This window comes from Mesoplodon bidens (assembly GCF_964165515.1).
Source record: "Mesoplodon bidens genome assembly, chromosome: 15".
Taxonomy (NCBI): Eukaryota; Metazoa; Chordata; class Mammalia; order Artiodactyla; family Ziphiidae; genus Mesoplodon; species Mesoplodon bidens.
Window position 1 is genome coordinate 32,640,084 of NC_138171.1, and position 144,179 is coordinate 32,784,262.

Sequence of the window (144,179 nt, forward strand, 5' to 3'; positions counted from 1 at the left end):
GGAAAGGGCTGAGGGTAATTTTTCTTTTTTTTTTTTTTTTCCGGCTGCACTGCGTGGCTTGTGGAATCTTAGTTCCCCAACCAGGGATTGAACCTGGGCCCTCAGGGGTGAAAGAACTGAGTCCTAATCACTGGACTGCCAGGGAATTCCCTGAGGGTAATTATTTTTATGCATAATTTTTTAATGTTGCATTATTCTTCAATAACAATTTAAAAGCAAAAGGGAAAAAGAAGAAAGAAAATTAAACATTGAAATTTTAAAATCTGGCTCACCGAAGCAGGAGCAGTGACCTGCCTTAATGCTGCCTCTTATGTGTCTCAAGACCCAGGATTCACTAAGTTTGGCCTCTAAGTTCACTGGAGCAACTTTAGCATGGTGATGGGCAGACTCTGGCCACATGGAGGTTTTCTGAGTCCTTCTGTAGGAAACCATGCCAAAAAGTAAACACAAGAAAGCTTTGACTCATTCATGCTCTTGTTCCCCCATTTTAGGGGGTTTGACAGGCCTACATTTGGGCTGCACAAAGCCAGCAGACTTTGGCCTTCTGTGGTCTGTGTTGGGACCATCTATATGCCCAGAATAGCCCTTGGACCACCCATCCTTGTGGACCTTTGTGATACTGTCAAGGGCAGCTTAACCTCTCCCAAGGTCCAGGAATCAGGGTCAGGGATGTCAATAATAGGGATGCCCACAGAGACAGAGCTGTGAATGGAGCTGAGGCTAAGAAACAGTGGGAGAAACAGTACCAAGACGTGCCGAACTGCAGACCTGGGGTCACCTTAATTCCAGAAGATAGAAGCTTATCGTCTGAGGACATTCTTAAGGGGCTGTGGCTCTACCCGCTGAACTGCACTGCCCTGTCTTCAAAGTCCCTCCTAACCTGCCAAATCTGCTAGAGGGTACAAAGAAACATTTGGGCCTGGTACCATGTGAACTTGGTTGGCTACAAAAGTGACTTTCATTTACTTTGTACATCCTCTTCCCATCTCCAGTTTGTCACACGTACTACCATGAAATAATCTTGCTAAAATACAAATATACTTATACCACTTCCCTGATCAAAAACCTTCAAGGTCTCCTCAGTGCCTGCTGGATAGTCAAATTATTTTCCTAGTCTGTCATCATCTGACACTAACCAACTCTGCATGTACTTGATTTCAGTTAAATCAATCTAGTCAGCACCCCATTGAGGTAGATGCTCTTTCCTCCCTACCTTTGGGACTGTGTGCACAGGTCTCTCTACCTCTCCAAAGCTGACCCAGTTTGGGGCCTACGCAAAAGTTTTAGTAGAAACAAACTGAAAAATGACCATACGTATAGTAGTTATCTTTGTTAATGTAGGAGTTACAATGGAAAAATGCCAATTAGAGAGCTGGAGAAAAAGATAAGCTTTTTTGAAGATAATATTTTCCAACTGGTTTCCTGAAAACACTCCTCCTGGAGATGTCAGTAAGTGTGAATGCAATCTGTGTCATCTCGGGTGTGTCATAGTGTCCATGAGGGCATAACAGAAGTCATGTGATTAAAACAAGAACACCTACAACAACAAAAACCCCTAGCATTTAGCCCAGCATTTCCCAAATGAATTTGATCATGGAACTCTGATTCCCTGTCACACCTATTAGCATGCCTTAGAAGAAGCATTTTGTAAGATGTGACTGAGAAATATTACTTCAAGTTGGTCCTTTTTCACTGTGGCCTGTCAACCAATTTTTTTGAATCCCAGTAGTCTTCTTCCTAAATGCCCATAAACATAATATTTAGAAAGAGTCTTGGAGATGAGTTGTCTCCCAATATTTCTTCCCTCTTTCTTCCAGAATAACAATTTTTAGTTGGGCACATGGCTGCCAAGAATAAAGTCAGCTCTGCCCAGCTTCCTTTGCAGCTAGATGTGGCCATGGGATTCAGTGCTGGATTGTGCTCATAAAGAGAAGGAGTATACTCTCCCCCTCTTCTTTCCCCCTTCCTCCACTACAGTGATGGAATGCAGAGGGCTGGGGAGCCATATTGAATCATGTGGTCAAAAGCAACACAGAGCAGGAAGGGCAGAGCAAGAAGTGAGAAGGAGCCAGAGCTTCTGGCAACATGATAGAGCTGAGATGTTATAGCATCTTGGAACTTTTTATGAGAGAAAAAAACTATTTCTATCTGTTTAAGGTGGTATTATTTTTGGTCTCTGTCACTTGCAGCCAAGCCTATATTCTCACAAGCGCAGTTACCATTTATTGTTTTGTCTGGCCAGAACAGCGCCACTATCATTTAGGAAATGTTTCCCTACTTTCTAACCATGTAGTTCTTGGGGAGTTTGCAAAACCCCATTTTCCTGTCCACCTGGTGATGGTTGCAGGGATGGAGACATAATCCACACTGGCCAAGCAGAACACTCTCTGGGATTTTTCTACCTGAAGCTGGCAGGGAAGAGCCTTTTCCTTTGCTGGTCATGAGGCTGTAAGAGCATGAGCTGGAGCTTCCTAAAGATCTAGTTCTGAAACAGGAGCAAAGAGGGCAGGGCACAACCTTTAAAAGAATGACATAGCCTTGGGACATGACATAAATGGTTAGAACCAACTAGGTCCAAGATAGTGGATGAGGCTTCCACTAGAACTTAAGCCTCAGTAAACACTCCTTGTAACACATCAGCATGCTAAATGACACACCCACAGGTGCCATGACTGTTCCAAGGCCGACCATAAAATGTCAACAAATGCATGGTGGCCCAATTTCTGGAAATCCCCATCCCTTCCCCAAAATAGCTGGAATACTCCTCCCACTCATTAGCCTATGAAATTACCCACCCCTATAAAAACTGACAACCCCATACCCTAGTGCCTCTCTTGCTTTCTGAGATGGCCCACACTCTATGGAGTGTGTTTCTCTCTAAATAAATCCACTTCTTAACTATCATTTTGTCTCTCACTGAATTCTTTCTGCAACGAGACATCAAGAACATGAGCTTCATTAAGTCTGAGACCAGGTGTGTGATCTCAATCAAAAGACCATGGGTTCAAGCCCCAATCTGAGTTGCATGGTTCCAGCCTCCTTGTGGGGTTGATGCGTCAAGGTGAGGGAAACTGGAAAAGGGCTCCCTCGACCCCCTTACTCTTGACTGTCCCTCTCAACACCACATTTAGCTCTTCTCCATTCCACAACTACATTCTTTTTTTTTAATTTATTTATTTATTTTTGGCTGAGTTGGGTCTTCCTTGCTGCGCGGGCTTTCTCTAGTTGCGGTGAGCAGGGGCTGCTCTTCGTTGCAGTGCGTGGGCTTCTCATTGCAGTGACTTCTCTTGTTGCAGAGCATGGGCTCTAGGCACACGGGCTTCAGTAGTTGTGGCACGTGGGCTCAGTAGTTGTGGCTCACGGGCTCTAGAGCACAGGCTCAGTAGTTGTGGTGCACAGGCTTAGTTGCTCCACAGCATGTGGGATCTTCCCGGACCAGGGATCAAACACGTGTCCCCTGCATTGGCAGGCGGATTCTTAACCATTGTGTCACCAAGGAAGTCCCCAAGTCCTTGGAATTTTTAATTTCAAATGTCTACCAGATTTAGAAAAGCATATGTGGAGGTGACCAAGCCTTTGTATCAAGTTTCTCAATGTGGCCTCTGGACCATGGCTGGTCCATGAGTTGTTTGTCACTGGCCCATGATGAGTTATGTACAGATATCGAGAGCAAGCATTTATAACCCTTTACAGCAATTTGTTGTTGCCACAACATCCAAATGCATGATTGGCAGACTCATCTCATTGAACAATGGTATAAACCAAAATTATTAACTCATGACAATTGGAAGTTAAACTAAAGGTTATTCACTACAAATTATTTGATGTTTAGATTAATGTGCTTTAGTTTAATGTTTCTTTAGATTAAATAAAAGGCTCTGGATTCAGAGAAAAGAGAAGAGTTAGAGGGAAGCAACTGGGTTCAAAACTTCAATGTGTCCCTGCATCCATCCTGTCCCCCTCCCCCAGAAGCCCAAGCACTGACATAAATGGAGGGTGGGGGGGGTGGAAGGGGAGAGCTGCCAGGAGGAGAACAAGAGGTATCCTTGATAGACTGGGAAATTGGAATCAGAAGGATCCATGCCCTTTCTCTAAGTAGAGCCTGGGAAGCAGCATATCTGTATCATTTCTTTGACAAATGAAAAGGCTATGGGCAGAGCTGGACAGCTAGACTGGAGAAAGCCCACACAATTCCCATGCACCCCAGCATGGGGGTAGGAGCAGCAGAATAATTTGACGTGTGTCCAGAAGGATCCCAAAGGCAGTGACGAACCTGGGACACTCCCACTATGTAGGTATAAGGGTCACCTAACGTTCTCAGGCACCCAAATGGGGTGCAGAAGGATCTGAGAGACAGAACTTAAGAAACTGTGCAGCTGAGAACAAGCAACAACACCACAGCTACGTGTATGGACCAACATCTGAGGTTTAGACAAGACAAAGTACATCACATCACAGCAAATGCCACTGTGGATACACATGGGCCAGATGCTTCCCTTCCCCGGTATTGGGTACCTCCCCACTCCAGCTGAGATGGCAAATCTGGCAGGAAGGGGAACGCTCATAATGACCAAGAGTAAATCTCGATCATCTGGTATATATAACAGTGACTCATGATTGAAACTCAATGAAATTACTTAAAAAGCAGAAAAAAAAAAACTGGAACACCTAACTTCTTGCAAACTTGAGTCTATGAGCTGAGATTCATGCCTCCTTTGGCTTTAACCAGAATAACAGGTGTCAGTGAGCACCTTGACTTTATTTCTGATTTTAATTAGAATGCATCTGGTATTTTACTCTATAGCATTTGCTGTTGATTCTTCATATTCTTTATGATGCTAAGGTCTATCTATTTGAAGCTGACCAGAGAGTTTTAGTTTCTTTTGTTATTAAATCAGGAAAACATGTGGAATTTTATCTAATGCCGTTTTGGCATCTATCAACAGGGTCATATGATTTTTCTCCTTTAACGTAATGAAGTACATCATAGATTTTCTTTTTTTTTAACATCTTTATTAGAGTATAATTGCTTGACAATGGTGTGTTAGTTTCTGCTTTATAACAAAGTGAATCAGTTATACATATACATATATTCCCATATCTCTTCCCTCTTGGGTCTCCCTCCTCCCCACCCTCCCTATCCCAACCCTCTAGGTGGTCACAAAGCACAGAGCAGATCACCCTGTGCTATGCAGCTGCTTCCCACTAGCTATCTATTTTACATTTGGTAGTGTACATATGTCCATGCCACTCTCTCACTTTGTCACAGCTTACCCTTCCCCCTACCCATATCAAGTCCATTCCCTAGTCTGTGTCTTTATTCCTGGCTTGCCCCTAGTTTCTTCATGACCTTTTTTTTTTTCTTAGATTCCATATATATGTGTTAGCATATGGTATTTGTTTTTCTCTTTCTGACTTACTTCACTCTGTATGACAGACTCTAGGTCCATCCACCTCACTACAAAAAACTCAATTTTGTTTCTTTTTACGGCTGAGTAATATTCCATTGTATATATGTGCCACATCTTCTTTATCCATTCATCTGTCGATGGACACTTAGGTGGCTTCCATGTACTGGCTATTGTAAATAGAGCTGCAATGAACATTTTGGAACATGACTCTTTTTGAATTAGGGTTTTCTCAGGGTATATGCCCAGTAGTGGGATTGCTGGGTCATATGGTAGTTCTATTTGTAGTTTTTAAGGAACCTCCATACTGTTCTCCATAGTGGCTGTATCAATTTACATTCCCACCAACAGTGCAAGAGTGTTCCCTTTTCTCCACAACCTCTCCAGCATTTATTGTTTCTAGATTTTTTGATGATGGCCATTCTGACCAGTGTGAGATGATATCTCATTGTAGTTCTGATTTACATTTCTCTAATGATTAATGATGTTGAGCATTCTTTCATGTGTTTGTTGGCAATCTGTATATCTTCTTTGGAGAAATGTCTACTTAGGTCTTCTGCCCATGTTTGGATTGAGTTGTTTGTTTTTTTGATATTGAGCTGCATGAGCTGCTTGTACATTTTGGAGATTAATCTTTGTCAGTTGTTTCATTAGCAAATATTTTCTCCCATTCTGAGGGTTGTCTTTCGGTCTTGCTTATGGTTTCCTTTGCTGTGCAAAAGCTTTTAAGTTTCATTAAGTCCCATTTGTTTATTTTTGTTTTTATTTCCATTTCTCTAGGAGGTGGGTCAAAAAGGATCTTGCGGGCCTCCCTGGTGGCACAGTGGTTGAGAGTCCGCCTGCCGATGCAGGGGATACGGGTTCGTGCCCCGGTTCGGGAGGATCCCATATGCCGCGGAGCGGCTGGGTCCGTGAGCCATGGCCGCTGAGCCTGCGCATCCGGAGCCTGTGCTCCGCAACGGGAGAGGCCACAACAGTGAGAGGCCCGCATACCGCAAAAAAAAAAAAAAAAAAAAAAAAGGATCTTGCTGTGATTTATGTCATAGAGTGTTCTCCCTATGTTTTCCTCTAAGAGTTTGATAGTGTCTGGCCTTATATTTAGGCCTTTAATCCATTTTGAGTTTATTTTTGTGTATGGTGTTAGGGAGTGTTCTAATTTCATACTTTTACATGTACCTGTCCAGTTTTCCCAGCACCACTTATTAAAGAGGCTGTCTTTTCTCCACTGTATATTCTTGCCTCCTTTATCAAAGATAAGGTGACCATATGTGTGTGGGTTTATCTCTGGGATTTCTATCCTGTTCCATTGATCTATCTTTCTGTTTTTGTGCCAGTACCATACTGTCTTCATTACTGTAGCTTTGTAGTATAGTCTGAAGTCAGGGAGCCTGATTCTTCCAGCTCCATTTTTCTTTCTCAAGATTGCTTTGGCTATTCGGGGTCTTTTGTGTTTCCATACAAATTGTGAATTTTTTTGTTCTAGTTCTGTGAAAAATGCCAGTGGTATTTTGATGGGGTTTGCATTATATCTGTAGATTGCTTTGGGTAGTAGAGTCATTTTCACAATATTGATTCTTCCAATCCAGGAGCATGGTATATCTCTCCATCTGTTTGTATCATCTTTAATTTCTTTCATCAGTGTCTTATAATCTTCTGCATACAGGTCTTTTGTCTCCTTAGGTAGGTTTATTCCTAGATATTTTATTCTTCTTGTTGCAGTGATAAATGGGAGTGTTTTCTTAATTTCACTTTCAGATTTTTCATCATTAGTGTATAAGAATGCAAGAGATTTCTGTGCATTAATTTTGTATCCTGCTACTTTACCAAATTCCTTGATTAGCTCTAGTAGTTTTCTAGTAGCATCTTTAGGATTCTCTATGTATAGTATCATGTCATCTGCAAACAGTGACAGCTTTATTTCTTCTTTCCCAATTTGGATTCCTTTTATTTCTTTTTCTTCTCTGATTGCTGTGGCTAAAACTTCCAAAACTATGTTGAATAATAGCGGTGAGAGTGGGCAACCTTGTCTTGTTCCTGATCTTAGTGGAAATGGTTTTTTTTCACCATTGAGGATGATGTGGGCTGTGGGTTTGTCATATATGGCCTTTATTATGTTGAGGAAAGTTCCCTCTATGCCTACTTTCTGGAGGGTTTTTTTCATAAATGGGTGTTGAATTTTGTTGAAAGCTTTCTCTGCATCGATTGAGATGATCATATGGTTTTTTTCTTTCAATTTGTTTATATGGTGTATCACATTGATTTGCATATATTGAAGAATCCTTTCATTTCTGGAATAAACCCCACTTGATCATGGTCTATGATCCTTTTAATGTGCTGTTGGATTCTGTTTGCTAGTATTTTGTTGAGGATTTTTGCATCTATGTTCATCAGTGATATAGGCCTCTAGTTTTCTTTCTTTGTGACATCTTTGTCTGGTTTGGGTATCTATGGTGGCCTCATAGAATGAGTTTGGGAGTGTTCCTCCCTCTGCTATATTTTGGAAGAGTTTGAGAAGGATAGGTGTTAGCTCTTCTCTAAATGTTTGATAGAATTCGCCTGTGAAGCCATCTGGTCCTGGGCTTTTGTGTGTTGGAAGATTTTAAATCATAGTTTCAATTTCAGTGCTTGTCATCAGTCTGTTCATATTTTCTATTTCTTCATGGTTCAGTCTTGGCAAGTTATGCATTTCTAAGAATTTGTCCATTTCTTCCAGGTTGTCCATTTTATTGGCATAGAGTTGCTTGTAGTAATCTCTCATGGTCTTTTGTATTTCTGCAGTGTCAGTTGTTACTTCTCCATTTTCATTTCTAACTCTATTGATTTGAGTCTTCTCCCTTTTTTCCTGATGAGTCTGGCTAATGGTTTATCAATTTTGTTTATCTTCTCAAAGAATGAGCTTTTAGTTTTTTTGGTCTTTGCTATCGTTTCCTTCATTTCTTTTTCATTTATTTCTCATCTGATTTTTATGATTTCTTTCCTTCTGCTAAGCTTGTGGGTTTTTTGTTCTTCTTTCTCTAATTGCTTTAGGTGCAAGGTTAGGTTGTTTATTTGAGATGTTTCCTGTTTCTTAAGGTAGGATTTATTGCTATAAACTTCCCTCTTACAACTGCTTTTGCTGCATCCCATAGGTTTTGGGTCGTCGTGTCTCCATTGTCATTTGTTTCTAGGTATCTTTTGATTTCCTCTTTGATTTCTTCAGTGATCGCTTGGTTATTAAGTAGTGTATTGTTTAGCCTCCATGTGTTTGTGTTTTTTACAGATCTTTTCCTGTAATTGATATCTAGTCTCATAGCATTGTGGCCAGAAAAGATACTTGATACAATTTCAATTTTCTTAAATTTACCAAGGCTTGATTTGTGACCCAAGATATGATTTATCCTGGAGAATGTTGCATGAGTACTTGAGAAGAATGTGTATTCTGTTGTTTTTGGATGGAATGTCCTATAAATATCAATTAAGCCCATCTTGTTGAATGTATCATTTAAAGCATATGTTTCCTTATTTATTTTCATTGTGGATGATCTGTCCATTGGTGAAAGTGGGGTGTTAAAGTCCCCTATACTATAATTGTGTTACTGTCGATTTCCCCTTTTATGGCTGTTAGTATTTGCCTTATGTATTGAGGTGCTCCTATGTTGGGTGCATAAATATTTACAATTGTTATATCTTCTTCTTGGATCGATCCCTTGATCATTATGTAGTGTCCTTCTTTGTCTTTTGTAATAGTCTTTATTCTAAAGTCTATTTTTGTCTGATATGAGAATTGCTACTCCAGCTTTCTTTTGATTTCCATTTGCATGGAATACCTATTTCCATCCCTTCACTTTCAGTTTGTACGTGTCCCTAGGTCTGAAGTGGGTCTCTTGTAGACTGCATATATACAGGTCTTGTTTTTGTATCCATTCAGTGAGTCTGTGTCCTTTGGTGGGAGCATTTAATCAATTTATATTAAAGGTAATTATCGATATGTATGTTCCTATTACCATTTTCTTAATTGTTTTGGGTTGTAGGTCTTTTCCTTCTCGCGTTTCCTGCCTAGAGAAGTTCCTTTAGCATTTGTTGTAAAGCTGGTTTGGTGGTGCTGAACTCTCTCAGCTTTTGCTTGTCTGTAAAGGCTTTAATTTCTCCATCAAATCTGAATGAGATCCTTGCTGGGTAGAGTAAACTTGGTTGTAGGTTCTTCTCCTTCATCACTTTAAATATGTCCTGACACTCCCTTCTGGCTTGCAGAGTTTCTGCTGAAAGATCAGCTGTTAACCTTATGGGGATTCCCTTGTGTGTTATTTGTTGTTTTTCCCTTGCTGCTTTTAATATGTTTTCTTTGCATTTAATTTTTGATAGTTTGATTAATATGTGTCTTGGCGTGTTTCTCCTTGGATTTATCCTGTATGGGACTGTCTGTGCTTCCTGGACTTGATTAACTACTTCCTTTCCCATATTAGGGAAGTTTTCAACTATAATCTCTTTAAATATTTTCTCTATCCCTTTCTTTTTCTCTTCTTCTTCTGGAACCCCTATAATTCGAATGTTGGTGCATTTAATGTTGTCCCAGAGTTCTCTGAGACTGTCCTCAGTTCTTTTCATTCTTTTTTCTTTATTCATCTCTGCAGCAGTTATTTCCACTATTTTATCTTCCAGGTCACTTATCCATTCTTCTGTCTCAGTTATTCGGATATTGATCCCTTCTAGAGAATTTTTCATTTCATTTATTGTGTTGTTCATCATTGTTTGTTTGCTCTTTAGTTCTTCTAGGTCCTTGTTAAACATTTCCTGTATTTTCTCTATTCTATTTCCAAGATTTTGGATCATCTTTACTATCATTATTCTGAATTCTTTTTCAGGCAGACTGACTATTTACTCTTCATTTATTAGGTCTGGTGGGTTTTTACCTTGCTCCTTCATCTGCTGTGTTTTTTTCTGTCTTCTCATTTTGCTTAACTCACTGTGTTTGGGGTTTCCTTTTCACAAGCTGCAGGTTCGCAGTTCCCGTTGTTTTTGGTGTCTGTCACCAGTGGCTAAGGTTGGTTCTGTGTGTTGTGTAGGCTTCCTTGTGGAAGGGACTAATGTCTGTGTTCTGGTGGATGACTCTGGATCTTGTCCTTCTGGTGGGCAGGTCCATGCCTGGTGGTGTGTTTTGCGGTGTCTGTGGCCTTATTATTATTTTAGACAGCCTCTGTGCTAATGGATGTGGTTATGTTCCTGTCTTGCTAGTTGTTTGGCATAGGGTGTCCTGCACTGTCGCTCGCTGGTCGTTGAGTGGAGCTGGGTCTGGGCATTGATATGGAGATCTCTGGGCGATTTTTGCCATTTGATATTACGTGGAGTTGGGAGGTCTCTTGTGGACCAATGTCTTGAACTTGGCTCTCCCACCTCAGTGGCACAGCCCTGATGCCTGGCTGGAGCACCAAGAGCCTGTCCTCCACACGGCTCAGAATAAAAGGGAGAAAAGAAAGAAAGAAAGAAAGAAGAAGATAAAATAAAATAATATAAAGTAAAATAAAATAAAATAAAGTTATTAAAATAAAATTTAAAAATAATTATTAAGAAAAAAATTTTTTAAGTAAAAAAAAAAAAAAACCAACGAACAGATAGAACCCTAGGACAAATGGTAAAAGCAAAGTTATACAGACAAAATCACACACAGAAGCATACACATACACACTCACAAAAAGAGAAAAAGGGAAAAAAATATATATCGTTGCTCCCAAAGTCCACCTCCTCAATTTGGGATGACTCGTTGTCTATTCAGGTATTCCAGAGATGCAGGGTACATCAAGTTGATTGTGGAGATTTAATCCGCTGCTCCTGAGGCTGCTGGGAGAAATGAAATGTCCCTTTCTCTTCTTTATTCTCACAGCTTCCGGGGTTCAGCTTTGGATTTGGACCCGCCTCTGCATGTAGGTCGCCTGAGGGCGTCTGTTCTTCACTCAGACAGGACGGGGTTAAAGGAGCAGCTGATTGGGGGGCTCTGGCTCACTCAGGCAGAGGGGAGGGAGGGGTACGAATGCAGGGCGACCCTGCGGCGGCAGAAGCCGGCATGACGTTGCACCAGCGTGAGGCGCGCCATGCGTTCTCCTGGGAAACTTGTCCCTGGATCACGGGACCCTGGCAGTGGTGAGCTGCACAGGCTCCCGGGAGAGGAGATGTCGATAGTGACCTGTGCTTGCACACAGGCTTCTTGGTGGCTGCAGCAGCAGCCTTAGCGTCTCATGCCTTTCTCTGGGGTCCGGGCTGATAGCCGCGGCCCGCGCCCGTCTCTGGAGCTCCTTTAAGCAGCGCTCTTAATCCCCTCTCCTCGGGCACCAGGAAACAAAGAGGCAAGAAAAAGTCCCTTGCCTCTTCGGCAGCGCCAGACCTTTTCCCGGACTCCCTCCCGGCTAGCTCTGGCACACTAGCCCCCTTCAGGCTGTGTTCACACTGCCAACCCCAGTCCTCTGCCTGGGATCCGACCTCCGAAGCCCGAGCCTCAGCTGCCAGCCCCCGCCCGCTCCGGCGGGTGAGCAGACAAGCCTCCTGGGCTGGTGAGTGCTGGTCGGCACCGGTCCTCTGTGCGGGAATCTCTCTGCTTTTCCCTCCGCAGCCCTGTTGCTGCGCTCTCCTCCCCGGCTCTGCAGCTCCCCCCCCGCCCCCCGCTACCCGCAGTCTCTGCCCGTGAAGGGGCTTCCTAGTGTGTGGAAACCTTTCTTTCTTCACAGCTCCCTCCCACTGGTGCAGGTCCCGTCCCTATTCTTTCTCTCTTTTTTCTTTTTCCTTTTGCCCTACCCAGGTACGTGGGGAGTTTCTTGCCTTTCGGGAGGTCTGAGGTCTTCTGCCAGCGTTCAGTGGGTGTTCTATAGGAGCAGTTCCACATGTAGATGTATTTCTGATGTATCTGTGGGGAGGAAGGTGATCTCCGCGTCTTACTCTTCCGCCATCTTGAAGCTGCCCCTCAGATTTTCTTAATATAAATTTGACTTTGCTTATTTGTTAATCCACCCCTGGATTTGATCTTATAATTTATTTACAATTTAAAAATCAATATTCATAAGTGAGATTGATGTGTACTTTTAAAAAATATTCATTTGGACAAGCTTTGATATTGGGGTTATACTAGGCTTATAAAATGAATAGTGATGCTTCTAAATTTTTCTCATGCTGTAGATTCTAGGACGTAAAATTTATCTTTCTTGAGTGGATAGAGAAGATGCAGTACATATATACAATGGAATACTACTCAGCCATAAAAAAGAATGAAATAACGCCATTTGTAGCAACGTGGGTGGACATAGAGATTATCATATTAAGTGAAGTAAGTCAGAAAGAGAGACAAATACCATATGATATCACTTATATGTGGAATTTAAAATATGACACAAGTGAACCTATCCATGAAACAGAAACAGACTCATAGACATAGAGAACAGACTTGTGGTTGCCAAGGAGGAGTGGGGTGGGGGAAGGGATGGAGTGGGAGTTTGGGGTTTGCCGATGCAAACTAGTATATATAGAATGAATAAACAATAAGGTCCTACTGATTAGCACAGGGAACTATATTCAGTATCCTGTGATAAACCATAATGAAAAAGAATATGAAAGAATGTATATATGTATATAACTGAATCACTTTGCTGTACAGCAGAAATTAACACAACATTGTAAATCAACTATATTTCAATAAAATAAATTTTAAAAAAAGAATGAGGGGGACTTCCCTGGTGGTCCAGTGATTAGGACTCTGCACTTCCACTGCAGGGGCCATGTGTTCAATCCCTGGTTGGGAAACTAAGATCCCTCATGCCACATGGGGTGCCCAAAAGAAAAAGAATGAACAAGAAATCACTTTCATGACAAAATTGTAACTAAAAGGGAAAAAATAATAAAATAAGGAAAAAAATTTTTAATTACCTTTCTTGAAGATTTTGCCCAAAATTTTCCACACTACTGTCCAACCTGAAAATTTGGGCAACTAAAACCTTTGAGGACCCTTTTCCTATCCTCTAGAGTTAGTGGGTCTATTCGGATTTTCTATTTCTTCCTGAGTCAATTTTAGTAATTTATATTTTTAATAATACATTTCATTTCCATTTATAAACTCTCACATAAAATCGTACCTAATATTCTCTTCTCTGAGTGTCTACCTCTGAATCCTGAGTTTCACCTGAAAGTACAATTATGAATCTTCCTTTTGTACAAGTTTCCCGTTACTAGAAACCTTTCTCCCCCACTTCTGATCCATTTTCTTTTGTGTTCCTGAATCTTTTCATGAGCCAAGTACCTCTTCTCATCTTTTGCCCAAAGGAGTCTGTTTTTGTCCAGTGTCAGAGGAGTTTGATGAGCTTGATCAAAAATGAGGTTTCCGGGCTTCCCTGGTGGCGCAGTGGTTGAGAGTCCGCCTGCCGATGCAGGGGACGTGGGTTCGTGCCCTGGTCCGGGAAGATCCCACATGCCGCGGAGCGTTTAGGCCCGTGAGCCATGGCTGCTGAGCCTGCGCGTCCGGAGCCTGTGCTCTGCAACGGGAGAGGCCACAACAGTGAGAGGCCCGCATACCGCAAAAAAAAAAAAAAAAAAAAGAGGTTTTCTGTTCTAATCTTCTAGTCTCAGACACAGAAGAAAAGTCATACTTTCTCTAGGTTTATTTACCAGATTTAGAGGATGACCTGAGAGTGAAGAGAGGGGCTGGACCCCCAGCTGGGATAGGGGAGAGTAGGCTAGACTCTCTCCCATGGCACAGAGAGCTCTCCAAGATCTCACCTGCCTGCATCCTCTCCCAAGGCCTCTCCTATTACAACCTACCAGCCATAAAGGAGCCTGGCAGTTCTCAGGCCACGACTGCTTTGTTGCTTCTTACCATGCTGCCTGTGCTGCTCCATCTGTCTGGGATGCCCATGTTGTGCTTCATGACCTGGGAGGTACTTCCTCGAGTTTTCACTTTTATTATAAAAATTTAAGCCATACATTTATGTTTTGTGCACTTTTCTTTTTTTAAATTAAATTAAATTATTATTATTTTTTAACATCTTTATTGGAGTATAATTGCTTTACAACAGTGTGTTAAGTTTCTGCTGTATAACAAAGTTTATCAGCTATACATATACATATATCTCCATATGGCCTCCCTCTTGCATCTCCCTCCCACCCCACTTTTCTGTATATGTATTATATTTCACAATGAAAAGAGTTTAAAAAGTATCTGTATATATTTTTATATTTGAATTTTTTTTGGAAGAATACAAGGGCATACTGTTTATAAAGGAGGTCTTTACTCTTTTATTTAATATAATTCCACATTTAAATAAATTAAATTATTAACTTTCAAAGCCTGAAAATTGGCCAAGTAGTAGGAAAACCCTGGGCTGAACCCTGGTGACCAGAGATACTACCACAGTCCTGGCTGTGTCCAGAGAGATTTTAACATGGAGCTGGTTCCTTCAAGATTTTGCTCAAATTGCATATTCTCAGTAAGACCTTCCCTGGCCTCTCTGTTTAATAGTGCAGCCTACTCACATTTCCATCACATCCATCCCTAGCATCAGCTTTCTTCATCTCCTTTCTGCTCAACCCTTCTTCCATAGCAATTGTCACTTTCTAACTCACTGTTACTTTTTTCTGCATTCTAGGCAGAAGGAACAGCTAAAGTCAAGGCTCTAAGTTGGGAGCAGGCTCAGAGAAGTCAAGGAGCACTGAGAAGGCTGGTGTGGCTGAAGCAGAGTGAACAAGAGGTAGAGCAGCCGATGACAGGGAGGTGAGGGGGAGACCGTGTGGGGCCCCATCGCATTGCAGGGATGCAGGCTTTTCCTGTGAGTCAGATGTGGAGCTGCTGTGGGATTTTAAGAGAAATGACATGATGTGACATATTTTAAAAGGGTCACTCTGACTACTGTGCTGATAAGTGAAGATTTTATGTTGATAGGAGAACATATTGAGATAAGAAAAGATGTTACCGCCACAAAATAAAAATTGCTTGCTACAAAAATAACACCCAGAATGTAAAACAGAGTCCTTAGACCTCAAAACCATGATAGCAAAAAAAAAACAAAAAGTATAGCAGAAGAGCTGGAACACAAAGCTGAGGACATCTTCCATAAAGGAGATCAAAAAGATAAAATATGGAGAAAAGACAAAAATATGGAAAATAGGAGAGAAAAAATAAAGACTAACATTTAAGGAAACAATTCCAGAAATAGGAAACAGAGACATATGAGTGAATGAAATTATAGGATGAATTGATTTCAGAAAATTCCTTTACACTGAAAGACAGGAGTTCCTAGACTGAAAGGATCTGGAACACCTGGTGTAATGGATAATGGGTGCTGGATAAAAATGGACCAACAATAAGACACATCATCGTGAGATTTCAGTACAGTGAAAACAATCCTACAAGCATCTAGAAAGAAAAATAATAGCAAAATAAAGAACCTAGAATCAAAGTGGCACCAGACATCTCCACATATGTCACACAGGACGCCCAAAGGAACTGCAGTCACATCGTCACCTGTGAAGTAGCATGAGCAGGTGGAGAACAGGGCAGCAGGCTCTGGACAGAGCTCTTCAAGACAAAATGGATGAAATACTAGGAGATACATACAAATGGCAACAATTTGAATTAGTGATAGATACACAGAAAATTATGCAAACAAACAAACAGAGCAAGATTGTTAATTCCAGGAAAAACTAAAGTTGTGTCAGAAAGGAGAAGTAAGTCATAAGTATCTGTCCTGGCTTAGCTGCAAATAAGGTCTATATACTCTTGGTAATGTCAACATTTAATATTGATCCAACCAAAATGACACAGTTATATGGAGAAAATGGAGGGCCTGGAAGTATGTGAGTATCATGGGAGATGATGAGGGAACAGAGCAAAATCTCCACCTCCCACTGGATAAAATCAATTGATTAGGCCTAATACTGAAATATTGTTAAGTGGTAATATATTTCATGTGGAGATAGTGAAGTCAATACAAAAAGTTTCAGCTGGAAGAATTGAAGGTGATTGTTTCTTGGGGAGCAAGGGAAGAGGGGTTGCAGAGGACTACTGATTTTCATAACAAGCTTGGTGGAACCATTTGACTTTTTAAGGTATGTGCATTGATAATTTTGAGAAAAATAAAACGAAATTTAAAAAGAAAACTATCAAAGTTCCTCATTCCTTAGCTGGTCACAACCTAGTTCTGTGTCACTCTGGCAACCTTAATCCCCAGCTCTCTCAATGCCCAGCCTGGGCACCCAGACCACAGTACCCATTACCAGTTTGGGACCAGCCCAAGTTTCCCTCCCACCTGCCTGTGGTCTAGCTTGAGTCTTGTCTCAGCCAGAAGCTTTTCAGAGCCTGCTACGCCTCCTTTCCTCTCCAATCCACTTAGCAGAGCAAAAACTTTCTAAATTACTCATTTATTAATATTACTTATTGCATTTGTTTAGCTAGTTCAGGTATGGATCTCTTTCTCTCTAAGTATGTTGCAAACTTCTGGAGGAAGTGGACATTCCCTTTTGAGGCCTAGCAAATGTTCATAGTGGGTGCCCCCAAATATTTCATGGATAAACTTAAAAGTAGAATTCAAGGTGAATTAATAGGCAAATTTAAATCAAAGCCTGGAGATAAAACAAAGGTTAAAGCTGCGACCAATAAGACACATGGAAGATCTAACTATATCAAGATAGACTTGGGAATACCCTGGCGGTCCAGTGGTTAGGACTCAGTACTTTCACTGCTGTGGCCCAGGTGCAATCCCTGGTTGGGGAACTAAGATCCTACAAGCCGCATGGTACAGCCAAAACAAACAAACAAACAAAAAGATAGACTTGTTTTCAAAGTTTGTGGTCTTACTTTTTTGGTTAATGTTTGAGATGTTTTAATAAAGAGATATTTTGCCCCCGAAGTCCTCTCAAGTTTCAAGTTTTGGTGACTTGAGGCTTGGTAAGTAAATGTGGATCCACTCCGCCAACACTGCATGCGACTTCATAGACTTTGTGCCTACCTTGCTTTTCTAGACTGCAAAATCTGAATCTCTGCAACTTGAGAAGTTAACTTCTTTTACTGCCATTAATATGAGATGAGACTGGAGGAGAGAGAAGATTCCCTGGCTCCTTGCTGGAGGCAGGATGCAAACACATGAGAGAGCAACACAATGGAATACCACCTTGAGTCAATGCTCAGAATGAGCAGGAGTCCTTGATCTGGGGCCAGCATCATTCCATGGCTCCTTTGGTCTCACTGTGGTTTCAGACTCCATTAAATGGGGAAAATACTTGGCAATTTCTGACATCCCCAAGATGCAGAAACTTAGAGCTCTCAGCAAGTCTCCTGTCAGTAACCTCTTAAGTTAAAATGTTCAGATCACAGTCCAGGGCCAGGAGCTGGGAGCTATGTCCACAGAGATCTGACTTGCCCCAGCTCCGCAAGGTCATTCCTCCCACCTGCGACGAGTCACCTTCTCAACTCTGCCAGGCCACAATCCCTCCGAGGCTGTGTTGGTGATTCTGCTGCTGCCATCTTTTCAGTTGTAGGGGGATAGTGGTCCTGTGGGTGGTGATCTCAGAGCAAACTCGGCGGCCATCAATCCGAGAGAAAACCCTTTCAAAGGATTAGCACCTTGGCCAAGAACCTTTATCTCCCAGACTGGAGCATTTTCTAGTTGGCTCTTCCCAAGTTAGTGAGAGGAATGAAATACTGGAGGCATTAGAGACCCATGGAGACAGGGAGGAAAGCCAGCACCTCAGTGTTCAGGGTAAATTCCTGAGCCACCAGGTCTGCCTCCCTCAGAAACCGAGACAAAACATCCTGTCTCTCATTGGGTCATGAAGTACACTTTGTCCCTTCCCCTGGCCTTCAGAGCACCAAAGCGTGCTTCCACTCCTGCCACAGACCTTCCCCATCTGTGGGACTTCTCTTTTGATTCCTCACTGCTCACAAAAATGGATCTTCACAAAACTTTCCTGCATTGTTTCTGTGCCATGTCTATGAAGCTTCCCCAAGACACTGGGGGTTACTGTTTTAGCTGGAGAATAATGGTGGATGGAGGAGGAGGGCCTAACTTTCTGGGTGCCCCTACTCCTAGCCATTGGTGCTACCAGAGGAGGTCCAGTCCTAAAGGGAGGGAATGGACTGAGGCACGGGATACCCCAGATCAGTGCTTCTCAGACACTGACAGGCAATGGTCCCCCAGTGGTCTTCTTGGAATGCAGGTTCTGGTTTAGCGGTCTGGGGCAGGCCCAAGATTCTGCCTACCCAACGAGCTGCAGGATGCTGTTGATGCTGCTGGTCCGCAGACCACACTTTGAATAGCAAGGGGCAAGACTGAGAAGGGGAAGTGCAGGAAGAGAAGAGGTGCAAACAGGGTCCGTGGGAGAAAGGGGAGGGAAGAACAAGCTCCAGGGAGAGGTGGTCTGACCATACTCCAGCTACGTCGTCTCATCTGCACAGCCTTCCCTGCAGGGCCTCCGGTGGCCCACGTGTTGGCTACAGTGGGATGCTTTGGTCCTCCCCTTCCTCTCTTGTTCAACCAGAGAACGACTGGAGCAGCTGCATGCTGGAGAAGGGCAGGGTCTGGAGACCTCCTCTCCCCCTCCCACAGGCAGCTGTCGGGGAAGGGAGCCCTGCCTTGGCGGGGCTGACTGCTGTGCTGGCTCTGGCCCCTGGCTCCGGGGTCACTCGGCCATGGAACAGCAGGTTCTTCAGGTTGGCATCAGGGATAACAGATGGGCTCCCTCCTCTCCTCCTCAGCTTCACCCCAGGCACTACTCCCTGAAGCCAAAGGAGTGAACTTCTTCACTCTCAAACAGCAGCTTCCACTTACTGAGTGCTAGGCTCTGTGCGAAGCACCTTCCCACGTTGTGGTTGTTGTTTTTTTTTTTTTTTTTTTTTGCGGTACACGGGCCTCTTACTGTTGTGGCCTCTCCCCTTGTGGGAGCACAGCCTCCGGACGCGCAGGCTCAGCGGCCATGGCTCACGGGCCCAGCCGCTCCACGGCATGTGGGATCTTCCTGGTCCGGGGCACGAACCCACATCCCCTGCATCTGCAGGCGGACTCCCAACCACTGCGCCACCAGGGAAGCCCCCCACGTTGTTTTATTTACTCCTCACAATTACCTTACGGGGTAGGAACTGGTTTATCCCATTATAAGGTAACTGAGGCTCCAGAAGTAATTTGTGCAATACCTTGTGGCAAATAAGACTCAGCCTATGCCCTTCCCACCCTGGCACTAAGCCATAACTGACCACACATGTGAGGCCAGGAGCCTCGGGATGGGAAATTAGATGACAGAGCAAGGCAAATAAGGTTTGTTGATTTGGCTTATGGCCCTTTGAAGCTCGGCAGAAAATCAAGGCTGTTCTTGTCCCTTTACCAGCTTCCCTCATTGCACCAGTAACGGACGCTCCTCTGTGCCAGCCAGCAGGGACACTGCATGACCCTGGAGGAGGGGACTTGCAGGTGGTTGTGAACTGGGCTCAATGGCCTGAGCAGAGGGTGCCACGAAGAGAGTTGTTTCACCAGGCAGCACCAAATCTGTCTACAGAGTAGCTGCCCTCCCAGGCAGCTGACAGAGGGTCATTTAGGAAAGTCTGAATCAAATGGCACCAGCCCGTCTGTCTGTACCTCAAAGGAACACTGTGTCCTGGGACAGAAACACACTCTTGACTTTGATTCTTCATTCAATAAACCTAAATCCCCACAAGCACTGTGCTAGACTTTGTGGGACTGTAAGACACATTCTTTGCCCTTAATGAAGAAAACTAGGTTTGGTACAAAAGTAACCAACAGTGGTGGGGCCTGCAGTGAACTAGAGAACTCTGCTCAAAGCTGCTTCACTACTTCTTTGCTCCAGTTGGTTGCCTCTCAGCAAGAAAAATCATTGATTTTCCAGGAAAAGCCCCAAATCAAGATCAGGTGAACTTTACCATTTTAAAAACAATTCTGGTCAACATCTGTGGCCACTAGTTTGCAACCTCTTCTCCTCACCGACCAAGTCTTATCCTTTCCTATTGTACCCTCAGCACCTAAAATTCTGGGCAGAAAGGAAGAAATCAATATGCTTCTGGCACACTGACCGGGTGAAGCTTATCCAGAAGAAATGGGTTTGAAACTGCCATCATATGTAGAATACCTGATGCAACTGGGGAGGATTTAGCTTTGGAGATGACTAATGAGAGACATAATTATTGTTGCAAATAAGAAAATCCTTATATTGGACTTCCCTGGTGGCGCAGTGGTTAAGAATCAATGCAGGGGACACGGGTTTGAGCCTTGGTCCAGGAAGATCCCACATGCTACAGAGCAACTGAATCCGTACGCCACAACTACTGAGTCTGTGCTCTAGAGCCCCTGTGCCACAACTACTGAAGCCCCTGTGCCTAGAGCCCGTGCTCTGCAATGAAGAGAGGCCGCCGCAATGAGAAGCCCATGCACTGCAACGAAGAGTAGCCCCTGCTCGACATAACTAAAGAAAGCCCGCACACAGCAACGAAGACCCAGTGCAGCCAATAAATAAATAAATAAATAGAAAATCTTTATAAAGCTGGGGCACATGGTTTGGCCAACGCTTTAGAAGGAGCAGGGAGGCTGCTTTTGGATAAAATATACATTTGACAATTGACCTTGGTTCCAGTTAATCCTACCCATCCCTCTGCCCTCCATTCCTTTACTTGTCCAGCCCCTAAAGGCATTTGGCTTTCATACTTGGTAAGGGAAAGTCAGGCTTTGCTTAAATGTGAGTCCCAAATATCAACTTATTACCTAAGAATCTTACCCAACTCAGGGTTTTTCCAAGTATTAAAATGAAATAGAGGGACATCCGTGGTGGTCCAGTGGGTAAGACTCTGCATTCCCAAGGCAGGGGGCCCGGGTTCAATCCCTGGTCGGGGAACTAAGATCCCACAAGCCACATGATGCAGCCACACACACACACAAAAAAAGGATGTGGCTCATCTCTGTGGATATGGCAAGATACACAAAATAGAGTAAGTGGGAAACAATTATGGAGCTATACAATGGGAGTCCGAGTTTTCATTTTTATGAAAAAAGGATAGATATGTGCTTAGAACATTTCTAGAAGGGTATACAAGAAACTTAATTAGACACCTTGGGAATGGACTGTTTACTCCCCCCACCGTTCCATTTTGATTTTTTTTCCCCCTTACTAGCAGCATCATTACCCTTATAAAGGACCAAATAGGGGCTTCCCTGGTGGCGCAGTGGTTGAGAGTCCGCCTGTCGATGCAGGGGACACGAGTTCGTGCCCCGGTCCGGGAAGATCCCACATGACGCGGAGCGGCTGGGCCCGTGAGCCATGGCTGCTGAGCCTGCGCATCCGGAGCCTGTGCTCCACAACAGTGAGAGGCCCGCGTACCACAATTAAAAAAAAAAAGGACCAAATAATTTAGTTTGGCCAAAACCTTCTGGTCTTAGCTTTGCTTTGCAAACACTGCCCAGGATAAAGCTTTATATATTTCCTCACATCTTCACTGTCAAGGCCCAAGAACTTTAATTAGACTACCGGACTCCCCAGCCAACCCTCCCATTACCAAATGCACCTATCCTTGAAGGCTGCTTCCGATCACCCTCTTTGTCTCTCACTTCCTGAGTCCTAGCCTTTTTTTCCCATTTGTACTCACTCCATGGGTAATCTCATCCAGTCCCATGGCCCTTAGATATTGCCCCAACACGGACTCCCAAATTTCTAACTGTAGCATAGACTCCCTTCCTGAACTCCAAACTGCACATTGCAATTGCCTACTCAACATCTCCACTTGGATGTCAAGTAGACATCTAAATTTAATACATCCAAAGTTGAAGTCATCTTCCCCAATAACCTTGCTCTACCCACGGCCCTCCAAATCTCAGCTAATGGCACTTGCAGGCTTCTAATCATCCAAGTTCATAACTTCAGAGTAAAAGAATGACTGGAAAACAGTCTAATGCACAATGCCAGTTATCTAAAAATGAAGGTAGACCTAGGTATTGGGATCAAAGATATCATATAATCACTAAAATGTTTTCTAAAATAGGTTTAAAGTTATCTTTTAAGTCTAGGATTTAGATTTTGACATTTTAATTTCTTTTGAATACAAGCCACTTTTTGCAAGCTAGGAAACAGAATCAAACTAAGGCAGTCTTGTCCTCTAGAGATCCAGGCCAGTTCTTACAGTCTTCAGCAGAATGATATCATAATACGAGGTGCTAACAACAGGATTAAAAACTATAAATAATAACCACTTATCTACATTTTTTCCTTAGGAAACAGCCAAAAGTCTCGTCCTTAAAGGTATGATATACAGAACATCTAGATTTACAAAGGACAGAATGATCCAAATTATATGCTGGCCAACCTGTCAGTGAACCAGATCAGAGCTGGCCAAGGACTGGTGAACAGAAAATGTGTTTACAGTTTGAATATTTGCTCTGAGGTTTAAAAAATTCCTAGTTGCTGTTAATAAGAAAGCAAGTAAAAAATATTATAGATGCACCACACTGATATTTGATTTTGCCACGGTTTTCCACTAGAACACAAAGTTAGAGTATGGGGATAAGACACTTACATATTTTCAAAATAAATTACTTAGTAATAAGAAATCTGACATACTGCGTTCTTCCATTTGCCACAAGAACATATTGACAATGAGGACTATTTTAAAAAATGCTCAACTCTAAAAAGGGTGGTGGCAGCAACACATTCCACTACAGAATAACCTCCCACTTTCCCATACAATTAACACTGCTACTTTTTATGATACATATTCGTGTGGAAAAACTTGTCAGGAGCTTTTGCCAGGGCCAGGAGATGAAAAATAGAGACTGTCCTGATGACATGGATAGTTGTAAGCTCAGGTAACATCTTTAGGATGGATCCATAAAATCTGGCCACTGTTTTGTTAAACATCTGCAAATTGCAGAACTCCTTAGCCCTTAGCCATAGTATCTGCTCAATGTCTTAAAGCTGGGCTCAGTCCCATCTGTGACTCTTTTCTTCAGGGCTGAGGTGTGCTAGTCATCAAAGTCTGGAATGTCATCGTAGGAGTATCCCCGGTAGCCTTTGGATGCATAGTAGGCGATGCGCAGGTGGTAAAATCCTGGCAGGAACACCAGGATGCCAATGATCAGGACGGGAACGGCCCGGTCTGCCCCCTGGTGGCAGAAGGATGCAAACACATCAGTACCATGCAAGTTATAAATTTTAAAATAAAATAAAGCCATGGGTCCAATCCATGGATCAGTTATCATATACTTTTCATAGCACTTTCTTTTGGTAATACACTACCAAGGCAAAAGATTTACATCTCTTTGCCTCCTTATCAATTTCATAAAAACTACAAAGTACTAAAAATTATAAAGAAATTATCCATGTTCAACCATAGATATCTACTTCCCATAAAGAAACCAGAGCTCCTTAGAGAAATGGCTGTTGAGGGGGCAGGGAATGTACAGATGGGCCTGGGATAACTTGCTGAGCCAGAAAACAAGAAAGCTATCAAAGGCTAACCTGGGTCAGCTTTAAAAGACAGGAGTAGGGGACTTCCCTGGTGGCAGAGTGGTTAACACTCCACGCTCCCAATGCAGGGGGCCTGGGTTTGATCCCTGGTCAGGGAACTAGATCCCACATGCATGATGCAACGAACTGCCACAACTAAGGAGCCCACCTGCCACAACTAAGACCCAGCACAACCAAATAAAGAAAGAAATATTAAAAAAAAAAAAAAAAGAAAAAGAGACAGAGGAGTAACCTGAAGAGGCTCCTACTGACCAAATATGGGACAATTTATATGTTAAAAAGAATATAGACTACAGTTGACTGAAGCACAAATATGTAAAAAGATGATGACCTTACAGTGATACTAACAATTCTTTGGTTACCTTTTGAGGTTGCTAGGTGTATTTTTATAAAAATTTGATAAAGAGAAATAATCAAACATTTTGCCTACCTTCACTATACACATTGTATTTCAGGGTAACCAAATAATGGTTTTGAGAAAGTTCCAGAAGAATTTTTCACTGATAAACATGGAAAATGATAGAACTGGATTCATTAGTGAAAAGGGTAATTCATTTTATAATAAATGAATTAGGCTGAAGAAACTTGAACCCAGTAATCAATCTTAATATCAACTAAAAATTAGGACAACCATTTTGTGCCTCCTAATGTAATGCTATAGCAATGGTTCTCAAAATGTGGTCCATGGAACACCAGCATCCCTTGTTAGAAATGCAAATTCTCACGCCTCACCCTAGACCTACAAAACTGGAATCTCGGGCTTCCCTGGTGGCGCAGTGGTTGAGAGTCCACCTGCCGATGCAGGGGACACGGGTTCATGCCCCGGTCTAGGAAGATCCCACATGCCGCGAAGTGGCTGGGCCCGTGAGCCATGGCCGCTGAGCCTGCGTGTCCGGAGCCTGTGCTCCGCAACGGGAGAGGCCACAACAGTGAGAGGCCCGCGTACCGCAAAAAAAAAAAAAAAAGGAATCTCTGGGAGCAGGGTCAAGGAACCTGTGTGTTAACAAGACTGCCAAGTGATTCTGACAGATGCTGAAGTTTGAGAACCCATGTGCAATAGCAAATACACAGCACCCCTATGAAATATTCTTTCTAAAGCTAGGCTAAAGTAGAACTAAATCTAAGCAAGTCCCTAAATCTAACAGTATGCAAGAAATATGAGGAATAGAAAAACAAGTAAACGGTATCAAGACAACACCCCTAGATTAATGTAAAAACTGTTAGAGATGCACACTTACAGATTTACCAGCAAATGTAAATCTGGTATTTGCTTTAGTATACAGGAAAAAAACTTGGGGATAGATGAAACAAAACATTCGTAATTGTTGATGCCTAGTTGTGGATACACGGTGGGGGTTCATATTATTCCATCTACTTCTGTTTTGTTTGAAATGTCTGCAATAATAGTGAAAAAACAAACAAACTAGAAACCAAAACAATCTATTAGGTGATTTTCTTAACACCTTTATCCTTATTTATAAAGTAGTCTTTTATAAACCACACAAGGTGAAGTGATATTTGTTGCATGTGGATCTCACCTCCACTCTCAATTTTCACATCATTAATAGAATTTTGACTATACCCCTGGGATTAACAATGCATGCTGCAATGAAAGTTAACTGAAGGCACAGTCCTGAAGTTAGATGTTCAAATTTAGATGGCACCAAGTATGCCTCTGGTGGCCACATAATAGTTTAGGACCTGAGGCAAATTGGATACAGGTCTCAAAAGGCAAACGTAGCCATTTTATTGTGACAGTGTTTAATATTCCCAGTTCCAAGGATAATGCCCACAGTTTTAGCTCTTGGCTTTATTCCTTCTGCAGACCAATGTGACCATCATCCCCTGGCCTGGTGTGTGTTGAAGAACAGATGTGAACTATGGTCAGTATTACTTTAGAACAATTTAGACACTGTGTATAAGCATCTGTATACAATCCAAAAGAAAGAACCACCAAAAACTACTTTAGCAAAAACTACTTTAGGTTACTAAGGTATCATACTGAAGCTCAATAGGAACTCCAACCAAATCCAATTTAAGAAAGATCTGATCCATGAGCCAAAAGTCCTGGCTTGGTCAGTGGCCCCAGAAGCCTCACTGCTTCTCCCCAAACACTAAGTACAGCAGTATAACTGCAAAGTTATAATAACAGCATTCTACTCCAGTTATAGCCTTTATCAGTCAGAAATCCTCAACGCTAGGCTCAGTTTTGCTGTTCCAAACTAAGATGGTGGGAAAACTGTCCAACATCTCAGAGGGAAAATTTGCCTACCTGCCACACCCACCTCATAGGAACTGTGGGAGAAGTTTCCTGAAGCTCAAAGGAAGAAATATGTCTTGTTATCTGAGAACAAAATCTAAAAAAAGAAACCCTTTTCTCCTTTCTGCTGGAATATACTGAATATAAAAATGTGAGTCCTGGCTCACATTTTAAACATCCCATGGCAATCCCACAAGCCCCTCAGCTTACCCCTTTGCTGATATAGCCTGCCAGCAGGAGGGAGCCTATGATAATGAGGAAGGCGCCAATCAAAAACAGCACCGTAGCAAGCGCAATGGCCTTATATGGAATCTTAGGAGGGCTTTTCTTAAACTGAAAGAGAAACAAAAAAAGACAAGGAAGAGCATTATGAATACACCAGGGCTCAGACACTTTAAAGCAGAGAGGATAAGAGGAACCAATCTTGGTGTGTCTTGAAGTCCTACTACCCAATGCAGCTCTGGGAGAGAAAGGAAAAGGACTGGCAGGAGATGAAGCTCTAGTTATTGCTCTAACAATAACTTGAGGGAGGGAGTCCCAGAATGTTATTCTTTCTCGTTTTAGTCTCATTCCACAGACCATTCACTGTACCGTAAAAAAATCATTTTCTTACAAAAACAAAAGATACTTCATGGTCATTCATTGATTAGACATGTTTTTAATAAACATGTCTTGGCACATGGAAGGCTGTACTAATCTACAGGGATTAAGAGTGTACATCATGCTCTGGAAAATAAGAAAGAAAGTAAGTGATTTCTGGCATTCAAAGTTAAGCTGGCATATAGTCAAAGGTTTTAAAAAAAAACTTTTTCTAAAGCATTAGTTGCCTGTCCCACAAGGCAAATAACCTGCCTTATTAACAAGTTCAATTCAAGGTTAAGATTCAGAGACAAATTCCTAAGGTTTGGCTCATGGTTGTGTCTGACCTAACTGACTGGAAGCTTTCCAGACGCACTTAAAAAACAAAACAAAACAAAACAAAACAAAAAACCCCCCAAGGGCTTCCCTGGTGGTGCAGTGGTTGAGAGTCCGTCTGCCGATGCAGGGACACGGGTTCGTGCCCCCGTCCGGGAAGATCCCACATGCTGTGGAGCGGCTGGGCCTGTGAGCCATGGCCGCTGAGCCTGCGTCCGGAGCCTGTGCTCCGCAACAGGAGAGGCTACAACAGTGAGAGGCCCACGTACTGAAAAAAAAAAAAAAAAAAAAAAACCCCAAACTCTCTTCTTCAAGTGTGGGTCCAAAAAGTACAAAGAATAATTGATTTGTTTATATTTAAAAGGATGGGTTCCTGCCACTTCCTCTTCAGTCCTGGTTCCACCTAAAATATTCTATTCTAAAGGGAAGTGGGCAAAAGGAGATGCTACACCATTAACTATTTTATAAACAATGATCAGGGTAGGACACAAACTTAATAAACATTCTGTTTTACTTATTGTTTGCCACAAAGAATACCTTTAATAAATTGGATCTCATGACATCAGGAAAGAAGGAAGATTCCCACAACCTGCTGGCTTTAGCAGTTAGTTTCTCCTTTAAAGGAGATGAACTGGGTTTGACTGAAGTGTAAACAAACTGATGACACAGTCTTTTAAAAATTCTACTTAACAAAAGACAATCTGATTATTTCCAGATAAACTAAATAGAATTTGCAACTACTGAACCCTGGCATTACAACTAAAATTTCTTAGACAATATTTATATTGGTTCGAAACTGCTCTGCCAAGGTCCTTCCTTCTGCAGGCTATGGCTGAAAATCTCAGAGCAGAGTTTCTTTCCTGCTGCTCCCTCTAATATCTAGGGACAGTGAGCAAAACCTCTACCTGGAAGGTTTCCCTGCTAACTCAGCAGAAACAGAGCCAGCCAATCTCATCAGGTCCCTTCTGCATTTACCTGAAGGTCAATGTAGCCATCGTCTGTACTGGAGAGCCTTGAGTATTTCACTTTACTACTGGGGATTCCAGTAGCCAGGTTGGTACGAGACGGCATCATAACACGCTGACACAGCTACAGTCTGAAAACAAAGAAAAGTATTACTGTCTGCAGGCTACAACAATGTGTTTGTTATACGTATTGGAGTTCTGGGCTGCAATGTCATACTAGCAACTGGCAATTTAGGCTCCATTGCTCTTAGAACCTGATATTCCTTTGACAAGTGAAAGCATTCTCATTATGCATCTACTCTGGTTTGTCCTGGTAGAATAAGAATCAAGACATTTGCCAAGAACCAGACCTCATGTTTATGTTGCCACCAATGTTTCTCTGCCTCCTAATTTTTCCAAAGTCACAGGGTGAGTAGGTGAAAGGGTGGTGACTTAAATCCAAGTCCATCTGACATTTCAACCACTCTGCTATAGTATAGTATTGCCTGTCCCCCGTCCCTGCTTCCAGAAAAAGCAAGAGGAGCATATACTCAAGTGATTCTCTTATTTGTCAGGGAGAGAGGAAAAAGGGTGGGAAATGGAATACATTCACATCAGCATTTTGCCTATTTCCCTCTGATAGATATCATCCTTTTAACACAAAGGATCTGTAAAACTTCTTGTTGTAAATTTGGATAAGCTACTGGCTACTAGTGTTGTACCAGTGTCCTCTGATTTGCCTGCCTCTCTGCTCCACCCCAAGCACTGAAAGCAGCGATTGCACTTTCCAGGTTACTCCTACAGCTACATTAAAAACAAACAAATAAACAAAAAACCCCGAATAAATACCTGGTTTTTGCTCAAAATAGTCAAAGCGACTACAGTAATGAAATCACGATTATTATGTCACTAGTTTAAACACAGTAGATAAGATTAAAAAACAATGACATTTAAATTGAAAAACATTTGTAATTTGTGTACTTTTTCTCCATAAAATCACAAAGTTATGTGAATGAAACAAGTAAATCTATTTTGATCATGAAGCTATTTGATTTCTAAAAGTGAAACATATCTTTAAAAAAAGAAGATTAAGTATTTCAATAAGGGCAACATAAAAAAAAAAAAACATAAAACATAAAGACCAGACTTCCTCTGGTACGACATTTGCAAATAATCATCATCATTATAATGGCAGTTAACAATTACCTAGTATTAAGTGACGGGTACTGTTTTAAGTGCTTTATATATACTTAATACTGAATATTAATGCACTGTTTTAAGTGGCCCGCAGTCAACCTAAACTAACTAGCATTATAAAGGAATTGGTGCTAAATGCTCATGCCCCTTTTTAGTAATTATACACTGGAGCAGAAATCAAGTATTGAAAAAATAAGAGTATGCTTACTTACATGCTTTTCTAAAAGGGTTAGATCAAATTCCGTCAAATACTATGTTTTTAGGTGTTGCGATCCCGACTACACGATAATCTAAATTTAATTCTATAAAACTTTAAGTCCAAACTACCAATAAGTGGGGGGTTTGAGAGCATTTAATCACCTCTGATTTGTACTAGTCTTAAAAAAATAGTTTAGGGCTTCCCTGGTGGCGCAGTGGTTGAGAGTCCGCCTGCCCACGCAGGGGACACGGGTTCGTGCCCCGGTCCGGGAAGATCCCACATGCCGCGGAGCGGCTGGGCCCGTGAGCCATGGCCGCTGAGCTTGCGCGTCCGGAGCCTGTGCTCCGCAACGGGAGAGGCCACAACAGTGAGAGGCCCGCGTACCGCCAAAAAAAGAAAAAAATAGTTTACATACTCTGACATTAATGTCACACACCGCATCAAAACATAAAAAAGCGCAGGGCGTGAAGGAGAGGGGAGACGAATGCTTACTGGTAGCAAAGGGTAATAATTCTAAAAGAGGGGAAAGGAAAAACGTAAATCAATGTTTTCCAGGTACCAGCCCAAGTTCCCAACAGGCTTTTTTACCAGCCTCACCGCAACCCCAAAATTTCCTCAGCACTTGAATGTTGCAAGAATTTTGAAAGCATCAGTAAAGCACTTAGCACAGTGCCTTGCACTAAGCGCCTCTACACACTATTTCCCTGCCCGCCTCCAGACCGAGCCAACAAGAGAAATAAGGACCAACATGATTTTAGAAGGAAAATAAAATCCAGTTTCTGGAAAAAGGCCAGCCGTGCCCCGGGAGGGTGAACGCTCCACACCGAGGACTCGGGGATTGATTTCGGCAGGGAGCGCAGTCTGGGCCGCGCCGCGAACCTGAGTCGAGCTCTTCCGCTCCCGCCCCGCCGTACACACGCCTTACCGGAGCCCGGGCCAGGCAGCCCGCGCGCAGACAGCTAGCTCACGGTTCGCAGCAGGAAAGCCGGAGACCTCACGGTACGCCCCCCCCGCCCAACTGCCTACCCGCCCCAGACCAGCTGGGAGCCGGAAATGGCGTGTCGGAAGGCATCGCGCCGGACGTGGCGTCACCGGGAGCGACACTTCCTCCTTCCACTCTCCGTCCGGTTTCGGGCGTGTGCCCGGGATGCTAGGGCTACGCAGAGGGAGCACGCCCCGTGGGGTTTCGGGAGGCGCCGTGGGTTGGGCTGGCTGCCGACCACCTCGCGGCGGGCGAGTGCCTAGGTAACCGGGCCGCCTGGGTCACAGGTCCAGGGCTAGCCGGCTACGTGTTTCTTTCCGGCCCCTAGGGTAGTGTAGGGAGCTCAGTGGCGCCTCGAGAGGCGGAAGCCGAGCCGGCGAAGCTTCCTGAAGGCCGGGGCTGGCAGGTCTCCCTATGCCCAGGGCCGCGCCGCAGTCTCTGCGGCCCTATACCCTCACCCGCTGCTCTCGAGTAGCCCCACATTCTTGCGCTTCAGTTTCCCCGCTCCTCGTCTTCAGGCCTTACCCCGGTAAGAAGTCTGGCCACAAGGGACATTTTGCAACACGTGAAACTTTTTAAAATGTCGAGCTTTATTAAAGTATAATTTACATATGATAAAGTACAATTGGATTGGTTTTGACAGATGCATATAGTCTTGTAGCCATCATCACAACGTAGATAAAATATTTTCATCACTCCAAAAATTTCCATCAGGCTCCTTTGCAGCCAATATCCTTCCCCAACCCCCGGAACACAGAAAGGTAATGAATAGTTACCTACTGGATACAGTGAGTTCTACCGTCACTCCAAGTACGATAGAAATCTGTCATTTAATCCACCAAACACAAAATACACCGGAAAAAAGGACTACAATAAAGGAATTCTCAATATGCAGCATGTCAACTTGTGACCTTGTAGCACAATTACTGCTGGGCCTTTTTCACTTTCTTGGTTGAATCCAACATCCATGGAATTAAGCCACCTTCATCCTTTAAGGGAATAAGTCCCCACAAAAGGCTACTCATGCTAGAGAAATTATTTTTGCACAAACATACTCCTTGGGACCTATCAGATCTACTAAAACTTCCAAGAAACTTCCTGTACAAGGCTCCCTGGGCTAATGAAACACTGCCCTGTAACAATGCTAGTCTTATAAAGCTGACAGAACTTTGGGTACATTAAGCTTCTGTAAAGTGTTAGTTTCTGCTAGCAAAAAAGACAAAATATTATGTATTTGTTCTACTCTCCCCTTTTCATTTCTTGAGCTCAAGTCAGAATACCAAAATAAGTTTGGCAAATGAATCCCCCAAAATACTTTGTCACCTGCTGTATCTGGAATACTTTTTATCACTGTATCTAATGTTATATCAACCTGCTCTAGACTGAAAAAATAAGCTCATTTACATGAGCTGCTTGAATTGTGAATTCGTTAGGATACTTGCAACCACCGTGGTCCAAATGAAGGCACTGTCCTGTGATGCTTGAAATTCAAATGACTTTTATTTAAATTGAAAACAATACTTAAAACTGCATTTAGAGTCAAAACCCTTGTTTATAAAAATTATAAGGAGTATTCCTAGGTAAGGCAAAGTTATTACTAGGTTAACAAGACCAGATTTGACTTTGGACTTTACTCTTTGAACAAACTGTAGAGAATGGAGAAAAAAAAAGTTATTTACAGAAAACAGTATCTACATATGTACTCAGAGGTACAAAGACAAAAGAGACTTAAGTATGTGCTAGCATCTCAGAAGCAGTTCTCAAAGAGCTTGGTTTTATTTCCTTGAATTTTAAGAATGTCTAAGATCCTTCTTCATCCTCGATCTTGGGAGCCAAATAGTACTTTAAATGTCCCATATCAGCAATTTTATACTCTACGACTGAAAGAAAACAGGAATATAATTAATTACTGAGAAGTACCACATACACTACCTACAAAACAAGATTCAACAAGTTTATTATCTTACCAAGGGGTACATCTGCAGACATACTGAGTGTTACTGTAGGAGAGAGTGGAGTGGCTTTTGTAAAGAAGTTCAGGTACCTCAGTGCAAAAGTTAGCTGAACTGGTTCATTCATCTCTATGGTAACCTTAGGGAGAAAACAAAAGATTCATCATACTGAAAAACATCAAGAAAGCTGCAACCCATTCATTTCTAATATACATTGACAAATGACTTAGTTTCTTCAACAAATAAAATTGTAATAGAGGGAAAATGAAATTGAAGAGAAAACCAATGGACTAAATAAAAGAAATTTAAGGAGTGTATCTCAATGAACTGTAATGTATGGACCTTATTAAAATCTTGATTCAAACAAACTGAAATAACCAAGGAAGTAGCAACACTGAAAAATTCCTTAATACAATTTTCTTAGATGTCATAAAATGTTTACACTACGAATAAATTAAAACATTGATGAGTGAATTTTTTCTTTTTTAAAAAATTTCTAGCTGCGCGGCTTTAAGGATGTTAGTTCCCTGACGAGGGATAGAACCCACGCCCTCGTCAGTGAAAGTGCGGAGTCCTAAGCACTGGACCGCCAGAGAATTCCCTATGGGTTAAGTAACATTTGAGAGAAGAACAAAAATCAAGATTGGCAGGGGAGTGAAATGTAATTTAGGAGAAAAGAATCAGCCCCTGGAGTTTTGTTACTAATATATATTTGTTACTAATATATGTATTTTCAAACTCTTTATTTAAAAGTTAATATAAGGATTACATAAGAGCTCACAACAGCTAGATTTTTCCCCCAACTAGATCCTACTGGGTTGCTCAATTATTTGGTAAAAACACAGTAAGTACCTACAGAAAGCTAAAGCTAGCCTCCCAAGCCTATCCTTAAGAGTATGTGTGGGTTTGATACACAAACCCATTGTTCTACAGTTTATAAAGGTTGCACTAAATTTGCATTCCCTTCTCACAAATTTAAGTTAGATGGCATCTATAAGATCACTTGCAGGTTTCAAGTTTCAATTCTCACATTCTCACATATTAGTTACTTGGAAATGCAAATTCTGTCTGTTTTTCTTTAGAGCTTTCTTTAATTTTAGCAATTACCTTGCTAAAGACTGAATGTTTGGGCTTCCCTGGTGGCGCAGTGGTTCAGAGTCTGCCTGCCGATGCAGGGGACACGGGATCGTGCCCCGGTCCGGGAAGATCCCACATGCCGCGGAGCGGCTGGGCCCGTGAGCCATGGCCGCTGAGCCTGCACGTCTGGAGCCTGTGCTCCGCAACGGGAGAGGCCACAACAGTGAGAGGCCCGCGTACCACCAAAAAAAAAAAAAAAAGACTGAATGTTTGTGCCCCTCCCCCCAATTCACGTTAAAACCAAATTCACAATATGGTGGTATTGGAGGTGGGGCCTTTGGGAGGTGCTTAGCGTTAGGAAGGCAGAGCCCTCATGAATGGGATTAATGCCCTTATAAAAGAGACCCCAGAGAACTCCCTTGCCCCCTCCACCATGTAAGAAGGCTGCTGTCTGTGAACCAAGAAGCAGGCCCTCGTCAGACACCAAATCTGCCAGCTTCCGAGCCTCCAAAACTGTGAATAATAAACTTTCGTTGTTTATAAGCCACTCAGTCTATGGTATTTTGTTATAGAAGCCTTAGCAGACTAAGATATAACATAATATTCTTCTTCAAAGTATTTTGTTTACTTAAAAACTACTTACAGCCTCCTCTTCTTTATCAACATTACTCGTTTGTGACAACTTAATATTTCCATTTCCAAGTTCTCCACTTGCAGAAAATTTCACTCCATCTTTTGCACAGGAAATTACAACAGCATCTCCAATATGACTGAGATCTCGGCATATACGTGCAAATTCACCAGAAGGCATCTTTACTACACAGCTGTACTCTTGTTCCTATAAAACAAAGAAATTTAAATGTCATGGAAATGAAAGATTTGGCACCCTCACTTTCTGAAGACTCAGCATCTAAACAAGAACTCAGAATTCAAGATTTTCTGATTACTTTGAAATATCACTCATTGTGTAATTTCTTAACACTAACCACTCAAAAAATAAATGCAGATATAAAACAAGTATGCTGTAAGAATAACCATACTAAGAAAACAAATTAGAGCTTAAACTTTTAACAGTAAATGCACTATCCCAGGAACAAGAGCCTCCACCTAATCACCCTACAGTAGGGCTAAATCAAGAGGCCATTAGGGTATGGCATACAGTGATGATGGCGCAAACAGGTCTGCTTTCCAAAACAAGAGAATATGATGTTAGGCATTTTAAACAGCCGAACACCTCTTCTCACTTTTGATGTTGATAAACCTAACCATAATGAATTTCTGCTAAAATAGCTTTAAGATCTCTCAATAAAAATCAAGCACTCGGGTTTCCCTGGTGGCACAGTGGTTAAGAATCTGCCTGCCAATGCAGGGGACACAGGTTCAAGCCCTGGTCCGGGAAGATCCCACATGCCGTGGAGCAACTAAACCCATATGCCACAACTACTGAGCCTGCACTCTAGAGCCCATGAGCCACAACTACTGAACCCGAGTACCACAACTACTGAAGCCTGCACACCTAGAGCCCATGCTCCACAACGAGAAGCCGCCTCAATGAGAAGCCTGCGCACCGCAACGAAGAGTAGCACCCCCTCTCCCCAGCTAGAGAAAAGCCCACACGCAGCAATGAAGACCCAACACAGCCAAAAATAAATTTAAAAAAAAAAGATCTACAAAAAAAAACAAAAAAAAAATCAAGCATTCTAGGAATAATAATTTAAAAAGAGACGCAGAGGTTAATGGAAATATTCACTCGGCAGAAATAAATTCAAACCAATGAGCCACTGTAGAACACCATAACTTAATAAAATGACAAATACGTCAATCTTAAATACCCCACTCTGGAACATGCATGAGCATATATACAGAAAAAGTTCTGTTAGGAAATACGCTTTAAATTATTATATTAATATATCTTATGTAACTATCAAGACTGTACAGTATGCTCAATCAGAAACTCTGATACTCACTGGAATTCCAAGTTGTTCAACATCTAAATCCATTAACTTCATTTCATAGTCTGAAACCTTTTCTTGATCTACCAAAAGAAAGCAAATGTTGAAGAAGAACATGTAAGTTTACAACTATCAGGTATATTTTACAGCCATCACAAACATTATCTTAAATTTCTCTCAGCCTTCGAAAATAATGACACTACACTTTAACTTCTTCTAGCATAAGTCAGTAGAAGGGTGCGACTTACTTGGAGCTTCAAATACTAGTGCCAAGGTGTCCGCATTATCTTCAGCCCTTAGTGTAATGATGTCTTCATTGCCAGCACATTTCAGTATTTTGGACATGCTAGAACACAAAACAACAAAGGGTTTAAAATCAACAAATTAAAACCAGGAGGTACCACTTTTTTTTTAATTATTTAATTATTTTATTTATTTATGGCTGCTTTGGGTCTTCATTGCTGCATGCATGGGCTTCTCAGTGCAGTGGCTTTTCTTGTTGCAGAGCATGGGCTCTAGGCGCGCGGGCTTCAGCAGTTGCGACACGCAGGCTCAGTAGCTGTGGTGCATGGGCCTAGCTGCTCCCAGGGCTCGAACCCGCGTCCCCTGCATTGGCAGGCAGATTCTAAACCACTGCGCCACCAGGGAAGCCCAGGAGGTACCACTTTTAACCATTAGACCATCTGCCGAATTGGTGAGTTAGAGAAACGTAAGGGGTTTGTGTAAGCCGGTCCACAGCCATTTGGAATGCAATCTGGTAGTATTTATACTTAAACTAAACAGCCCCCCCACCAAGAGCAATTTCACTTATGGATATAAATAAAACAGCAGTATTTTATGAACTGCAAATCCCTTTGGTGGGTGAAGTAAATTACTGGGCCAACGATCTTTAAAAACGATTTAATAAACCTGTTAAAACACACTGCATGTAGTATGGGTAAACATTTCTCACAAGCTTTAAGATTTAAACATGTGTATGTACTAGACAGGTAGTGGTCAAAAGTTGAAAGCACTGCCCTAGAGAAAATTTTCCTCAAACCGGGATCTTGGGGTGTTCAGCGCAACTCTGTAGTAAAAGAAATACTCTTGTCCCTCGTTAGGGCGAAAGAACTAGAACACATTATAAAGCAGTTAAAGTCAACCAGGACCAAGGTTTCTCATCCGAGGCCGCCTGCACTTAATGACCAAAGAGCTCTGCAACAGTCCTTCCCTGGCACCGCAAAGGAGTCCGTCATTTTCCCGCCACCACCCGCTTTGTGACTTTGGCGCGGAAAGAGCCGGTTCGCGCTGCAGCCAGCGCGGGCTTTCCGAACCGCGCGTTCTGCTGGGTCCCGCCCCACTGGTGCCGCAGGCCAATAAGAAGGCGCAGATGGCCCACTCCAGCCAATGAGGGCCCGGCCCGGAGGCGCTCCCGCCAAGAGCCAGAGGGGGTGGATCAGGGCCCGGCTATCCGCTGCTTAGGGGCTCACCTGGTGAGGTTCACGCCCATGGCCAAGTTGCGGTCGCAGCGGTACGTGTCGAAGCCCTCGGAGCGTAGGGTGAGCTGCACCAAAGAGACATGGGACGAGTCCATGCTCTGCAGGTTCACGCCGCTCGAGCTGATGTCCCAGCAGGCCTCGTTGATGAGGTCCTTAAGCGCCTCAAGCACCTTCTTCAAGATGGAGCCCTGGACCAGGCGCGCCTCGAACATGGTGGCGGAGTCGCAACGACACGGCTGCTGGCGGAAGGAAGGAGGAAGGTGTAGCCGGCTTAGGCTTCAGGAGATGAGAGCGAGCGGGCGAACTAACTCAGGAACGCTTGAGACGGAGGAAGCCCACAACCAACCCGTCGCGCCTGCAGCAGTTTAATACTGCCGCGTCTGCGAGCGCGCGCTACGACCCCGCGCCCCTCGCGGAGACGTCACCACGCTGCCCCGCCTGCTGCCTGGGCGGAGAGACTGAAGAGCCAATCGTGCCCCTGCTCCACACGAAGCCCGCCCCACCCCTAACATCTACTGGAGGGTGCGGACGTGGGGGCGGGGCATGAGCGCTGCGCCTTCTGAGGGCCGGCCGATAGGCGACCGGCGGGAATCCCCGCCTTTTTGTCACGTTCCGGAACCGGACGTTAGAAAAGTCCGGGCGAGAGTGAAGGTCAGGCCTAGACTTGGGGTGGGGGTCGTTGAACTGCGTCTTCGTGGTGCTTCATCTCCCTCTCGAGGGGTAGGGAATTTCCGGCCTCGAAAGTGAAAGGCAAATCCAGCCTGCTAGGAGGAAGAGCCACCTTGTAGCCTAAAGAGTGCTGCTTTAAGAGGTGTAAAATTATGATGAAAAAAAAAGTTGTCTTGACCACCAGCTCTTAAACCTCCTCCGCCACATACACACCAAACTCGTATCACTTACCGTATGCAACTTTATAAGCTTTTTTATTTTCTTTACAAATATATTTTTTTAAAAAAACGAATGAATTTATACCGTAGACACTTCTGCAAAGTACTTAATAAAGAATGTGTAATTTTATGCCAGGTACATGTTTTCTATATTAGCACCTCTTAAAAAGATGGCATAATATCCTACGTATGTAACCAATTTACAGAGTGCTTGTAATTTGGGCAACTCCTTGAAGTATTGCTGGATCGAAGAGCATACACATTAAAATTTTGATAAATGTTACTAAATTGATTTCTAAAAGATTGCAATTTACATTTCAGCCAAAACTACGAGCATGCTCATTTCGCCTCATTTTTCTTTCTATAAATATTAGCAATCTCGTTTTAAAATCTGTGCTCGTGTGGAAATTTCAGTTTGTGTATTAAAAGATTGGTGCAAGTTGGATATCGTTCATATAGTTCTTGACCGCTGTCTTATTGATTAAAAGGAGAACTTCATATATTAATAATCTTCTTATAAATATCCCCCCATTGTTTCTTTTTTGCTTTGTTTACAGCATTTCTCTTTAGTTGCTTCTAATATTTTACCTTGGTCTGTAGAATTCTTAATTTTTCTACCGTGTATCTTGGTGTGGATTTAGTTTTATTTTTCCTGTTCAGGGAATTTTGTATTCCTCAATCAGAAGATTCATGTATTTCATCAAGTCTAGAATATTGTCAACCATTATGGCTTCAAAAATTGCCTTTCCCTATTCTGTTCTCTCCCTCTAGCATTTATTTTTTAGCTTTTTTTTTTTTTTTTTTTTGCGGTACGTGGGCCTCTCACCGCCGCGGAGCACAGGCTCCAGACGCACAGGCCCAGCGGCCATGGCTCATGGCTCATGGGCCCAGCTGCTCCACAGCATGTGGGATCCTCCCAGACCGGGGCACGAACCCGCGTCCCCTGCATCGGCAGGCGGACTCCGAACCACTGAGCCACCAGGGAAGCCCCCCTCTAGCATTTTTATTAGGTGTATCTAGTTCACTGAATTTAAGGTACCTTCAATTGTAAGATGCCCCATTATTTTATGTAGCACAAGAAAATAAAATATCAAACTATCATATGATTTATCATTTGGAATGTCTATTTTGTAATTATCAAAAGGACTTTTAGACTTTTAAAAACATTTGTATATGTCACTCATGTGCATAATATGTACACACTATATATATATTGGTTAAAGCACTTTTAATATATCTTCACATTCAGTTTCTTACTCAGTTACTGATACTGCTGTTTTTCCATATATCATACTCTGTCGTCAAGGGTGTGGATGATGCAGAATTCTCAAGAGTGCTCCTCTATTGTCTCTGGAATTTCTTCCAAGTCTCTGCCACCCATTCGTAAATTTTGATACTAGCACTAACTTCCTTTATGTATAATCAACTATCCTTTTGCATACATCTTTATATCAAAACACAACGGTTTCATCTATTTGTAGGTATTTTCCTTTCCAGGTCCTTTTATTTTTATTTATTTTATTTTTTTAAATATTTATTTATTTATTCATTTATTTATGGCTGCGTTGGGTCTTTGTTGCCGTGCACAGGCTTTCTCTAGTTGCGGAGAGTGGGGGCTACTCTTCATTGCGGTGCTCAGGCTTCTCATTGCAGTGGCTTCTCTTGTTGCAGAGCATGGGCTCTAGGAGTGTGGGCTTCAGTAGTTGTGACGCACAGGCTCAGTAGTGTGGCACACGGGCTTAGTTGCTCTGTGGCATGTGGGATCATCCCAGACCAGGGCTCGAACCCATGTCCCCTGCATTGGCAGTCAGATTCTTAACCACTGCACCACCAGGGAAGTCCCTCCAGGTCCTTTTAGTGTCTCAGTTCCTTTGCAAAATGTGGAATGTATTCATTCCAACAGTGAGAAACATTTGCTTCACTGATAACGAATGTATACTCTACTACTCTGTTTCTGTGCTTTCTGCTTACGTAATAACATTTTGGTTTAATGCCAAATCGAAGTGTTGATTTGAAGGTATTTTAAATGGCAATTAAACTCCACCCATGACTTAAGAATGGGTATGACCTGTGGTCAGGGAAGGCCTTCTGCAGAGGTAGCAGTTTACCAGAGAAACTAGCTGTTTGGAGAGTGGGAGAAAGTATTCTAGGCTGAAAGAATAACATGTTTAAAAAGGACAGCATGCTTAGAAAGTGTTCAGGTAGTAGTTTGTTTTAAAATTCAAAGCTTTTTTTATAAGTATTTTTCCCCTGTTTTATTGAGATGTAATTGACATACAATAGGACTCAAAGATTGATGTGTCCGGAACACACTGAACAATGGGGAGAGTGGTGCAAGGTGAGGTTGCAAAGAGAGGCAGGGCTGAGATCTTATAGCCCTTTACAAGCCCTCTATAAGTGAAAAGGAAAGTTATCAAAAGGTCTTTGGCATGAGACAATTTCTGGGTTTTTTTTAATTAATTAATTTATTTATGGCTGTGTTGGGTCTTTGTTGCTGCTCACGGACTTTCTCTAGTTGTGGAGAGTGGGGGCTACTCTTCATTGCCGTGCGCAGGTGTCTCATCGCAGTGGTTTCTCTTGTTGCAGAGCACGGGCTCTAGGCGAGCAGGCTTCAGTAGTTGTGGCATGCAGGCTCAGTAGTTGTGGCACGCGGGCTTAGTTGCTCTGCGGCATGTGGGATCTTCCTGGGCCAGGGATCGAACCCGTGTCCCCTGCATTGGCAGGTGTATTCTTATTCGCTGCGCCACCAGGGAAGTTCCCAATTTCTGTTTTAAGAGGATTACTTTAACAACTAGTAAAGGTGCTATTTCAATCAGTGAGAGAAAGAATGAATTAAATTATGACCAAACAATTCGTTAAACTTCTAGGAAAAAGTAAAGCTATAGACTCTTCCTAATAACTGTTTACTGAAATAATTTCCAGATAGATTAAATAATTAAAATTCAAATAAATGTAAACCCAATAAGAAATGGAAAAATATTTTGGTAAATATTTAAGAGATCTTTCTGTGGGCTTCTAAACATAAAAGGAAAAAAACCCATAAAGCATAAGGAATGACTACATAAGTTTTAAAACTTCAGTGTGCCTAAAAACTTGTGTTGGTTAATATACTTTGTTTCCACAACAGAGAACCCAATTCAAGCTGAATAAAAGGGCACTTTATGTATCTAAACAAAATCCAGAGGTCCCTGGCTTCTAGTGCCTAAGGTCCAGTCTTAGTAAATGTATGAAAAATGGTTAGCATATTAATAAGCAAAGAAACATAAATTAAAGGGAGATAAAATTTTAATCTACCAAATTAATAAAAATTGTGTTAATACCCATTTCTTAGGAAGGATATAAGGAAGTGGGCACTTTCATGACTTGAAGATGAGAGTATAAATTGGTATAATTTTTCCAGTGGGAATTTGGAAATGTGTATGAAAATCCTTGGAATTTTTTATTTAGTCTTTGACACAGAAATTCAATCTATAGGATTTTTTTTCCCAAAGAAGTAATCAGAGTTACTTACCAAGATGAGGCATATTCAAGAATGTTTCTTATAGAATTATTAACAATTCCCCTGAAATTGGAAATAATCTTCAGGTCTAACAATATGGTCTTTGTTAGGTAAATTATGGTAAATCTGTAAGATGGAATACTATAAAGCCTTTCAAATACCATTCTCAAAGGGCATTTGATGTTAAAAAATCGGGTTATGAAACAGTATAAACAATAGTATCCCAACTTTCTAAAATTATTATATCTGAGTGTAAGTGCACATAAAATAGAATAAAAAGGCAATAGTATGGATATTAACAGTAATTATCTATGGCTGATGCTACCACAAATGATCTTAATATTTTTCATTATGCTTTTCTGCATTTCCCACAATTTCTTCATCAAACATGTATTGTTGGTCAGAAAATGTTAATGCATGGTGGGAGAGAAAAAATGCTGTGAACTATTTAATATATTTCTGGCAAATTTCTTTACAAGGTGATATCACATATTAAACTGAGTCTCATTCCTGGCTGTACATTAGACTCATCTGGAGAGCTTAACAAACCGAAAGAAATAAGCCTATTTCCTCTAGGTTCCATCTCTAGAGATTCTTATTTAGTTGGTCTAGGATGGGCCCTCCATTGGCATTTTTAGAAGCTCCCCAGGTAATTCTGATAAATAGTTAGGACTGAAAAGTACTGTTTCAGCATGTGTGATCAATTGATGAATATTTATGCTTAAAGCCACCTGCATCTCCATATAGACTATTGGTTTGAAAAAGTAAGACCTATGCTTTGTCAGAGAGAAGACTGAAATTATAGTTTAGATGGACTGTCTAATAATCTAATAGGTCTACAAGTTTGTGGGAATGCAGGATTTGCATTTTTGAAACTTTAAGATGTTAGACAGTTCTGCCTAGCCCATTCTCAATTCCATTTTGCATGTCATCTCACTAAACTGAATAAGAAGTTTTAGCTTTCTGAGAACACTTGTCAAGATAAGATCTAGAAAGTCAATATGAAGGACAAGAAAAAGACTAGATCAAGTCTGTTTTTGTTTATGGACAATTTTTAAAAAAATGTATTGTTTAAATAATTCATTTATTGACAGTTCTTCCCCTCTAAGAGAGGAAAAACACTATTCGGGGAACTGAAGAATTTTCTTGTCACTTGTACCAATGCAGTTTTCAAATCATCAAGAAGGTGGGAGGTGTTTTTATTATAGAATGATAATAATTATAGCAATACCTGCCCACTTATGCTGAGCTTGCAGTCAGCCTGCACACTCTGGGGGACTAAAAATCTCATGCTAGTTACCTATACTAATCTAAAGTATAGGTATAGGAGTGTAATAGAAAGAGTGCAATGAAAAGAATCACCATATACAAGATATGTCACAAGCCTGGAAGAAAGGGCCCTAGAGGAAAGAGCTATTATGAAGTATTCTATTATTATGAGGTATTTCTATTGAAGGGAAAAATCAGGGGTAGAGGAGGAGGTGTAACGTAATGTAAAAGAACAAAATTCTTCTTTGGGCTGGAGGTGAGGGAAATTTTTTACTTTTAATTTCTTCCTACAGTTGAGGGAGAGGCTCTAAAGCTTGCCTAAATACCTGTTAACATGACTTCCAGAGGTCTAAATATCTGATCCCTGTTTACCACAGTACTGACTTCAGAATTGTACCTGGTCTGAGCTCCATTAGCTTGGGAGGGCTGAGTATGACAGATAAGAAGTTTGTTCGGGCCAAACTGTAGGGAGCTATCTACCCTAGTAATTATACTGTGCGTTCTGAAACTCTGATCTACGTGCACTGGTTCTCCAGTTAGGCTGTTTCAAAGCAAACAGCTGAGGTTCCAGGAGGACTGATGTGATGCTTACTCGGATGTGACCTTTCACAATTATGTTCCATAAAGGTGAGAATCTGGTTACTAACACTTCCACCTGTCTTAAAGGATGACATTGTGACTGTCTTTGTGTTGACATCCTTCTAGATCCTTTAGATAATAAACCTTGCTTAATTTACCCAAGAAGTGTCTGGTCTTTAGTTCAAGAAGTGATCACTGACATTAGTCAAAATGGTGGTCACACAGTCTCCAACAGATTAAAATAGTTTTAAAATTACCATCAGCATGTTATTTACTTTTTAAAAATAATTTATTTTTTACTTTTTAAAAAATATTTATTTATTTATTTTGGCTGGGCCGGTCTTAGTTGCAGCACGCGGGATCTTCATTGCGGCATGCGGGATCTTCATTGCGGCATGCAGGCTCATAGTTGCGGCGTGCAGACTTCTTAGTTGCGGCATGCATGCAGTATCTAGTTCCCCACCAGGGATGGAACCCGGGTTCCCTGCATTGGGAGCTGGAGTCTTACCCACTGGACCACCAGGGAAGTCCCATGTTATTTACTTTTATAAATAAGATTAAAACAAAAGACAAAATAAAACAAAAGAGCACAGCTTTCTCTAAATAAATTATGGCCTGAAGGGAGTGGTCTGTTTCTCTAAAAAAAACCAAGTATTTGTGCGTTAATAGGGAACAAAGCATACCCTGAGTTCAGTGTTCCTCTATACCTATTTTACTGTCACTTTGAAGCAGTGTTATAGGCACTTGGGAATATACTTTTATAGAAATCAAGAAAATATAACACCCTTTTCAGAATTCTCACTACTTTCCCCAAACTTCACAGTTCAGGTCAAAATTGCTAACACAAAATTGCAACTCCTATGTGTGCAAATTTCTCTCCTTGTTAAACTACAATATGCTTAAGGGAAGGGGCCCCATTTTATACTTGTTTTACATCACTTAAAGGCAGCCAACAGGAACTGCTGAAGACAATGCTGAGCAACACAGATATTAACAATGAATTTAGGAAGACCAGGAGTATGTTAAAGAGGACGTTGGTAACAGATCTGTGTTCGTATTCTTAGTGGGCACTTTCTAGCCGTGAGACCTTGGTTAAATCATTTTCTTTCAGGAGAAACTTTAAATCTATTAAATGGGTACTTGGGATGCGTCAGGTACATAGGAGATTGGGTTGTGAACAAAGCAGGCAGCATTCCTGTCCAAAAATATCCTTCAATAGTCCAAAAGAGAGAAAAGAAAGCTGAATAATCGTGGAAGACCCTAGCTGCAAAATGAAAATCATATCCACTTCCAAGCGTTGTACAGATTAAATGAGATACATTAAAGAGATTACATAGTTCAGTACCCAGCACATAATTAACGCTCACTCAATAGAAGATAACTTGGCAAAACAACGCAGACTTAAGTTTGGCTTTCACTTCCTTATCACGTAATCTCCTCCTTTTACACAGGTGCTTTCTCCAGGCCTTTCCGCTCAGGGCCTAACAAGCGTCTACTTATCAGTGAGAGGGGAGAGCCCTGGCTATTGAAGACAAGAAGCCGAAGGCAGCGAGCACTAGGCCGGCTAGAGCCTCGGGGCTGCAGCCCATGGCCCCCAGCAACCTGTTATCTCTAAGACCCCGGGCTCCAGCTCCCGAGCTCCCATTGACTAGTCTCCCTCAGAAACACACGCCTTTTCCAGCCCTCTCATGCTGCTATCCAATGCACGCCTCTCCGCTCCTCTCCGCTCGCCCCGCCCCCGCCCCGCCTCCTTGACGGGTTCGCGCCATTGGTGTATCTCCGGGGCTGTGATGGCAGCGGTGCGCGTGCGCGCTCGTTCGGGGCCCTCCCGAGAGAAGGAGTTGGTGGGCCTGGGCTGGAGGAGGCTGGTCGTGCTCTGCCCGGGTGAAAGGGCGGTGGCTGCACCGGGCGGGGCCAAGTTTCAGGGCTGGCGGCCGGGCTGCGGTGGCGCCAGGAGCCGCTGCGAAGCTGCGCGCTGCTTAGGCGACGCGGGGCCGGCCGAGCAGAGTCCGCGCGTGCCCGCGCTGAGCTGCCGGCCCCGGCGGCTGCGCCACTCGGCCGCAGCGACGAAGCGCTGGTGTTTCCAGCATGACGGAGCTAAGGCAGAGGATGGCCCGCGAGCCGGACGCACCGCCTGAGGACAAGGTAGCGGCAGCATCGGGTGGGCGCGGCCGGGGCAGCGGAGTCCCCCGGAGGTTCGTGCGGGGGTGCGCGCAGAGGGGTCGTCTTGCCATCTGACACTTCTGCGCGGCCGTCGGCGGCCCCGGGCCTGGTCGGCGGGAAGGGTCCTCGGGTGCTGGGCCCCGCGGAGCTCGCGGCAGGGTTCAGCAGGTCGGGGTCCCGGGGACATGGCTCTGGGGTCCAGTTGGGTGTGGTATCTCCGGGGCGCAGGAAGGAGAGCGCGGGGGTTGCGCATGTCCGCAGCCCTCGCAGGGCTGGTTGCGGGGTCCTACGCCAATCCCCCTCCCCGAGGCCTTCCTGGGTGTGAAGACGTCGAGACCCCGGAAAGACTCCTCTGAGCGTGACTTAGCCTCTCTGATCTTTAAAATGTTATTTGGGGGCTGGAGGTGTAACAAGACAAGGCCATGTGATTTGCCTGTTAGGAGATTTAAACCCCTTTTCGAAAGTTAAATCTGTTGGCTTTAAGCAGAGTAGTCTCTTAATTCATGTAGTCAGCAGGTGTTGGAAGGTATATTCCCCAAAGATGGGCTTGTTTCCTGCTTCAGATGTGGGCGTTGATGGGGTAGAGAAGGAGGGTAGAACAGAGGCCATCTTGGCAGGGACGTAGTTGGTTGGGGTTGAGAGATGAGGGGAGTAGACTTAATTGGTTGAAGTGAAAGGTTGTGTAAGGGAGTTGAGGAAGGTGAGGAGTCATTATGTTACTGTGGACGTTGAATGACAGCATAAACTTAGTGGTAGTATTTCGAGCCTGGAGTTAGCAGTGGTCAGGAGCAGTGTTGTTTGGTAAATTGATCTGACAGTGATGTGTAGACTGGACTGAGGGAGCATGGACCAGAATGAAGCAGACTGGCTGACTCGCGGGTTGCCAACAGGTGACCTGCAGTTGTTTTCTTTGGTCCCTGTGTTGCTTTAAAAACCAGAATATTTCTCCCAACAATCTGAATTTATTGCCTATTTTGGATCATTGGAAGATCTGCCATCACATTCCCACCTGATTAACGTTTGGCTGGAACTGAGGAACAGCTGTTCCCACCAATCCCTGTTGCTCTACACCAGGCCCACAGCACCCATTTATGTAGCTTTCCGTTTTTGGTAACTGGAGGAAAGGAACATTAGGGAGGTATCAGGAAGGAGGAAGGCACAAAATTAGGTGTCAGGGTGTCAACAGCAGTTATACTGGAAGGAATGTTTGGGGTGAAAGATAATGGGATTTTAAACAATTTTTTTGGTTATGACAGTGGATCACCCAAGGAGAACTCTCCATACTGATTTTTACAATATGTTTTGGAGAAAATTTAGGGCTTGGGTGCAAGTTTAGGAGTCGCTTACAGAGACAAGTTACTTTGAAGTTTCTAATCTTCCCATTAAATACTCTAGCTGGGCCTGGAAGAGCTTTGTGACCACACTGCATATGCCTTTTGGGGAGTTCACAGATATTTGGAGGCTGTGTAGCCCTGTTTAAGGGTGAGAGATCAGACTTGATGTTAATGGGACTTTGTGGTTTTAGAAGGTGTGAGAAGAGGTAGAAAAAAAGAAGGCATGATACCTAATGGGTTGTATTTTTGAAAAGCTGTTTGTAATAATTAGACTTACTCAGTGGTAAAAACAAGCAAAGTCACATGCCCAGAAACCATGAGGTTATGAGGTGAAACAGTTTCTACCCTCCGCGCCTAACTACGTGGATCCATCTCCCAGACAAAAGCGCCAGTTGATTCTTAAGTACTTTCCCATCCCCTGGTGTAGGTAGGGAGGATATGAGGAACTATCCAGCTAAAGGTACCTTAATTTTTTACAATTGCACTTAAACTGCTTCTATGATGACAGAATGCCTGGGGCTTAGAGGTTCACTAAGTGCTTGCTGCTCCACAAACACAGCACCTACTTGCCTTCTGTTAAAAGCCTAATGTAGTCCATTAGCCCAGAACAAGACAGTTGCTCCATTGCTCAATATTTCTGATTATCATGCATGGGATTTCAAACTTCCATGATTCTGGCTTTGCTGATATTCTTGGGTTAAAATTTAGGAAAATTAGAAATAATAAAACAAGGATATCTTTTTAGGGAAATAAATGGTGAAATGGGAACTTTCTTATTTCATAGTAGAAGAATTCAGAAAACAGTATTAGGTCAATTCATTAAAAGAACTGGAACAAATTTGAAAGATTTAAAAAAATGTTTCAGTTGCTTAACTGTTGTGGCAAAGTGTCTTATAAATAAGCAGACAAAATAATCTGGGGAATGTGTTTATTTTAAAAGTCAGAAGGTATTTTGTTATATTTAGCATCCTGGAATGGAATTGTCAAAGCCAATTGCTAATAAAGGAAACGTTTTCCTCTGGGAACCGTGCTTATAATTTTAAATTCCCAAAGCACAGTATTGTTGCCAAACTAAGAAACTTGGAATTTAAGCTTTGGAAGTGGTCTTCCTCCCAACGATCCATGTTTTTCCAGTGGTGCTTAGGAAAGACAAGAATGAAATGTGGGCCAGAAGATTGGCATCTTAAAATTTATGATTGGGTTGGCATTTCAGGAGACTTTGAATGCATCTAGGAAACTTTTGAAATGACTCTCCTAACTAATTTCACAGCGCAAATAATCACCCTTTAAACTGTTTGAAAAAAATGTGCATCACTATTTCTGATTTGTGCACTCTGCTGTCTTTCCTGGGATCCACACAGGTGAAGTGTATTGAATTCGTTAGTTTTGCAGAGAGCTTGCTGAGTAACTCTCCTGCACACAGCTTCTTAACCTGCTCCCTGTGCTGTGACAGCCTCCCCAGCCTTCCTGACTGGTGCTGGAGGCTGCTGGGGGTGACAGAGCACAGCCTTTCACTTACAGACTGCCTCTGGTTTGGAAAAGAGACTCTTGACTGTTAATTTTGCCAGGCTTTCCTTGGAAGAATACTGATTTGTTCCTGGGGTTGGGCTGAGTTCCTGCCTTCCAGGCCTTGCCACGCAGTGGTTGCTTGGTTGGGGCAGTGGTGTGGCGCCAACCAGGGCAGACCTGGTCCCCATTAGGCAGCTTGCCCTGCCAGTCCATGATCTTTGTTCTTGTGCTGTTTGCCTCATCAGTGGGGATGGCATAGGGCCCACTCAGTTGAGTGACCTTTTAAAGAAAGTTAAACTTTATGTTATTTTGACTAGACAGTGGGTACGTGGTTCAGAATTTGAAAGGTGCAGAGTGTACACTGTGAACGCCTCCTTGCTGCCTCCCTGGTTCTCCTCCCCAGCAGCAGCACACCCCTGCCAGGGTGCTCACGAGCACCTGCTGCTGGTGCGAAAGGACCTGAACTGTCCTTTGGATTTGTTGCCCTTTGGCAGCAGCTCTTTTATATTAGAGTCACCACAGGGCCAGCCTGGGGCTTCTCTGGGAAGACTTTGCTGCGTTTTTGAAAGAGCCCTTGAGACCTGGGATTTACTGGCAACATTCTCTGCTCTTGGGTGAGATGTTGAGAGGATATCTGTCACTGACCTGGATCCCTCAGTGGACGACTCTCGGAGCCTTGTCCCCATAGTCTGTGTCCTGCTAGTCCTGTGGTTTTGGTGATCTGCAGGAAATTCCTAGGTATACGTCCCTCAGTCAACACAGACTTAGTTTGTCTCAAATTGGACTTTTCTCGTTTTAGACGTTGACCTTCCTCCTCCCGTCTGCTCTGCTCCAGCTTGAAATCCATTAGTCCCTGTGTCTCTGCTCCCTCATCCAGTCCAGGTCACAGGTTCTCATCAGATAACACCTGGATTCCTTATCTGTTGCCTTGGCGTATTTCAGATAGTTCAGGACTTGATGCCTGAACTGTTATAAATCCTTCTAATTGAGCTCCCTCCCTTCAGGATTTGTTCTCAGCCCCTTCTAGTCTACCTGATCTTTCTTTGTACAGTTCTGAAACTATACCCTATGAGTTACAGAAGGGAAAAAAATTTTTAGCCCCTGTTTCAGATCTCTTAAATTTGGTCCTTTATGGCCTTGTTTCTTAACCAGCCCCTTTTCCTGCTTGGAGCCTCTGTGACATGGATCTTGGCTCTTGCTATTTCCAACCCTAGGAAATGTGCTCATTTTCTGTCACCCCTCTTTCCACCTCTACCTATTTAAGTCCTATTTTCTCAAAGTCCATTTTAGATCTTCCCCATTTCAATACTTCATCAGGCATGTATGTATTGTAGAAATCGCAAGAATGTGTGCAAATGAGAATGAAATCCACCTACAATCCCATCATTCAGAGAAACAACCATTGTTCAAATGCATATCCCTCCTGTGTAGATTGCTACATGGCTGTAATGCTACCATGCATGGTCTGATAGCTTGCCTTTTTTTTTTAATTGAAATATAGTTGATTTACAATGTTCTGTTAGTTTCAGGTATACAGCAAAGTGATTCATATATCTATACTGTTATCTTTTTTTTAAATTAATTTATTTTTATTATTTGGCTGTGTTGGGTCTTTGTTGCTACATGCGGGCTTTCTACTAGTTGTGATGAGCGGGGGCTACTCTTTGTTGTGGTGCGTGGGCTTCCAATTGCAGTGGCTTCTCGTTGTGGAGCACGGGCTCTAGGTACACGGGCTTCAGTAGCTGTAGCGCACGGGCTCAGTAGTTGTGGCTTGTGGGCTCTAGAGCGCAGGCTCAATAGTTGTGGCGCACGGGCTTAGTTGCTCCGCCGCATGTGGGATCTTTCTGGACCAGGGCTCGAACCCGTGTCCCCTGCATTGGCAGGCAGATTCTTAGCCACTGCACCACCAGGGAAGTCCCTATGTATTTTTTACATTCTTTTCCATTATAGGTTATTAGAAAATATGAAATAGAGTTCCCTATGCTATACAGTAGGTCCTTGTTGTTTATTTTATATATGGTAGTGTGTATCTGTTAATCCCAAACTCCTAATTTAGCCCTCCTCTCCTCTCTTCCCCTTTGGTAACCATAAGTTTGTTTTCTGTGTCTGTGAGTCAGTTTCTGCTTTGTAAATAAGTTCATTTATATTATTTATATTATTTTTTTAGATTCCACATATAAGTGATACCATACGAAATTTGTTTTTCTTTTTCTGACTTATTCACTTAGTATGATAATCTTTCGGTCCATCCATGTTGTTGAAAATGGCATTATTTCATTCTTTTTTATGGCTGATTAATATTCCATTGTATATACATACCACATCTTCTTTATCCATTCATCTCTCAATGGACATTTAGGTTGCTTCCATGTCTTGGCTATTGTAAATAGTGCTGCAGTGAACATTGGGGTGCATGTATCTTTTCGAGTTAGAGTTTTTGTCTTTTCCAGATATATGCCCAGGATATATGGTAACTCTGTTTTTAGTTTTTTAAGGAACCTCTGTACTGTTCTCCAAAGTGGCTGTCTCAATTTACATTCCCACCAACAATGCAAGAGGGTTCCCTTTAATCCACACCCTCTCCAGCATTTGTTGCTTGTAGATTTTCTGATGATGCCCATTCTAACTGGTGTGAGATGATACGTCATTGTAGTTTTGATTTGCATTTCTCTAATAATTAGTGATGTTGAGCATCTTTTCATGTGCCTGTTGGCCATCTGTATGTGTTCTTTGGAGAAATGTCTATTTAGGTCTTCTGCCCATTTTTTGATTGGGTTGTTTTTTTGATATTGAGCTGTATGAGCTGTTTGTATATTTTGGAAATTAAGCCCTTGTCAGTTGCATCGTTTGCAAATATTTGCAAATATTTTCTCTCATTCTGTAGGTTGTCTTTTCATTTTGTTTATGGTTTCCTTTGCTGTGCAAAAGCTTATACCTTTGACTAGGTTCCATTTGTTTATTTTTGCTTTTATTTCTTGCCTTGAGAGACTGAAGAGTTTGAGAAGGATGGGTGTTAGCTCTTCTCTGAATGTGTGATAGAATTCACCTGTGAAGCCATCTGGTCCTGGACTTTTGTTTGTTGGAAGATTTTTAATCACAGTTTCAATTTCATTACTTGTGATTGGTCTGTTCACATTTTCTATTTCTTCCTGGTTCAGTCTTGGCAGGTTATACCTTTCTAAGAATTTGTCCATTTCTTCCAGGTTGTCCATTTTATTGGCATAGAGTTGGTTGTAGTCGTCTCTTAGGATGCTTTGTATTTCTGTGGTGTCTGTTGTAACTTCTCCTTTTTCATTTCTAATTTTATTGATTTGAGTCCTCTCCCTCTTTTTCTTGATGAGTTTGGCTAAAGGTTTATCAATTTTATCTACTCAAAGAACCAGCTTTTAGTTTTATTGATCTTTCCTGTTGTTTTCTCTGTTTCTATTTCATTTATTTCTGCTTTGATCTTTATGATTTCTTTCTTTCTACTAACATTGGGTTTTGTTTGTTCTTCTTTCTCTAGTTCCTTTTGGTGTAAGGTTAGATTGTTTATTTGAGATTTTTCTTGTTTCTTGAGGTAGGCTTGTTTTGCTATATAAACTTCCCTCTTAGAACTGCTTTTGCTGCATCCCATAGGTTATGGATTGTCGTGGTTTCATTGTAATTTGTCTCTAGGTATTTTTTGATTTGCTCTTTGATTTCTTCAGTGATTTCTTGGTTATTTAATAACGTATTGTTTAGCCTCCATGTGTTTGTGTTTTTTACGTTTTTTCCCCTGTAATTGATTTCTAATCTCATAGCGTTGTGGTCGGAAAAGATGCTCAATATGATTTCAATTTTCTTAAATGTACCAAGGCTTGATTTGTGACCCTAGATGTGATCTATCCTGCAGAATGTTCTGTGTGCACTTGAGAAGAAAGTGTAATCTGCTATTTTTGGATGGAATGTCCTATAAATATCAAATAAATTTATCTGGTCTATCGTGTAATTAATTTTATTTATTTTTATTTTATTTTATTTATTTATTTTTGGCTGCACTGGGTCTTTGTTGCTGCGTGCGAGCTTTCTCTAGTTGTGGCGAGGGGGGCTACTCTTCATTGTGGTGCGTGGGCTTCTCATTGCAGTGGCTTCTCTTGTTGCAGAGCATGGGCTCTAGGCACGCGGGCTTCAGTAGTTGTGGCATGTGACTTAGTAGTTGTGGCTCTCAGGCTCTAGAGCACAGGCTCAGTATTTGTGGCACACGAGCTTAGTACTTCCCGTGGCATGTGGGATCTTCCTGGACCAGGCCTCCACCCCGTGTTCCTTGCATTGGCAGGTGGATTCTTAACCACTGCACCACCAGGGAAGCCCTATTGTGTCATTTAAAGCTTGTGTTTCCTTATTATTTTTCTGTGTGTATGACCTGTCCATTGGTGTAAGTGAGGTGTTAAAGTCCCCCACTACTACTGTGTTACTGTTGATTTCCTCTTTTATAGCTGTTAGCAGTTGCCTTATTTAGTGAGTTACTTCTATGTTGGGTGCATATATATTTATAATTGTTATATCTCATTCTTGGATTGATCCCTTGATCATTATGTAGCGTGCTTCCTTGTCTCTTGTAACATTCTTTATTTTAAAGTCTATTTTATCTCATATGAGTATTGCTACTCTAGCTTCCTTTTGATTTCCATTTGCATGGAATATCTTCTTCCATTCCTTCACTTTCAGTCCGTATGTGTCGCTAAGGTCTGAAGTGGGTCTCTTGTAGACAGCATATAGATGGGTCTTGTTTTTGTATCCATTCAGCAATCCTGTGTCTTTTGGTTGGAGCATTTAATCCATTCACGTTAAAGGTAATTATTGATATGTATTTTCCTATGACCATTTTCCTAATTGTTTTGAGTTTGTTTTTGTAGGTCCTTTTCTTCTCTTGTGTTTCCCACTTAGAGAAGTTCCTTTAGCATTTGTTGTAGAGCTGGTTTGGTGGTGCTGATTTCTCTTAGCTTTTGCTTCTCTGTAAAGCTTTTGATTTCTCCATCGAATCTGAATGAGATCCTTGCTGGGTAGAGGAATCTTGGTTGTAGGTTCTTCCCTTTCATCACTTTAAGTATATCATGCCACTCCCTTCTGGCTTGCAGAGTTTCTGTTGAGAAATCAGGTAATTTTATGGGAGTTCCCTTGTATGTTATTTGTCGGTTTTCCCTTGCTGCTTTTAATAATTTTTTTTTGTCTTTAATTTTTACCAATGTGATTACCATGTGTTTTGGAGTGTTTCTCCTTGGGTTTATCCTGTATGGGACTCTCTGTGCTTCCTGGACTTGGGTGGCTGTTTCGAGTATAATCTGTTCACATATTTTCTCTGGTCCTTTCTCTCTCTCTTCTCCTTCTGGGACCCCTATAATGCAAATGTTTTTGCGTTTAATGTTGTCCCAGAGGTCTCTTAGGCTGTCTTCATTTCTTTTCATTCTTTTTTCTTTATTCTGTTCCGCAGCAGTGAATTCCACCATTCTGTCTTCCAGGTCACTTATCTGTTCTTCTGCCTCAGTTATTCTGCTATTTATTCCTTCTAGTGTAGTTTTCATTTCAGTTATTGTATTGCTCATCTCTGTTTGGTTGTTTTTTAATTCTTCTAGGTCCTTGTTAAACATTTCTTGCATCTTCTCGATCTTTTCCTCCATTCTTTTTCCGAGGTCCTGGATCATCTTCCCTATCATTATTCTGAATTCTTTTTCTGGAAGGTTGCCTATCTGCACTTCATTTAGTGGTTTTTCTGGGGTTTTATCTTGTTCCTTCATCTGGTACACAGCCCTCTGCCTTTTCATCTTGTCTGTCTTTCTGTGAATGTGGTTTTTGTTTCACAGGCTGCAGGATTGTAGTTCTTCTTGCTTCTGCCGTCTCTGTGTTTGTTCTTTAATTCTTCTAGGTCTTTGTTAAACATTTCTTGCATCTTCTTTTTTTGTTTTTTGGGATTTTTTTGCTGTACGCGGGCCTCTCACTGTTGTGGCCTCTCCCGTTGTGGAGCACAGGCTCCGGACATGCAGGCTCAGCGGCCATGGCTCATGGGCCCAGCCGCTCCATGGCATGTGGGATCTTCCTGGACCGGGGCATGAACTCATGTCCCCTGCATCGGCAGGCGGACTCTCAAGCACTGCGCCACCAGGGAAGCCCTCTTGTATCTTCTTGATCTTTGCCTCCATTCTTTTCCCAAGGTCCTGGATCATCTTCACTGTCATTATTCCGAATTCTTTTTCTGGAAGGTTGCCTATTTCCACTTCATTTAGTTGTTTTTTGGGGGGATTATCTTGTTCCTTCATCTGGTACAAAGTCCTCTGCATTTTCATTTCGTCTGTCTTTCTGTGAATATGGTTTTCCTTCCACAGGCTGCAGAATTGTAGTTCTTCTTGCTTCTGTTGTCTGCTCTCTGGTGGATGAGGCTAACTAAGAGGCTTGCGCAGGCTTCCTGATGGGAGGGACTGGTGGTGAGTAGAGCTGGGTGTTGCTCTGGTTGGCAGAGCTCAGTAAAACTTTAATCTGCTTCTCTGCTCATGGTTGTTTGGCCTGAGGTGACCCAACACTGGAGCCTACCTGGCTCCTTGGTGGGGCTACTGGGAGGGCTCATGTGAAGGAGTACTTCCCAGAACTTCTGCTTCCAGTGTCCTTATCCCCGTGGTGAGCCACAGCCACCCCCTGCCTCTGCAGGAGACCCTCCAATACTAGCAGGTGGGTCTAGTTCTGTCTCCTATGGGGTCACTGTTCCTTCTCCTGGGTCCCAATGCACACACTGCTTTGTGTGTGCCCTCCAAGAGTGGAGTCTCTGTTTACCCCAGTCCTGTCAATGTCCTGTAGTCAAATCTTGCTAGCTTTCAAAGTCTGAGTCTCTAGGAATGCCTCCTCCCATTGCTGGACCCCCAGGTTGGGTAGCCTGATGTGGGGCTCAGAACCTTCACTCCAGTGGGTGGACTTCTGTGGTATGTGTTCTCCAGTTTGTGAGTCACCCACCCAGCAGTTATAGGATTTGATTTTATTGTGATTGCACCCCTCCTACCATCTCATTGTGGCTTCTCCTTTGTCTTTGGATGTGGGTTATCTTTTTTGGTGTGTTCCAATGTCTTCTTGTCATTGATTGTTCAGCAGTTAGTTGTGATTCCGGTGCTCTCTCAAGAGGGAGTGATCCCATGACGTTTTTACAGAACTAGAACAGAATAATCCTAAAATTCGTATGGAACCGAACAGGACCCAGAATTGCCAAGGCAATCCCGGAGAGAAAGAACAAAGTTGGAGACATAACCCTCCCAGGCTTCAGACAATACTACAAAGCTACCGTAACCAAAACAGTGTGGTATTGGCACAAAACAGATATATAGATCAGTGGAACAGAATAGAGAGCCCAGAAATAAACCCACACACCTACAGTCAATTAATCTTCAACAAAAGAGGCAAGTATATACAATGGAGAAAAGACAGTCTCTTGAAGTAGTGTTGGGAAACCTGGACAGCTACATGTAAATCAGTGAAATTAGAATACTCCCTCACACTATACACACGAATAAACTCAAAATGGCTTAAAGACTTAAATATAGGGACTTCCCTGGTGGTGCAGTGGTTAGGAATCTGCCTTCCAATGCAGGGGACGTGGGTTTGAGCCCTGGTCCGGGAAGATCCCACGTGCTGTGGAGCACCTAAGCCCGTGAGCCACAACTGCTGAGCCTGTATGCCACAACTACTGAAGCCCGTGTGCCTAGAGCCCATGCTCCACAACAAAAGAAGCCATCACAATGAGAAGCCCGTGCACCGCAACAAAGAGTAGCCCCCACTTGCCGCAACTAGAGAAAGTCTGCGCACAGCAACGAAGACCCAACGCAGCCAAGAAATAAATAAATAAATAATAATTAAAAAAATCTGTTGGGGGAAAAAAGGCTTAAACGTAAGATATGACATCTTAGAGCTCGTAGATGATAGCTTGCCTTTTTATGCTGTCAGGAACTTTTTCCCACATTGTTAAGGTTCATAAAGGTTCTTTTCAAACAGTATTTCAAACTTTTTTTTTTAATTATGAAAGGCATAGGTGAAAATAAAAGGTAATCATTGTAAAAGCATGAAAAAGAAGTCACCGTAATCCTGCCACTCAGAGATAACCACTGTTAATATTTCTTTTTATACACACTGCACATTCTTGCACTATGTGTACTATTGTAACTCACTTTTAACATAAGAATATGCCCTAAATATAGTTCAGGTCTTTAAACATTTTGACCCGCTATCATTTTTAGTGGTTTTGTGTCATTTTGTTGAGGCTGTACCTTAACTTATTGAACCAATCAGGCATTTAAGTTGTTTAAAGTTTTTTGCTGTTTTAAGCAAGGTGTAGGAAATACCCTCGATTTAACACACACGCACACACGCACAACTTTCTGCACATGCATATCCTTAGATAAGTTCTATGTTTAGAACTACCAACTCAAAAAGGATGTACATTATTTAAGCTTTTGTTACAAATAATATATTTTCTTCTGCAGTAATTTGTAGTCACCATAACTGCATGAGAGTATTTGACCTTGTGGTCTCTCCCCAGAAAGGAATACTGAGTATTCACTCGTTTCTTGATTTTGGGAGAGGCATTTTGGCCTAGTGGTTATAAGCACAAATCCTCAAGTTGGACTGCTTGGTTTATAACTTGACTCTACCACTAATGTGCTTAAGTTTTCTCATCTGAACAATAGGGCTTAGAGTGGGGTTGTTCTGAGGCATTATGCCTTTCTTGTATGAACTGTACCTTCGAGTAACCAAATAGTTAATTAGAAGTTTCTCTTTATAGAATAATTGGAAAAGGAGTGATAGAATATTAATATTTCCACACCCTATTGTGTTAATTGAAATGAGGCAATAACCATCAATGCTACTACTATCACAGACAACCAGTTATTGTGTATTTCCTGATGGAAGTATACGTACAATACTACTGATGGAGGAATCTTGTCAAAAAAATCATACCCCAAACTCTTCAAGACTCTAGTTCTAACTGCTAGTTTACAGGAAATTCAAGGAACAATGAGAAACAGCACTGGACAAATGACCTGGTAGCTGTAGAAAATAAATGGCAAGGAGACCCACCTCCCCCACTTAAAAAAAAAAAAAGAAGGGGGGAAGCAATAGATATAGATATATGGAGGGTAGAACCTACAAATTAGAAGACAAGACAGAGTAATGATTTCTGGACCTTATTTGGATCCTGATTCAATCAAACTGCTATAAAGAGAAAAAATGAAATTGTTGGGTAAATTCAAATATTGGATATTTAATATAAAGGAATTGTTAACTTTTCAGATGTGATATAATGGTATAGTGATGTTAAGTCCCTATGAAAAAGCACTAACTATAAAGGAAACAATTGACAATTCGAGCTACATTAAAATTAAGAAATTCTATTTACTGTGCTATTAAGAGAGTGAAAAGGAAGGCCACAGACAATGAGAAGATATTTATAAAAAATATATCTGACACAGGACTCATATCCAGAATCTATAAATAATTCCTACAAAATGAATTTAAAAAAGGAAACTCAGTAGAAAAATGGGTACTTCAAATGGTCATTACATATATCCAATGTCATTAGTCATCAGGAAAATCAAAGCAAAACTTAGAATAAGATACCACTACACAGCCACCAGAATGGCTAAAATTAAAAAGACTGAAAATACTAAGATTTGACAAGTGTGTGGGGCAAATGGAACTTTTATATACTGTTTGTGGGAGTATAAATTGGTACAATCACTCTGGAAGATTGGCAATATTTTCTTTACTTTCTTTTTTTTAAAACTACTTTTTAAAATTAATTAAGTTTTGGCTGCATTGGGTCTTCGTTGCTGCGTGCGGGCTTTCTCTAGTTGTGGCGAGTGGGGGCTACTCTTCATCGCGGTGCATGGACTTCTCATCGCGGTGGCTTCTCTTGCTGCAGAGCACAGGCTCTAGGCACACAGGCTTCAGTAGTTGTGGCACGTGGACTCAGTAGTTGTGGCGCACGGGCTTAGTTGCTACACGGCATGTGGGATCTTCCCAGACCAGGGCTGAAACCTGTGTCCCCTGCATTGGCAGGCGAATTCTTTTTTTTTTTTTTTTTAGGCTCCAGACGTGCAGGCCCAGCGTCCATGGCCCACGGGCCCAGCCGCTCCGCGGCACGTGGGACCCTCCCGGACCGGGGCACGAACCCGTGTCTCCTGCATCGGCAGGCGGACTCTCAACCACTGCGCCACCAGGGAAGCCCGGCAGGCAAATTCTTAACCACTGCGCCACCAGGGAAGTCCCAGCAATATTTTCTAAAGCTAAATACATAGAAACCTTACAATCTGGTAGTTCATCTCCTAGGTGACTACCCAATAGAAATCTGTACATATGTTCACTAAAAGACAAGTTCTAGAAGATTAAAAGCAGTGTTCTTTGTAGTAGCCCCAAACTGCAAACAACCCAAATTGTGAACATGCTGCTATAAACATGGGTCCGCAAATATCTGTTGGAGTCTCTGCTTTCAATTCTTGGGCAATATATCCTGAAGTGGAATTGCTGGGTCATAAGTACTTCAATGTTTAATTTTTTGAGGAACTGCCATATTTTTGTATTCTTGTATTTTAGAAACCTCAGTTTTAATTTCTAATATTGGCAAGTATTGATAGATATAAACTACATAAACAGCTATTGAATTTATCAATAATTAAGAGTGTGAAGAAGTCCTAAGATGAAAAAAATTCAAGAACTGTTGCTTTAATGAACTGTATTACTCACCTAGGAAGGGAAGGGTTGAAACAGTCATTGTTGATGGGTGTGGATGAGTTGGGCAACAAATAGGGTGACACACTTGAGGGAAAAAGAGATGCCCTTTTGCCCTCAAGTGTCTCAGTTTGGAGGATACGTTATAGGTCGCCCTAATGATGGTTCACATGAGGTGAATTGTCAGACTCGGCAATCAAGTTATCTTTGTTTTGGTGCTGCTGTAGATCTTCCTGAGCTGGCAGGCTTTCATCTTCCTATGGACCATGGTGGACCATGCTTTAGGATGGAAAAACTGCAGAATGAAGCTTTGTTATACTCTTGGTGGTTACATTAATTTTTTCTTTGTATGGTGCTATATATGTCAGGACCTTTTTTCAAAATGAAGCTTCTCAGGAATTCCCTGGCAGTCCAGTGGTTAGGACTTCGCGTTCTCACTGCTGAGGGCCGAGGTTCAATCCCTGGTCAGGGAACTAAGATCCCCCAAGCTGTGCAGCATGGCCAGAAAAAGTAAAATAAAAGGAAGCTTCTCATCGGATCTTCACAAGGCATGTGTTGCCAATATGACTCTCAAAATATCAGTACCTTTGGAGATCACACATCTCTTTTGAAATTTAATATACTATTCAAAATGTGTAATGATTCTGATGTTCTCCCAGTGTTGTTTGAAATGTAGCTAAATGTAACTAAAAAATTTCCCCAACGCATTCTTCGGGACATTAATACACTTTTTTTCCCCTCTATAAACACTGACTGAAAACATCATGTTGAGGATCATGTGCAGTCTATGAAGTGTATATTACTCCATGTATGTCTTCCCAGGAAAACATTAGCTGGGGAGGGTTTGTAGGGTGTGCTTGCTTGATCCAGTCTTCTCTTCTGGCTTGCAGAACTCAATCATTTCCTCCCAAAGCAGGCAGCACAAAGCTCTGTTAAGTCACTAGTCATTGTGTGTGGCTCATAGTTCGCGTGCAGTTTGATAGCCAGTAGTCTCCTCATTGGGTCTGGCGACTATACATGAAAGGGTTATTATCTATCTGTCATCTCTTGCCCCTTCAAGTACAGTTGTGGAAGAGGGACAGGATTAAGGTGGGCAGGACAACCCCATTCAGACATGGAGAGAATGGGAGAGACACACAGCAGTCTTGGCTCACCTGTGTCCTGAATGGGAATTGGCCTGACCTCTGTGTGCTTAGATGGGGTCTGTTGCCTGATAGGCTTCATTTTAGGTTGAGTGGGTGGGGAGCAGAGCTCCCTAAATCTCATCCACCATCTTATATGTCAGACCTCAGTCCAGAGCTCCTCCAGGGTTTTAGAGGGCAGAGGGCTCCAACTTTGCCTGGAGCCTTTCTTCTGTATAATCTCTTAGCTGCATTTTTTTTTTTTCTGTTTTATTCCATCCATCTTAGCTCTTCAGTCTACTTTGTCATCCAGCAATTTGTTGAAATCTCATCCACTGATGATCTCTGTCCCCTAATAGTCCGTCTAAGGCCATGGTTTTATTACATACTGTACCCATTGACATTGATTTCAGTGGGATATTGAGGTCAAAGGGCATGGGCTCTGTCTGCCCTCTTCAACAGGGAGTTTTGAGTTTTGAGAGTCCAAGTTCATCTTACAACATTAGAAGCAGGTAGTTGCAACACTGTTTTTGTTGTTGTTTTATGTGTGTGGAGAAAATAAAATTGGTTCCCCTTGATTGGTGAACACTGAATTCTGGGCTTCTGCTTCTGACAAGCAAGAAAGGCAAAGAGCTGATGACTGACCCTGGGAAGTGCCTGCGTTTGGTTGGAGTTGTCTGATGGAGGAGAGGAGACAGGGTAGGAGGCCAATGAAGGAGAGTGTGGTGTGCTACCAAAGTCTGAGAGAACAAGTGCCATGGAGATGTCAAGTAGAATAAGGAGTAAATGTGGTTTATCCTCTGCCTCTATATTTTCTCTCAGTGACCCAAAAATCATTTTATGGAAGATGGTATCTCACAAGGTGATGGGACCTAAGTTTTTTGAACAGTAAATCTTTATACATACATTTGCCATTTTATGGTTATTGCTAAGCTCTTTTTTATGATATTTTTTAGTCTCTAGTTTTTCGAAATGACTAGCACTGTGTGTTTATAACCTATTTCTTTAAACATTCTAGCAAAATCTCAGGCTTCTTGCCCTGTTTAACTCCAAGTGACTGAAAACCAAAAATGAAAGAGGATTAAACAAGATGGAAGTGTATTTCTCTCACAAAAAAAAGAAGTCTAGAGGTCAGCATTCCAGCAGCTTCATAGTGTCAAAGATTCAGGTTTCTTCTTTTGCTGTTCCACCACCCTGAGTATGTGACTTTTGCCTCTAGTACAGTATGGCTGCTGCAGTTCTAACCATCACATCCATGTTTCAGAAAGCAGGAAGAAGGGCAGGAGAAGAGGCCTGCTCCTTTCCTGTAAAGATATTTCCTAGAAAATGCACTCACTGTTTCTGCTTACAGCTTATTGGCCACACTCTGTCACTTGTCCTTGCCTGGTTGCAAGGGAAACTGGGAAATGGTCATGTACTTGGCTAAGCATTGGGGTTCTATTACAATGGGAAAAAAGGGAGAATGGATGTTGGGGCAACCAGTGACCTCTGAGCACTTCCAAAGGCCTGAAGATGCCTATCAAAAATTGGCAGCAGATCTGCTAAGCAATGAAAAAGAAAAGCTGGGGGAAAATGAGGGCAGAGAGTAGGGAGAACAGTGGTGGCTGAGGGTCTCCTCCAGTGGTGGCAGGCAGCTGATTCATGGGAAGTGAGGAAACAAGAAAAGGGGGACTGTTTTGCAGGTTTGGGGATAGGAAGGAAGGGGCTGAGGGTCAAGCGCAGGCAGCTGCCTGCTCCTCATTGGGAAAACCCTCGAGGCATAGGCATCTTTTGGACGGTGTAGTACATAAATGTTTGGTAAACAAAGGAGTAATATGTAGAAAAGTCACTGCATACTAGTATCTCCCAAGATGGATGTCCAGCACCACTTTTCTAAAACTAGAGGAAGAACCAGGCCCTCGGTTTCCTGTCTATCATCATCTAATTTGTATGTTTTGATCTCTCTGTAGGATGGAGCAGTAATTGTTGTTTAAAATGATGATCTTGAATTCTTACAAAATTGTGTGGGAATAGCCAGAAATGGTGTGGCTTTAACAAGATGCCTTTGGATAAAAGTTATCATTGCACATGCACCGCTTCCCGCTATTGTAGCAGAAATGTATGTTTCCTGTGTGTTGGAGCAGTAACTTGCTGGAGGTGGCAGGGCTGGCATTGAAACCTGAAAGAGCCTAATGAGGATGTGCAATGCAGCAGTTATCTTTGGAGAAACAAATCAGTTATTAATAAATGCAGTCTTCAAAATAAGAGGTCCTTGGTGGAAAAATAAAGGATAAGATTGAGAAATAGTCTCATTATGTTACATGTGGAGACTGGCTGGCTGGAGTTCTCATTGCCTCTGGCCATTTTTTTTGCCATGGGTTTAACTCCAAAGATATAAATCTTCTCTGTTCCCTTCCATTGTGGTTTATAGTGTCTCATCCTGCACTGAGTGTAAAGGTGTTTGTAGAAGCCCCTTCATTGCTGATCTTTGGCTACTTTGAATAGAATCTCCCACTAGGTTCCTGTCTGTGCTATGTTTGGGCTGATGTCTTTCCCCTCCTGTAGTTTTGGGAGACCAAGGGCCACACGAGCTTTGTTTTCTTACAGGGATGTCAGCCAAACACCCAGTCTTCTCTTGAACAGTTACCATTTCTATCTCCTGTCTGTTCCACAAAATTCTCTGTACAGACACTTTTCACTTCGCACATAGTGGTCTATCGAAAAGGTGCCCCTGGGGAGTAGTTTTTTTGAAAACTTCTGACAAAGAAACCATTTCTTCTGTAGATATAGCCTCTCCTAGGGACTTTCCATCAGACAAGTGACATCTCATCATTCTGTAGGGTCCTGCTGAGTCCTGGGAGATTTGGTTAGACATCTTGTTTCCTAGATCTCAGGGAAGAGTTATTCTGATTATTCAGTTTGGTGTTCTATCATGACTCTTACATTTCTCATTGGTCTTAAGATATCCAAAACACTAGAATGAACCATCATTTGAAATTGAAGAAACAAAGATTTTTAGTGTCCTGGGGATCAAAAAGGGGATAGAATGGTTTGAGATTGGATGGTTTGGGATTTTTCAGGGTCCTTCCTTCTCAGGGAAACTGGCTCTGGATTTCCAGACTTTGTTGTCCACTAATCTCTCTTGGCTTTGATGAGTTCAGCACAGGTAATGTGGTTGTGGAAGCTGATCTTAGGGCTGGTTTTTCTGGTTGCTTCAAAGAATCTCATATTGCCTCGTGTGTTCATCTGTATGTGACTCCAGGGCTCACTCACTCATCATTCTGAGGTGTTTAACACCACCTAGGCAGGGAGAGAGGAAAGGGCTTGGTGCAGGGGTGGTGACATTTGAGTTGCAGGAGCAGGAATCTGCTGGGAAGGATGGACAGAGAATGAGTCAAGGGTCCCAAAGTACAATGGGGAAGCCTTGAGTGCCCTGCCACAGAGTTTAGGGGAAGCCAGTAAAGGTGTCAGCACAGAGGAGTGAGAGGCTTAGATATATTCATTTTGTACTTTTTAAATTATGGAAGCAATACTTGTTTTGTGGAAAATGTGGAGGTGACAGGAAAGTATAAATGAATGTAAACCACGTTAATTTCACTACCCAGAATATAACTGCTGTTAACATTTTCATCATGTCCTGCTCATCTTTTTCCTGTGGTTTTAAAATGGCTGCTTGGCATTCCTTCCTATCTTTGTTGAGTAGATCATGGCAAAATCTTCTATTGTTGGACATATAGCTTGTTTCTTCCTATAAATAATGCTGTGATGAACATCCTCATAAATTGTGTTTCTCTAGACATTCACTTAGGGCAGTCTCAGTATGGAATGACTAGATCAGAGGAGATGTGAACCATTTAAAGGCTCTTTGTACCTATTTCCACATTGCCTTTCAGAGAGGTGGTCCTAATTTACATTTCCATGAGTACTGCACGAGTGCACTTTTTTGTGTGTGTGTGTGGTACACGGGCCTGTCACTGCTGTGGCCTCTCCCGTTGCGGAGCACAGGCTCCAAACGCACAGGCTCAGTGACCATGGCTCACGGGCCCAGCCACTCCGTGGCATGTGGGATCTTCCCGTACCGGGGCACGAACCCGTGTCCCTTGCATCGGCAGGTGGACTCTCAACCACTGCGCCACCAGGGAAGCCCAGTGCACTGGTTTTTGTCCCACCTGGTTCACAGTGAATATGCTTTTTATCTATTATTTCAATCTGATGTGAGGAAAATGGTTTCTTGTGGCCATTTTTTTACATCATTTACAAATATTTGTAAATATTTATTTGTATTTGGCAAATTGTCTTTCTCTTTTGCTTAATTTTCTATTGGTATGTTCACATTTTTCTTACTAATTACAAGTTTTTTTTTTTTTTTTTTAGTAAAGAAGTTGAAAGATCCAAACTGGTATTGTTCTTAAAGGATTTTTGGAAATGATTATCCATTTTTCACAGACATGCCACTGTGACAGCCTAGCAGGAATTTGGGCAGTGGGGTGCTCAGTAGGCCTGTGATATTATTACAAGGCCTGACCATGCAGTGACCAGCCGGCCATTTGTATACATGTCTAGAAGTGGGCTTGCTGAATTATCAGAAGCTTTGGCTCCTATTTTATAGGGATGAGCAAAAAGGCTTGAAATTCAAGCTATAATCTGAATCCAGGTGGGCTGAATCTGAGTTCCATGCTCTTTGCCTTAGCCTTCTGCCTCCTTGGCCTCCTCGTTTCCTCAGTCATTTTTCTTCCATGGTGTGGCCAGGGAGTCCCTAACACAGGAGGATCTATGAATGTCTCAGGGTTAGCCAACAGGGCTGTTGGGAGGGCAGTGGGGAAGCCTTTACCTCACTCTGCACCAGTCTGTGAGAAAGGAGCTGGTGACAGTGGCCACTGAGTTCCTTGGGGGCCTGCAAACTGGAAGCCCGGACATCTCAGCCAGCGCAGGCCCTGCAGGCTGCAAGCAGGCTGGAAGCTACACTGGTATGAGGCCTGCGTGGCATGGATCCCTTGTCCCTTGAGGCCCGGCTCAGCCCCAGCCTCCTCTGTGGAGCCCTCTTGACTCCTGCACCCCATTTCTTCATCCTCCTCCCTTCTCCATGCTTCTGTGGAAATTGACTGTTCAAATCCTGATTAAGTGCTATTGCCTCAGCAAATGAAGTCCCTGGAGTTGGGCTCCTTGTCTTGAATTTCTGTAGTTCCCATGAGCTGCAGTAAAGGCAGGTTGATCCGTCATGGGGGTTCCTGGCAGGCTGGCAAAACTGGGGTAACAAAGCAAGCAGAGCCCAAAGGCACAGCTTTCCTTTATGACTACTTGGTCATAAACTCCCAGTTGCTGTCAGACTTGGCTGTTCCTAGACGTAAAGTGGTCGGGAGGTTGAGTGGTGTTAAGTCAGCTGTGAAGATTAGCAACTGGCTGGGCGGTCTGAACCAGGCCTCTGGTTTCAGGAGGAATTTGTTGAGCTTAGTGACTAGAGTAGTGGAGCAAAAAGAACACATTGGCAGGTGAGTGTTTATTTTTAGTATTGAAGTACCATGCTGCATTAATACATGATGTGCTTAGTATCAATCCCAACATTTGTTGAAAAGTGTTTAGAATTTATGAAAATAAAAAGACAGTAAAACTAAATGGTCCAGATGCACAAAATTTGGACATGCTACAGAATATCAAGTAAAAATTTAAATGCATAAAAAGGCTAAACTAAAAATTACTGTTGTCGGGGAGGAGGAAATTTCCCCCTCACCCCTCTTAAGTTCTGTGGCTGGACTAATAATAAAATTGACACAAGACAGATTAACAGGAGAAAAAGAAATTTTAATTCATGCGCATGGAGGTCCCAGAGGAATGGGACCTAAGAAGTGGCCACAGCAGGCAGCTTTTATACTTTTTAGACAGTTTGTGAAGAATTGACAGGATGAAGAAGCTTAGGTTTTCAGTGCCCAATTAGTGAAGAATGTAAACAGTGTTTGGGCTTGGGGCAGTAAATTAAAGAAGTTAACGAGGTTTGTTTATATAGGCTTCTTGGCTGAATTCCCTATTACTTGGCTATAAGGGTGTCCTCCTAAAGCTCCAGATGCAGGGAGTGCACCTTACACATGAGAGATTTATTTCCTGCTTTCAGGGGACAGCAAGGAGGGTCTGAGTGTCCTTCTTGCCTTGGCTGTTTCTTAAATAACTAATTCAAAATAATCAATATACCATTGTGGCATATTTTGGGGTGGTCTGCCCTGAGTCTCAGTGATGGCATGCAGGTGTGACAAGCAACTTGGGCTGCATGAACACAGCTTCCACTCTCACCGTGCAGCAGAGCACTGTGGTGACTTGGATTTCCCTCCCTGCCTGTGGAAGCCTATGGGTAGATTTCTTCCTGCCCTGTGTCTTTCTCAGGTTCACCTACCTGTAAGGCCTAAGTACTGAGCTGTCCTCAAGCCTTTCTGGTTAAGAGATTGTTGCTCCCAGCCAGGACCTCTCAGAGTAAATGCTCTGAGAACAGCTGGGGCTGATATCCACAGTCTATGCCCAGAAGTCCTTGACTGGGCACTGAGCCTGAGCACTCTCTCAGGCTGTGAACAGTTCACTGGCTCTGTCCATTCTTAGCTCAGGCCTAGTTCTCAGAGCCTTGGATAGAGGCTCTACCCCTGATAGAGTTCTCTGGGAGAGAGGCAGCTTGGAAATGCTCTCAAGGCAAGTATGTCAATAGCCTGATAGTGAGGGAGGATAAACTCTAGGATTCACACCTGAGCACTAAAGCACAGGGTCTATATTATTGGGGAAGACAGCCTCTTCATTCATTAGCTCCTGAGATCTGCACAGGTGGAAGAGCAATGGGAATTCAAGGTGTTACAAACAAGGCAGTAGGCCCAAAATGGAGTCACTTATGCTAAGCTCCACATCACCAGACGAGACCTAGTTACTGTTTTGGATCTCCCAGAAATGGAATCTTAGACCAGTCACTCAGGAGTTACCTCATCAGCACTATTTAGGGTAATCTCCTGATAGACCCCTGCCATTCCCTGAAGGAAAGTAGTATTGCAATAACCAATCTACCTTTTTTTTTTTTGGCCTCACTGCACACAGCATTCGGGGTCTTATTTCCCTGACCAGGGATTGAACCCCTCCCCCTGCAGTGGAAGTGCAGAGTCCTAACCACTGGACTGCCAGAGAATTCCCCCAATCTACTTTTTTGCTAGTATAGTTTCCTTGTTCCCACTCCCTTCTTCCTATAAAAGCCTTTCATTTTGTGCAGCTCCTGGGAGCTTATTTTTTTCTGCTGGGTTGGATGCTGCCTGATCATGATTGAATACAACCAAAAAGATCTTTAAAATATACTTTGTTGAATTTTATTTTTTAACAAAGGAAACGTAGAATAATAGGTTAAACATCCTTGTTGCAGAGGTGCATAATCATTTTTGGGTAGAAGATTTGCTTTTAAATAGCTTTAAAAGAAAACCATTTTTTATTGATGAAGCAGGTACGTTTTGGTTACCTAGAAATTTCACTATGGATTAGCAGGTTTTTCCTTAATACTAGATAACAGAGATGTTAGAGTTTATTCTGTTCATCAAACCTTCAACCCTCAGCTGAGATGGAGTTGGGTAGAGGTGACAGCCTGCCTGTTCAGTGTGAAGAATGAGTGGCCACCAGTCACTGTTGCCTATGTTATTAAGGTGACGAGCAATTTCTTTTTTGGTTGATGCATCTGTCTGTCTGTGCTTGGAGCAGAAACTAGCTTGGTGGAGAGCTCAGCTTCTGGAAGCCGAAGCTGCAGGAGGCAGGTATTTCTTCTTTGCACGAATGCATGGAGGGGAAGGCAGTCAGCAGCTGCTTGAGATTGTCTTCTCAGTTCTGCTACCCACCTCTGTTCTCCTGTTTAATGGCTCATCCTTATGACATTCTTAAGACTTTCACATTCCTTCCACATAGAACCTGCAGACATGAGATGGGGACATTTTGTGCAAAGTGGTTGGCTATTGTGGTGTGATATTTATGCCTGCCATTTTAACCTACAGTCTCAGAAGTGGATAACTTCTTAGTCATTCCTTAAGCTGTCTTCTTTCTTCCCTTCCTCCCTTTGTACAGAGACATTTATTGAGGACCTTCTATGTACCAGGCAGTGTCGTAGGCCATGGGGATATAGCAGTAAATAAAAGTCTCTTCCACATGGAGCTTATGTTCTAGTGGAGGAGACAGAAATATGTGTAATACTTTCAGGTAGTAATGATCTTACAAAGAAGAATAAAGCAGGTGTTTCTTAATATGAAGGTAGCATTTCAAAGTGTGAGCATTGGAAGGGACCTTCCAGCATTCAGTCCAGTTGGCCTAAAGGACAGATGTGTTCTGATTCTGCCTGGAGTATTTCCCATTATTCAAGGGAAATGAGTGTACCTATACGTTCTTGCAGCATTGAACCATTTGGGGCTTAAAAGGTTTCACTCTGCCAACTTATTCTTTATTCCTGACAACACATTAGTTTCTGTCCAAAAATACAGCTCATTATCACCTGGGTTTTATGGGTGTCCCTCCCCAAATAATTCTAATCTTTGGGAAGGGCTGAAAATTTAGTCCTTTTAGTCATTATTTGTAATTGTGTAACTGTAGCTCTAAAGTTGTCTTTCCTACCCAAATGGTGGCAGCCATTATTCTAGGTTTTGTAGATAAAGGTTGATGAATTTGATTAAAATTCAGTGAGTTTAAAAAAACACTCATTGAGCTTTTACCAACTTCTAGGCAAGGAGCACTCAAGGTAGAAAAAGATGAATAGGGCAGTCCTTACTTTGGAGGAGCTTGAAATCTAAATTAGATTATGTTAAGATTATACCCTCTGAACATGACTACAAAGTGCAAAAATTAGTGGGAGGAAGGACACATAATATGCTGTGGGAACTTTATTGGAAGAGGAAACTGGTGAGCAGGGTGGGGTATTAGTTTCCTGGAGCTGTTCTAACAAATTGCCACAAACCCGGTGGCTTAAAACAACAGGAAATTATTCTCTCACAATTTTTGGAGGCTGGAAGCCTGAAATTAAAGTGTTGGCAGGACCATACTCCTTTCAGAGGCTCTAGGGGCGAATCCATGCCAGGTCCCGTTCCAGCTTCTGGTGACATCTTGGCATCCCTTGGCTTGTGGCCACATCTCTCTCTCTCTCTCTCTCTCTCTCTCTCTCTCTTTCTGGTCTTTCTTCACGTTGTCTTCTCCTTTGTTTCTGCATCAGATCTCCCTCTGCCTCTCTCTTTTAAGGATACATATGATTCCATTTAGGGCCCAACTGGATAATCAGGATAAACACCTCTGTTCAAGATCCTTAACTTGGGCCTCCCTGGTGGCGCAGTGGTTGAGAGTCCGCCTGCCGATGCAGGGGATACGGGTTCGTGCCCCGGTCCGGGAGGATCCCATATGCCGTGGAGCGGCTGGGCCCGTGAGCCATGGCCGCTGAGCCTGCGCATCCGGAGCCTGTGCTCCGCAACGGGAGAGGCCACAACAGTGAGAGGCCCGCATACCGCAAAAAAAAAAAAAAAAAAAAAAAAAGATCCTTAACTTAATTAACACACCTTTTGCCATATAAGGTAGTATTTACTCTTTTGCCCATGTAATGTGATATTCACAGGTTTCTAAGAAGTCAGTTTATTTTGGGGAGGGTTTTTTTTTTTTTTTTCTCCTGTTTACTGTAGGTGGAAATCAGGGAAGATGTTCTTTGAGGAGTCTTAGTGCTCCTAAGATGGGACCTGAAGGATGAGCAAGGAGGAAAAAAGGCTGGGAACAAAGCTGGAGAAGAGAGCAGGGTGGGAGGTTATCAGGGCCAATGAGTAGCTGTGCTTGGTTGGAGCATGTGGTTCGTGCTGGGTGTAGTGGACGGATCTTGGAGGACCTGAGGTGAGAGACCATTTGTCATTAATTCACTAGGCAAAAATGAGTGGAGGAGGGGCGTAACCAGAGCTGTGCTTTATGAAGATTAATTTGGGAGTGTGTGGGGAATAAGTTAGAGAAGGGAGGAATTAGTGGAGAAATCAATTGGGAGGCCAGTGTAGTAGAGAAGGGTTGACATGCAAACTTTAGCAAGCATACTAGGGGTGAGAGTGGGAATAAAGAGAAACCCCGGAGTGTTAGGATCACACAGTTTGAGGACAGATGAGGTGTAGGGAGGGGGATTTGGAGGTGGTGATGAGGTCACTGTTCCCTATGGAGCACATCTCAGGTAGATTAGGTTCTGATAGAAACAGGAGGAAGAGCTAGTGTGGGTGGTAAAGGAGGTGGTTCATTTTGGACCTGTTGAGTTTTGAGGTGCTGGTTGGACATAGAGGTGTCTTGTTGACGGGTTGAAATGTAGTGCTGTAGCTTGGGAGAGAGGATATATCTAGTGTTACGGAAGGTAGGTCCATAGAAGAGAGACTGATGGTACTAAGGGTGCAGTACACTGCACTACAGAAACACAAGCTTGGGGAACACTGGCATTTAGGAAGTGTGGGGAAGAAGAACAGAAGTGTGAGGAGAGGAAGAAAATAAGACTGTTTCAGTTATAAATGCAAGAAGCTTCTCAAACTTGATTAAAAGGGGAAAAGGGCTCTATTAGCTCCTGTAATTTAAAGACCAAGGAGGCTCTAGCTTCAGGCCTAGTTTAATCTAGTGCCTCAATGTCATCAAGCCCCGGTCTCCCTCCATCTCTTGGCTCTCCTTCACGTTGGCTTCATTTCTAGGTTTCACATGGTTACAGGATTTTCCAGCAGGTGGAAGGTCCCATTGACAAGGTTATGCCTTCTTCGGGGCTCCAGAAGAAGTACAAGGAATTGCTATGATAGGGTCATGTGTTTACCTCTAACCCAGTGGTTGTGGTCTAGGGAGCACAGTGCTCTAATTAGTTATAAATTACCTGCTTACACTGGGTGGGGGTGGAGAGAGGATTACCCCAAAACAAAGTTAAAGAACTGTTATCACAAAAGGGAGAACCAAAGCTGCGTATTAAAACATTACATGCACAGTATACCAGGATTGATCCAAGCCCAGCAGTATCACCAAAGATCCAGTCCGAGAGGCAATAGATTGATAACTGATGCATATGTCAACTGTTTTCAAGCTTTATGTAGTTAAAACACCATATAGACATAATTTTGCATTCTGCCTTTTTCGTGTTGCTGCATGGTGTTTATAGTTGTATTGTTAATAGCTGCACAGAAAGTTGGTTTACCATAATTTACCTAGTAATTTTCCTTGGTTAGGGACATAAAACCTGTTTCTGCTTTTTTATCAATGCAGTGATGCCATGTTCATTTCTCAGTGGTCCCCAGGCTCAGCCTCTCTGGTGTCTTCATCTATTTCTATTACAGTCTTGTTCCTTTTGTATCTCCTTACTGTTTTAACCTCTGTACTGGACATATTTGCCCCTAGGTAAGGTCTGACCAACGCTAAGTAGAGCAGGACCATACCTGTGTTAATACAACCTAAGGTTTTTTTTTTTTTTAATTCAACTGAGTAAAATTTGAAGATATTATTGGCTTTATTCAATGATCATGAATCAGGCAGCATCCAGTGTAGCAAACAGAAATGAGCTCCCAGAGCAGTACAGAATGAAAGACTTTTATAGGCAGGAGAGAGTGGGAACAAGGGACTTAACACTAGGCAAAAAAGTAGATTAGTTACTGCAAAGTTACTTTTCTTTAGGAGATGGCAGGGATCTATCAGGCACATTACCCAAAATAGTGCTGATTAGGTAACTCCTGACTGACTGGTTTAAGATTCCATTTCTAGGAGAGCCAAAGCTGTAGATTAAGTCTCGGTTTGGTGATGGGAACTTAACATAAGTGACTCCATTTTGGGCCTGTTGTCTTGTTTTGAACCTATTGGATCAGTTTTTTTTTTTTTTCTTTTTCTTTTTTTTTGTGGTACGTGGGCCTCTCACTGCTGTGGCCTCTCCTGTTGCGGAGCACAAGCTCCGGACACGCAGGCTCAGCGGCCATGGCTCACGGGCCCAGCCGCTCCGCGGCATGTGGGATCCTCCTGGACTGGGGGACGAACCCGTGTCCCCTGCATTGGCAGGCGGACTCTCAACCACTGCGCCACCAGGGAAGCCCTTTGTTTTTGTTATTCAAACTAATTGCAAACCAAAGTCCTTAAGTCTTCGGGTGTATATGTTACTGTTAAGCTATATCTCCCTCAATTCGTGCTTCTGAACTGGTGGTTGAAGTCTTCTGTTAATTGCTGTCTAATTTTATATTTGTATAATTGGCCCGTCTTTCTAGCACATTGATATTTTTAAGTGTTTGTTTATCTTTCTGAGCTTTGTGTCGCCTGCATGTTTTATCAGTCTGCCATCAGTGGTTTCACCTAAGTCATTGATGACAGAGGTGACTAGGAAGCAAAACAGGACTTGGGTGTGCAGTGTGATTACAGCTATTATCCCCCCCAAAACATGTATACGTAGAAAAAGACTAGCATGAAATACATCAGAACGTTAATTATTTTGGATAATTTGGAGGTTCTAAAGATGCATATCCCAGTTATCTTTAAGGAATATGTATTACTTTAAGAAAAATCTTTATCAAGACCAGATAAGGGTTGAAGTGGTATGCATTCCCTAGTGCCTTCCAATTTATTGATAATAAATTTCAGGCACTGGTAAGTGCTATAAAGAAAAGAAAGCATTCTAAGGAGATAGTGAATGATGGAGGTGGAGTTGAGCCATTCTTTTGTTAAGTAGGATGGTCAGAAAAGCCCTCTTTGAGGAGGGACTATCTGAATGGAGACTGAGTGAGGTTGCTGATTGAGCAGTGAGAACATTCCAGAGTCAGGGTGAAGGCTCTGAGTCAGGAGTTAGCTCAGTGTATTGAGAGACAGCAGAAAGGCTACTGTGGCTGTGGGTCCATACTCCCTGGCGATCACTGGTGCAGGGAAGGGCTCGGAGAGGTAGGTTGGGATCTGGTAAGTTAAGCTAAGGTAGTGAGAGGTCATTAAAGGGGTTTTAAATGGGGGAGACGCATGCACTGGTAGGTATTTTAGGACGGTCATTGGCTATTTGTGAGGAGAGTGGAGGGTGGAAGGAGCAATTAGGAGACTGTTGCAGGTGAGAAATAATGGGGGCTGGGATGAGCCTAGTGACCGAGGAGATAGAAAGGATATGTTCAATATATATTTTGGCTGTAGAATCAACAGAACTTGAATTGTTTTTCAGATGCAGATAATAGATCATGCAGATCATGCAATTCACTGGCTTAAGCCATTCTTGGTCCTCACTCCACTGTGGCTTTCAGGTGTTGGCATCATCTGAAGACTCCCATGAAGATACAGGCTAGTGCCGGTAGCACCTGGGGCTCTGCCTCTCCACCTGTTCCCCTTTTCCTCAGGCTGGTGGGGGAAAGAGAGCTCAAGTGTCTCTCCCCACAGTCATCTAACTGATTCTAGAGTTCTAATTTGATCATACTACCTTAGGCCAAGTCCCTACTCCACAACAGTCATGTTCCCCATTGGGTTATGCTGGGGTTAAATGCCTGTTCATGAACCTGTCGCTGTGGAAAAGAGCATGGGATTAAAATGATTATTTTGCACAGGCTACTACACACCATGCAAGGGGAGTAGAATGGATTTTAGGAGGGAGTCAGCTGCAGTGTCCAGTACCTGGGGAAAGATGAGGAGAAGAGGAATTAAGCATGACTCCCGGGTTTCTGGCTTAGGCAGGATATAGATTGTGGTGCCATCAACTGGCTAGCTAGGCACTTGAGTATCAACAGTTTCGTGGGTAATGTCAGCAGTTCTGTTCAGATATGTTTGAGATGCCTGTGAGAACTTTCTAGTGGAGATGTCAGTAAGTAGTTGGAAATATAGCAGTTGGGTCTGGCGCTGGAGGAGAGGTTGGGGTTGGTGATACAATCATCAGAGTTGTTGGCGTGGTATTGGTAATTAAAGGCAAGGGGCTGGATGGTAATACTTAAAGGAGAGAGTGTAGTGGGTCCAGAATTGAGCCCAGGGCCAGATCAACATTTAGAGGACAGGTAGAAGGAAAATAGCACAGGAGACTGAGAGCAGCCAGTCAGGTAGAATGAGAACCTGGAAAGTATGTATCGTGGAAGCTGAGAGAAGAATATTGAAGTGGTCAGCTAGATCTAATATTGCCAAGAGGTGAAGAAGACCTGCATAGGATGAAGACTGGAATGTCCATTCGATTTGGCATCTTTGAGGTTGTTTTATTTACTTCATGTGTTAGAAATTTTAGACTCATTTTAGTCCCCAGAGCCTGGGACATCACACTTGAGGGCACATTGGTTTTTCTCTGCTGAGGTACTGGATATCTGAAAGTCATATGCAGTTGAGCTCACCAGGCACTCTTTTTTTTAACCTTTGTATTAAAGGAACTTTTCAAAGACAAAAGAGAATAGTTTAATCAATTTCTTTGTACCCATTGTACAGAAGGGGTGCGATAAACACACTTTTTTCCCTTTTAATGATCGGTTTTCAAAAGATGATCTGGTGTCCCAGCAACCTTCAAAGGTGGTCTCTGTGTCTTTGCACAGTTACCATTATGAACTCAGATTTTCATATTTTTGTGTTTAAGTCACTTTTGCTTTGTTATTTATTTTAATGCTCAAATTGTCCCATCTTTGATCATTAGGAGTATTATATTTCTTAAAAGGCTTTCTCATTTTCCTATTTCATCTTTTCCCAGGGATCTTAGTGGTTTATCAAAAGCTATTTTGCATTGTTGCTCTCGTAATTTCTTCTACAACTAATATGGAAATTTGGGGATGAGAACACTGTTAATTTCTTGTTCCTCAGTATATTTGATTGGCACTTATTTCTATGACTGTTGGCTATGAATCAGGAATAGTGACACTAAAAAAAAGTGACACTATACTATTCCAATACTGTAAACAGCTCAGGGTGCTTGCCCACCCACAGGGGCAGGGGAGCTTGAGGCATGAGATACTGGGGACATTAGCTCTCATGTCCACTTACCTTGTTTAGTAATCTTTGTAGTAAGAACTGTTGGAGATGCATGACACTGAGGTGGGTACTGGATGTCGGTTTATAGTTTAGGGGTTCATCAGATGTGGAATCCAGCAGCTGGTCCTGGTTTCATTTTCTGGCTGAGGTCTAGGGAGTACACTTGAGCCCAATTTTGAGATTGCAAATATATTTTTCTTTCCCATCGTATTAGATCTTTTGGTAATATTTGATAAACTTTCTTCTTTGTAAGAGCCTTATTCTAATAAAGACGAAACTTTAAAAAAATTACTTTCTCCCCCAGGATGGACTCATTTTTTCTTAAATACTAATAGAGATGCCTGACTAGGTAACTGATGATAAGAGGACCTATTGGACTCCAGCAGGGCTTCTAATTTTTGGTGTCTTGCTTTGACTCTGGAGGACAGTGGAAAACATGTGGTATCATTAGAACAGAACTGTGGGCAGAGCCTCCCAGGAGACAGAGGTGATTTTTCCAGCGCTGGTGGTCTCTATCCTGAATTAAGTAATGTCTTTTGATGATGATTGGTACTAGGTTAGAGTTGTACGCTTGTTCTTTTAGTAAACCAATACATTTACTCCAGAGGGAGGCTTTAATGGGGGGAGGTAGGAGAGTGTTGGGAGAAAGAACAAACAGAAATTATCCTATGTCATCCAAACTCTTGGTTTAATGTATGAGAGACCAGTTTTGAGGAGGTTGGGACCTAATCCAGCAGTGTCTGTCTGAATTAGAAAACCTTATATTTAAGCAGGCTGCATCTTCCTTTTCTGAACTCCTTCTCAGACATACCTCTATCACAAATCCTGTGCTTCTTTGAGTCCCCTCTATCACTTATGTATTTGGCCACAAATGACAGAAAACCCAGAACATCACTAGCTTACCAAGATAGAAGTGCCCTTCTTTCTCATGTAATAAGCAGTCCAGGACCCATACCACTTTTGTCGTGCTACATAGTTGTCCTTGATGGTCTCCTCCTTTTATCTTGTTGCTTAGTCATTGGTAATAGGTGGCTTTCACATCATGGGCCAAGATGGTTGCCGGAGCTCCAACTAGCCTTTCCACATTCCAGTCAGCATGAAGGAAAAATGGTAGAATTGCACACAGCGCTTCTGCTAACACCTCATTGACCAGAACTGGAAAATGCAGTCTTGGTTCTAAGCTCGGTTAAAAATCAGGGCTTCTGTTCTAAGAAAGAAGAGGATATGAACAGTGGGACAATGGGTTGCAACCCTGTAATGCCTCATATAGTGCTTTTAAGAGCGTGGAAAATGTTGAATTGCTGTATGTTGCTGGGCTATCTGCCAATCTAGTAAACCCTGGGCCCTCTCCGAATGATTGGCTGTGGCTGCTTAGGCAGATGTGGTGAAACTTACTGTCTTCTCTGTAGGCACCATGCCAGATGTAGGGGGTACTGTGGTGAGGAAGTCAACATTTCCCCGTTGCCCCCACCCAGGTTGTGGTCTACAGGAGGAGACCATACAGTGTGGGGTGCATTCTTGAGGGAGGCTGGGGGCCACTGGGACACATGGCAGAAGGTTTGGAGAGAAAGGGATCTCTTAGCTGAGATCTGAAGTAAATTATAATTGGCCAGAAGAGAGATGAGTTTCTGAAGAGACTGAACAGAGACTGTTCTAGGTAGGAACAGAATGAGCAAAAGGCCTAAGGTAAGAAAGTACAGCCTGTTCTAGGAACTGACTGTAGTGCAGAATGGCTGAGCGAGACGAGGCTGGAAGGGTATACAAGACCATGATCCCAAAGGGGCTTGTAGACCATTAAAAAAAAGTTTAGATCTGTCCTGTAGTTTAGTCTATCCTTTAGACTGCTAGAGGTGGAAAAATCACCTCAGTTTAGCCCAGAGAGCTCCAGGAGGAGTATTGCACAGGGAGTTGACGTGGTCAGATTTTCTTTCTGGAAGGTCCTTCTTGGTGCAGTGTGAAGAGTAGAGTGGAGGTAGGAATAGACTAAGGCCGGAGATGAGGTGGCTGGTTGGGCTGTCACAGTTATCCAGGGGGAACAATGTTGGCTTGAGTTAAGGGGGGTTTACAGGCAAGGGGAATGAATAGATGGAGCTAAAAGCTGCTTTGGAGGTAGTGATCCCAGACCCGTTGGTAGGAGCCAAGGCAGGAAGCACCCAGGGTGATGGCCACCTTTCTCACTTGCCAGTTCAGGGGAAAGGGAATGAATTTGGTTTCGAACACACAGAAAATTTTAGGTGTCTTTGGGACATCCAAGGTGGGGACATCCAGTATGTTTGGATGTGTGGGTCTGAAGCTCAAGAAGAGGCAGTTAGAGGCATCAGAGTGAATGAGATTACTCAGGGAGAGTGGGCAGTAGAACAGGAGTGCCCAGCACAGAACCTCGTGGAGTCCCTCAATTAAGGGACAGGCTGAAGAAGAGGAAGCTGCCAAGGAGGAGCTGGCTAAAGAAGGCGTGGCTAGAGAGGCAGGTGGGAAACCAGGAGGATGTGCTGCTTGGAAGCCAAAGGAAGAGTGTTTCTCGATAATAGCATCAAAAGCTCCTGCAAGGCTGTGCAGGAATGCCCGGGGATGAAGGTGGCTTGGTGTGGCTTGAGGAATGAAGGTCAGTTGAGGGAGGAATGAAAGCCAGTCAAGGGTGAAGGTCAGTCAAGGGAGGGGGATGGGGTGTTCAAAGCCCTTCCCAAAGGTTCATCTGTGAAGTGGGGAAGAGGGTGCTTTCCTTGGATGAGCCTGTTTGAATGGTGTAAATGAGGGCCAGGGGTGAGGGGGAGGTGGGAGGACAGAGGGGAGGGAGGGGAGATCAGTGGAGCAAGGTCTCCGAGGAGGGGGAGGAAAGGGGATGGCAGCACGTGGGAGGCTCCCAGTGCTGGTGTCCTGGGAACAGTTGTCCTCCCACAGGAGCCCTATCTGGGCCCAAGACTGGCAGTGGTGTGTTCTCTGCAAAGACCCCTGTGGCTCATTGTAAATAGTATTGTCTGTGGGTGAAACGGTTCAGAGCCAGTTAGGTTTCAAAAAGCTGAACCTCCCGCACGTGTGTCTTTCCGTGTCCTCTGGAGAGCTCTTTGGTGTGGAGGTACTTTAAGGAAGCAGTCCATCTGGAGTAGTTCTGAATGCATTTTTTGTGGATCTCATTACTGATATGAGGCTTTTGAAGGCAGGATATGGCCGTGCCAGGGATGATTCTAAACTTTCAGAGCCAGGCTCTTCCCCTTTGATCCTTTGTTCAGACAATTGAACTTGTCAAATGAGGTTAGCATTAGAAAAAGCTAGAAATATTTTCTTTGCTGTTCCAAACACTAAACACGCGCACACACACAGGCGCGCGCGCGCACACACACACACACTTTTTTTCCCCCAATAGGAACTCAGATGAAAGCCTACTTGGCTTTTTCAGTAAGAAGGACACATAGGTCCCTTACACTCATATTAAGGATAAACCTGTCTCTGGTAATTTCTTTCCTTACAAGTTGGGGGGGTCGATTTTCCTGGCAACTGGCCACAGGGCTTGTTTAAGAAGATGGCAGGCATGATACTTAGTGGAAAGGTTAGGCTCAGCCTGAATGATTTTCCTCCAGGACAAGGTTTGTAATTTGCATCTACAGCAGTACAAAAAATAGTTTGTGTAAGTTGTGAAGTCACTCAGTAAATGAAACTTATGAGTTTTAATGCAGCTTAGTATTCTCTAAACTGCTTGGGTTCTCTCTAGGGTTTTCTAAGTAGATTATAACAGTGAAAATGAGTCCTGCGGATGCTGTTCCGGACCAAGCCAGGTCCCTTCTCAGGCCAGGAAGCCAGACCTTGACCACAGGGACCTCCCCTCTCCCCACCATTACTGCTCCTTCTGGCCCTCCCTCGCTGCCTTCTCTTGCTTGTGTTGAAGGAAGCCTTCTGTGCTGTTCTGAGCCCTAGTTCATTGGTGTCTGGGCAGCTGTAGGAGGTTGAGGGACCCTGGCAGGCCGGTAGGGGAAGCCTTTCATGCATGAGTTTCTCTAAGAATGTTGATAGGTCTTAACCTGAGCCCTTGGTACCCAAGACTCTCCATGTGTCCCTCACCTGAAGTGCTTCTGCCTTTCCCTATAGAGTCTTAGTGAACCAGAAGGAAGGAGGCCTCAGAGAGAGCTTTTTTCCTTTTAAAGCAATGCTCTTGTTTCCTGTTTACACCAGCACCACAATCCCCTTGAGAAATGGCTGCTGGACTGTGGGAGGATGGGCGGTGACTGAGAGAGAATCTGAGAAACAGGGTCTGCCCTACTCAGCCTCTGATCTGGACCCTTGGGTTGAAAAGAAAGAAAGGAAGGAGGAGGGGATGCCTGGGAGCCGTGCTGAGACAGCTTGAAGCAGCAAGGCAGCCTTTCCTCACCACTGTGTTCTGGCCCCAGAGCTACTGAGCTGAGTCCTCAGACCCACCAGTCAGCAGGGAGAGGGGATGAGAGTGGGCACTCGTCTGGCCCTGTTGCAAGGGCCACACGAGCTGGAAATCCAAGTGGGTTCTGTCATATGCTCAGTGCAAACAGACACTGTGGTCCATGGTAGCTTAAGTAGAATTAATTAGCTCATTAGTCCAACAAATCTTCGGGTGCCTGCTACGTTCCAGGCACTGTTCAGTGCAGTGGGAATCAAGGAGACCACAGTCACTGACACACCACCATGTCCAACATGTATGTGATGCTTTTACCATGTGCCCCAGCTTGCACAGACTCACTCAGTTATATACCTGTGCTGATAGAGCCCTTATAAAGCATGCACAGGAAAGGAAAGCTGCATGAGCTAAATAGAAATAAGTCCTAATATTTCCTCCCACACCTCAGTGGACTGTGCTATACACATCCCACGTCAGGGAGCACTGCCGTGTACTGCTGCCTGTGTCTCAGACCTCCACCTTTCATGGGAGCTTTGAGAAGTGGATCATTTTTGAGTTGGGGCCGCCTGTTGGATGAATGGAAAACAGGAAAGAGGAAGCAAGGCAGGCAGATGCTGAGCTCACAGAATTGATTAGCCCAGGGCCCCAGCAAAGCCTGATAACCACCATTCTTTCACCACTCTACCCTCCTTGAGAAGGGTGCCCAGGTTGCCTGGGGTAGGTGTTTAGGGTTCTTGGGCTCCTGTCCTGTGTGCCGTGGTCAGCCTACTGAGGAGTGGGTGTGGGTGTAGGTGCAGCAGGTGCCTGTTGCTATTCAGTCCCTTTATAGTTTTAATAGACTTTCACTGATGTTGCATTTGATCATCCCAACAACCGTCTGAGTGTGTGTGTGTGGGGGTCCTTTCCCCAGTGGTAAGACCAGAGACTGGAGGCCTGTGCTGAGTGTCATGAGCACCAGGGCTGGGATTTGACTGGCTGCCGCCGCCGCCTCCTGCAGAAAGTCTTCCGTGGCGTCTGCCTGTCTCACCATCCCCTGGAGGAGCAAACCAGTGAAGCGCTTGATGTCTCTGACTCTTGGTCCTGTGTGTGCCACTTTCTCCTGGGTGAAAACTTGGGCTCCAGGTTTCTGCCTCCTTCTGGGCCCACTATGGAAGCTGCTGCCAGCATTCGCCTCCTCACTCGGGCATGAGCAGCCCAAGGGGAAGGCCCTGCCCGTGCATGGGGAGGAGCCAGAACACCGCAGGATTCCAGGTTCTCCAAGGTTTCTGTTCCTTGCCCTGCTTTCTCGACATCTCCACCTGGAGGAGAGCTGGCCGACTTGCCCCGCCCCGATCCATGTCTTCCCAGGCTGTGCTCTTTCCTCCCGCACAGGAATTTGCCCTTCTGCCTTTTTTGGCTCTGTTTCAGCTTGTGGGAGAGTGGCTGTCTGTGTAGGTGTTTGTCTCCTGCTCTGAGGAGACCTCCAGGTAAGGGCTCTGAGGATGCTTATTCAGGACACTGGAGTGAGTTACTTGCTTACAGGCAGGTGACACCTGGAAAGTTAATCTCCTTCAGGCTTGTTTCTTTAGGGCATTTACTTCATTTCTTAGTTGTTCATCCCAGGCCCCCTGATGTCTTGACAGTAACAACAGTCACAGCGTCTTTGTAACATTTCTCTCTGTCCTTTTACTACTTTCTGCTTCAGGATACCTCTCTTCACTGCACTTCTTCCTAGCAAGGAAGGAGAGGAGTCGGATATGGCGATATCCGGGCTAACGTTCGTAAAAGGGCCTGCAAAGTCCAGAGACTTAGTACGGAGCCGGAGCTCCCTGCCCCTCCCCTGCAGGGGCTCTGCCTGGGTTCCTTCCTGCCCTTCCTAGCCTGGGGAACCAGCAGCCTTTGTGAGTTTCCTTGACAACAGGATGGATAAGTTAAAAATAAACTGTGCTAGGGCTTGTGTGTGTGCATGCACGCGTGCCTGTGTCCTCTGGCCTGCTGTGCTCACCTCAGTCCCTGTGGCTTCTAGATACTCCTGGAGAACATCTGTGGGAAGCCTTGGTGGGGCTCTGGTACTTGCATTTTGAAGCCCCTTGGTTGAGGGGTCAGATCTAGATAATCCCACAGCATCGTTACCTCATATTCCTGATGGTAGCTGATGGGGAGGGGACGATAATGTTAACGTGAAGAATGGAAAGCTGTTCCAAATGCCTCAGTCTTCACGCAGTCTCATCAGAGAGGGATAATCCCACATTATCCATGCATTTCAGAACCTTGTGGGGCAGTGGAATAGGACATAGCTCTGGGTGGGGGTTTGGTTAAATCTTTCTAGGGAACCGCTACCAGATAAGGAGGGTCCTTTCTGGGCTCCTTTTATTAGGTGAGGAAGCAGAGTACAACACTTCGGTGACTCGTCCAGAGCCACTGGCTAAGCGTGGCAGAGGAAGGAGCACTGACCCCATCATCAGAAGTTGTGGCCTTTCCCCTCAGATCCTACGGATGAGGCCACCTCCATAAGTTCTTTCTTTTTTTTAATTGAAGTATAGTTGATTTACAATGTTGTGTTAATTTCTGCTGTACAGCCAAGTGCCTCCGTAAGTTCTTTACCAAAGCCTGCTGTCTCTGTATCAGCAGTTCTGCAGTAGTTAAAGCCTCTGTTTTGTGGTGTTGTCACAGTTGTAAGTTAATTTAGAAACAGCTGTCTCTATGAGGGCAGGGGCAGCTTTACCACACCTGGAATTAATTCCTCTCTTCCTCCCACCATCCTTCCATATATTTGTAAGTATTTTATGTAAGTATCTGTGTGCCAGGCATGAAGATATCCTGAGAAAAAGGTGTTATAATCTTTGTCTTTAGGGACCTTATGGTCAGTTGGGGCAGAAGACAATTATAAAATCTCCTACCAAGTCCCCGTTGTGGCCAGTGCTGAGCCGGAGGGAGAAGGTCTGATTGTAGGAAAGGGAAGGACTGAGGTGGGGCGTGGGGGTTAGAGAAGCCTGGAGGAACAGGTTAGTGACACAAAGTTCTTAAATCTGGAACATATTAAAAAAAAAAAAAACTCCTACAAATCAATAGAAAGGAAAGCAAGAAAACTCAGTAGAAAACTGGCCAATGACTTGACAGACACTTCACAGAAGACGATAGCCAAATGGCCAAGAAACATGTGAAAGGATCCTCAGTTTCATATATTTCTTAGTCATCAGGGAAATTCAAATTGTCCAATTTGAAGAAAGATATAACTGTTTTTTTTGTTTGCACATGTATGTAATGAAATCTTTGACACTTTGGTGAAACCTCCTTTTGCCATTTTCAGTTTACTTTATTCTGAATCTCTTACTGAAGAATAAAATGGATTCCGAGATGCTTAAATAAAAGGAAATCTAGTGGGATGAACACACTGAAGTCAGAGACCTGGTTAGTAGGAGATTTGGGGCCAGCCATCGAATTTCTCAGAGCCCCTGTTTCTTCATTTGTAAACAGGAATCTTTCTGTCTTCCTTCCCTTCCTCCCAGAGCTGCTCAGATGTTCACAGGTGTGGGAGATGCTCTCAAAACTGTGAAGGGCTATTCAAATTCTGTGTAGTATTGTTACTCTGATTCCAAGTGATTTGATTTCTCCTGCACCTCTTCTCACAGCAGCTATTCTAAATTCTCCTAAGAAATAAAAGCTCTGAGTAGAAGGATGGTCCCTAGGATGCAGAGCAGCCTGCTCCATGGTACTCTGGATGGAGAACCTGTTGCTGGCATGGCTCTGGTCCCTTCACACAGACTGGGGAGCAGGGTGAATTCCTGCGAGCATTTCCTTATGTGGCTGGGGCCTGGTGGCAACTCTGTGAGTGACATCGAAGTGTCTGCTGATGCCCAGGCCTGGTGGCAGGGAGAAGGCAGTGGTGCACACCAGTCCTGGTGAAGCAGAGACTCGAGTTAGTGGTCCCATAGGGCTTCCACACTGAGTGGGGCTGGCTTCCTTATGGGGTGTTGTTGTGAAGTCTGGAAGTAACACCATGGACTTTGGGGAGCCCTGTTGTGGGGGGCAATAGCCTGAACACCCAGCTTTCCCTGAGAGAGCCCGGCCTGTCTTGGTGGTTCTGAGCGTCCATAGCTTATGGCAGAGCAGGGGCTGCTCCCTGTGTGACTTAGGTGTTGATGGAGAAGGGTTCTCAAAGGTGGATGGGTCTGTTTGGATGTCTACACCCAGTATCCTACTCAGCGCTTGTGACCTTTTCCTCTTCTGTTTTTCTGCTATGTAGGAGTCGGAGGCAGAAGCAAAAGCAGATGGAGAGACTGCATCGGACAGTGAGAGCCGAGTGGAAGCTGTCACCCTACCAACCTCTGTAGACGATACTCCAGAGGTCCTCAACAGGGCCCTTTCCAACTTGTCTTCAAGGTAGCTTGGCTTAATGATGCAAGTGCTTGCTGGGGGCTTGCATTGTCTCCAAGTGCCATGGAAGACCCAAAGCCCTTAGAGAGCCCACAGTCTTGTAGCAGGAGCCCACATCTGTTAGAGTGTGAGGTGCAGGCCTGCCTGCTTTCATTAGCCACAGTCTCCCCTGCCTTTGCCTAGGGCTCCGTTAAGTGTCATCTAGTGCTTAACAGTGACTATGAGCGCCGCCTGGGTGGATCTGGCCTTGAAGCGTGCTCTAGGCTGTCTGGGAGGTGCTGTCTAAGGAGGAGGAACGTGTGGACATGGGGGTGGTCACTGACACAGCACATGAAGATGAATGATCCTTGGGGTTTGTGACTAATGGGCAGGTTGCTTTACACTGAGGAGCCCAAGTTCCTAGTTAAGAGTTCAGTTTTCCCTCTCTCACACACATACATTGTGGACATTCCTTGAATTTTCCTATAAGAATTGAGAAACATCTCAACTTGGGTGAATTCAGGGTTAAAATTTTGGTCCCTTGAGATTCTGGTCCTTCTGACACCAGCTGCGTGGGCAGATTAAAAAAGCAAACTATAAGACCCCAAAACATTATCTAAGAGTGTTCCTGGGCATGCCTCCCACACATTTGTCCCTTTGAAAGGCTATATTGTGCAGTGTTTACGGGCATGGGTTCTGGAGCCAGACAGACTCCCAGGATTCAAATCTCAGCTTAAACACTTGACAGGTGTATGAACTGTGCATCCCTTTCTTCATCTGTTATAAAAGCTAGTAGTGTTGAGGGTTGAATCAATTAATACATGTAAAGTCCTTATAGAAGTGCCAGGTACATACATATGGTAGCTATTATTACAACTGTGTTTGGTACTGTTATCACCATAGCGATGCAGGGTCAGAGCAATGTAGGATTCTGCTGCAGGAAAAATGTTCATAGGTTTTTCCTCAGAGAAGCCCGTAGAAGCCATCCAAGTAGATACAGAAGTAGAGGGCATTGTTCCCTTGGGTCTTTTGCCTGATTCCTTCGTTAAGACACCAGCTGGGTGTGCTTTTCTGTGGACCTTGGAGCACTTGCTGAGTTTCGTGTGGATGATGTGATGGCTCTGGCGGCTCTGCTCCTCCCAGCATGTGGCTGCTGGGCTACTGCCTCTGTCAAGGTGAAGGACATACTCCTGGAAAGGATTGACCTCAGGGCCCTCTCAACCCAGGAAGAACCATCCCCCTTGGGTTTGTGCCTCAGTTCTTTCTGGGCTCCTGACATGTTTTCTCCTTCCCCTCCTCTCTAACTTAGATGGAAGAACTGGTGGGTGAGAGGCATCTTGACTTTGGCCATGATTGCATTTTTCTTCATCATCATTTACCTGGGACCAATGGTTTTAATGATGATTGTAAGTGCCATTTATATGCTGTTTTATAGTTTTGCCTTCACTTTTCCCTACAGGACTGGTCATTTTAAGTGCCAGGTGTTGGGTTGGTTCTGGGAATCACTTGGGGTCCAGGCTCTTCAGACCACATCTGCCTTAGAATAGCTGTGATTTCTCACCTTCCAGCAGCCAACTGGAGGGCCATTTGTGTGTGAATTAAAGATCACTTTAAAATTTGATTTTATTACTTCAGCTCTTTGATCAAACTGGGACCCTGGCTACGATTCTGTGTGACTCTTGGTTTTGTTTCTTGTTTTCCTGGAGTCTCCCTCCTAGGTTTTAGGACTTTTTTGTTAAGAAATCCCAGTCCACAGTACTTTGCTGTTAGTCTTCCCACTGTCATGGACAGGGTCAAATGACTAACAGATGAGTGCTGAGCAGAGCAGTTGGGACTTTTCAAGTATGTATTTCTATTCAAAGTCAAGAATGGAAGATATTGAGTCCCGAGGTGGGGGGGGTGTTCTACAATAAAAAGTTAATTGAAGTTTCAGAAGCATATATTTATTGTGAGAAATTGCATCTACTCTGTGTGACTTAAAGGGCCTCACTACCCTGTGGGGTGGTGTGAGAGAGAAAGGAGGAGAGCAGAATCACTGAAGGACGGACATTGTTCTTAAATATAGTGGTTTTTCTTGAAGGCCCATGACCTGTTGGTTTCTGTTTCCAAAGATCATAAGAATTGGGGAGTTGACAAGTGTTCTAATTCTTTTGTGTCCTGCAGGTGATGTGTGTTCAGATTAAGTGTTTCCATGAGATTATCACTATTGGCTACAATGTCTACCACTCCTATGACCTGCCCTGGTTCAGAACCCTCAGCTGGTAAGCTCTTTAGCCCCACAGAAACCCTTAACAGATTTGGACAAGTGTTTTGTGGTAGGTATTTACAATCATGGTGGGAGGGAGGCTGTGATGGCCATGGACCTTCACAGCGCCTTTGAGACCCAAGTATTGGATAGGCCGGACTGTATGGTTGGCCTCTGAGGAGCGTTTGAGTAGTTACCCAGAGTCTGGACTCTTCCTCAGAAGAAACCAGACCAGCTGCATCTGTGACCGTGTTTGCATCAGTATTTGGATTCCTTAGACTCTGCACAATGGCCCCCCTTTTCTAGATCAGTACATTTGTCATGCTCTAGTATCTCAGCATCCCACAAGAGTCATCTGGGATTTGCTGTCTCTGGCACTTGACTTCCTCATCCTTAGATGGTTGAGACCTAGTCAGTGCTTTTCAAACTGTGGTTTTGGAGCCCTAGTTCCTCGGAGGCTCCTTGGGTGCCAGTGGGCAGGAGTGAGACTAAGTGCAGGGGATCTGGGCTCCTCAGAGGAACTCTGCTTTCTCCTCCTAGGAAGGGGCTTGGCTTTTTTTTTTTTTTTTTTTTTTTTTTTTTTGGCCATGCCACACTGCATGCAAGATCTTAGTTCCCTGACCAGGGATTGAACCTGGGCCCTCGGCAGTGAGAGCGCAGAGTCCTAACCGCTGGACCACCGTCTTGAAGCAAAAACAGGATCAAAACCTATAGTGCAGATGATGTTTGAGACCCCTTCCTGATCTGAAACTCGCTGCTGTATTGACCACACTCTTCTCAGGTGGTGACATGTGAGCAGAGTACTGTGTAGTCCTGAGAAGACTTCGGGCAAATACAGACTCTTCTCACCCTGCTGTGCTGGGTCTCGGGCATTGATTTCATTACTTACCAGGCCGGAGAGTAGTGTTTTGGGCCCCAGCAACTTGGTTATGGCCAAGGGAGTTGATGTGCTTGGACTTGGCCTGGACACATCCTTCTGAGAGATGCTTCCTCGTCATCCAGCACCACAAGCTGCCTCGCAGTCTCCACAGGGCCTGTGCTTGCCACCTGGGTTAAGATGTAGGTCTCTCTTGTGGGTCTTCTATAGCTGGAAAGCAATGTTATGAATTTTGTTAACATACTCAGGATGTCTGACCCCTGACTCTGGTCAGTGTACAAAGGAAGTGTTTTTCACATAACAGAAAACAAATCCAGTATGGGAGTTCTTGAACTTCCACAATTAAAAAAAGAAAAGAAAAAATGGAAGAGAGAAGCTCTCCCCTCTCTTCTCTGTCTGGATCCTTGTTGAGAGTTTAGAGTGGGGCTGCTGGTTCCCATACTCAGAAATACCAGTGAGGCCGCAAAGGTATATGAGCCCTGTCTTCTCCCTCCTCAGAGCTCCTTCCAGTAGTGGAGAGAGGTTATAAACAAATGAAGAGTTAGTGCTAGTGAAAGATTTGTGTGTCAAAGCCAGGCATCAGAGAGGAAGACAGTCTGAAGCATAATTAATTGCTTAGTGGAAGGAGCAAATACTTTGTACTATAGAAATAAATGCAGGGGAAGCAGATATCATGTTAGGTCATGCAAGGTTTTTATGAAGAAAATGGTATTTGAGCAACGAGTGATAAACTGGGTAAGCGAAGAGGATGTTCCAGGCAGGGAAAAGAAGGGGACCAAGCAGACAGGTGGCAAAGCCAGAGAAGTCCATTTTGATAGGTGTGCAAGGTTTGTGTCAGGAAGAGTGGACGTAAGGCTGCGGAGGCAGGATGAGGTGCCTTTCAGACGGTTGTCTTACAGTTTGAGTGTTAAGTTAGGCCTGGTAATGCTACAGAAGGGGCAAAAACTTGAGTCCCAAGTTTATGATAAATGGAGAGTGAATGAAAGCCACAAATTTCTAGATAAACGTCTCACCTGCAGTGTCACCAGAGAACAGGGAATGGTGGTCTTCTTGTCCCTGTGTGAGCTGCCCCCGGGGGTCTTGGGGGTCAGGTGGACCTCTGGTCCTCGAGGCTTTCTAACAGCCTCGCTTTAAAGGAGAGGCCACATGTGCTCCCCTTGGCAGTGACCTGTATTCTTTTACAGGTACTTTCTACTGTGTGTAAATTATTTCTTCTATGGCGAAACAGTGACAGATTACTTCTTCACTCTGGTCCAGAGAGAGGAACCTTTGCGGATTCTCAGTAAATACCACCGATTCATTTCCTTTACTCTCTATCTAACAGGTATGCGTCAAGCAGCTCACCAGTTGTTGTGTATGTCTTGTTTTTGCATGTCTGCTGAGCTGGGACATTTCTTGGTCAATGTAAGGTTTTGATGACATTAACTCTGACCACTTAGGGGAGCAGAGCTAAGGATTCTGCCTTACGTGAGCTGTAGCAGCTCTTTACTAAGAGAAATGAGACCAAGGGGCTTGTGTGGTTGTGGAGGCTGAGTTTGTGCCACCTGTCCTTGTGTTCCAGCCTCTGTTGGAGGACTGCATAGCATGGTCTTGTCCTGACTGCCCTCTTGGCAGAGATTCTGCAGTGTGACTGAAACAAAAACTGCCCAGGAACTTGTATATAAAAGGGGACATTGCACTGACATACACACTACTATATATAAAATAGATAACTGACAAGAACCTGCTGTATAGCACAGGGAACTCTATTCAGTACTCTGTAATGACCTATATGGGAATAACATCTAAAAAATAGTGGATATATATATATGTATAACTGATTCACTTTGCTGTACAGCAGAAACTAACACACATTGTAAATCAACTATACTGCAATAAAAATTAATTTTTAAAAAAGGGGCATTGCAGTGTATTAGAAATTTTATTGATTTGGGTTTAAAAAGACCTGTGACTTCAAAGGAGCCAGGAGCTTACTCTTTGAATCTCAGTTAGCTCTTCTGTAATCTAAAGCTAAAACAGGAGCATTACCGTGAGGATTTGATCAGATACATTGCAGCTTGACAAACAGTAAAGTGCTCTGTCAATCTAAACTCAGTTAAGACTGTACAGTAATGCTAGTAATGCGTTCTTCATAGTTACCCTCAAAGCCAGTTTGAGGCATGTAAGAAATTGTTCTGACCTAATAAGTTTCAGTCTTAGCTGTTGTTCATCACCTTGATGGCAATACTTGGCTCTGTGAATGACACCTGGCTATTAAAATATGAAGTCCACTTCCGAGAGGTCTGCTGTGTTGAGGATAGAGAGCATGCCTCAGAGCCTGGGAGCAGCCCCACAAAGGGAGGCCAGGGGTCTTGAACAGTGATGTACTCTCTTCTGGGCAGGGCTGCTTTTGAGGGACCCAGCACACTTACGGGTAAAATCCCTTTTCTTCCTGGAGAGTTCGGTCATATGGGTCAGTAGGAGAGAGATGCAAGGATGGCCTTGGCCCCGTACCAGGTGGATCCCCCTTCTGCCTGTTCTTTAGGACAGAGGTTGGCAAACTTTTTCTTAAAAGGTCCAGCTAATAAATATTATAGGCTTTGGGGGCTATAGGGTCTCTGTTGCAGCTCCTCAGTTCTGCCATTGTAGCAAAAAAATAACCCTGGACAGTATGTAAACAAATAGGTATGGTTGTGTTCTAATAAAAGTTTGTTTATGAAAACAGGCAGCTGGCCTGACTGTCGTCAGCCCCTGCTCTAGGATCAAAACATTTCTATCTGGTGAACAGTGTCCTAAGTTGAGTGTAGTCTGCAAGATTTTAAAATATTGCCTTCCTTTAATTGTCTTGAAGGAGTCATTTTTTCCTTCTGACTGCTTATCTGGTTTTATTCCCTTGGGCTATGAATTTGTGCCCTGTTTAACTGCTGCCAGGAAGTTAGCAAAGGACTGCTTAACACAGCTAAAGGAAATGACTAGGACAAAGATAAACGCAGAATGTGATTCATTTTGCCCTTTCTCCTCCTCTTCCTCAAACTAGGATTCTGCATGTTTGTGCTGAGTCTGGTCAAGAAGCATTATCGACTGCAGTTCTACATGGTAAGGGAAATATGCGCGTCAATGTCAAAATTCTTGGCATAAGTGAAATTCTGTGGAAACTCCACAGGCCTCTCATCCTTTCTGTGATAAATCATAACCCTGGAATGCAGTCTGTTCTTATGCATCTGGAACCTAGAGGATGAAGGAGGCATCCCCAGTGAAGTTTGGTGGCTCTTTATCCACCTAGACCCAATCACTGTTATGTGATTTACACCCTAAGTAGTCTTTGCCCTCTGGACCTGAGGGTGGCCTCCAGGTAAGGCTCAAGGTGAAGCTTTAGGCATTGCCCATAGATATCCTGCCTGCTAAATCATTCCCTCAACCTAAAAACATCCCCTCTCTGAGTGTCCTAAGCACTCAATAAATACTTACTAAGAAAATGAGAAGTACCCAGGCTTTGGAGCATAGAAGGACTAACTAGTGGGCCATATGGGCCCTCCTTTTGATGGCAGCTGTAGCTGGGGAGCATAGTTCTTCCCAGAGGCCTGTTCTATACCTTTTTCACTTCCTGTAAGACAGGTACAGAAGCAGATATCTTTCCTACCTGTTTCTAAGCAATTTTCTATTTGGTATTAACGGTTATTTGAAGTTCCTTTCAAGCTAAACTGTTAGGTAAAGTTTATCCTTTATCTTCTTTTGCAGTTTGGCTGGACCCATGTAACATTACTGATTGTTGTAACCCAGTCACATCTTGTTATCCACAACCTGTTTGAAGGAATGATCTGGTGAGTGATGTTGGGGGGGGGGGGCGTTTCCTTATATTTTGTGGGTGTTTTCGTATAGGTGGGCTGAGAAACCCTGATGAACTGTCTAAGCCAGAGGTTCTCACCTGAGCTACATCAGAATCCCCTGCAGGCCTAGTTGCAACACAGGTTGCTGGGCACCCCACTCCTGAGTTTCTGCTTCAGTAGCTATGGGGTGGGGCCTGAGAACTTGAATTTCTAGTACATTCCCAGGTGATGCTGATGCTGCTGGTTGGGACCTACACTTTGAGAACCACTGTTCTAGACTAACAGGTGTAGGGATATTTAAAGAATCAAAGGCAGTGCAACTATATGGCAACAAATTTGAAAATCTAGAAGAAAAAATCATGATTTCCTGACAAGAGGTCACCGAGTAAAAATCACGAAGAAGAAAACTTGAATAGATAAGTAACTATAAAAGAACTTTGAAAATTGCATAAGAATCTACACCTGGAAAAAATGACCAATGATAGCAGCTGAGTTTTATCCACCCCTTAATATTAAAGCTGATAAAAGCATAGGGAGGGAGAAACAAGAATGATAAACTGATTTCTTTTATGATTATAGATACACTATTCTAAATAAACTATTAGCGAATGGAATCTGGCAATGTGTCAAAAGAATGATATACTTAGTAGATTTTATTCCACAAATGCAATAGTTTCATCAGGAAATCTGTCACCATTGATAGAAATCAGTAGGCTGACTGAAGAAGCTATGCTTTTTTTTTTTTTTTTTTTTTCTTTTTGCGGTATGCGGGCCTCTCACTCTTGTGGCCTCTCCCGTTGCGGAGCACAGGCTCCGGACACGCAGGCCCAGCGGCCATGGCTCACGGGCCCAGCCGCTCCGCGGCATATGGGATCCTCCCAGACCGGGGCACGAACCCGTATCCCCTGCATCGGCAGGCGGACTCTCAACCACTGCGCCACCAGGGAGGCCCGAAGCTATGCTTTTAGTGAAAATGTGAAGGCATATGCTCATGTATATGAGGTGCTAAAGTACGGTGATTAAGATCCCAAACTGTGCCTCTGTTTCCTGTTCTCAGGGTGAAGGTACAGTTAATACCCACTGCCTGAGGAATAAATTAGTAAAAATATGTAAAGTGCTTAGAACAGAGACTAGCTTATCTAAATGTTCGCCTTAGGGCATTATTATGTTTAAAATAATGATAATGGCCTGAGGAGATGTACTCTCCCTCTCTTTCAGAGTGTTGTTAAGTAATTCTAAAGAGGGGCTCATGCTAAGTTCTCATCTTTAGGGCTAGACATAGCACTTGGTTCTAGAGTGAATCATATTAAAATCTCTAGTTATTGGTTTTTAGACTGAACCTTCAAGACTTAATTATAGGTGTAGAGCAGAGAATGTTGCTAGAAGCCTCAACAAAGTAAATACTATGGGTGGTTGGGTGGATACAGGTGCTCTAAATCCCTACCTTAACAAGCAGGAAGTCAGAAAATATTGCCTGTAGTTGAAGGGCTAGGATTTATGTATGTTGTGTTAAACTGTAATAGAGGAAATTTGAAAAAAGTGACTGTCGGAGAGCAGAAAGTGAGAAGAGAGAGATGATACAAGTTTGGAAACTGTCCCTTTTTTTTTTTTTTCATGGTGGGGATGACCAGACCAGCAGAGGGAGGCAGAGAAGAAATCTGGCTATATATGTACTTGGTCTTGCTCTCAGTGTAGTCCTGGGGAAAAGTTGGGCTCACTAGAGCTAGTAATAAAAAGTAAAAAAAAAAAAAAAAAAGGTAAATTATGAAATAGATAATAAATGTATTACTTAGGATTATGGAGGTAACTACTAGAAGAAGAAAAGTCAGAAATGATTAAAAGTAGTTATTTTGGAGAATGGAGATAGGGATAGGGGAAACAAGGCAACTTTTTGTTTTTTCTTTTCTTTACACTTTAAATTTTTATATTACTTTATAATGAAAAAAGAACAAATGACATTTTATAGAATACCACCTCCATTTATTCAGTAGTCATTCAGTAAACATTTGAATGCTGCTATGTGCTGGGTACTAGGTATGGCTTATGTGGCATTTTATTTCTTTTAAACTTATTCCTTAATGGTTAATAAGTACTATATGGGTTATTCTGGTACTGAAATTTATGAATGGCATTGTTTTGTGGACTTTTGAGGTATTATCATCTTGGTAGCGTTGATTCTTACTTTGGTTTCTTTCCTAGGTTCATTGTCCCCATTTCTTGTGTGATCTGTAATGACATCATGGCCTATATGTTTGGCTTCTTCTTTGGTCGGACCCCACTCATCAAGGTAAGTAGATCACCCTAACATGGACCATCACCGTGAGGGGAGGGTGGTGCTTTCAATATGAGTAGATCAGCTTGGGAGACAGAAGAAATCTAGCTGGTGTGTACATCTTTATGTCATCCTGATGAAAGGCTAGTAATAAATTAGCTTCAAGAGAAAAGCCAGAGGAAGACTTGACAACTACTCATAGGAAAAAAAGAGCTAATAGGGAAAATATTTTTATAGACAGTGTAGGCACACTTTTGTGGCCTTGATCTGAATTTGAGTGTTATCATTTAATTAGTTTGCTGTTTTATAATATAATTAAATTATTTGGCCAATTGAAACAAAGGAAACTGAGGGCTATCAGACAGGGAACAAGGAAACCAAGTATGGGGTATTTTAGAAGGTGAGGTGGTTTAATTGAATGAGGAGTTTTTTTAATAGTAGAAAGACTTTTTAACAGTTAATCATTATTCCCAAAGCTAGAGTTATCAAAATGCCTTTTTTTAAAGAATTTGCTCTCTGTCCACAGCTGTCCCCGAAGAAGACCTGGGAAGGCTTCATTGGGGGCTGCTTTGCTACTGTGGTATTTGGCCTTCTGGTAGGTGGTGCTCCCAGTTGGGTGGGGGATGGGCAGAGGCCTCCCACCCACCTTCAAAGCCCATCCACGGCTAGTGAGCATGTCCCCCGAGGCCAAGGACTCTGTCCTGCTGAATGGCAACCTTGCCCTGTAGCGGGGCATGAACATGGCATGGGCAGTGCCAGCTGTCCTTTATCTGCCAGGCTTTAAGCAGTAGAGGAGTGGGGGCCGTGCACACCTTGTACTCCTCTCAGTCTGAGGCCTGGCAACACTCAGGAGATGGCATTCTTGTCCAGGCATTTGATATTTTTCCTGAGAGTAAGAGGTGAGGTGGGATATGCCATTCTGACCCAGATTTTCTCCTGTGCGTGTCTTGCCTGGAGAGGAATGATCTCCCAGCCCTTTCTAGAGCACCATTCGCTGCTTCTGACCCTCAGGCCAGTCTCTCCCCTTTTCAGAGTTGTCCGGCTGCCCTTCAGGGCTGACCCCCTACTTACTGCTCTTCAGCCTTCTCTCCTCCTGGTTCTCTCCCTCTCACTACACCGCTCCCCTCACCACCTGCCATTTTGAATTAAGGGATCCAGAGGAAAATGGACCGTCGCTCCTCCAAATGGGGTGAAACTTCTTGTAGTTCTTTGCCCAAATTCCCTCAGGCCTTTCCTGGGTTTATTCAGGGCCTGGTTGTTGGAGCAAGTATATTGAGGCCTCAGTGGGCCATCAGCCTCTTTTTCATTTTTTTTTTCCAGATACAGGTAAAATACACATCTGTGAAATATGAACCTCTGATTTAGTGCATAGCTTGCACTTAGGGTGCTAGGCACTGTGAGGGACTTGGTTGAACCAGGCACGTGCTGCCCAGGCAAGATGGCTGGAACTTGTCTCCTTAGTCTGTGTTCTCATCCTCAGCTGTCCTATGTGATGTCCGGGTACAGATGCTTTGTCTGCCCCGTGGAGTACAACAATGATACCAACAGCTTCACTGTGGACTGTGAGCCCTCGGACCTGTTTCGTCTGCAGGAGTACAACATTCCTGGGGTGATCCAGTCGGTCATTGGCTGGGTATGTGCCACTCACATGGGGTGAATGATCCTTGGCTGGATAGTGACTACAAAGAGAGAGCCCCCTCTCCACCATTGCCTTCCCTCAAAAACAACTAGCTTCCTCCCTCCCCAAAGCTTGTAAGCCCCAGGTTGGAGAATTGCTCAAGTCAGTTCAGGGTGAGGACAGGAGGAGACATTTCCTCCCACTTCAGATCATTAAGACCAGGGTTCTGAAAGTGTGCTTTTGGATCCTGGGGCACCCTGAGGTCCTCTCAGGGCGTCCGCACTTTCTTCGTAACATAATGAAGAAAGTTTCACTTTTTCACTTTGTCAACATTTGCCATGATGGTGCAAAAGCAGTGCTGGCACCTTAGCATGAGTAAAGGCAGTGGCACTAAACTGGACTGTCATTGAATTCATTATGCCACATACTCACAGGAAGACTCAGCCAGCTCACTTTAAGAGTGTCTTTGATGAAATAGTAAAATTATTAATTTTATTAAATCTTGACCCTTGAATACACACCTTTCTAATGCTCTGGTACCAAAATGGAAATTATACATAAAATGCTTCTGCTAAATGCTGCAGGACAGTGCTTACCTAAAGGAAGACTGCGTGTGCACCTGCTTGAGTTATGAGCTGAACTAGCAGCTTTTTTATGGGGACATAATTTTTACTTGAAAAGAGCCGACAAACTATAATTTTTCGGATTTGGATTTTTGGCAGACATTTTTCTTGAAAAGGAACAAAGTGAGTCTGTCACTTAAGTAAACAACTGACGGTAGTTGTTACCAACGATAAAATTTGGCTTTCAAGTACAAATTAGAGTTTTGGAAAGTGTATACCTGCCACTGTAAGTTTGACAGCTTCTTAATACTTAAAGGCTTTCCTGAGGGATCTGTGGTGATTTTAACATACGATGTTTTGACATTGTATGGCAAAATTTGTCTACATTTGAAAGATTTGTGTAACTCAGTGAACCAGTATTTTTGAAATGGCCAGTGCATGGTGTTACACAGTCATGCACGGGTAAACGATCCATTCAAATGGTCATTGATAGGCTTTCAGATTCCACATTGCACCAAATTTTTAGAAAACTACCGCTCAAGTTCTGGTGTAGTATCAGAGATGGGTATCCTTCTCTAAAATACTCTTCCTTTTTTCAACAACGTATCCTTGTAGGGCTAGATTTTCTTCATACACTTCAACCAAAACGTCGTATTGCTGTGGACTGAATGCGTAACACCTCAATGTCCTCTATTAAGCCATACATTAGAGATTTACCAAAAACAAACAAAAACCCCCAAACCAGTCTTCTTCCTAAATTTTTATGGGGTGGGGGGAGAGAAATAGTTTCATAAAGAGGTGGTTTTGTTGTTGTTTGTTTGTTTGTTTTTTAATGTTAACAAGTAATAAGCCTGGGCTTGCAGGCATCTCGACTGACTTCATTTATTCTTTTCAGAAAACAGTCCGGATGTACCCCTTCCAGATTCACAGCATTGCCCTCTCCACTTTTGCTTCACTCATTGGCCCCTTTGGAGGGTTCTTCGCTAGTGGATTCAAGCGAGCCTTTAAAATCAAAGTAGGAAAACCCTTTTCTAGTCCTCTCATTGTCTCCTAGCCGGGCCCCTTTTTCACCCGTCTTCTGCCTTCCTCCTCCTGTCCCACCTCATCAGCCACCACCCCCTTCAAAATACCAAGCTATGAACCCTGATTATTACTGTGTGCTTTTCTTCACCCATGCATGGAATTTAAGTAGGTTAAAGGAAGATACATTGTTTCTAAGAAAATTCAGTGGTTGGATTTTCAGTATATTTGTTAATATATTCTTTCTTCAAAAGAAACATTTTGTAATTTAATAAGATTGTGTACTATTATAGCTTCAGCATTTGAATCAATACTTACTTTTCACTTTCTGTTGCTCTCAGCTATTCAGTACAGTAGCTGGACATTGAGGTGGGACCATAAGCCAGGCTTTGACTTGGCTGAGGCCAGGCTCATCAATCCTTCCCCTCCTCTAACAGGACTTTGCCAATACCATTCCTGGCCATGGAGGCATCATGGATCGCTTTGACTGCCAGTATCTGATGGCCACCTTTGTCAATGTGTATATTGCCAGTTTTATCAGGTATAGTACCTTTCCATCTGAACCAAGTTAGTGGATTTTTAAGTGTGGTGAAATTCTAGAATTTTAGCTACTTCTCAGTTTGAGTGAAAAAAAACAAATGTGGATGCAGTTTTCAGTTGCTATTAGTTATGGATTCCCTGAGGACCCCTACCATCCATTAGTAGAGAATCCAGAGAGGGAACAGCTACTTGAATAATCAGGCCCTTGAAGTTGCTTGGCCCCTGCTTTGCTCAGTGCTGTTTCTTCGTCCTCTTCCAGGGGCCCTAACCCGAGTAAGCTGGTTCAGCAGTTCCTGACCTTGAGGCCAGATCAGCAGCTCCACATCTTCAACATGCTCAAGTCTCACCTGACTGACAAGGGGATGCTGACAGCTGCCACAGAGGACGAATAGGGACCACCGAGGGCCAGGAGAGCAGGAACAGGGCTGAGTGAGGGGCAGGGCTCCAGGGCAAGCCCAGCTGGACAAAGACAAGACTTCAACTCACTGTCTTCTTTTTTTTTTTTTTACAGTGTTTTTTATTTGTGGATTTAAAAGAAAAAAATCTATGTGTACAGTCTATGTGCTTATGATTTGGGTTGTAAGTAACCTACAGCTTTGAGTTGGAAAGAAGTCATGGGGGTAAAACCATTTGGGTTTTTAAAACCGAAGTTTTTAACAACCTGGAAGACAGTGTTGCCCAGCTCTGGAGCACCTGCTTGGTGCTTCTAGCTCCCAAGCTGGAGCTTCCATATCTGGGCTTGATCAGAGTGGACATTCACCTGTGTTCGTCCAGTTTAGCCCCTGCCCACCCCCCCAAGCTCTCTTTGTAGCTGACCCCCAGCAGGGAAGAGATGCACAGCTTGGATGTCTTTACTACTGGAGCGCTTTCCCTGGGCTTCTCAGTAATCCCTGCCTTGGAGCTACGGGAGTGTTGCCTCCTGAGGCTGGAGGGATGAAGGCTTATTAATCAGATAGGCATTCTGTTCACAAATCCTGTGGAGTATGAGCTCTGCTTTATGATATGGGTTCACCTCGCTTCATCACAGACTGAAAGAAGGTTTCAGTTTTTATTTTTTTCAGAAAGCATGAAAAATTATAATAGTCTGGAGAAAAGCCACACTGTACTATTTCAAGTGTATACAGTAGGATATACTGTAATTGGGCCTTTTCCCACAGGGTTTAGGCTCAAGTGGCTCCTATAGGGCAGTCGGTTAACTGGGTCTTTTCAGGGATGGTGTCGTTCACGTTTGTGCTGTAGACTTGTTGCTGCTGAATCCTTTCTGGGGGCTTCCCCATTTGACAGGGAGCAGAAGGCTTCTCTTTCACGTGCCCATGCCCTTGGCCTTGCTGACCACCCACGTAGCTGCTGTCTTGTGTGTGTGTGTGTGTGTGTATATATATTATATATATAATATATATATATATGTATAACTCTTAAGGCAAGTGTGTATCTGGGTGTGTTTTAAAAATCACTTACTTCTTAACAGTGATTTCAGTTGTACCACGACTTCTTCACTGAAACCACAGAGTACTGCTTACAGCTCTGCATAACCCAACCCAATTAGAGGTTTGAAGCTTCTGAAGAATAAATGCACACTTGTATAATGTGACCAGTTTAAATGTAGTTTATATTTTACAGGGGGACCTACCTTTTTTCTTTTCAACTGTGATTTATTTATTGTTTCCTTTTAATTAGAGGAGTGAGGTTGACTTTTGGAATATACGTGCTTTGTCAAGACAATAAGCAAGGGGGTATAGGAGGGAGAGCTTGGTGGCCAAGTGTGTTCCATTATTCTGTGCCATATTGGTTCTCATTGCCAAATGGGGGTGCAACAGCTTGCTTCAGCACCTTGGGCTGGTGCTGCTTTGCTTTATTTCTGTTTATCTCAGCCTCACTGCATCCGTAGATGCTCACAGCCAGCCCAGATCACTGAAGCGTCCAGCACGGGCCAGACCCTCTTGATGTCTCAGCTCACAGTCGCTGTGTGACCTTCCACGTGCAACAGCTTTTTTCTTCTGAACTTTTATTTCCAGTTCATTACATGGCTTTTCTTTTTCAGGTCCAAGGCCCCCTTAAAAACAAAATGTGTTTTTGCATGGGGTTTTAGTGCTGGCTGTGACGCTAGGTAGGACAGACACATCACTCTGTGGGTCCTCATTTTCTGAGCTGTCTTCTAATTCCCATATTCCATGATTCTGGCTGAACAAGTACATGTACCAGAGGCTGCTGCAGGTATTGAGTCATGTCCTGGGCACCCAAAAAGCAAGTACTTACAGCCCTTTTTCTAAATACTTGTCCTTAAAATGCTTGTCCTCAGCAATAAATCTTAAAGAGTGGAGGTGATGAGTAACGAATCTAGTTTTCTGATTGCAGAATGAACTTGGTTCCCCAAACCAGAGATGGAATGGTGCCACATTTGTCTCGTGGTGCCCCACTGTGGGCAGATGGTGGATCCCTGGGAGCAGGGAGTCTCAGCTGGGACCCGGCAGCAGAGAGCCACCTTTGAATAGGTCTTCCTTTGGGATCAGGGAGCCTGGCACATTCCTGTGGACGTGGCTGCTGATGGGGGTCCTGGGAAACGGCAGCTGGAAGCTCAATAGAGCTGCCATCAAGAAAGCCTGAGGGTCAGCTGGGATTTTGTTTTCTTTTCATTCCCTGCCTGCTTTCTGGTGAAATAGGGGAATTTCGTAGTCAGTAGCCAGGAGACTGATGCCACCTTGTGTCTATATAGCACATTGATTTTCTTTCTCCCATTTATTGAAAATCTTTCACCAAACAGCCAAATTTCCAGAGACTTGTAACACACAGCTGTGCAGATCTTAATGAGTGGCATAACTTGCTTCAGATCCATTTTTTTGTGTGTGAGAAATAAAATGTGACAAATTGTGTGCCCTCCCTTGTCGTGGATTCAGTTTCTAACTCCCATGCATGGTTTTGTTTCCCATTTGATTTTGTGTTCATACATATTGTGCAGTCCTGATTTAGAGATTTTTGTTTTGTTTTCCAATTTGAATCCTATACATTCTCACAGCAGCCTTCTGAGGTACCTCAGGTGAGAGGCATGAGCCCTTTGCTGATGAGGAAACCGAGGGCCGGGGGGGCGCTTCCCCAGGGTCACGTGGTGGTTGTGCTCACCAGCAGGAGAAGGACTTATCATCCCCAGGCCTCCTCACCTTTGGGAAAGCGCAGTATTCCTTCCGGCAAGCTCAGGAGGCCCAACCTGTGTGCCACGTTTGGAGCTTAAGTTGCTGTTAGCTCCTACCTGGTGACATAAGGAGCTGATGGAAGAAGAAACCAGGGAGCATCTGCAGGGGCTGGGCCTGGGCGTCCTCCCTGGCGAGTTCTCGTGACTGCTCGCAGGACACCCGCGCCTTTTCCCTTTGCGTGCATGTGCCACCCTCTCAATTGCTCTCAGCGTCGAAAAAGTACACATCTATGTTTTGCTTCTGAAAGTGAAACCCTCTAAGGCAGCCTGGGCCTTATTTATGTTTATTACTTCTTGCCTGTTTCATATTCTGAGCATTTTAGTAGGTATAGTTTAACTGTATTTAAGATGTATTTCCTTCTAGTGTTGTACAATTCTGTAATGTATGTTTGAAACTAATGTCTCTTTCAGAATGGGCAAAATGTAACTTAGCCTTACACAGGTAGACTCTGAAATCATTTTATGGTATTTATTGTTTCCCCACTGGGCTTTTTATCCTGTAACTTATGTTGTATAAGAAGATTCCAAAAATATATTTTAACAGAGACTAAACGGGCCCTTTGATTTGAATGAGCTAGTTGCCGAGTTAGCTGGAGGCTGATTCGAATGGATCCTTAAGTTCACATCTTCAGACTGTCAGTGAGCCCCTGGCAGGCTCAGGAGCATCCCTGACATTGCCAGGAGCAGGGGTGTGTGTGACTGACTCAGGGCAAAGAGCATCATTGCTTGGAAAACTGGACAGCAGTGACCTTGCTCCATAAGAAGCCTGCCCAAGGTCAGTTTCCAAGGAAGTAGATTTGCATTACTGTACTAGATGTGGCACCTCTGAAACAACTTCTTGTGTCACTGATATCTTAGGCACCATTGCGTTTTGTCTTTGGGAGTAACTCTTGTCTGTGCCCACCTTTCTTGTGCGTTGTGATTATGTGCTGAGGAAGGGGTGGAGCGGGGAGGGAGCAGTTTCCCTTAGGCCCAGGGTTCCTGTTCTTCCACAGTCAGGGTGGGAAGTTTCCCTTAGGCCCAGGGTGCTGTTCTTCCACAGAAGGATGTCCAGGTGACTGTCATACACACATTGCAAGACAACAGACCATGGGCCGACTCTCACTGTGCTTGTCAGGGGCTCCGGAAGAGCGGCTGGAACAAAGCATCAGCTTCCTGAAGAGGGTCTGGTTCTTGGGCAGAGCCTCGTTATTCGGTCCTTGTCTTGGTGAAAACGAACTTCCTTTTCCCTTGATCACCTTCCATGCACGCAGTTACCCAGCTTTCACTTTTTAAAGAGATTACCCGCTCCCACTTCCTAACTTGTTTCCCCTTGTTGGGTGGGGGCCCTTGTGGCACAACCTACATAGGGTGCTGGGCTTGGACCAAGTGGTGATGAATGAGGCTAATTTAAGGGCTCTTCTAGGCCCACCTCCTCTTGGTCCTGAACTCTGCTCACCCACATTGCCTGCAGAAGGTGGGCCCGTTCTCAGTGAGGAATGGAGTCACAGCTGCTGACTGCCTATTTCCATTTGAAGGTGGCCCCATCTTTCTGTTCTTCCCAGCACTGCCCCCGCCCCCCCCTTTCAGGTTGACCAGCAGTAACCTTATTCACCTGGTCTCTCAGGTGGGTAGAGGCTGCTGTTCTTACCTGGGGTTGCCTCTTGATAGACTAAGGCTTTCACCTGTCCGTATGTTTGCCGTGTTTTCAAAGACAGATCTCAGCTGGGAGGGTGGTTTGGGAGGTATACTTTGGGTGCTGAAGTGTTGGGATTTTAGAACATGTAGATGATTTATGAGAACAGAATGCCAGAATATCTGAAGTCTAGGATTTTATGGCCAGTGGCTTTCAAATCCATTGGCTCTTTGAAAACCCTGCCCCCCTTCCCCTCTTCTACCTATCTGATGAGGCTCCTTTTTATTCTCGAGTCATTAAGTTACCAGCAGTGTGTTTAATAAATAATAACTGCAATAACAGTAATAGTGCTTAATATGTGCCAGGCACAGTGCTAAGGATGCATTATCCCTTTTAATCCAGAAAACAACCTTTGATCAGGTATTGCCTCCATTTTATACATGAGGAAAATGAGGTACCATGACAGGCAAAGAGCAGTGGTTAAGATAGACGTTGGGCTCAAATAGCCCTAGGTTTGGGCAGGTTACTAGGTACAATTCCAACCCAGCTGGCTCTGATAATAGCAGCTCCCTTTCGGGATTGTTGTGAGGATTTTATGAGGTAATGCATGTAAGTATTTGTCAGTGCCTGGCACATAGTAAGCTCTCAATAAATGGTAGTTGTTTTTATTGAACCCAGCTGGTAATTTGAACCCAGGGTTGTGTGATGCTGGAGACTGTTTCTCAGCCACTACACTGCCCCTGCCCTGCACACAGCCTGGGTGTTCAAAGTCTAGAAAGTGACCACACTCTCCTTCTGAGAGAAGCAGTCCAGACCTTAACACCCATCTACAGCGACTGGGTACTTCCCACTTCATTTAGAAAGCCAGAAAGAGGATGTGGACAAGTTCCAGAATTCTCCGTTCCTGGTAGGAATGGTTTGCCTGAGGTTTTGCTCACCTCCTGCTGGCCCTGGTCTGGACTTGCCATGGGGAAGGAGGCCCTTTCCTCTTGCCTGGCGGTGCCTCCACTTCCTGGGCAGTAAGGGCTGATCTGTGACTTGCTCTGGACCCCATGTCCCCCTCTGCCAAGAACTGTGCTCTGTGCACACAGCTCAGGGACCTGCAGCAGTCCTCCGTGTGAGCGGACATCGCGGGGCCCAAGAGGAGTGGGAGAGAGAGAAAGCTTCTCTGTAGTAGGTGATAGTACAGAGGGAAGGCCTAAAGCTCTCGCTCATGTCCTTACACATAACAAGTCAGGGGCTTTGTATTTCTTGCTTTCTTAAAAGTGTTAACAGGGTAGACGCAGGTGACCACTTGGGGATAGATGATAGGGGGTGTTTCTCTTGGATTCTAGGTTAGCAGAGGATCTCAGTGGTTCATGAATGAAGGGAGAGTAGGCACCGGATTAATGAAAAATGAAAACTATTTTGTTTAGTTTTCCGAATGTAGACGGAGGAGTTGGGGAGTGTGTGTTTGAGGTGGCTCATTCTTCACTTGGAAGGAATGGTGTTGACGGGGGATCCCAGAAGTTCTCAAGCCAATAGAATAATGATGACCTAGAACCACTGGCTTGACTGTGGGCTGTTTCCTGAGTGTTTGAGGGGAATGAAGACTAGACCCAAGGCCCACGTGTTTAAGTGGTAGTCTCTCCCCTTCAGTTAGTTGCTTATGACAGGAGCCAGGAGCACAGTTGTGGGGGTTTAGTGAGCAGCTGCTCTGATGGACTGATCCTGGGCCTGCCTCCCGCTCCTCTGGACCCATGCTTGCCAGGCCGGGCACTTCCTCCCTCATCGTTGCATCTAATGGAACCAGGCAGCTTTTTCTCTGTAGAGAAAACGGCTCCAAACCAGGGGCAAGGGCCCTCTGCGCCTTGGGCTGAAGATGCTGCAGTGGTCTCCCAGGTCTTGGAAGACCCTTATGTAGCGCTCAGAGTCTCTAGTTGGGTTTAGCCACCTGGTGACTCTGTCCCAGGTGAGATTCTCTGCTGATATCATCCATAGCGCAGTCCCTGTCCTCGGCTGCTGGAGCACCCATTTCTTACCTCTGTTAGGTTCATGTGCTGGTTTTGCTGGCTTTGTGCCAGGGAATGCCAGAATAGAAAGGGGGTTGAGAATGTGTTTTTATAAGGATGTCCTTTGTGTTCTGTTGCATTTGAATCCTTCACACATACAGCAGTGTGTTGCTGCCTATGTCACACTGGCTGGGTGTCTGGGAGCTGATTACAAAGGGAAAGAGCTGAGCAGACATCAGGGCCAACATAACCAAAGGACTTGGAGCCAAGAGAACAAAAGGCAGTGTCAGGATACAGTGGCTTATTGTCGTCCGGCCAGAGGACTGTTGAGAAGCCATGGGGGCAACAGCAGGAGGAGTGCAGGCAGAGGAGAGGCCAGGAGTCCTGCAGCTGGTGGAGGCCAGCCCTGAGTGTCTTGTGGGTGGGGGAACAGAAACTGGGCTCAGAAACCCATCCAGGGAGATTCAACGCTCATGCACTGTGGATTCTCTTCTGGAGTCGATGCTGATACCAAGTTTTAAGTTTTATTGGTGTTTAATACTTTCCAAAACAGGAGGGGAAGACCAAAGTTTTAGAGACAAGCGGCCCCTCTGTTGAAGATTGTTGGGAAGCCTGGTGGTGTTGGGTGAGTCAGGCACTTCCTCAGTTCTGTTCACTCTGAAGACCTGTTTAGTGAGAAAGTTCCCCAAAACATAGAAACGGCTTCCCTGGCCCCACTGGGGAGTGCCAGGTAGTCAAATGTAGCCCACTGCAGTGTCTGTGCTACCAAGATTGGTCCCGAGTTTGTCCTGCCCGTGCCTCTGGCACTTCACTAAATCCATGTATTTTTGCCCCAACTGACCTTTCTCTGTGCACTGTCTGATCAGTATTGAACTGATTCTTTTTCAATGAAGTGTCAGATCATGATATACTGTACATTGGAAAGTATTCATCTTATTTATATACCTGAATCTTCCTACTACACAAATAAACCTGTTAAATTCTACATCGTTTGTGGTATCTGATGGGGGGAGTGCTGACTTGGTATGAGACGTGGGGGGTTGTCTGTATGGAACCAGCGTCCCAGGGTGCTGCCGACCACTCCCTGCTTCTAGAGGCATCCTCTGCCCTTGGCCTTCACCTGCTCTCTGGCTTTCCACCTTTCCTCATTTTGCCTTGGCTGCTCCTTCTAAGTTGCCTTTCTGGGCATCTCTCCTCCTGCTGGCCCTGCCCTTAGCTGGCAGCATTCTGCTCGAGACTCTTCTCCCCACTGAATGCTCTCCTGGTGTTCTTGCCTACTCTCAGGGCTTCAGTCACCACAGTCCTGCGATTTCCAAGTCCACATTCCTAACCCTCGTGGGCCTGTGAGGCCTCTTCGTGTGGACTTTGCATGGCCAGACCCAGGCCCTCCTACTGTACCTGCCCCAATCCGGTGTTCTTTCACCACCATCAGTTCTTTACTAGGAGTGATCTCATCAGTATCCAAGGCCTGCCCGTTCTACTTTCTAAATTTTCTTCAGATTCATCCTGACTGCCAGTTGGCTCCATGCAGCCTCGTTGCCTCCACTCATTCATTCCTTATACAATAGCTGGGGTGAGATTTCTCTGCCTGGCGCCTTCCTGTGGCCTTAGTTGAGGCTTGTTGCTGAGATCTGACCCCATGCTCAGGTCCTGCCCTCCCACAGCCACACTCCTGCTGTCCCCTCTTTGTCCCAGGTGCTCTCATCTCCTAGCCTTTGTACGTGCTGTTTCCTCTGCCTGATTCCTCCTCTCTCCCTCCCTGGCTCACCTCGGCTGCCTAACTCCTGCTCATCTTACTGTCCCACCATCAGCAGCACCCGACCTGGGAGACCTATATGCTCCCCAGCCCAGGACTGCTTTCCTGGTGGGACTGTGGGCCCTGGTGGGAGGGTGGGGGCTGCCCTGGTTCTGAAGTCCGGGGGCTAATGCCTCGGGCCAGTGGGACCTCTAGATAACTTGCCTTTTGGATAGGAGCCTCTGCCTTTCTCACCTATAGGGACCCTAAATGATGGGACTTCTGGAATGAATTGCTTCCCAACACTCAAGGTGTAAAAGCTACTGCATTTACTTTCCTAAATCCAACAAAATGTGACTCCAAGCCACCAGTTTCCACGATTAATAAGAACCCCAGCTTTACTTGTCTTCCCTTACTGCCTTGCTCCCACGGGCTTGTGTGGTGCCAGAGACAAGGGGGTCCCGGGTCTTCAGTCCATCTACTGAAGGCTCTCCTCATCCAGGCCTGTGAGGTCCATCCACTCACTCCCCAGTCAGTGTGTCAGCACCCACCTCCCTGGGCACCCCTGCAGCTGTCTGCATCTGACATTCTGCCACCTCAGGGCCCCCGCACTCAGGCCTTGACCCTCCCCATGCATTCGACAAACACTCGTGGAGTGCCTGTCCTGTGCTAGGCACTGGCTGGACACTGGGGATGAAGCAAAAAATAAAGCTGACACAGTCCCTGTTCTCAAGGTGCTCATTTTGGAGAGGGTGGCAAACATGTGAAAAAGCCATGTTAGATGGAGAAACTAGCCAGGAGAGGGGAACAGGGAATGCTGGTGAGGAGAGGTTGCAATTGTAAATAGGGCCCTCAAGGAGGGGCTTGCGGGCTTCCCTGGTGGCGCAGTGGTTGAGAGTCTGCCTGCCGATGCAGGAGACACGGGTTCGTGCCCCGGTCCGGGAGGATCCCACATGCTGCGGAGCAGCTGGGCCCGTGAGCCATGTTTGCTGAGCCTGCGCTCCGCAATGGGAGAGGCCACAGCAGTGAGAGGCCCGCGTACAGCAAAAAAAAAAAAAAAAAAAAAAAAAAAGGATGGGCTTGCTACCACAGTGATGTTTGGGCAAATGGACACACACCTGAGGGAGGTGGGGGAGGGTGTTCCAGGCAGGTGCAGACACCTGTGCCTTCGAGGAACAGCAGTCGTGGATGAAGCAGCGTGAGTTGGGAGGGAGCCGTGGCAGGTAATGAGGTCCCAAAGAGACTAGGTAATTAAGCAGGGCCAAGGCCACTGGCTTTTACTATGAGCAACATGAGAAGCTGTTGGAGAGTTAAAAGCCAAGGAGTGACTTGATCTGATGTTTGTTTTCAAAGGGTCACTTGGCTGCTGCACTCAGACTTGATTTCAGAGGGGCAAGGGCGGGAGGAGGGTGCAGCAGCAATCTGGGCAAGAGAGGATGGTGGCTGAGCTCCGTTGATGCAGTGAGAAACGGTCAGATCATCAGGATGTGTTGAAGGATTCTATGGGGCCTGGGAGAGAAGAGGGGTCAAGGATGGCCGCGATGTTGTTGGCCTTGGCAACTGCAAGAACGGCATTGCTGTTTTTCTGACCTGAAGAAGGCTGTGGTGGGAAGACAGAATTGGGGTGGGAGGTGGAAGAGTGAGAGAAGATCAGGATTTTGATTTGGATGCAGTAGGTCTGACATGCCTGTGAAATATCCATCTGGGGATGTCCAGTCCAAGGGGGTGGTCACAATGTGGATATTATTCTGTAAGAACCGGGATACTGGATGAGATCATTGATGAAGTGTTGAGGTCTAGGGACTTCCCTGATGGTCTAGTGATTAAGATTTTGCCTTCCAGTGCAGGGGGTGCAGGTTTAATCCCTGATCGGGGAGCTAAGATCCCACATGCCTTGCGGCCAAAGAAAACAAAATATAAAACAGAAGCAATATTGTAACAAATTCAATAAGGACTTAAAAAAAAAAAAAGGTCCACATCAAAAAAAAAAAAATCTTAAGAAAAAGGGACTTCCCTGGTGATGCAGTGGTTAAGAATCCTCCTGACAATTCAGGGGACACGGGTTCAAGCCCTGGTCCAGAAAGATCCCACATACCACAGAGCAACTAAGCCCGTGTGCCTAGAGCTCGTGCTCCGCAACAAGAGAAGCCACGCGCACCACAATGAAGAGTAGCCCCCGCTCACCTCAACTAGAGAAAGCCCGTGCGCAGTAGTGAAGACACAGTGCAGCCAATAAATAAATAAATACATTTATTTAAAAAAAAAGAGTTGAGGTCCACAGCTGAACCCCCCACCCCCTGCCATTCTTTCTTGGCTTGGGGATCCAGTTCTTTTCAGTGAGGGCCACTCCCTTCATCCCTTCAGGGAGACTTTCTTTCCTCAGGGAGTTTCAGACAATCTAGCTCTCAGGCCAGGGCAAGGGCCTGGATGGATCCTGTCTTCGGGCGGCCCCACTCCTGTCTGACAGCAGACCAGCTTCCTCCTGGGGAAGGAGGCTGCGGTTCTGGAGGAGGAAATGCACAATCACCATTTTGGTCTCTTGGGGGAAGATGGGGGTGGGAAACAAAGCAAGAGTGACTTTTTTTAAACATCTTTATTGGAGTATAATTGCTTTACAATGGTGTGTTTGTTTCTGCTGTATAACAAAGTGAATCAGCTATACATATATATACATCCCCATATCTCCTTCCTCTTGCGTCTCCCTCCCACCCTCCCTATCCCACCCCTATAGATGGACACAAGAGTGACATCTATATTTGGTTATTCAGGGGACAGGCAGTTGTGTGGAAAGCCCCAGAGAATGGACTGATGGCCTAGCCATGACAAACTAAATCAAAACCCATCACCTCTCCTTTTTTTTTTTTTTTTTTTTTTTTGTGGTACGCGGGCCTCTCACTGCCGTGGCCTCTCCCATTGCGGGGCACAGGCTCTGGACGTGCAGGCCCAGAGGCCATGGATCACGGGCCCAGCCGCTCCATGGCATGCGGGATCCTCCCGGACCGGGGCATGAACCCAAGTCCCCTGCATCAGCAGGCAGACTCCCAACCACTGCGCCACCAGGGAAGCCCACCTCCCCATACTTACCAAAGGACATTGCCAGTTCCAAAATCAACCAAAACCCAGGGAGCCCTCAAATGAAGTAAAATTGGGTGGTGGGAGGGGCACACAACGAGGGGCATGCACGAAGATGCCTACCCCCCCAACACCTTACACTGCATCACCACTGCTGACTCTCTCCCGCACTCTCTATTGCCAGCGATGGTGGGTGTGGGCCCCAGGCTCCAGCGCCATACATTTTCAGAGCTAGTTGATTCGACAGCCGTGTGGCTGACAGGGTCTTGGTATTCTGGCCTGGTGTCGGGCCTGAACCTCTGAGGTGGGAGAGGCAAGTTCAGGACGTTGGACCACCAGAGACCTCCCAGCCCCAGGTAATATCAGTCAGCGAGAGCTCTCCCAGAGATCTCCATCTCAATGCTAAGAGCCAGCTCCATTCAATGGCCAGCAAACTCCAGTGCTGGATGACCCATGCCAAACAACTAGCAGGACAGGAACACAGCTCCACCCATTAGCAGAGAGGCTTCCTAAAATCATACTAAGTTAACTGACACCACAAAACACACCACCAGACATGGTCCTGCCCACCAGAAAGACAAGATCCAGCCCCACCCACCAGAACACAGGCACCAGTCCCCTCCACCAGGAAGCCTACACAACCCACTGAACCAACCTCTCCCACTGGGTGAGGGAACTCCACCAAAAACAATGGGAACTATAACCCTGCAGCCTGCACAAAGGAGACCCCAAACACAGTAAGTTAAACAAAATGAGAAGACAGAGAAATATGCAGCTGATGAAGGAATCAGGTAAAAACCGACCAGACCAAACAAATGAAGAGGAAATAGGCAGTCTACCTGAAAAAGAATTCAGAGTAATGATAGTTAAGATGATCCAAAATCTTGGAAATAGAATAGAGAAAGCAGAAGAAATGTTTAACAAGGACTTAGAAGACCTAAAGAGCAAACAAACAATGATGAACAACACAATAAATGAAATTTAAAATTCTCTAGAAGGAATCAATAGCAGAATAACTGAGGCAGAAGAACAGATAAGTGACCTGGAAGATAAAATAGGGGAAATACCTACTGCAGAGCAGAATAAAGAAAAAAGAATGAAAAGAATTGAGGACCACCTCAGAGATGTCTGGGACAACAGTAAACACAACAACATTTGAATTATAGGGGTTCCAGAAGAAGAAGAGGAAAAGAAAGGGTCTGAGAAAATATTTGAAGAGATTATAGTTGAAAACGTCCCTAACATGGGAAAGGAAATAGTCAAGTCCAGGAAGCACAGAGAGCCCCATACAGGATCAAGCTAAGAGAAACATGCCAAGACACAAAGTAATCAAACTATCAAACATTAAATACAAGAGAAAATATTAAAAGCAGCAAGGGAAAAACAAAAATAACATACAAGTGAATCCCCATAAGATTAACAGCTGATCTTTCAGCAGAAACTCTGCAAGCCAGAAGAGAGTGGCAGGACATGTTTAAAGTCACGAAAGGGAAAAACCTACAACCAAGATTACCCAGCAAGGATCTCATTCAGATTCGATGGAGAAACTAAAATCTTTACAAACAAGCAAAAGTTTAAGAGAATTCAGCACCACCAAACCAGCTTTAGAACAAATGCTAAAGGAACTTCTCTAGGCAGGAAACACAAGAGAAAGAAAAGTCATACAAAAAAAAAACCCAAAACAATTTAAAAAACGGTAATAGGAACATACATATCGATAATTACCTTTAATATAAATGGATTAAATGCTCCAATCAAAAGACATAGACTGACTGAATGGATACAAAAACAAGATCTGTATATATGCTGTCTAAAAGAGATGCACTTCAGACCTAGGGACACATATAGACTGAAAGTGAGGGGATGGAAAAAGATATTCCACGCAAATGGAAATCAAGAGAAAGCTGGAGTAGCAATTCTCATATCAGACAAAATAGACTTTAAAATAAAGACTATTACAAGAGATAAAGAAGGACACTACATAAAGATCAAGGGATAAATCCAAGAAGATATAACAATTATAAATATATATATTCACCCAACAGGAGCACCTCAATACATAAGGCAACTGATAACAGCCATAAAAGGGGAAATCTACAGTAACATAATTATAGTAGGCAAATTTACCACCCCACTTTCACGAGTGGACAGATCATCCAAAATGAAAATAAATAAGGAAACAAAAGCTTTAAAAGACACATTAAACAAGATGGACTTAATTGATATTTATAGGACATTCCATCCAAAGCCAACAGATTAGACTTTCTTCTCAAGTGCTCATGGAACATTCTCCAGGATAGATCATGTCTTGGGTAACAAATCAAGCCTTGGTAAATTTAAGAAAATTGAAATCATATCAAGTATCTTTTCTGACAATAACGCTATGAGACTAGATATCAATTACAGGAAAAAACCTGTAAAAATTACAAACACATGGAGGCTAAACAATACACTACTAAATAACCAAGAGATCACTGAGGAAATAAAAAAATACGTAGAAAAAATATGACAATGAAAAAATGACGACCCAAAACCTATGAGATGCAGCAAAAGAATTTCTAAGAGGGAAGTTTATCACAATACAGTCCTACCTCAAAAAACAAGAAAAATCTCAAATAAACAACCTAACCTTACACCTAAAGCAATGAGAGAAAGAAGAACAAAAAACCCCCCAAAGTAAGCAGAAGGAAAGAAATCATAAAGATCAGGTCAGAAATCAATGAAAAAGAAATGAAGGAAATGATAGCAAAGATCAATAAAACTAAAAGCCAGTTCTTTGAGAAGAAAAACAAAATTGATAAACCATTACCCAGACTCATCTGGAAAAAAAGGGAGAAGACTCAAATCAAGGAGAAGTAACAACTGACACTGCAGAAATACAAAGGATCATGAAACATTACTACAAGCAACTCTATGCCAATAAAATGGACAACCTGGAAGAAATAGACAAATTCTTAGAAAAGCACAACCTTCTGAGACTGAAACAGGAAGAAATAGAAAATATGAACAATCACAAGCACTGAAATTGAAACTGTGATTAAAAATCTTCCAACAAACAAAAGCCCAGGACCAGATGGCTTCACAGGCAAATTCTATTAAACATTTAGAGAAGAGTTAACACCTATCCTTCTCAAACTCTTCCAAAATATAACAGAGGGAGAAACACTCCCAAACTCATTCTACAAGGCTAACATTATCCTGATACCAAAACCAGACAAAACGAGACAAAGATGTCACAAAAAAACCCTACAGGCCTATATCACTGATGAACATAGATGCAAAAATCTTCAACAGAATACTAGCAAACAGAATCCAACAGCACATTAAAAGGATCATACACCATGATCAAGTGGGGCTTATCCCAGGAATGCAAGAATTCTTCAATATACACAAATCAATCAATGTGATACACCATATTAACAAATTGAAGGATAAAAACCATATGATAATCTCAGTAGATGCAGAAAAAGCTTTCTACAAAATTTAACACTGATTTATGATAAAAACTCTCCAGAAAGTAGGCATAAAGGGAACCTACCTCAATATAATAAAGGCCATATATGACAAACCCACAGCCAACATCATTCTTAATGGCGAAAAACTAAAACCATTTCATCTAAGAATAGGAACAAGAGAAGGTTCCTCACTCTCACCACTATTATTCAACATAGTTTTGGAAGTTTTAGCCACAGCAATCAGAGAAGAAAAACAAATAAAAGGAATCCAAATCAGAAAAGAAGAATTGGGCTTCCCTGGTGGCACAGTGGTTGAGAATCTGCCTGCCAATGCAGGGGCCACGGGTTCGAGCCCCAGTCTGGGAAGATCCCACATGCCGCGGAGCAACTGGGCCTGTGAGCCACAACTACTGAGCCTGCGCGTCTGGAGCCTGTGCTCTGCAACAGGAGAGGCCGCAATAGTGAGAGGCCCGTGCACCACAACAAAGGGTGGCCCCCGCTCGCCGCAACCAAAGAAAGCCCTCGCACAAAAACGAAGACCCAACGCAGCCAAAAAAATAAATAAATAAATTGTGTTCCCTTAAAAAAAAAAAGAAAAGAAGAAGTAAAACTGTCACTGTTTGCAGATGACATGATACTATACATAGAGAATCCTAAGGATGCTACCAGAAAACTACTACAGCTAATCAATGAATTTGGTAAACTAGCAGGATATAAAATTAATGCACAGAATCTCTTGCATTCCTATACACTAATGATGAAAATTCTGAAAGAGAAATTTAGGAAACACTCCCATTTACCACTGCAATATAAAGAATAAAATACCTAGGAATAAACCTACCTAAGGAGACAAAAGACCTGTATGCAGAAAACTATAAGACACTGATGGAAGAAATTAAAGACAATACAAACAGATGGAGAGATATACCATGTTCTTGGATTGGAAGAATGAACATTGTGAAAATGACTCTACTACCCAAAGCAATCTACAGATTCAATGCAATCCCTATCAAACTACCACTGGCATTTTTCACAGAACTAGAACAAATGTTTTCACAATTTGTATGGAAGCACAAAAGACCCCGAATAGCCAAAGCAATCTTGAGAAAGAAAAATGGAGGTAGAGGAATCAGGCTCCCTGACTTCAGACTACACTACAAAACTACAGTAATCAAGACAATATGGTACTGGCACAAAAACAGAAAGATAGATCAATGGAACAGGATAGAAAGGCCAGAGATAAACCCACGCACATATGATCACCTTATCTTTGATAAACGAGGCAAGAATATACAATGGAGAAAAGACAGCCTCTTCAATAAATGATGCTGGGAAACCTGGACAGCTACATGTAAAAGAATGAAATTAGAATACTCCCTAACACCGTACACAAAAATAAAATCAAAATGGATTAACGACCTAAATGTAAGGCCAGACACTATAAAACTCTTAAAGGAAAATATAGGCAGAACACTCTATGACATAAAATACAGCAAGGTCCTTCTTGACCTACCTCCTAGAGAAATGGAAATAAAAACAAACAAACAAAAAAACAAATGGGACCTAATGACACTTAAAAGCTTTTGCACAGCAAAGGAAACCATAAAGAAGACAAAAAGACAACTCTCAGAATGGGAGAAAATATTTGCAAATGAAGCAACTGACAAAGGATTAATCTCCAATATATACAGGCAGCTCATGCAGCTCAATATCAAAGAAAACAAACAACCCAATCCAAAAATGGGCAGAAGATCTACATAGACATTTCTCCAAAGAAGACATACAGGGCTTCCCAGGTGGCACAGTGATTGGGAGTACGCCTGCCGATGCAGGGGACACAGGTTCGTGCCCCAGTCCGGGAAGATCCCACATGCCGCAGAGCGGCTGGGCCCGTGAGCCATGGCCGCTGAACCTGTGCGTCCGGAGCCTGTGCTCCGCAACGGGAGAGGCCACAACAGTGAGAGGCCTGCATACCGCAAAAAAAAAAAAAAAAGAGAGAAGACATACAGATTGCCAACAAACACATGAAAGGATGCTCAACATCACTAATCATTAGAGAAATGCAAATCAAAACTACAATGAGGTAACACCTCACGCCGGTCAGAATGACCGTCATCAAAATATCTACAAACAATAAATGCTGGAGAGGGTGTGGAGAAAAGGGAACCCTCTTGCACTTTTGGTGGGGATGTAAATTGATACAGCCAACTATGGAGAATAATATGGAGGTTCCTTAAAAAACCAGAAATAGAACTACCATATGACCCAGCAATCCCACTAGTGGGCATAAACCTTGAGAAAACCATAATTCAAAAAGACTCATGTACCACAATGTTCATTGCCCCTCTATTTACAATAGCCAGGACAAGGAAGCAACCTAAGTGTCCATTGAGAGATGAACAGATAAAGAAGATGTGGCACATATATACAATAGAATATTACTCAGCTATAAAAAGAAATGAAATTGAGCTATTTGTAGTGAGGTGGATGGACCTAGAATCTGTCATACACAGTGAAGTGAGTCAGAAAAAGAAAAACAAATACCATATGCTAACACATGTATATGGAATCTAAAACAAATCATGATTCTGATGCATCTAGGGGCAGGACAGGAATAAAGACGCAGATGTAGAGAATGGACTTGAGGACGTGGGGAGGGGGAAGGGTAACCTGGGACGAAGTGAGAGAGTAGCACTGACATATATACACTGCCAGATGTAAAACAGAGAGCTAGTGGGAAGCAGCTGCATGGCACAGGGAGGTCAGCTCACTGTTTTGTGACCACCTAGAGGGGTGGGATAGAGAGGGTGGGAGGGAGATGCAAGAGGGAGGGGATATGGGGATATATGTGTACATATAGCTTTTTATACTTTGTTATACAGCAGAAACTAACACATCATTGTTAAGCAATGATACTCCGATAAAGATGTTAAAAAAAAATGAAGTAAAACTGTGCTGCCACTTCCCTTTATGTCTCTTTTCAATTTTAACAAGAAATCTCAGCACACTTTTGGGGTCAAACATTCGTCCATCAGTCTGAGACTATGTGCAGGGTAAATTCTGATCTCCGTTTGACCAGGGTAGTTGAAGTTGCTCACACCTGTAGCAAATACTGGCGCTCTGGTCTTGTCCACATGGTCTGATTTCTCTGAGATTCACAGAACCTTAGAGCATCCCAAGCCAATGATTCTCAAACTTAGGTGTACATTAGACTCACCTGAGGAACTTTAAAAATTGTTGATGGCTAGGCAGCACCCCAGGCCAATTACGTCAGAATCTTTTTTAAAAAATTAATTAATTCATTAATTTTTGGCTGTGTTGGGTCTTCGTTGCTGTGCGAGGGCTCTCTCCAGTTGCGGCGAGCGGGGGCCACTCTTCATCGCGGTGTGCGGACCTCTCATTGTCGCGGCCTCTTCCGTTGCGGAGCACAGGCTCCAGACGTGCAGGCTCAGTAGTTGTGGCTCACGGGCTTAGTTGCCCCACGGCATGTGGGATCTTCCCAGACCAGGGCACGAACCCATGTCCCCTTCATTGGCAGGCAGATTCTCAACCACTGCGCCACCAGGGAAGCCTGTATCAGGATCTTTGGGATCGGTATTTTAAATACATTCCCGGGGAGATTCCAACAGGCAGCCAAGTTTGAGAACCAGTGGCTGAAACTCCCTTCAGTGAGTCCATCCCCTCTCAGAAAACCCCTCTCCATGTACACACAATGGTTGGCACCCTGTGCCCGATTGTCCCCAGGGGAGAGCCTCAGGGTATACTGAGGTGAGCCTTCTGGTGTAATCACTGGAATGATCCACACCACAAGCCACGGTTTAGAAAGGTGTGTGCCTCCCAGTACCTCCCCACAGTGTTCATTCTGTCTTGCATCTCACAGACTGAGTCTGCTTTCCGTTTGTTTGACAAATGTCTAGAATGTTTCTCATGTGCCCCCCAGCCAGCTCCTCCCCTCACCACCTAGCCTTCTCTTTCCAAGCTCCTCATCTTATTCTCTTCACTCTTCCTCACAAGAAATGCCTTCCAGCCCCTTCGCTATGCTAACCAGTGTCTGGACACACACAAGCTTATCTTTTTTGGGAGTTCTCCATTGCCTGTAGTTGTGAATATGAATATGTTTGTGCCTTGGAGGGGGTGCACATGGGGTCCTGTGGGAACTGAAGACCCCGAGAGCTACTGCTCAAAGGTAGCTTCTTTCCTCCTGTCATCTCGAGGGTCCCTATACTCCCTGCCTACCAAGATTGTCATGATTGTCAACCTGAAGAGGAGCCAGGGAGGTACCCCTGTGGATAATAAAATTGCAATCTCCCACGGACCCTATCAGTTACCAGAGAAAGTCCCAGCAACCTGGGGAGCTATGGTGGTTGGCTTCCTGAAGGTACAATGATTAACCTTTTTATGTGAAGTAATTTCAGACTTACAGAGAAGTTATGACAGTATAAGGAATTCCCTACATACTTCACCCAAATTCCCCATATGTTAACATTTTACGACATTTATTTAATTAATCTCTTTCTCTCTCTCCATGCACACACACATGCGCTTTTAAAAACTGAAATTTGTAGACATCATGCCCCTCTACCGTTATGTAACCTTATTCAGATTTCAACAATTATCCGAATAGTGTTCTTCATAGCAAAATAATACATATAGTTATGGCTGATGCAATTTGATGGGCTCTGCAGTGGCTCTGAGAACCAGAACTACCCTACCTGCTCCCCCGCTCCCCACCCCCAGCCTGTCCTTCATCAGATGGAACCACTCAGCACCCTGTGTGCTGTAGTTAAAACTTGGTAGCCAGTACAGCAGGGCAGTGCTGTCTCACACCAAGCAGAGGGCAGCAGTGGGTCACGAGGTGCAAAGCTTTGGAGTGAGACACATCTGGGTGGAATCCTGGCCCAGCAGTCACTGACTTTGTGACCTTGAACGAAACACTCAACCACTCAGCCTTCTCCTCTATAAAATGGAAGTAATTGAGAAAATATGCAAAGTACTTATCCAGCACCAAGCACCTACTAATCACTCATCAGCAACTTTTATTTGTAATATTGCCACCTCGGCCTGAGAAGTGAATTTCTGGGGGATGCAGGGGAAGGAACTGGCACCAACACTCCAGTGAAGTCAGGGACACAGGGAAGGGAGCACCCTTGGGAAGGAAGGGGTGGGAATCTGAGTCTACTGACCTCAGGTACCCCAAGGCCAGTTGGAATGAAAATTCACCCTGGAATGCTGGTTGAACATTTCGTGGCATTGTCCAGACTCACAACCTGTGCTGGAATCCCCCTCCACAGCCATCCTTACCAAACCCATGAAGGAGAAGTGGTTTGTCTTCTTTGCTATTTTGGTTGGGAGAGCAACCGAGATCAGCTCCTGACTTATCATTTACTGGTTGTGTGACCTGGTGGCTTTGGGCAAGTTATTTAACTTTTCTGTGCTTCAGTTTCCTCATCTGTGAAGTGGGGATAATAATAGTGCCCACCCCATGGTATTGTGAGGATAAAATGAGTTAGCACTTGTAAAGAGCTTAGATAAGCTTCTGGCACATAGTAAATATTCATAAATATTATCTGTTATTTCAGTGATCTCTCCCTCTTTTCTTCCTGATCTGTGTGCTTGGTCCTTTCATATCACCCCGGAGATGGTCCCATTGTGGGTGGGGGAGTTACTCTTGGGTCTGGACCTCCCTGCTGCTCACACTGAACCCTCTATAGCCACCAGTCAACCTTGTGGACTTTTCACCCAATCAGCGGCTCTCTACCTGTCCATTATCTATTGCTGCAAACATACCAGAGAGCGAGGGTGCTATTAAAAAACAACGGGGCTAGGAGTTCCCTTGTGGCCTAGCGGTTAGGATTCTGCGGTCTTGCTGCCATGGCCCAGGTTCAGTCCCTGGTCAGGGAACTGAGATTCCTGCAAGCTGCATGGCATGGCCCAAACAAACAAAAAACAGGAAACAAAACAAACAAAAAAACCCCACAACAGGGTCATATCAAAATGCCTCAGAGCTAGCAAGAAGATGCTCCCAAAGATGGGACATTTTGAACATCAGTGAGGATAACTGCAGTGTATTGAAACATATCAATTACATTTTAAATACATGAATTCATAACAATACTTTAAAAAATTCAGTTGATCATCACTGGAGGATGCTAGTAAGCCAAATCTATTTCTAAGACTAGTAAACAAAGAGGAAGAATCAAGCATTTATCCTGCTTTTTAAAAATAAAGCATACCGTTGGTATCAAGCACCTGCTGCATAAAGATGAAGCAACTAGCAACATAGGTAGTAATTTTTAAATTGGTAAATAAAGTGAAAGAATTAAAAGCTGGGAGACAGACTTGCACGTATATGGTCACTTTATTTGTGACAAAGGTAGTACAGTGGAAAATGGGTGGTTTTTCAATAAATAGGCTGCATCAATTGGACATCCATGTGAAAAAATTACCTCACATTATACTAAAAAAATCAGTTCCAGATGGATTTTAGGTCTAAATGAGAAAGGTAAAACAATAAAGCTTTTGAAGAAAACATAGGAGACCACCTCATGACTTTGAGTGCGAAAACATTTCTTGAACAGAATACAAAAGAGCTAACTATAAAAGAAAAAAAAAAGGAAAATTAGACTAAAAGACTATTGTGTTAGGTATATTGAGGGATGCAGTGACAGCAAGACCTGGTTCTAGTCCTAGTGAGGTTTATGATTAAGCCCATCTATGGTTTTATTATTCTTTCTTCCTTTTCTTTCTTCCTTTCTTTCTTTCTTTCTTTCTTTCTTTCTTTCTTTCTTTCTTTCTTTCTTTCTTTCTTTCTTTCTTTCTTTCTTTCTTTCTTTCTTTCTCTTTCTCTCTCTCTCTCTTTCTTTCCTGTCAGGCTCTTCCTGGGTGGTGGGCTAACTCCCTCATTTACCCTGCTGTTATCTTGCTGAGTGTCCCCAGAAAGCCTGTCTCTTCATTGAGTAACTGATATTTCTCCTTTGCCTTGTCCATATCACCTGAATTAGGAGAGGTGGTGTGGTGGTTGCAGAATAGGAATGGGGTGGGAGAGGAAAACAGGTCTCCTCTGCGTCACTGACAGCTGGTTTCTGTTGTCAAAGTGTTAAGATTGTGAAATTGGCAATTGGTGATGATTAAGATTCTGATGAGACACTGTGGGGGGAGGTGTGGTAGCCCCTGAGAACATAACCAGAAGGCATTTAGGGAAATAGAAAAGTTGCTGTACAGAGGGCTCAGAGATAGTTCCTTCTCTTTTTTCCCCCTCCTCTCCCTTCCCTTTCCTTATCCTGTGGGCTTTGGGCCTCAAGTACTTAAAGGAGTCAGAAAAAATTCAGTTGCTTGGAATTATCCTTTCATTTATTCACCAAAAACATATGCAAGGGCAAGTAAATCATTCCCTACCCTTGTTAGTATGAAAACAAATCTTTAATAAGCATGAGGTGTATTGATGAATGTGCCTAATCTACTCAACATTGTTATTACACTTCATGGTTTTTTTTTTTTTTCAATTGGAGTGAATCAGCTATACGTATACACATATCCCCTCTTTCTTGATTTCCTTCTCATTTAGGTCACCACAGAGCACTGAGTAGATTTCCCTGTGCTATACAGTAGGTTCTCATTAGTTATCTGTTTTATGCATAATATCAGTAGTGTATATAACGTCAATCTCAATCTCCCAATTCATGAGAGACAGACATTTAAAATGGACCATTACAACACTGTGGGGAGGATTATCAGTAGCTTATCTTCAATGACATTTATGAAAGTTTTCCATAGGCCAAGTATTGTGGCTGACCCTTTATTTGCACCATTTCATTTAATCCTTATGATATCCCTATGAGCTAAGTAATATTCTACCTATTTCATAGATTATGAAGTTGAGGTTCATAAAGGTTTAGTAACTTGGTCAAGTGTATTGTGAAGGATCTCAAGACAATCCTCTTTACAGGTCCTGGCCCCTCAATCAGATGCTCCTTGGCAATTACTCTTTCTTTGTTATCAAACTGTCTCCCAAATTATTTGAAGCCTGAGGTCTTAATGAAAAATCTGGCTAATGGCACTTGACTATAAGGTGGCAGAGTGCTGATGCCATGTTTGAAAGTCAGAGTATGCTTCATTTTTTAGCTGTAGATTTAAAAAGGATTGGTGGTGGCTACCTATGCCTCAGAGCAGCACCCCTTTGGTGCCCAGCCACTCCAAGAAGGGTTTAGGGCTATAACTGGCTGGCCCCAAATAAAGAAAACATAATGGTTATCTTTTTGCAGCGGCCCAAGGCACAGTGTACAAACTTGTCTAAGCCACAGCTGTTGCACCTGCTGAGACACACCAGGTTGAAGTTCTGTCTTCCCATGATAAATGATGGAAGTGAAACTGTGCATCTCAGACTGGGACTCGAATCTGGCCAAAACCAGATTGGGACTTGAACCCACAGTCTTTTAATTGAGATCACATACCTGGTCTCAGGACTTAATGAAGCTCTGGTTCATGATGTCTCATCACAGAAAGAATTCAGTAAGAGACAAAGTTATAGGTGAGAAGTGGATTTATTTAGAGAGAAACACACTCTACCCACAGAGTGTGGGCTATTTCAGAAGGTGAGAGGCCTTGGTAGAAATACACTCACAGGAAGAGTGTGGGCCATCTCAGAAGGTGAGAGGCTGTGAAATATGGCTTGGTTAGTTTTTATGGGCTGGGTAATTTCATAGGCTAATGAGTGGGAGGATTATTCCAACTATTTTGAGGGAAAGGGTGGGGATTTCCAGGAATTGGACCACTGCCCACTTTTTGGCCTTATATGGTTAGCTCTGAACTGTCATGGCACTGGTGGGTGTGTCATTCAGCTAATGTATTACAGTGAGCATATAATGAAGCTTAAGGTCTACTGGAAGTAGAATATTCCTCCATCTTGGGCCTAGTTGGTTCTAAACAGTTTTTGTCATGTCCTATGCCTACGTCATTCTTTTAAAGGTTGTGCCCTGCCCCGTTCCCTCCTGTTTCAAAAGGACCCAGTTTCTTTGGGTATGTTCAGGATGTCAGAACAATTCTGCCTCCTTTCTCAGTGTTCGGCATGTGTTGTGTCCTGCCTGGAGTGGGGGATAATTAGAAACTCTTTTCTTTTTTTACTTTCTCCTTCATTCCCATTAGTTCTCAGGAGTTGAGAGCATTAACCCTGCTCAAGCTGAACCTTTCGTCTTAGGTTGAGTTTCCCCTAGGTTCTAGGGGGATTTGAGTGCCTGAAGTTTATTTGGGAGGTGGTCTTTGAAAACTAGAAGGGGATGAGGAAATTTGCAACAGAGAAGGAAAGAAACCCAATGCATGGTGTGCAGAAGAATCAGTACCTCTGACAAGTTAAGATGTATATCGTAAGCCCTAGAGCAACAGCTAAGAAAATAACTCAAAATATAGTGAACAAAATCAATAAAGGAATTATGATGTTACATTAGAAAATATTTACAAAATATAAAAGATAGCAGGAAAGGAGGAACAGAGGACAAAAAAGATATAAGACACAGAAATGAAAAGTAAAATGGCAAATGTAAATCTACCTATATCAATAATATTAAATGTGGATACAATAGCAAATGGAGTGAAAAAAGCAGTGATTGTCAGACTGGATTAAAAAAAACATGATCCTACTATATGCTGTCTGTAGGAGACAAACTTTAGATTCAAAGATACAAATAGGTTAAAAATAAAAGGAGGGGGGCTTCTCTGGTGGCGCAGTGGTTGAGAGTCCGCCTGCCGATGCAGGGGATGCGGGTTCGTGCCCTGGTCCGGGAAGATCCCACGTGCCACGGAGCAGCTAGGCCCGTGAGCCATGGACACTGAGCCTGCGCGTCCGGAGCCTGTGCTTCGCAACGGGAGAGGCCACAACAGTGAGGAGCCTGCATACTGCAAAAAAAATTAAAAATAAAAAAATAAAAGGAGGGGAAAGATATATCATGCAAACAGCAATCCTAAGAAAGTTGGATTGGTGATACTAATACCACTCAAAATAGAGTTTAAAGTAAAAAATGTTAGATAAAGGGGACCATTTTATATTGATAAAAGAGTCAATGCATCAGGAAGGTATAACAATTATAATATATATTCACCTAACAAAAGAGCCCAAAAATACATGAAGCAAAACCTTCAGAAATGAAGGGAGAAATAGACAATTGAACAATAATAGTTGGAGACTTTAATACTTCACTTTCAGTAATGGATATAACAACTAGGCAGAAGATCAACAAAGAAATAGAAGACTTGGGCAACATTATAAACCAACTAGACCTAACAGACATCTGTAATCTACCCAGCAATAGTAGAATACACACTCTTTTCAAGCACACATGGAACATGCTCCAGGACAGACCATATACTCGGGGTAAAACAAGCCTCAATAGAAGTAAAACAATTGAAATCATATAAAGTATGTCTCAAACTGTAGCTGAAATTTGGCCTCTGTACACCAGTACTGAACTGAATCTTGGAGACAGTTTTGGGTGAAGTAGAAAAGAATAGCTTTATTGCTTTGCCAGGCAAAGGGGCCCTCAGTGGGCTAATGCCCTCAAAACTGTGTGTCCTGACCTGGAGGGGGTAGTGATGAGTTATATAGTAATGGTTCAAAGAGGAGGGCATGATCAGCTCATGGACATTCTTCTGATTGGTTGATGGTGAGGTAATTGGGAGTCAGCAACATCAACCATCTGGTTCTAACAGGTCTGGGGTCTAGTGCTTGTAGACAGCATACAGTTAACTTCTCCCACCTGGTAGGGGCTTCAGTATCTGCAAAACAGCTCAAAGATATTGTTATGTATATCCCTTGAGGGGGAACCAGGACCCTGCCCCAAGGCTGCACTATTGTTTCTTGACTGCCCCTCTGTTGTCTTCACATCCCCTCCCTTCCCTTATTAGCAAATGTTTGAAACTGTCCCTTGGAACTCAGGGAAGGTCATGGAGGCTGAACGAAGCCTATTTCCTGCAAACAAGAAATGGGGGGACACAGAAAGGCTTTTGTGCCCAGGAGCCCCATAGGGTCCTGCTCAGTTTCACAACTACAGTATAACAGAAGGAAATTTGGGAAGTTTGCAAATATGTGGAAATTAAACAACCACTCCTAAATAACCAGTGTGTTATTTAGAGAAGAAATCACAAAGGAAATTAGAAAATACTTTGAGATGAATGAAAATGAAAACATAACACACCAAAATGTATGGAGGGAAGCTAAAGCAGTGCTTGGAGGAAATTTTAAGCTGTAAATGCCTACATTAAAATAGAATTCCACCTTAAGATACTAGAAAAAGAAGAGCAAACTAAAACTGAAACAAATAGAAGGAAGGAAATAACAAAGATTAGAGAGGAAATTAATGAAATAGAGAACAGGAGAACAATGGAGAAAATCAACAAACCCAAATCAACAAAACTGACAAAATTTTAGCTAGACTGACCAAGAAAGAGAAGACCCAAATTACTAAAATCAGGAATGAAGAGGGGGCATCACTACCAATTTATAGAAATAAAAAGGACTATAAGAGAAAATTATAAAAAACTGTATGCTAGCAAATTAAATAAATGAAATAGACAAGTTCCTAGAAAGACACAAACTACCAAAACTGACTCCTGGAGCAGACATGGCCAGGTAAGAGGCTAGTACAGTAATCTAGGTGGGGGTGCTGACGGCGACTTGGACTTGGGTGGTAGGGCTGGAAAGTGAGAGGCAAGGGGCCCTTGGGATATATTTTAGAGGTAGGACTAGTGGGGCTTGCTGGTGAGTTGGATGCACGGTGCGGGGGGGGAAGAGGAATCAGGAATGAGTCTTAGATGTGAGCCTTGCCCAACAATAGGTGGACAGGGTGTCATTGTTTCTTTGTAAGAATATCACTACTTATTATAGGACAGAGGTTGTTATGGAGATGGAGAGGGATTTGAGGGAGTGGGAATATAACCTGGTGAAGATGGCAGAGGGTTTTTCAGAGGGGAGACATCTGAAACATCTCTCACTTTCCCTCTACCCATTTTGGAAATCAGAACTCCTCTTATTCACCTGGGAGGTGATTACACTGGCCAGGGCTGATTGCTTTGCAGGTTTGTTTCTGTTATCTTTGTTTTGACAGTGTCTCTTTCTCTGGCATTTGGTGAGCATCAGCATTATTAGGTTTGCAGAAATAATAGTACTTGTTATTCTGCCAACTGTGTGGGCTTGATTTGAATGTCATTTGCATATGTTAAATTCCTCTGTGAAAATTATCAATACTTCCTGTCTACACTAGAGTCTGAAGAACTAGACTTGAAGACTTAAAGGAAGAATCAACTTAACTAATCCACTAAGCTGCTGCTTTAGGTTGGGCTTCTCCAGAAGCAGACCCTGAGACAAGGACAAACCTGCATTGGCACAGTGAGGTGAGACAGAAAAGTGTGTATTAATGAGCAGGTTGCTGCTAGGGGCTACTGGGGTTTAATGTCCCTGCAGAAACTTGGGAGACTATGGAGAGCACATTCCTTAGAGCTGTCACTACTAAGAGGTGAGGAAGTTCCTCCAACCTGCTTTGTCGCTGGCTGAGGAGAGCCTCTGGGGGCATCAAATCTTCCAGCACATCCTACCAGCTGTGCCAGTGGGCTGAGAACATTCCTGCAGCCAGAGGTAGCTCTCAGGCAGAGTCACAAGTGCTTGCTCTAGGAGGCCATTGTATGCACAGGAATGGCGAGGGCCAGGGAGAGATGGGTAGGGCACTGACATCACCTGCTACAATAGCTTTTAGGGAAGATGTGGGTTGCTGGACCCAAGGCATGGGAGAGCATGCAGATGATTTTTCCATGTGTGACACAAAAGATGCCATTGTCACCTGTGGAGGTTTCATGGTTTGAGATTCTCACAACAGCTTATAAACAGTAGCAAAATAATTTCCATGATAGTTCCATCTCTAAAATAGGCCAATAATTCCTGATATCAATATTTCATCCAACTATTCTGTCCTTTTAAATGGTCGGCTTGTACCCAGCCCGTGCAAGATCTGCAGAAGGTATGGGCTGGTGGTGGCAAGTATTTTCCAGGAATTCAATGCATAAGGTATCAGGATAATTGGCTGACTTTAATTTATTGATACTGTTACTGAGCCAGGTTGTTTTGCCGGATGCACAGCTAGGCAAATCCTTAGATGCCAAGTTTTGCAGCAGATCAAGGCAGCCAAGCCAGGAGAAGAAGTCTCAGATTCACCTCTCTGACAGTGAGAGGGTTGGGCATTTATGGGACAAGCAATATGGTCTTAGGGTGGGAAAGTGTGGTTGAAGGTAGGGAAAAGGTGAGGTAATCTGTGTTCTACACAAGCTTATCTGAGTTACATGCTTCTTCGTGGGATGTGTATTCAAAAATTGAGGCACTTAGCATGATCCGAGGGTGGAGGTTTTGGCCTCTGACATCAAAAGGTCATTCATTGGACACCTGTGCAGGGCCAGTTTTAGGGTCAGTGGTCCCAATCAGTTTTAGCTGGCTTGAACTGAACAGGGACTGATTCCAAGTTCCTGGAAAACAACTTAAACCCTTTGTTACTATAGTGGCTCATACATCAAAGGTGTTATCTATAGGGGTGGCTAAGGGGTCTTGTGATATATTACTTAAACTACGTGAAGCTTGGAGGGTATGCAGTTAAAGGAAAAAACAAAACAACACAACACAAAAAACTAAAGTGAGTTTAATCAGTAAAGGCAGGTTACAAGCATGGTTTTTTGGTTGTTTTTTTTTTAAACAAGCTGTTCCCTTATCTGCTATTCTGTAAGACAAGCTCAGGGATTTCTGTTAGTCACCAGCTTCTGTTAATCCTATGGGGCATGGTTTCAATATCTGGCTCATTTGGGCTCAACTTGCTGGGTATGGGGGCAGATTCAAATTACTGTGAAATCAAAAATGTTATCAGTAAACAAAGGATGTTGCAGTCATCAGGTCACTGCAGCCATCCTGGACGGTGAGCCCCGAGGGAGCTCAGTATGGAGACAAACAGGCTGCCCACTGCCAAGCCCTCAGCTACAACAGTTACTCCCAACTGTGCACCCTGAGGGAATTCACGATGGAGAAAAGCAGGATACTGGCCCCAGATAGTCAAGGTGCCTATCAAAGGGGTGATTTCAGTGAGCCCAGACTCTTGTATCTTCCCATATATAGAAAAGTGTTAAATTCCTTAACTTGAGATGTCTGGTTTTCTTTAATTAACAGTAATCTTTTGATGTTCTGACTACCTGGTTTTGGTTGCAAAAACACCTATATATCCTGGCTCCCCCTTTACCTCTCTGGAGCAGTCCCTCAGAGCTATCTGAGAGGCTGTGACCGGGGCTTAAGTCCTCAGTTTTGTCTGCTAAATAAAACCTAATTCTCAGCTTTTAGGTTGTGTGTGTGTATGTGTGTGTGTGTGTTTTCAGTCGACATCACATCGACTGTGCAGGGCAATGGGGTCCAATACACAGAACAGCTACATTCACCTAGTCCTACATCCAGCAAGGAGTTGTATCCAATCTGGTTACATCTGGACACAAGGAGTCTACATCCAGTCTGAAGGATGTATCTTTTTCTAATTTACACAAAGTTGCCATATGAGTTAAGGGAAATACCAAATTGGAAAAGTGAGTTTAGAAAACAATGACTTATAGCCATGGTATGTCTTTAGGGCAATGGCTGCTTATAATAAAGGCACTGCATTGGCGTTCAGTGTGGACATAAAGATGAATCATAATTAGTTCTGGGAGCTAATATTTCTTCCCACATCAGTCCAAATACACACTGACCCTTTTGAGGATACTTAACTGTTAACTTGAGAAGGACTAAATGGAAAGTCATGTCAGCTGTCTTTAAGAATACCTTCTACTTCAAAACAATAGTAATAGCAAGTACCAATTAACCAGCCACCCCATTCTACCAATAAGAGCAGAAGCATCTGAAGGTATGTGGAAGTAATAAGACCATGCTGACTTCAGAGCCCCCTGAAATTCAATATCCTGTGACAAGAGTGATTTGGTGGCCTGAATTAATGTAATAGGAAAGTTGCAATCTGAACTCCAACTTTGGTCACCTTATAGAAATGGACCCTCCATGGAGAAAACAGTGAAAGTGCGTGAGGGTCTTTGTCATGAGAAAAGGAATTAGGAGGAAGGAATTGACACTACGCCTCCTCTCTCCAAGCTCACACTTCACACAGTCCATGTCCATGGCTAGCTCTCTTATTGCCATTTAAGCTTTTATGGTATGAATATCTAGAATATCACTTCTGGCACAAATGCACAGTTTACTTACACTTTCTCTTAAAAATGATGCACTTTTCATGTGATCTCTTCTTAGCCCTTGCTATCACTTTGGAACATGCCACTCTCATCTCACATCTAGATTAGCCACCCTCCTGTCTCCCTTCTCTGTCCCTATCTTCACTCTATTATCAACATTGCTGCCAGAGTGACCCAGCTCACTCAGATCCTGTCTCTCTTCTGCCCAGAGCCCTACAGAGGCTCTCTTCTCACTCAGTAAATGCCAGAGTCCTCACAATGCCTGTGTGACCTGGCTCCATTTCCTTTTCACGTCCCCTTCATTCACTCTGTAACAACCACGCTGTCCCCTGGGACAGCATGCTATTCCAGGCACATCCCACTTCAGGGTCTGCGTTTGCTCTTCCCTCTGCCTGTATTGCCCTTACCCCAGATGTCCACATGGCTTACTCCCTCACCTCCTTCAGGTCTTTATTCAAATGTCTTTTTACTGGACTTCATCAGGCCTCCCACCCAACTGTGTGCACACCTACACCCCTTTTTTCGTTAAAATTTTCCTTAGTTCTTGTCACTATCCAACACACTACAAATTTTACTTATGTCTTTGTTTATTGTCCATCTCTCCCTCTAGAGGCTAAGATTCCTGAGAGCAAGGATTTTTCCTGCTTTGCTCACTGTTGTGTCCTCATCATTAGAGCAGTGCCTGGGCCATAGTAAGAGCCCTGTAAATACAGATTAAATGTGAAGAATGGGAACCTAGAAGGGCTCATTCTATGAATTTATCAGCAACCATCTCTCCTGGCCACTGAAATCACTTCCCTCATGGATTTCCAGGTGCGTGGAAGGTTAGATGTTTTGGCCTCACCTCCTAATCTCTTGCTGTATGTATAATCTGACTGTATGGACAAAAGATGTCATGAAATCCTCTGGGCTGTGGTTTCCTGTAAAATAATGGTTTTGAACTGGATGAACTGGGGCTCCTAAATCCTGAATTTAATCTCATAAATCTTAGGCTTTTTTTTTTTTCTATTTTTGCTTTTTGTGGCCAATCTTCAACGAGACTATATTATCAAGGCAATTAATGACTGGGTTCCTTCGGTGAGTCCCAGGCTCAGCTGCTTGCAGCAGACACCATCAGTGGCCAGCCCAAGTTGGCACTCACCATTCTAGGACATGCTGACTGTATTCTACTGCAAGTTCTTGTGCCTTTATGCCTGAAGGTTTTCTTTCTTTCTTTCTTTCTTTCTTTCTTTCTTTCTTTCTTTCTTTCTTTCTTTCTTTCTTTCTTTCATTCTTTCTTCTTTCCCTTCCTTCCTTCCTTCCTTCCTTTCTTTCTTTTTTCATGGATTGGAAGAATTTGTTCATTTATTTATTAAGTATAGTTGATTTACAATGTAGTGTTAATTCCTGCTGTACAGCAAAGTGATTCAGTTATACATATATACCTGTTCTTTTTAAAAAATATTCTTTTCCATTATAAGCTATTGAATATAGTTTCCTGTGCTATACAGTAGGACCTTGTTATCCATTCTATATGTAATAGTTTGCACCTGTTAACCCCCAACTCCAACTCCATTCCTCCCCCACCCTCCCTCCCCCTTGGCAACCACACATCTGTTCTCTATGTCTGTGAGTCTGGGTCTGTTTTGTAGATAAGTTCATTTGGGTTATATTTTAGATTTCACATCTAAGTGATATCATATGGTATTCATTTTTCTTTCTGACTTAGTTCACTTAGTATGTTGATCTCTAGTTCCATCCATGTTGCTGCAAATGACATTATTCTGTTCCTTTTTATGGCTGAGTAGTATTCCATTGTGTGTATGTGCCACATCTTGTTTATCCATTCATCTGTTGGTGGACATCTTGGCAATTGTGAATAGTGCTGCTATGAACATAAGGGTGCATGTATCTTTTTGAATTATAGTTTTGTCTGGATATGTGCCCAGGAGTGGGATTGCTGGATCATATGTATGCCTGAAGGATTTCTTTCCACATTGGTGGAGACTGGAAGTTCTGGGGAGTAAGTGTTCCTGGGAGTCACCTTCAGCTGATGATGTGTAAGAGTTGGTGGATAAATAACCAAACCCCTTTGCCCCTCTGGTGGGGTAGCTCTGAGGTGTGTTCAGGGCTGTCTCCCAGCAAGATTGAGCCCCAGTTGCCCAGAGTGGCATTCTGCTCATTACCACTCTCTGCCATCCTTACATCACTCACCCTACTCCCCTTACCAATGTTTCCTAGGATCACCTCCTTAATAATCTGCTTTCGATTTTTAAAAAATTGAATTGTAATTGACATATTAATTTTAGGTGTACAACATAGTTATTTGCTATTTTTTACATTACAAAATTATCACCATGATAATTCTATTTACTATTTGCTTGCACTCAGATTCTTACCTCAGGGTCAGCTTCTGGAAGACCCACCTAAGGTGCTGCTCTTTGACTTCTGCTCAGTCACCCATTATGCATGCCACCTCCAGGGAACTGAGTAGCATATGAATTTCCTCCATGGCCCCCCTTTCTCTGGGATTGATTGCATCCTCCCACAGTCTTCATCCTCCCACAGTCCCCAGGCCCCAGCAGTCAACTCTCAAATTATTATGCAGCATGATTTAGCTGTTCCTTATTATCCTCACCCCTCTCACCTAAATTATGCCCTCAGGGATATTTACCCTCTCTGTGAACCCCACCTATCAAGACACTTGGCTAAACAAAACAATAGATCTCACCCTGCACATTTTGCTCACTTTTCTGAGTTTGAGCTGTTGCTCAAACTGCAAGCAGTTTAAAAATGTATTTTCCGGGAACCCTCCTGCACTGCTGGTGAGAATGTAAATTGATACAGCCAGTATGGAGAACAGTATGGAGGCTCCTTAAAAAACTAAAAGTAGAACTACCATATGACCCAGCAATCCCACTACTGGGTATACACCCTGAGAAAACTATAATTAAAAAATGTACATGTACCACAATGTTCATTGCAGCACTATTTACAATAACCAGGACATGGAAGCAACCTAAATGTCCATTGACAGATGAATGGATAAAGAAGATGTGGCACATATATACAATGGAATATTACTCAGCCATAAAAAGGAACAAAATTGAGTTATTTGTAATGAGGTGGATGGACCTAGAGTCTGTCATACAGAGTGAAGTAAGTCAGAAAGAGAAAAACAAATACCGTATGCTAATGCACATATTTGGAATCTAAAAACACGGTACTGATGAACCTAGTGGCAGGGCAGGAATAAAGACAGATGTAGAGAATGGACTTGAGGACACAGCGGGGGATCGGGAAGCTGCAACAAAGTGAGAGAGTAACATTGACATATATACACTACCAAATGTAAAATGGATGGCTAATGGGAAGCTGCTGCATAGCACAGGGAGATCTGCTTGATGTTTTGTGATGACCTAGAGGGGTGGGATGGGGAAGGTGGAAGGCAGGCTCAAGAGGGAAGGGATATGGGGATATATGTATACTTACAGCTGATTCACTTTGTTGTACAACAGAAACTAACACAACATTGTAAAACAATTATACTCCAATAAAGATCTTAAAAAAAAAGAAACATACAAAACGGTAAAAAAAAAAAAAAAGGATTTTCTTCATTACATCTGACACACAAGCAAAAGTGAGCTTCATGTGTACAAAGAAGGCTTAAAGCCACAGCTGAAAAGTGCTGTTCATTCACAGAGCATCTGGGGTAAGACATACTGTCTGTTGGCCACATGAATGATGACAAGCCGAGATACAATTTGTACAAGAAACTAATATTCCTTCTTCCTGGAAATTTTCTAAAAGAGAAAGGATGAGGACTCTCAATCTTATTGTTTTAAAAATCAGCATATAACCTCAAATTGCCAATCAGCCTCAAGCATATACTTGCACTTGTAATTTTTCTTGAATATCTAGCATACAAATGTTAGCCTCCATGTCCCAACTAAACTAGCAATCCCATGCAACTTCATGTTCTATGGAACCTTGAGATATTTAATCTTCCACAGTCACTCTGTGCTCCCCAAGCATTTCTAATTAACTCAAGGAATGTGGACCCCTGTGTGGGCTGGAGGGAGAAAAAGACATGAGGAGGGGGCACAAGCCACAGAGGTTTTTGCTCTCCCTCTCAGTCCTCATCTCCATCTGGCCACCCCAGACAACTCTTTGCCTCAAAGATAAGGGAGGAAAATCCCCACACGCAACTAACTGCAAGTCTGTCCACCTAAACATCCAACCCTGGGATCAAGCTACATGATCAAGGTGTGACAATATGATGGATTAAGAGTGTTGACTTATGGGGGAAATATTCACAGTAGATTGAAGACTGCAAAGCAGAAGGTACAGGTGGTCCTGATTTTTCATAAATTATGTAGGCAGATATAAATTATAAATGCATTTGTAAATTATTCCATACACAAAACACATGCTTGCAATATTCAATTTACATTGTGTAATATATTTATAAATCATATATTTGTGTATTTAAATATTTTAATGTTAAATATTTATAATATTAAAATTTTATTTGTAATATACAATTTAAATATTTATATACAAAATTCAATCATATATTTGAATATTCTATTTTAATATTTATATTAAAACACAATATTTTTGTATATTTAAAAATATTTAAAATACAAAGTTAAAATATTTAATATATTTATATAAAATGATAAATGTTTGTTATTTAAATATATTTAAAATATATTTACAAATCATATATTTGTATATATGATTTTTATATATTTACATATACAAAAACATGGGGAAAGTAGACATGGCCATATTCATAATGGGTACATTAGAAGAACGTGATTTGGAGTTTTTGGAAAGATACTATTTTTGTGTTTTCCGTGTTTTCCATATGCTTTTTGTAAGTAGAAAAGTATATCAAGAAAAATAATATTGTCTTTCTTCCTGTTTCCATGAGTTTTGACTTCAATTGTTCGAGCAAAACTACTACTTCTCTCAGCTGCCTCTCCTGCAACCTTAGATGAGACTCTATCATTCATACTAACAGACTTCACCTAAGCTGGGGTGCTGATCAAAGGATGGGGTGCTGTTAAAGTTCAGCAGATGTGAGATCTAGGTTCTTACCCTGAGCCTCTATCTCCATGAAGAAACAGCAGTGTAAGCAGTGTAACTGGCTCTGTAAGTCCTGCCAGACCACATCACCACTGAGGTTGTGGTGGACCTTGCTTTTCAATTGTCCTGTGTACCAGCTTAGACAGTAGGAAAATTGCTTTTAGTTCAGAGACGGCCCCAGCTAACTATAGATTTGCCCTGCTCTACCATGGATATGGGGTCACCTAATGGTTCAACAAGGGCTCAGCCAATTTTTACAACGACGCTGTTATATTGAGAGATGGCATCAGAAAAATCTGCATTTAAGTCCTAGGTTAAAGTCTCAACCCTATGTGCTGTGTGACTTTGAGCAAGTTCCTTAACCTCTCTGAGCTTCACTTTACCCATATGTAAAATGGGATCCATGAGAGGGATGTCGTGAGGATTAAGAAAGTCCATAGCCTAGTGCCTGACACCTGGTGGTCAGTCAACACATGATGGCCATTATTATGGTCTACTTCTGTCACTTACTAGCTTCTGAACTTGGGCTAAAACTCTATTTTGCTGAGACTCAAGTTTTGCACTTATAAACTAAGAACAACAACGGCACAAACCAAACTTGCCTGGCCAACCCACATGGGATTGGGGTGAGTCTTAAGTAATGTGAAAGTGAGAAATAGTTGTTAACCAATACTGGGAAGAACCCAGTATTTGGTCATGGAGAAGAACCCGAAAGAAAGATTAGTAAATTACTCTTTGTTGACTGATTGCAAAATACCTCCAATTCTTCCTTTCCTTGTATCCATACCCCTTGGCAATGTGACTTTTTAGCTCTTCCCATCAAGAAGTAGAGTTTATTTCTCACCCCTTGAAATTTAGCTTGGCCATGTGACTTACTTTACATTGCAAACAGAGGCTTGAAAAGTGCTTGCACAATGAAGCTTGCCTTACATGACCTTCTTGGGAACCCTACAACAACCACTATGTGAATGAGCCCACTGAAGGATGAGCAACACATACTCTGACAAAGGGACCTTTATTGTCCCTGCCGACAGCCAGTCATCAACAGTGTGAGTGAGGTCATTGACCATGAGCTGACCGCAGTGCATGACGGGAGCCAGGCAACACCATGTTGAGCAGGCATCCCGCTAGCCCAGCCCATCTATCACACACAACGTTCCAACAAGTATCTAAAGTCAAGTCACTCTCTGAATTATTGCCCCTATTAGTTACCAATCTATAGCTTAAAACAATCATTCTTAAAGTGATACATATATGAATCACTTTGCGGTACACCTGAAAGAATATATATATGTATATAAAATATGTGTGTATATATACGTGTATATAATGTATATATATAAAGAATTTCAGATTATTTTCCATTACAGGTTGTTAAAAGATATTGAATATAGTTCCCTATGCTACACACCTGAAACTAACACAATATTGTAAATCAAATATACTTCAATTAAAAACTTTATCATTCTTGTTCTATGTGTGTTTGAAAGTAAATGGTATAGTTCCAGGCATAGACAAGGCACTTGGTGAGTGTTTATGAACTGGATGGATAGATGCATAGATGGATAATGTAGGTGAAGGTAGGATAAAAGGCTGGAGCAGGGAGTTTCTGATGAAGAATAGTTAGAGCAGGGTTTCTCAAACTCAGCACTATTGGCATTTTGATTTTTGTTGTTGTTGTTGTTTTTTGGCCGCACCACGTGGCTTGTGGAATCTTAGTTCACCGACCAGGGATCGGACCCAGGCCCTCGGCAGTGAGAGCATGGAGTCCTAACTGGATCGCCAGGGAGTTCCCACTATTGACATTTTAGTCCAGATAATTCTTATGTGTGTGGGGAGCTGTCTATGCATTGTAGGATGTTTAGCAGCACCCCTGGCCTCTATATACTAGATACGAGTAGCAACTCCCCTGTCCCCCGCAGGAGACAACCGATAATGTTTCCATGCATTGTCAGATGTCCCCTGGGGAGAAAAATCGCCCCCCAAATCCCCACAGAGTTAAGGAAGAAGATTCTGAGCAGCGGTAGGGGTAAAATCTAGGGAATGATGGACATCTGCCTCAGATAGAGGGCTTCATCCGAGGACCCGTGAACAGAAATGAGAGGTCAGGAAGCCTGGGTGATGCTTCTGGGGCCAACTGCAGGAAACATCGAGCCACTGGCCCCAATCAAGCTCTGAAGCTCAGGTTTAAGATGAAATGAGAATTGCACAATCTAGTTTGTGGTACACATCTCCCCTTTCTCTCCTGTTTCCTCTGGAGCCTGCCATCTCCCGTCTTCACTGGTATTCCATTAGTCAATGGACAGGGAAATAAAAACTGAAGAAATTGAGGAGCCAGCACTGCTATCTGCTTAAGAGTCTAGGGAAGAGAGGAAAGGAAAGGACATTGACTTTGTGGGAATTTCAGTCTCCTCAGATCTTTGTTCCCATTATGGGAAAGCTGATTAAAAATTAGGTTTATTTCCATAAACAGTGACATGTATCCAAACCTACATCAGTTCCTTACCAAAAAGTGACTCTTTGCCACTTGTTTTGAAGACGATGGTAAAATCAGAGCACCGTATGTTTCCCCCACACAACACAACAGGAATCAACAACTATTTGAGTACTTTCTCATCATAATCAATAAGTCTCTGGGTAAGATTGTGTTGTTACAGGATTGTGTTGTTACAAAGCCTTTGCCCATCAAGGACTTTTTAATATCCCCGACACCATTACAGAGTGAAGACGTTCTATAAACAGAAGACAGTGAACATTCCTGGTCTAATTGCTTTTCTCTCCCACTGTTATTCAAACCACCCTAATGCAGGAGCTCTCACATTTATAATTCTTAGCAAAACAAAGCCTGCTTCCCGGTTGTATAAACTACCCTGATATGGGTATGGGAAATACACTCATGAGATGCCTGAATGTAAGCATGTTGCCACAGATGTAGAGTGTTAGATGAGTTTATGTTTATTGGTGGCCTCTGGACAGTGGGCATAATGAAACACTATGGTCAAGGTTTTTTAGCAGGTTTGGGAGATAAGATTTCCAGGCTAGCCACACATCCCAGCTTTCGGGGAGCTAATGCATATAGGTGACTGTATTCGTTTGCCATAACAGAGTAGCACAGACTGAGTGGCTTAAACAGAAATGTATTTTCCTCAGTTCTGGAGGCTAGAAGTCCAAGATCGAAATGTCAGCAGGGTTAATTTATTCTGAGGCTTCTCTCCTTGTCTTGTCGTTGGCTGTGTTCTCCCTGCATCTTCATGTGGCCTTCTCTCTGTATGTGTCTGTGTTCTAATCTCTTCTTACAAGGACATCGGTCCTATTGGATTAAGGCCCACCCAATAACCTCATTTAACCTTAATTACCTCTTTAAGAACATATCTCCAAATACAGTCACATTCTGAGGTACTGGGCTTAGGACTTCAACAGGTGAATTTGGTGGTGGTGAGGGGGACACAATTCAGCCCATAACGATGCCAGGCACACATCCTTTCTACTCCACACACATCACCAGTTGTACAGAATGCTGATGCCCTTTATCAGCCAGTGTAGCCATCTCTCAGCTGCTGTGAGTGTTAACAGCTAATGACTCACAGTTGCCCCCTCTATGCAGAATTTTCCTCATCCAGGAGCTTCCTTGCTTGCGAAGTTATGCCTCCACTCCTCCGGCAGCCCACAGCTGATGACTGACAGATGTGGGGGCACAAAAGGCCAGGCCCCTTGCTCTCTGATGGGACTATGTGGTACAGTTCATGCTTCAGAGCTCCCTGTGGACCAGGCTGACGCTAGACTCCAGCCGAGACCACATCCTTGCTCAGCTCCGTCCTCTGCCCCTTTTGTTTCTCTCACTCCTCTTCTCCTGAGTCACTGTCAATAAATCATGCACACCCAAATGCTGTCTCAGCCTCTGTTTTTAAGGGGCTTACCCTGAGACTACAAATTTCAAAGAAATTACTCAAATGCATTTAACAAGAACACTCTTCAGAAGATAATTTAGTTGTTCTTTGATAATTCAGAAGATATTCCCTGAACTTGCAGTGTCACTGGGCTTTTATTGTGAACATCAATTATTTCTACAGGTAGGAAGAAATGTCCTTGAACAGAGCACTCCTATGGCTAGAGGATACAATTACACATTTTGATTTAACAGTAGCCAGAGGTCAGCCCATCTGGGTCCAGATGAAGCCAAATCTGATGGCAGAGCAAGAGGTCAGAATGATATCTCCAGTCGACATCATCCACACCAAGAGTCAAAAGGCGTAGCCACTGTGATCTTACATGTGTAGCTTCCTGATTTGACAGAATTTCACATGGTTCATCTCATTTATAGACATATAGGATGTTAGTGTTGGGAGGGTTCATAGTTATCCCTCCAACAACTGTTTAGAGTTCTGTGATGGGTTGAATTGTGTCTCCCCCAAATAATATAAGGTTGAAGTCTTAACCTCTTGAACCCCAGAAGATGACCTTACTTGGAAAGAGGGTCTTTGAAGATGTAATTAGGATGAAGTCATACTGGAATAGGGTGAGCCTAATCCAAAGCTCTATACTTTTTCATCGTTTTGTTTTGTAAGTCATGGGAAACCTGATTCAGAATGTGACAAAGTTTCTTTAATGACAAATACTTACAGAGCCTCTTTTGATATTTTCTATTTATTAGTAAAAGATGAAAAGCCATTGTGTAAAACACTGTTTCATCCTACTGGAATAAAAGTGATTGAAAGAATATATGGAAACAATATTGTAGCAAAAGTAAAATGCAGTCCTTGGTCAGAAAATATATGGAAGACACCTAGAAAATATTTCTGGAGATTTGGGAAATATTAAAACAAATTGTACACATGGGAAATTTGCATTACAGTTTGAAAAGAGTACAGATAAATGTTCCTAATGTGTCCCAGCTTGTAGTGCTTGTTAAATTCTGTCAGTAATAAAATGCAAGAGCTACTTTTTGTTGAGCTATGAAAGGAAAGATGAAGCAGATAAGATAATAGTCTCAACAATAATGACTTCTTGAATAAAACCGCTGTTCAATGAAAAGTAATAATCAAAAACCTTGTAGCCACCAAGAATCAACTGCTTTGATTTGAGAGGGGAACAGAAAGGGTATTGAACATCCCATTAAAAAATGCATCCATCACTGTTTCAGAGATGAGGCATTTCAGCAAAGAGGTGGAAACCAGAAATGCTCCACTGATGTAGCTCACTGCATGAGAACATTTTTAAAAACATGAGCATGAAAATCATTTGACTACATAGGAGTTCACTGGTTATCTGGTGGCAAAATTTGTAAAAGAGCTTCTAACTTAAAGATAAATCACACAGTTTTCCTTTGAAACAAGACAAATTTGGGAGCCTGGGAAGACAAATGACTAGCAACAGAATTGACAAATGACACTAGAGGGCTCAGATTGGCAGAAAGCCAAGAAACAGACATGGATGGGTAAATTGACCAGGCTCACTTATCTTGTGAATGGAAAGGAATTGGCATAGTCAGAATTCACTGCAAAGAGATTAGGAACATTAACTGAGCCAGACAGAGGTATAAACTTGTGCACTAAAGCTTCTTTCAGAGTTATGCAGTGTCAGATGACAACATCTGATGAGTGAGGATTCCATCAGAACTTCTGGAAGCCTGCTTCTCTGGCTCCAGACTTAAATAGTTAGTTTTGCACTAGAACCAGGAGCACTTCGTCACTCTTGGAGTTTATGATATACAGTACTATTAACAGGTCCCAGTACCCTCAGTTATGAACATAGCCTTCTGTGTCCCCTCTGCCTCTCCAGGCTAGCATTGTCTTGTCCAGACACATTCCTGAACTTAGTGCTGTCTGGTTGTTACTGGATTAAGAGGAGCTTGAGAGACTGAACAACCAAATGCAATATGTAGTTCTTGTGTGGATATTAGCTCAGATGGACCAACTGCAAAAGATATTTTGGTGGCAATCAGGGAAATACAAATATGGATTGGGTATTAGGTAATATAAAGGAATTATTGTTCATTTTGTTAGGTATGATAATGATATAATGGTTATGTTGGGAAAGTCCTCATTTTTAGAGATGCACATGAAAGTGATATGAGGTAAAATATCATTGTCTATAATTTATTACAAATACCTTGGCAACAAGTCACATGAAACAAATCTGGCAAAATGTTAATAATTGTTAAGTGTAGGTAATGCATATATGGCAGATCATTATACCATTTTTTCTACTTTTCTGTATGTTTGAAAATTTTCATAAGAGTTTTTATAATAAATAAAAATTAATAAGCAAAATCTATACCATCAAGGTGAAGATGATGTTTGAGCATTGAGGAAGAAAGTAGATTTTTTTTAAAAATTTATTTATTTATTTATTTATTTATGGCTGTGTTGGGTCTTCATTTCTGTGTGAGGGCTTTCTCTAGTTGTGGCAAGCAGGGTCCACTCTTCATCACAGTGCACGGGCCTCTCACTATCGCGGCCTCTCTTGTTGCGGAGCACAGGCTCCAGATGCACGCAGGCTCAGTAATTGTGGCTCATGGGCCCAGTTGCTCCGTGGCATGTGGGATCTTCCCAGAGCAGGGCTCGAACCCGTGTCCTCTGCATTGGCAGGCAGATTCTCAACCGTTGCTCCACCAGGGAAGCCCGAAAGTAGATTTTTTTTGAATAAAATGTATGGAGAAAACATTGTGAATGTTTCCATTGTTACATTATTTTATTGATAAAAGAAATACAAATGTCATCTACCAAATTTCCTACTGCTACACTTAAGAAATATTGGGAAAAACAATGAACAATCTGAAAAGGAAATTAAGAAAACAATTCCATTTACAATAGCATAAAAAAGAATAAAATACTTAGGGAAAAACCCTAACCAAGGAAATGAAACACTTCTATGCTGAAAACTACAAAACATTATTGAACGAAGTTAAAGAAGACAGAAATAAATAAAAAGAGATCTTGTGTTCATGGATTGGAAAGCTTAATATTGTTAGGATACTACACAATGCAATCTACAGATTCAGTGCAATCTTTATTAAAATCCCAATGGTAATTTTTTTGTAGAAATAGAAAAATTTATCATAAATTCATATAGAATCTCAAGGGACCCTGAATAGCCAAAACAATTTTGAAAAAGAACAAAGTTGGAGAGCTCACATATCTTGATTCCAAAACATATCCTCTCCATCTCAGTGCTCTCACCTCACTGTGGCAGAGCAACCTCAGCCCTCCCTTACACTCCCTGCCAACAAATTTCTTTTCAATATTTTTAAAGGAAAAATATAAGAACCAGTCTTATCAAAGGGGTAGATTAGTCAGCTAAGCCAACAGATAGCCTAACACCTTGAAACCACAATCTAAAATGAAGTCTAATTAAAGATTGGCTGGCAAGATGGCAGAGTTGAAGGACATGAGCTCACCCCTTTTTACAAAAGCATCAAAATCACAACTAACTGATGAACAACAATTGCCAAAAAACCCCCAACACAAAAAAACAAAACAAAACAAACCCCCACACTGGAACCTACCCCAAAAGATAGCCTACATCCAAAGAAAAAGAAGAAGCCACTATGAAATTGTAGGAGGGGAGCAATTGTGATAAAGTCAAATCCCATATTTGCCAGGTGGGCAACCCACAGACTGGAAAATAATTAGACCACAGAAGTTCTCCCAGAGGAGTGAAAGTCCTGAGACCCAAGTCAGGCTTCCCAGCCTGCAGGTCTGGCAATGGGAGGAAGAGCCCCCAGAGAATCTAGCTTTGAAAACCAGCAGTGTTTGATAGCAGGAATTCCACAGGACTGGGGGAAATAGAAACTCTACGCTTGGAGGGCATACACAAGGTCCTGTGTGCACCAGGACACAGGGAATAAAGCAGTAACCTCATAAGAGACTGGACCAGACCTACCTGCTAGTATTGAAGGGTCTCCTGCGAAGGTGAGGTGGCTGTGGCTCACTGTGTGGACAAAAACACTGGTAGCAGTAGCTCCGGTGAGTACTCATTGGCATGAGCCCCCCGCAGAGGCCACCATTTCCTCCCCAAGACCTAGCGCCACCCAATGGCCTGTAGGCTCCAGTGCTGGGACACCTCAGGCCAAACAACAAACAGGGTGGGAACACAGACCCACTCATCAGCAGACAGGCTGCTTAAAGTCTTCCTGAGCATAGCCCTGCCCACCAGGGGAACAAGACTCAGCTCCACCCACCAAGGGACAGGAACCAGACCCTCCCACCAGGAAGCCTGCACAAACCTCTTAGATAACCTCATCCACCAGAGGGCAGACAGCAGAAGTAAGAAGAACTACAATCCTACAGTCTGTGGAACAGAAACTACAATCAAAAAAAGTTAGACAAAATGAGATGGCAAAAGTATATGTCCCAGATGAAGGAACAAGATAAAACCCCAGAAGAATAACTAAGTGAAGTGGAGATAGGCAATCTACTGGAAAAAGAATTCAGAGTAATGATAGTGAAGATGATCCAAGGTCTTGGAATAAGAATGGAGGCATAAGTAGAGAAGCTGGAGGAAATGTTTAACAAAGACCTAGAAGAACTAAAGAACAAACAAACAGAGATGATCAATAAAATAACTGAAATGAAAAATACACCAGAAGAAATCAATAGCAGAGTAACTGAGGCAGAAGAAAGGATAAGTGAGCTGGAAGACAGAACAGTGGAAATCACTGTCATAAAACAGAATAAAGAAAAAAGAATGAAAAGAAATGAAGACAGTCTAAGAAACTGCTGGGACAACATTAAACACACAAACATTCACATTATAGGGGTCCCAGAAGGAGAAGAGAAAGGGAAAGGAACTGAGAAAATATTTGAAGAGATAATAGCTGAAAACTTCCCTAACATGGGAAAGGAAATAGTCACCCAAGTCCAGGGAACACAGAGAGTCCTGGGCAGGATAAACCCAAGGCAGAACATTCCAAGACACATAGTAATCAAATTACAAAAATTAAAGACAAAGAAAAAATAATAAAATCAACAAGAGAAAGGCAACAAATAACATACCAGGGAACTCCCATAAGGTTATCAGCTGATTTCTCATCAGAAACTCTGCAGGCCAGGAGGGAGTGGTATGATATATTTAAAGAGATGAAAGGGAAGAACCTACAACCAAGAATCCTCTAACCATCAAGGCTCTCATTCAGATTCGATGAAGAAATCAAAAGCTTTACAGACAAGAGAAAGCTAAAAGACCATCTTTGCAACACATGCTAAAGGAACTTCTCTAAGTGGAAAAGAAAAGGTCACTACTAGAAACAAGAAAATTATGAATGGAAAAGCTCACCTGTAAAAGTAAACACAAAGTAAAGGTACAAAATCATCTGCACACAAATATGATATCAAAACCAGCAATTATGAGAAGAGGAGAGAACAAATGCATGATATTGGAAATGGATTTGAAATTAAAAGACCAGCAATTTAAAACAATCTTGTTTATATATAGACTGCTATATCAAAACCTCATAGTAACCACAAACCAAAAATCTACAATAGATACACACACAAAAAAGAAAAAGGAATCCAAACACAACACTAAAGTTAGTCATCAGATCACAAGAGAAGAGAAAAAATAGGAAGGGAAGAAAAAAGACTTACAAAAACAAATCCAAAACAAATAAGAAGATGGCAATAGAAACATACATATTGATAATTACCTTAAATTTAAATGGATTAAATGCTCCAACCAAAAGACATAGGCTGGCTGAATGGATACAAAAATAAGACCCATATATATGCTGTCTACAAGAGATCCACTTCAGATCTAGGGACACATACAAATTGAAAGTGAGGGGTTGGAAAAAGTTATTTCATGCAAATGGAAACCAAAAGAAAGCTGGAGTAGCAATTCTCATATCAGACCAAATAGACTTTAAAATAAAGACTGTTACAAGAGACAAAGAAAGACAATACATAATGATCATGGAATCAATCCAAGAACAAGATATAACAATTGTAAATATATATGCATCCAACATAGGAGTACCCCAATATATAAGGCAAATGCTAATAGCCACATAAAGAGAAATGACAGTTACAAAATAATAGTGGGGGACTTTAACACCCCACTTTCATCAACAGAGAGATCATCCAGACAGAAGATCAGTAAGGAAACATAGTCCTTAAAAGACACATTAGACCAGATAGATTTAATTGATATTTATAGAGCATTCCATCCAAAAGCAGCGGAATACACATTCTTCTCAAGTGCACATAGAACATTCACTAGGATCAATCACATGCTGGGCTACAAAGCGAGCCTCAGAAAATTTAAGAAAATTGAAATCATATCAAGCATCTTTCCTGACCACAATGCTGAGATTAAAAGTCAACTACAAGAAAAGAAAAACTGTAAAAAGCACAAGCACGTGGACGCTAAAGAATATGTTCCTAAGCAACCAATGGATCACTGAAGAAATCAGAGGAAATTAAAAAAAACCTAGAGCAGAATGAAAATGAAAGCACAGTGATCCAAAAGCTATGGCATGCAGCAAAAGCAGCTCTAAGAAAGAAGTTTATAGCAATACAATCTTACCTCAGGAAAGAAGAAAAATCACAAGTAAACAACCTAACCTTACAGGTAAAGCAATAGAGAAAGAAGAAGAAACAAAACCCGAAGTTAATAGAAGGAAATAAATCAAAAAGATCAGAGCAGAAATAAATGAAATAGAAACAAAGAAAACAATAGAAAAGATCAATGAAACTAAAAGCTGGTTCTTTGAAATGGTAAACAAAACTGATAAACCTTTAGCCAGACTCATCAAGTAAAAGAGGGAGAGGACTCAAATCAATAAAATTAGAAATGGAAAAGGAGAAGTTACAATGGCACCACAGAAACACAAAGGACCATAAGAGACTACTACAAGTAACTCTATGCCAATAAAATGGACAACCTGGAAGAAATGGACAAATTCTTAGAAATTCTCCCAAGACTGAACCAAGAAGAAATAGAAAATATGAACAGATCAATCACAAGTATTGAAATTGAAGCTATGATTAAAAAACATCCAACAAACAAAAGTCCAGGACAAGATGGTTTCACAGGTGAATTCTATCAAACATTTAGAGAAGAGTTAATACCTATCCTTCTGAAACTATTCCAAAAATATGCAGAGGAAAGAATACTCCCAAACTCATTCTATGAGGCCACCATCACCCTGATACTAAAACTGCAAAAAAAGAAAATTACAAGCCAATATCACTCATGAACATAGACACAAAAATCCTCAACAAAATACTAGCAATCTGAATTCAACAGTACATTAAAAGGGTCATACACCATGATCAAGTGGGATTTATCCCAGGGATGCAAGGATTTTTCAATATTCACACATCAATGAGTGTGATACACCACATCAACAAATTGAAGAATAAAAACCACATGATCATCTCAATAGATGCAGAAAAAGCTCTTGACAAAATTTAACACCCATTTATGATAAAACTCTCCAGAAAGTGGGCACAGAGGGAATATACCTCAACATAATAAAGGCCATATATGACAAACCTACAGCTAACATCATACTCAATGGTGAAAAGCTGAAAGCACTTCCTCTAAGATCAGGAACAAGAAAACAATGTTCACCATCACCACTTTTATTCAACATAGTTTTGGAAGTCCTAGCCATGGCAATCAGAGAAGAAAAAGAAATCCAAACTGAAAAAGAAGTAAAAATGTCAATGTTTGCAGATGACATGATATGATACAGAGAAAATTGTAAAGATGCTACCAGAAAACTACTAGAGCTCATCAATGAATTCAGTAAAGTTGCAAGACACAAAATTAATACACAGAAATCTGTTACATTTGTATACACTAACAATGAAAGATCAGAAAGAGAAATTAAAGAAACAATCCCATTTACCATTGCATCAAAAAGAATAAAATACCTAGGAAAAACCTACTTAAGGAGAAAAAAGACCTGTACTCTGCAAACTATAAGACTCTGATGAAAGAAATCGAAGATGACACAGATGGAGCAGATATACCATATTCTTAGATTGGAAAAATCAATATTGTCAAAATGACTATACCAGCCAAAGCAATCTACAGATTCAATGCAATTCCTATCAAATTACCAATGGCATTTTTCATAGAACTAGAAGAAAAAATCTTAAAATTTATATGGAGATGCAAAAGACCCTGAATAGCAAAAGCAATCTCGAGAAAGAAAAATGGAGCTGGAGGAATCAGGCTCCCTGACTTCAGACTATACTACAAAGCTACAGTAATCAAAATATTTTAGTTCTGGCACAAAAACATAAATCAATGTTTATGTTTTATTAATTTAAACATAAATCAATAGATCAATGGAATAGGATAGAAAGCCCACAGAAAAACCCAGGCACCTATGGCCAATTAATCTATGACAAAGGAGGCAAGACTAT

At 43.0% G+C, this 144,179-nt stretch overlaps 3 protein-coding genes across 3 annotated transcripts; 1 reads left to right on the forward strand and 2 right to left on the reverse strand.

Annotated features, from left to right (window-relative positions):
• Window positions 1-22,416: 22,416 nt before the first annotated feature.
• Window positions 22,417-30,427, reverse strand: TMEM230 (transmembrane protein 230). The gene is made up of 4 exons (XM_081257902.1): window positions 30,311-30,427; window positions 28,021-28,141; window positions 26,341-26,463; window positions 22,417-23,506 (listed from the first exon to the last, which is right to left on the reverse strand). The coding sequence occupies exons 2-4, from the start codon at window positions 28,117-28,119 to the stop codon at window positions 23,366-23,368; spliced, it is 363 nt and encodes a 120-aa protein (XP_081114028.1). The 5' UTR covers window positions 28,120-28,141; window positions 30,311-30,427; the 3' UTR covers window positions 22,417-23,365.
• A 512-nt stretch (window positions 30,428-30,939) lies between these two features.
• PCNA (proliferating cell nuclear antigen) lies at window positions 30,940-37,244 on the reverse strand. Its single transcript, XM_081255381.1, has 6 exons — window positions 36,818-37,244; window positions 35,597-35,694; window positions 35,364-35,431; window positions 34,040-34,234; window positions 32,335-32,458; window positions 30,940-32,247 (listed from the first exon to the last, which is right to left on the reverse strand). Exons 1-6 carry the CDS (start codon window positions 37,036-37,038, stop codon window positions 32,168-32,170), a joined length of 786 nt encoding a protein of 261 aa, XP_081111507.1. The 5' UTR covers window positions 37,039-37,244; the 3' UTR covers window positions 30,940-32,167.
• Window positions 37,245-44,903: 7,659 nt separating this feature from the next.
• On the forward strand, window positions 44,904-104,212 carry CDS2 (CDP-diacylglycerol synthase 2). Its single transcript, XM_081255497.1, has 13 exons — window positions 44,904-45,205; window positions 83,384-83,520; window positions 84,803-84,899; window positions 85,657-85,754; window positions 87,800-87,939; window positions 89,632-89,690; window positions 90,333-90,415; window positions 92,621-92,708; window positions 93,220-93,288; window positions 94,174-94,326; window positions 95,770-95,889; window positions 96,332-96,435; window positions 96,694-104,212. The coding sequence occupies exons 1-13, from the start codon at window positions 45,149-45,151 to the stop codon at window positions 96,824-96,826; spliced, it is 1,338 nt and encodes a 445-aa protein (XP_081111623.1). The 5' UTR covers window positions 44,904-45,148; the 3' UTR covers window positions 96,827-104,212.
• Window positions 104,213-144,179: the final 39,967 nt, after the last annotated feature.

Excerpts from the sequence above, each read along its gene's own strand:
- TMEM230 (XM_081257902.1), bottom strand. The coding sequence starts at position 28,119 with ATGATGCCGTCTCGTACCAACCTGGCTACTGGAATCCCCAGTAGTAAA. Across the intron at positions 26,464-28,020 it reads ATGGCTACATTGACCTTCAG|TTTAAGAAAAGCCCTCCTAA; the intron begins GTAAATGCAGAA and ends TTTCTCTTTCAG. Across the intron at positions 23,507-26,340 it reads CAGGCTATATCAGCAAAGGG|GGGGCAGACCGGGCCGTTCC; the intron begins GTAAGCTGAGGG and ends TTCTGCCACCAG.
- PCNA (XM_081255381.1), bottom strand. The coding sequence starts at position 37,038 with ATGTTCGAGGCGCGCCTGGTCCAGGGCTCCATCTTGAAGAAGGTGCTT. Across the intron at positions 32,459-34,039 it reads TTGATAAAGAAGAGGAGGCT|GTTACCATAGAGATGAATGA; the intron begins GTAAGTAGTTTT and ends TTTCTCCCTAAG. Across the intron at positions 32,248-32,334 it reads GTCTGCAGATGTACCCCTTG|TCGTAGAGTATAAAATTGCT; the intron begins GTAAGATAATAA and ends GTTTTCTTTCAG.
- CDS2 (XM_081255497.1), top strand. The coding sequence starts at position 45,149 with ATGACGGAGCTAAGGCAGAGGATGGCCCGCGAGCCGGACGCACCGCCT. Across the intron at positions 87,940-89,631 it reads CTTTACTCTCTATCTAACAG|GATTCTGCATGTTTGTGCTG; the intron begins GTATGCGTCAAG and ends TCCTCAAACTAG. Across the intron at positions 95,890-96,331 it reads AGCGAGCCTTTAAAATCAAA|GACTTTGCCAATACCATTCC; the intron begins GTAGGAAAACCC and ends CTCCTCTAACAG.